Genomic DNA, 138,564 nt, shown 5'->3' with positions numbered 1-138,564 from the left:
AATTTGAAACAATATGAAACAATTTTTGTGAAACAATTTGAGGAAAAAGTATTTTTGTGAAACAATTTAGAATGCTTTTTTGGCTTATGAAAATTCTCAAATTGTTTCATAAGCCAAAAAAGTATTCTCAAATTGTTTCACAAAAAATGTTTCATATTGTTTCAAATTGTTTCATAAGCCAAAAAAGTATTCTAAAATTGTTTCACAAAAAAATTTAAATTATTCTCCTCGTTATTTTAACATCTATAAAAATAAAAAACTAAATTTGGATAGATAAATTTAAACCCTATCTATATTCACCAGGAGCTATCAAATACAATTGTAAAAATGTGGTTTTCAAAAAATTATGAAAATTTATATGTGGCTTGTTAATATTGCTAGTAATTTATGCAAAAAATTTCAACACAAACTAGATTCATTTGATAGCTAGAATAAATAGAAAATAACAACTAAAACCAAAAACAGAAAAAAAAGGCCGCATGCCCCTAGTCGGCCCACCGCAGGCCGATTGGCCTCCAGTCGGCCCGCAGCAAGCCGAGTGAGACTAATTGGTTCGCAGCAAGCCAATTAGTCCCAGTCGGCTTGCTGCGGGCCGACTGGAAGCCAATCGACCTGCGGTGAGCCGACTAGGCTCAATCAGCCTGCAGCGGGCCGATGGTGTATTATTTTTAAAAATAAAAATATCAGCATAATATTTATTTAAATTAATTTAAAAATGTATTATTTAAAAAAAAATTAGCCTCATGAAACATCTACACAATTTTCTTAATGGCCACAATTTAACATGGGTGCAGCTTATATGGAATACCTATTACTCCCTTGGCCCTTCTACTGTTAGACATGTTGGGTCTTTTTGGTGGAAAGCCATTCTAAAGCTTTTGCCTAAATTCAAGGAAATTGCTACTTGTACTATGGCTCAAGGCACTTCTGCCATGTTTTGGCATGACAATTGGGACAACGGTGTAACATCCCAAAATTCTAAATTTTGGAATGTTATATTAATAGATAGTTTGATTGATTGTGTGAAGTTGAGTGAAATTTGAAACTTTTGAAAGTTAAATGAGAGGGAATAAAATGACTTTCCTAAGCTTTCATCTTTGCGTTGTGATCTCCGTGAATTCAGATTCTTTTCAAATACAAAACCCTAGAGAGAAGATGACATGACTTCTTCCATTTTAATAAATCAAAAGGGTTTTTGAAAATATTTGAATTTCACTTGGACATATTTTTTAATTTCAAAAACTTCAATGATTTTCATGAGAGAAGATAAAATGACTTCTTCAAAACGTATGAAATATGAGTTGAAAGTTTAAAGGGATCAAATTCAAAGTCCCTTTGAAATTATTTTCAAATTTGGAGTTATTTGGGTTTTATTCAAATTATTTTTCTCCAAAAATAAAATATATGGAAATTAGGGTAAAATGATTCCCTACAGTAGAAAAATGGAGAGAAATAAATTTGAATTTATTTTGGTATTTTTTTAAAATGATTTTTATGAGGTTTTATTGGACATGTAGCACTCTTTGATTTATCTAAATTTTTGTAGATTTTATTTGGTGCTAGAAAAAAGTTCATGTTGTAGAAAATCTTTTTTAGAAAATTTTGATATATTATATGCCTATATAAGTTTATTATTTATTTTACTTTTATTATTTTCGTTGTCTGGAAAAATGTTTATTTAAAAAAAGAACTCTTCGAACAGTGCCAGACCGAAGCCCAGCACTGCTCTCTCTCTCTCTCTCTCTCTCTCTCTCTCTCTCTCTCTCCGCGCCAGGCCAGCCGGCCTAGCCCAGCCCCGCGCGCCATCTCTCCCGTAGGAGTCCGCCGCCGCCTCGACATCCGTGCCGCCACCGGACTCTCCCCGCCGCCTAGCCCCTTCCCCACGTGTGACGCCCGGATACTTGAGCTACAGTGAACCTCTGATAATGATGCCATGTCACCTCGCTTACTGTTGTTAACCTCACGTTAGTTCAAAAACGGTTCGGAATTAAACTTCAAAATAAAGTCGATCGATGAAAGCGTTGAAACATTAACACTAAAATGTTAGGTTTGTGTCAATTAATCCGTAGTGAAGAAACCACACTTTTATAAAATTTTGAAATACTCTAAAATGATTAAAACAGTAGCAACAACAATTATTTAAACACCTTTTATAATGAATACAATGTCAAACTAAGTTATTTGGGGACTAGACTTTTTGTGACTGTGGACTAGGTTGAAATACTAATTTAGATGCTAAGTTTATATTTTACTAGAACTAAAATAAATGGCAACTAAAAAAAACAAGAACAAAAGTTAAGACAGAAAAACAAAAAGACCTTCTCCTCCCCTGGGCCTTGGCCCACTAGGCCACCAGGCCAGCCCACCTCGCCCCTGCTTCCCCGCTCCCCTGTTCACGGGAGGGAGTGGCCGCGCCGATGCCTGCCACGGCACCGGCCATCGCCGTGGCGGCCATCCGGCGGCCCTCCCCGGTGAACACCTCGCCTATAAGACCGGCGCCCTCTTCCGACGGTGCCTGAAACCCTAATCCCCACTTGCCCCTCTCCCTTTCGCACGAACCGCCGCCCGTGCGTTGCCGTCGTCGCGTCTTCGTCGTCACCGCGGTCTCCGACTGCCCCGCGCTGCACGACCACCTCCAGGAGCTCCGTCATGTTCGTCTACGTCATCTACGGCCATCCGTTCAAGCTGGGCGCCTCTACATCACCGGGATCGACTGCTTCGTCCCCTCGGCCGTCGGCGCCTCTCCGGCGAATTTCGGCGCTCTCTGCTGCTCCCGGCAACCAACGAGCCTCCGTGAGCTCCCTTGGCGAGCTTCCCCTCTGTTCCCGCCTTGCATCGACCTCAAACCGCGGCGAATACTACTGCCCCACCGCCATGTCCGCGGTCGTGCACCTCCGCTCCTCACAGCACGCCGTGGCCGCCGCGCCCGCGTGCTGCACAGCCCGCGCGCTGCTGGCGTCTGCTGCCGCAAGGCCGCGAGCGCCGCATCGCAGACGCCCGTCGTCGCGCTTGCCCGTCGCTCCCTGGCCTCGCCAAGGCGCGGCCTTAACTGCTGCTCTTGCTGCACTGTCTTCTGCTACTACTTGCCGCTGCTGCTGCTCCTCTTAGCCGCTGCTTTGCTCTGCTGCTGGCAGCCGCACTACTCTGCGTACTGCTGCTGCTCAAGCCGCTGCCTGCTACTGTCGCTACTTACTACAGCTGCTGTTTACGGCTTGCTGCGTAGCCGGCCGCCGCTGCTCTAGCTCCTCCTGGATGCTAGTTTTGCTACTCCTAGATGATGTGCTAATGGCCATGGCCGAGCATGAGTGATGTGCGTGTACGTGTACAGCCAAGCCACCAGTGGCCGGCCCGTCCAAATTAGCTAGGGGATAAGTTCCAGTTAGTTTAATTGCTAGCCAATGACAGGTAGACCCCACCTCTAATTATCTCTTTAAAAGGAAATACTAAATCTGTGAGAATGACATTGGGCCCCACTACCCAGGTTTGACCAGTCAACAGTTGACTAGTCAACTACGGACTGGACTAATTAACTGGGTCAACCCAGCCCCCTGGCCCCACATGTCATTGACTGTGGCTAGCCCCTGTTGAGTATAAAATGTATATTCTGATCTAATTTGATTTTAAGAATAAATCTAGGAATTTTTAGAAAAAACTTTAAAAAATTAATATAAAATAAACCGTAACTCGGATGGAAAAACTTTGGACATGAAAGTTGCTCAGAACGACGAGAAAAATCCGAATACGCAGCTCGTTCGTCCGCCATACATTCCTAGCATAGCGAACATGCAACTTTCCCCCTCCGGTTCACCTGTCCGAAAACGCGAAACACCGGGGATACTTTCCCGGATGTTTCCCCCCTTCGCCGGTATCACCTACTACCGCGTTGGGGCACACCTAGCACCGCGTATTGCCATGTTACGCTTTGTATTGCTTTGTTTGCTCTATTATTTATTTGTGTTCTCCCTCCGTTACTTCTTTTCGGTAGACTACGAGACCGTCGTCGGCACCCCCGAGATCGACTACATCAACGACGACCCCTCCTTCTTGCCAGAGCAACCAGGCAAGCCCCCCCTTGATCATCAGATATCGCCTATTCTACCATTTACTGCTTGCATTAGAGTAGTGTAGCATGTTACTGTTTCGATTAATCCTATTCTGTTGCATAGCGTGTCATTGTTGCTACAGTTGTTGATACCTTACCCGCAATCCTAAATGCTTAGTATAGGATGCTAGTTTATCATCATTGGCCCTACATTCTTGTCAGTCTGCCTTGCTATACTATCGGACCGTGATCACTCGGGAGGTGATCATGGGTATATGCTATACATATATACATACTATACAGATGGTGACTAAAGTCGGGTTGGGTTGTTGAGTACCCTCAAGTGATTCGGATATGGAGGCTGGAAGGACAGGTGGCTCCATCCCGATAGAGGTGGGCCTGGGTTCCCGACGGTCCCCGACTGTTACTTTGTGGCAGAGCAACAGGGCAGGTTGAGACCACCTAGGCGAGAGGTGGGTCTGGCCCTGGTCGGTGTTCGCGGTTACTTCATAATAACACGTTTAACGAGATCTTAGTATTAGATCTGAGTCTGGCCACTGGCCTATACTTACTAACCAACTATGCGGGAACAGTTATGGGCACTCGACGTTGTGGTATCAGCCGAAGCCTTCTTGACGTCAGCGACTGAGCGGCGCGCGCCGGGTTGGACCGCGTAACGCAACTTCCTTTGTAATGGAGGTTGCTAGGTCTGCTCACCGGCCGCGTACGCAACATGCAGGTGTGCAATGGGCGATGGGCCCAGACCCCTGCGCGCATAGGATTTAGACCGGCGTGCTGACCTCTCTGTTGTGCCTAGGTGGGGCTGCGACGTGTTGATCTTCCGAGGCCGTGCATGACCCAGGAAAGTGTGTCCAGCCAAATGGGATCGAGCATGTTGGGTTATGTGGCGCATCCCTGCAGGGAAGTTTATCTATTCGAATAGCCGTGTCCCTCGGTAAAAGGACGACCCGGAGTTGTACCTTGACCTTATGACAACTAGAACCGGATACTTAATAAAACACACCCAGACAAGTTCCAGAGACAACCCGGTGATCGCTTTTTCACAGGGCGACGAGGGGAGGATCGCCGGGTAGGATTATGCTATGCGATGCTACTTGGAGGACTTCAATCTACTCTCTTCTACATGCTGCAAGACGGAGGATGCCAGAAGCGTAGTCTTTGATAGGACTAGCTATCCCCCTCTTATTCTGGTATTCTGCAGTTCAGTCCATCGATATTGCCTCTTTACACATATACCCATGCATATGTAGTGTAGATCCTTGCTTGCGAGTACTTGTATGAGTACTCACGGTTGCTTTGCTCCATCTTTTCTCCCTTTTTCCTCTTCTTCCCGGATGTCGCAACCAGACGTTGGAGCCCAGGAGCCAGACGCCACCGTCGACGATGACTCCTACTACACTGGAGGTGCCTACTACTACGTGTAGGCCGCTGACGACGACCAGGAGTAGTTTAGGAGGATCCCAGGCAAGAGGCCTGCGCCTCCTTCGATTTGTATCCCAGTTTGTGCTAGCCATCTTATGGCAATTTGTTTAACTTATGTCTGTACTCAGATATTGTTGCTTCCGCTGACTCATTTATGTTCGAGCAATTGTATTCGAGCCCTCGAGGCCCCTGGCTTGTAATATGATGCTTGTATGACTTATTTTACTTTTAGAGTTGTGTTGTGATATCTTCCCGTGAGTTCCTGATCTTGATCGTACATGTTTGCGTGCATGATTAGTGTACGATTGAATCGGGGGCGTCACACCACGTCACCCCTCGCCCCCTGCTTTAAAACCCGAGGCCCCGGGCCCCGTTCCTCTCCTCCCCGAGCCATCGCCGCCGCCCTCGCCGAAGCTCCCGCCCCGACGAGATCTGTCGCCGTCACCCCGTTCCACCCTGTCACTCCTGACCGACACCGTCCACTCCATCCTCACCGCCGCGCCGAGCGCCCCGACGCCCTCGCCGCCGCCGGAGAGCCATCGGAGCCGCCGCCCCGTCGACGTCCGAGCTGCCGCCGCCGCCTCCCTCGCCGCCGGCAGCCACCGTCGCCGCGGTACGCCTCGCCTCTCACCTCGCCCGTCCGATCTGTCATCTACGACTAGGATTAGATCTAAGTTATTTATTTATTTATTTATTTATTCGAAGCGGTTTCTGTTAGTATGTGTATGTTCGTTCGTTTAGCGGTAGCAGCGAACGTTTTCGTTAATTAGGCCTCAGTAGTGAACGTTTCTATATTAGATCAGTTTTTTTTCGTCCAGGGACCTCATTGTAGCTGTTTTTATTTTCAGTTTAGTCCCTGATTTTAGAACGGTCACAACTTTCTACTCGTTTGTCCAAATTAGACGAAACCAACGCCTATTTCTTCATTATGATCTCCTTTGTCCAGATAAACACTTAAACATATTTTTGAAAGTTTTAAAATTTGAATTCAAATAGTTTAGTAATTAAACTTCGCTTGATCGTAACTCGAGTTTTATAACTCCGTTTTAGTTGATTCTTTTTGCAAACCGAAGCTCTTGACCTAAACTTTCTGATAAGGCCAAATTCACTCAATTTGGTATTGTTAGAAATTGTTTTCTGTTGCAAGAGTTAATTGCTTGTTTTCGAAGTTTTCCGAGATCTTTCCATCGATTCTTTTGCGTGATTGCTTATGTGTGGTTACTATTGCTTGCTTACGATAGATTGAATGGATTGTGATGAATAGAACTATCAGGAGTTGAGTGTGAATCATCTTCATCAATAGTACAGGCAAGTTCACACTTTGATCATATCCCTTTCATACCCAGTTTTTTTATGCATTAGTTTCACCCTCAAACATTGCATGAGTAGGATTGATAACATGTGGGTATTGGGAAGTAGTTGATGAGGTAGAACCTATTGCCTTGTTTATTATCAAACCTTTGGGAATTACTTCTATGTTTGCTTATATTGCTATGCTATGCTAGTAGACGTGGATTGGGTGAGTGTATCCATGATAGATGTGAGATTGTTAAATTAATGATTTACTTAAGGTGGCAACTTTAATTCACATCTGGGTGGATTGAGGCACTTGGGGAACCCAGTGTTGTCTGTATTTTTGGAAATCCCGGGGTACCGTGTGATTCTCCTATGGACCGCCACCCAGGCTCAAAGAGATCATAAGATTATTCATGCTAGAAACTTCCGTGTGCAGCCACAAGCTATTATGGGCTTTAGCATAGTTGATTAAGTCGTGTGAACTCTTACAGTGGTAGACTAGCAGATGTAGGGGAAAGTAGGTGTAACTGTCTACCCATCGTATGGTGCTAACGCTTCTGAAAGACTGTGTCTCGGTCATCCGTTTCTCAAACACCATGTAGTGCGAGAAATCTAACGGAGGAGATCGAGTCTTGTGGGGAAAAGTGCGCAAACCTCTGCAGAGTGTACAAAGTAATCATGGTTAGCCGTGTCCCCGGTTATGGACAATCTTGAGTATTTGGTTCTTGAATTATCATGTTAATCTCATCACGTTACTTAATTAATTCTGTTGGGTTGTTAACTTTTAATTGGGATTGAGTTGGGGTTTACCTTCTCAATATTTTTCAACAAACTTTGTAGTTAAATAAAATATATTTCTTTGTTGTAGGGAAAAACTGGCTTTATGCAAAAATAAACTTAGAGCTTTCCACCAGCCAAATATGCATGTAGACATAGCTTTTATTCATCATTTATCCTATGGTGTGAATTTGCCAGTACATTCAATGTACTGACCCTTTGTGGCTACAACGTCTCATGTTGCAGGAATCTTACGACGAGTAAGTGATAAGGGTTATGATTTCTACACTCAACTTTGTCGTTGGTGTTGATGGGAATCCACAACCTTGTTGTTCTTCCGCTATATGGATTGAGGTAATAGTATTTACGTTACTTTATGCATGTGATTTACCTCTGTTATAAATCCTCGAGTACTGTGTGTGTCAGCATACCGATCTAGGGATGACACTTAAGCATAGAGACTTGACCGTCTGAGGTCGGGTCGCTACAAATGGTCCTCTTAAAATCCAATTCCCAGAGTTGTTCTCTTTTGCTGTTAATTGCTTGGTCTCTATGGAATAGGTTTTTGACTCTAAAAGCTTTGAGGATCTCTTACACAGCCCCTTTCAATCCAAGCTTTGGCTCAGTTTTAACAAAATCAGATGATCTTGACTCAAACTCAGCTCACCACATACAATGACAAATTGAACTATTGTTGGAATTCTGCTTTTCCTTCTCTTCTGCCAAACTCTACAAGGTTTTGATACAAGGGGAGGTTGTTCATCCTATCAGTATGAAGATTTGGAAATCAGCAGTACTCCTGAGATATAAGATTTCTGTTGGTTGCTCCTCCATGATATACTGAACACCAAAGATCTTCTGCATAGAAAATCTTTTCACTTGCCACCATTGTGTTCTTTGCAAGGAATAAAAGGAAGAATCTACCTTGCATCTTTTCTGGGATTGCACCTTTGCTATGCAATCCTATGATAAGATTACCCCCAACAAGATGAGAGATACTTTCGTGCTTCAAGAGATTAATTAATTTGTTCCTAGCTGAGTTGGGTAATAGTATTGCTATGAACATCATAATCATGGGCTGCTGGAACATCTGGATGCAAAGAAAAACATTTTTTTTAAATGGCAATCCTAGCATTCTGTCGTGGAAGATGTTACTCAAGAAAGGCTTGATCTTGGTGAGGCACAAAATCAGCCACAAGTTTCTTCAAGTTCATGACGATTGGATAGAATCACACTTACATTTACTACATTTTTTTCTAGTCCTTTGTAATTAATCCCTCATGTTTCCTAGAGCAGGCATTGGTTAGATGGGTTTTAGACCCTTCTTTTTGTTTTTGATGTAAATATACTTTTAACAAAAAATTAGTGTAGAATGATTGTTCTGCAGTCTCGGGCTAAAAGAAGAACAAGGTCATGTTGCTTTTTCGATGTGGAGGGGTTGCTGTCCAAAAACTATGCAACGAGCATCCACTCTCAATGTCAACACGTTGCACTATGTTAGATGCTGCATTATTTTCACCACATATGCCTTCATAATTTTTTTGCGAAAAAGATCATATCTATTATAAAAGCTCACCGAAAATACAAAGCATCTCAAACATAATAAAAATTACATCAATATTCCGAGACCATCGAACGACCACTACTGCCGCCAAAACGAGTCTCCGACGCGCCACTGTCGCCGCTTCCCTATGGGAGCCAATTTGACCTTGTCGATGTCAGTCGGCAAGTCTTCGTTCACGTGCCCGTAAGGACCCGCACCCTGCAGTCACAGTTGTCGCTGTTGAACCCTTGCATAGATTTGAAGCACCTAACACCAAATCTTAACACATGACGAGAAACCCTAACCTCACAAATGGGTACGTCTCCGCACACTGAACAAATATCGTCAGAAATCTGACATAAATCCAAGAAAATGTGAGCATCAGTGTCAAGTATAGACTTGAACCCTGATGGGCTAGTTCGATCGCAAGTAACCTAATTTCCATTTATTTATTCATCCGCCACTATATCCCCTCACAAATTGACGGCTTCACATAACAATCAATTAAAAGCTTCATGTTGTATGCTACGTATGTTTACATGGGAGCTCCTAGTCAGTGCTTCAAGCGCCGGGTTGCTGTACCGGCACTCACGCACACTGTCTCTTGGGCCGGCTCATTCGCATGAGAACTCGATTCGCTCGATCGCTCTATAGTAGATCGCTCACTTGATTGGTACAGCTAAATTTTTTGCTAGAACAGCCGTTCCATTGACCGTTTAGCCTTGTTGAATACTAAATCTTTTGTAAAAGAGTTAACGAATAAACAAAAGTTCACATATTCTAAAAAAGAGCATGAATTTGAAAAGTTCAGAAATATGTAAAAAAAAGTTTGCAAAATTTGGAAAAATTATCAAATGTGCAAAAGGTTCATCGAATTTGAAAAAAGTTCATTGATTTTGAAAAAATTTCAGTGATTTTGAAAAAAATTGCAAAAATTTTAAAAAGTTCATCAAAATTGCAAAAAGTTCGTCTAATTTGAAAAAAAAAATCTTTGATCTTTTTTAAAAAAGACCGAATTTGAAAAAATCTCATCAAAACTGAAAAAAATCATCGATTTTGAAAAAGGTTCGTCCGAATTAGAAAAAGTTCATGAATTATAAAAATAAAAAATATAGAAATAAGAAAAAGTTCACAAATTTGAAGAAAGTTCATGAGATTCAAAAGAAGTGCATGAATTTGAAAAGTGCACGAATTTAAGGAAAGTTCACGATTTTTTTTAAAAGGAAAGAGAAAGAGACTAGACACAAACAGGTCGTGGTTTTTTAGCGTTAAAGATATATAAAAACAAACTAGGCATAATAGGTTGCTAGTTTAGTTGGTTACTGCCTTTCGTACTGAAATTGGAAGTTTATGGTTTGAATCCTTATCACTCACAATTTTGTTTTTGTGATCTAAAAGTCAGAAAAAATATATGTGGGCCGGCCCACCTCGTGGGAGGGGGTGTGCGCTTCAGGCGCCCGGTAGCAAAATGGGCTATAACGGACGCTTGAAGCGTCAAATAGGGTTTGCATGTTTACATAAACCAAGAGCATTTTCAACGGGAGGTTTTCTCTATATGTAGCATACGGAATACCCTCTCGTTTAGGGTTTCGTTACCTCCGCTCAGGCGATCTCACTGACGGCGGGAGGTTTTGTCATCGTACACCAGGTTTTCGTCTACGCCGTCGCCCTCGAGGGGTGGCTGGGAGGCTAGGCGGTCCACTACTCAAGATCTGATGGCGGTGTCTTCGTCGCGGTCGGGGCAAGGAGAGGAAGCGAATCTTGAGGAGATGCTCAAGAACATGGATCTGCTAGATGAGGAACTTGACGACGTGGTCATCGGTAAGGATCAAGCGAAGCGATTCAAGGAAGATGCTAGGTGGATGGCGATTGCAAGGGTCAATACTGATAGACCTTTTAGTTCATCTTCCCTATTTGATACGATGAAGTTCGTCTGGGGCCTGGCGCGAACGACGAAATTCAGGGAGGCAGGAGCAAACCGGTTTATTTTCCAAATGTTCTGCCTCGGCGACTGGAAGAAAGTAGTCCATGGGGGCCCCTAGCTCTTTTGGAACTATGCAGTTGTCATTGAGGATTATGATGGTGAAAGTGGTCCAGAAGAATATGCCCTGGATGGTGTGTTTCTATGGGCGCAGATCCACAAGGTTCCAGACATGTACCGCCATCCAGAGGTGGTGGATGAGTTAGCGCGTAGGATCGGGAAAGTGAGGGAGGTCCAGCTTAGGCCAACCTTGTACTATGAAGGAGACTATGTAAGAGCTAGGGTTCGAGTTCTGGCAGCCAAACCTTTGACAAGATTTACATCCCTTAATGTGGAGGGAGAAGGGAGGAAGATTCTAGTAGTGAAGTATGAAAAAGTTCCATTTTTCTGCAAAATCTGTGGAATCATGAGCCATGGCTTTGAGGAGTGTGGTAATGGGATATGGAGCGACTCTGACAAGAAGTGGGGCAGCTGGATGCTTGCAAAATGCAGGACTGTATCTTACACCCAGCCTTCCGAGGGGAGATCCTTCTTCCGTGGAGGCCGGGGGAGAGGAGGTGCACGAGGAAGAGGTCGGGAGACAAATCAAGGCAGGGGAGGAGCGGCAAACAACACTGTTCCCGAGCATGGAGAAGAGCCCCCAGATGAAGATGACCAGGGAGATGCTTTAGAGAAATCCAAGGATGAGTTAGCTTCGGAGAACAGGGCCAACAATAAGAGAAATTCAGTGGAGAATACACAAGGGGGAGCAAATAAAGCCATTGAACTCATGGAGAAGCGATCAGATGTGGGATCGTTGGTCCCATTTGAAAAGCCACAGCTGGGGATTCCTCCACTCCCCCCAGTGTATGTATCTCCGAGGAAAACAAACAAGGGGTCAAAGAAGGGTGAAGAACAGGATGCTTGTGGAGAAGAAGAAGAAAGGAACAAGACAACTAATGTTGGATCGGTGGGCTCTTCCGAGGAGCGCCGCCGGGAACAATGAGTATCATAAGTTGGAATTGTCGAGGTGCGGGCAAAGCCTCGACAATTCGTGAGCTTCGTGAAATCACGAAGAAATTTGTCCCCTCTTTACTTTGCATAGTTGAAACTCAAGTAGACAGAGCAAGGGTGGAAAGTTTAGCTAGTTCTATATGTTTTGATAATTGTTATGCTGTTAGCAGTGTAGGAAGGGCTGGAGTCATTGGTTTGTTCTGGAATAATGAGATAGATATTGAAATTTTCGGTTATTCAGACTATCATTTGGACTATGGATTTAGGGAGGGAGATTTTGATCCCTGGAGATTGACAGTTGTGTATGGTGAGGCTCAAACTCACCTCAGGTACCGGACGTGGGATACATTGAAAAATATAGTAGCGGCAAATCCTCTCCCATGGCCGTGTATTGGAGATTTTAATTTGTCTTACGTCCAGAAGAACATGAAGGGATTGGACAGCGTAGCAACGTGCAAATACAAGGTTTTCGAGACACAATTGACACCTGCATGTTGCTGGATATTGGGTTCAGGGGACGTTTTTGGACTTTCGAGAAGAAAGTTGCAGGCGACACATATACGCGAGTCAGACTGGACAGAGCCATGGGGTCTACGGACTGGTGCACCATGTTCCCGTTAGCGAGTCTTGCCCATGTCACTTCAGCCCTATTCACCTTACACTGAACCGGGGCAGTGAGGCAAGCCAAGTCAAGAGCAGAATATTTTGATACGAAGTGGCTTGGGAAACACATGAGGGCTTGAAGGATACTATTTTATCTTCATGGAATGCATCGGAGGCGGGAGATAGGGTAACTGATTTGAAAGAGAAGCTTCGAAATCTATCTAAGAGTCTTGGGGGCTGGGATAGAAGGACTTTCGATTCGGTGCGGAGGGAGATGAAATTGCTGAAAGAAGAGCTTGAGAAATTCAGAAAAGATCCTGCAGGTACGGGTCCTAGTCAGGCCGAGAGAAAACTTAATGAAAGACTTGTTGAACTCTATCACATGGAGGAGTATGGCGACAAAGGTCAAGAATAGAGTGGCTAACATCGGGTGACAGAAATACAATGTTTTTTCATATGAGGGCAAGCATGAGGCGCAAGAAAAATATGATAAAGGCTCTGATGAATTCGTTGGGTATCCAGGTGGATGATCCGAATGAGCTGAAGAAGATGGTAACGGAGTTCTATCAGAATCTATATACTTCAGAGGGGGTTACTAATATGCATTCCATCTTGGATCATGTGCCTCAAAAGGTCACCCCTGAAATGAATGCCATGCTTGTTGCGGAGTATACGGAGGATGAGGTAAAGACGACGCTTTTTCAGATGTTTCCCACCAAGTCGCCAGGGCCCGACGGCTTTCCAGCTCATTTCTATCAAAGACACTGGGATGTCTGTGGTGAGGAGGTGACTAGGGCTGTTCTTCGAATCATGAGAGGAGAAGAGAGTCCGGAGTGCATTAATGACACGTTTTTTGTTCTGATCCCAAAGGTAATGAGTCCGTCTCTATTATCTCAGTTCAGACCTATAAGTTTGTGCAATGTCTTGTACAAAATTGCTTTGAAGGTGATTGCAAACAGGTTGAAGCAAATATTGCCAGAGATCATTTCAGAAGAACAGTCTGCTTTTGTCCCAGGTAGACTTATAACTGATAATATAATCACCGCTTATGAGTGTCTGCATTTTATGAAAAGGAGCAAGGCAAAGGGCAACAGTAGCTGTGTTTTAAAACTTGATATGATGAAGGCATATGACAGGCTAGAGTGGGAATATCTCAAAGCAATAATGGTGAAACTGGGTTTTGCTCCTGTTTAGGTAAGTACGGCAATGAAGATGATCACCTCAGTTTCATTTTTAGTCCTTTTTAATGGAGAAAAACTACAAAAATTCAAACCTTCGAGATGTATTCGGCAGGGAGATCCGATCTCCCCTTATCTTTTCTTGATAGCAGCGGAGGGCCTTTCGTGCCTACTAAAATCTATTCCTCAATCGTCAGCTTTTGTGGGAGTCCAGGTGGCATCGACAGCACCAGTTGTCAACCATTTGCTCTTTGCTGATGACAACCTGCTGCTTTTCAAGGCGAGTAATGAGGGGGCAGGAGTGGTGTCAAACCTGTTGGATGCTTATTGTAGTGCTTCGGGACAAAGAGTAAACACTGATAAATCCTCAATATTTTTCAGTAAGGGTTGCCCTCAAGTGGTTCGGGATGGAATTAAAAATACTCTCAATGTCTTTGATGAGCAACTAACTGACAAATATTTGGGCATGCCTACGGACGTGGGACACTCAAAGAATGGAACTTTCAAATTCTTGAGGGATAGAGTATGGGAGAAGATCAAGGGGTGGATGGAGAAGCTATTATCGTATGCAGGAAAGGAGGTGCTAATCAAGGCAGTAGCCCAAGCCATACCGGTTTACTCCATGTCTTGCTTCAGATTACCTAGAGGCATTTGTGAGAGTATCACATCAATGATTCGGCAATTTTGATGGGGAAGTAAGAGGGGGAAGAGAAAGCCCTGCTGGGTTTCATTGGACGTTTGTACAAGCCGAAGCACTTGGGAGGGCTAGGGTTCCGAGATATAGAAATTTTCAACCTAGCAGTTCTGACAAGGCAAGCATGGAGGATTATCCAGGAACCGCTATCTTTAAGTGCCAGAGTTCTGAAAGCAAAATATTTCCCAACAACATCGTTTATGGAAGCTGAGTTGGGTAGCAGTCCTTCACATATATGGAGGGCAATTCTTGATGGGAAAGAAACTCTTGCACAAGGGGTGATTAGAAGAAATCGGAACCGGAGAAACAACAAGAGTATGGGAAGACAACTGGCTGTCTAGATCGGGAATGATGAAGCCGATGCTTTCTTTAGTGATTGATAAACCTATTTTGGTCTCGGAATTGATAGATAGCACTTCTGCGTCTTGGAAAGAAGACATGGTGCGATCGGTGTTTCTCCCAGTCAATGCAGAAATTATTATGAAGATACCACTTTGTACTAGGAGAGTGGATGATTTTTGGGCCCCGGGAGAAGATGACAGAGGTATTTTTACAGTACGATCGGCCTACATTTTCCTTGCAGGAATGAAAAGGGTTAATGAAGAACTGTTGCAGTCTGTTGGTGGCCGATCAGATTTTAGGGAGGACGAAAGGGCTTGGACCTCGCTGTGGAATATGAAGATACCATCAAAAATCAAGGTGTTTCTTTGGAGATTGGGCCATGAGACCATACCCACGGGCGATCTGTTGCAACATCGAAAAATGTCAACTACAAAGATATGCCCTTTTTGCACTGCCGAGGATAATTGGAAGCACGCATTGGTTGACTGTGTAATGGCGAGGAGCATATGGTCATTATGTTCTGAAGAAGCAGTGGATGTCTTGGTAGAAAATCTGTCTATGAACGCAAAAAACTGGTTGTTTACGATCCATGAAGCTTTGTCGCATGAGGATTTCACCAGGGTGGTGGTTACCTTGTGGGCAGTTTGGCGAGCCCGAAGAAGAGCAGTTCATGAAGACATTTTCGAGAGCCTGTTTATGACCAACTCTTTTGTCAATAATTTTCTCAGAGATATTCAGATTCTGCAGAAAGAAAAACCAAGCCGAGCAAGGAGTTATAGGAGCAAGGTAGCTGAGTGGATTACACCACCAGAGAGCTATGTAAAAGTTAACACAGATGCGGCAGTAGCGACAGAAGGCTCGTTTGGGGCAGCAGCGGCTGTATGTCGTGATCGGGAAGGCAAGTTCATGGGAGCATCTGTCATCACGGTAAAATTCTTATCAGACGCCACAACATTGGAGGCATTGGCGATCCGAGAAGGCCAAGCTTTGGCAGAGGATTTATATGTCAATCGCATTCACATTGCTTCAGATTGCAAGACGGCGGTGGATGATCTTGGGAGGAACTCGAAGGCAGTGTATGGTGCTATTTTACGTGAAGTTATAGGTCGCTCTAGCTTTTTCAATTCTTGTAAAATAGTTCATGAGTTCAGGAGCTCGAATTTCGGGGCTCACAATCTCGTGAAGTTTGCTTTAAATCTTGGGTTTGGATGCCATGTTTGGTTGGGCCAACCTAGGGATCTAGATTTCATACCTGTAAACATCTTTGATTTTAAATAAAGTTTGGCGAGATTGTCTAAAAAAACATAGACCAAGAGTATCTAAAAATCGCAAACCAACCTGTGGTTGGATGGTTAAAGGGACAGTGGTATTCCCAGCCTGCGAGGGTTCAAGTCCTGGTGCTCGCGACGATGGCTCAATCTCTCGGGGGTGCTCATACGGATAGGGTATGCGCGTGTGCATTCATAGGGATGAGTGCATACACGTATGTATGAGCGCTTGCATTTGTGTTAAAAGAATATCTAAAAATCAGCCACGTCTCTTGATTAGTTCTTGGGGAAGAAGCTCGATAGGACAACTATAGTCACTTACTCCCTCTGTAAACTAATATAAGAGTGTTTAGATCATTATTTTAGTATTCTAAACGCTCTTATATTAATTTACAGGGGCGCTCAAGACAAGGGGCGCCCAGCTGGCTCGTGTTGCCCAGGGTCAAGCGCGCCGCCGCCAGGACTCCTCCCCTGTGCTCCTCCCCTGCGCTCCTGTGCTCCGCGCCGGCCGTCACTCCGGCGCCGGCGGCCACCACAAGCATCGCGCTCCACCCCGGAGGCGGCGCCCACCCTCCCGCAGCGCCATGGCCTCTAAGGTCTCTCTCTTGGGGTCGTTCTCGTCCGGGTCGGCGGCTTCCCCCTCTCCGCCCCGGGCTCCTATGCCCTCCCCACCCCGCGTGCCTTCCGCGCGGATCTCCCCTCCTCCGGCGCAGCTGCGGCCGCGGCTCAGGTCCATGGTCGTCGTCTCGGAGATCTTGGGCACTCCCTTCGGCCCGGTGGTCCAGGGCGGGGCTGGCTCCTCGCGCGCTCCGGCTCCTCTGTCCGGGGTTGGGGCCTGGCAGACCAAGGTGGGCCGCCGCCCGCGTGCCCCGCCTGTCCGCGTCTCGCGTCCGAGGCGTCACCGTCCGGCTGGTGAGCCGCACGTGCTCACTGCTGCCCGCCCGCCGCCTACCTCCAAGCTGCCGGCGGAGCTGTATGGCTGCTGCTATAACTGTGGCAGCGAGGGCCATATCTCCAGGGAGTGCACCAACCCCACGTTCTGCGTCCGTTGCCGCGGTGCCGGCCATACCTCGCGCGGGTGCACTCGGCCGCGCAGTCCGTCTCCGGCGGAGCAGCAGCCACGCCTGCCTCCGGCGCTCCGTCTTCGGGCTGCTGTGGATGCGCCCTCGCCGCCGGCCTCGCCGCATCGCTCGCCCTCGGTCTTACCTCCTCCGCCGCCGGGGCCACCTCCGCCGGGCGCGGTGCGCTTGTGGAGCCATGTGGTGCAAGGGCCTCCTGCGGCATCGTCGGCGAGACGGGCTTCGCCGGAATTCACGGCACCTTTCGGCTCCCTGGAGGCCACGCCGCCTCGTCCGGAGCCGGAGCAGATGGAGGTCTGCTTCTTGGAGGCGGCGGAAGACACGCGGCGGCTGGAGGCGGAGCTGGCGCGAGCTGTGCTTGTCACTGTGACCGGCACCAGGCCTTCGGTGGACGTGGACTCGGCGGCGCGTGCTCTGCATGCGGCATTCGGCGTCGGCCCGGCGGAAATGTCCATTCGACGTTACTATCCGGAGGATTTCTTGGTGCTCTGCCAGGACGGTGATCTCCGGGATCGGATGGTGCGTGAAGGCCGGGCGAGTTCCTCATGGTTCGAGCTCTCCTTGCGGCCCTGGATTCGCCAGTCGCAGGCCACGGCGGCATCCCTGCCCTTCCTCGTCCCGATCTCTCTGCGAGGGGTGCCGGCACACGCCTGGAGCCAGAGGACGGCGAGCGTGGTCTTGCGTGGCTTAGGCTACGTTGTGGGGGTGGACGAAGACACCGCCAGTCGTGCGGACATGGCGGACTTCCGGGTCTGGCTGCGCACAGACCGTCCGCAGCGGATTCCGAGGCGGCGTTTGCTCTTCATCGACGAACCCCGGCGAACACTTTGGGCCATGGAGGAAGGACGGCGACTGACTGTGGGACGGTGCACTACGGCACTCTCGTATCCTATCGACATCGAGGTATTGGCGGACCCGTTGGTGGACGACGAGGCTATGGAGGGGCGGCCGGCGCCGCCTCCGCCTCCATCGCCACCCACTGGGAATGACGATCCAGCGCCTGGTGACCATGGTGGTCAAGGTGGACAGGGTGGTCGCGCTCGGCGTACGGGCGGCCATGGTGGTGATTCGGCGAGCACGGCCGGATCGTCTACGGCGGCGGCGGCGTTGCCGACGAGGGGTGCGCGCAACCGCGGTCAAACGATGCGGTTGGATGATGGGTTGGTCAGCAACAGCCGCGTGGGGGCCCGGCGGGTGGCTGACGCCATGCGTATCCCCACGGGCCCGGTCGTTCAGCCAATCTTGGGGCCCGGCGCGTTGGGGGCCAGCTGTTCCCTGTCACGCGAGGCGTCCTGCCCGGCCCCGACAGCGATGGGGTCCACGAAGACTGCGTGCTCACCACCATCGGTGCAGCTAATCAGGTGGCGACAGAAGGAGGTGGACGAAGCTGCTGGGACGCAGGGGAGTGGGGCCGCCGCCTCGGTCCGGGTGCCCATTGGAGGCCGGAATGTGCATGGATCTGTGCAGATCGGATTGGTTCAAATCCCCTTCCTCCTACAGGATATGACGGACGAAGATTTGGCAAGCTTCGGGACTGGGGAAAATCAGGAACTCCTGTCGTTGCAACAGGATGTGGAGGATTGCGCCATGCAGGTGGAGCCCTGGGACACTTTCCAGGTCAGCCTCTCCTCGGGGGATACAAGCCCGCTGCAGGACCCGAGGCCGGGTATGGTTGGGCAGGCGCCTGACGCGGGCCAGCCAGAGGACGAGGTGGGCCATATGGCCAACCAACTGGCATGCAGGCCACACTGTCCGGCCAATGGGGTGGATAAGGACCCACCTGAGGAGGAGCTTGGCCATGCGTTGGATTCGAGGCCATGCAGCGCCGCTCCCATGCAGGCAGGGGTGGGGGACGAGTTTCACGTAGACGTGGGGGCATTTTGTGCTGGTGTTCGCCAACCCTTGTCTCGATCTTGCCCAGGCCGAATAGAAGGAATGTTGCCCACACCTGCCGTCAGGCAAGGAAGAAGCAGAGGATCGAAGTCACGCCCAGGAGGAGTGCCAGGATTGCCAAACATGCGGCATCTAAGCCGCAACAAGTGCTCATCAGGAAGTTGTGCTTGGCACATGAGGGAGAGGCTATTTCGGAGGATGCCCTTCGGATGTACGTTGACCTTTTCTCACGCCCGCTCTCGGACGCGCACATTGCGGCTGTGCTGGCCTTGTTTGGATGGGAATCACCCCAGGAACCGTGGATCGACGGGCCGGCTGTGGCCTAGTGACCCGTTCTGCTACGCGGGGTCGTTGTGGGCATCGCAAATGAATGCACAACCCCTTAAGATGTTGGTGTGGAATGTCCGTGGGCTTAATGCTCCGGCGAGGAGGAACGCTCTATTTCAGGTGGTGACATCCGCCAATCCGGCCATTGTATGTCTACAAGAGACGAAATTGCATGATGTATCTGCAAGCATTGTGCGCCAATGCCTTGGTAATAAATATGAGAAGTTCTTCTACTTACCGGCGTTGGGAACACGTGGTGGGATCTTGGTGGCGTGGGATGAATCTATTACTCACTTGTCCAACCCACACTACACAAATCATACGTTGACGGCACTGGTCAAGTGTCCGGAGGATGAACAAGCCTGGTGGTTGACATGTGTCTACGGCCCCCAGGAGGAGGCCGACAAACTTGAGTTCCTACAAGACCTGGTGGATATACGGGACCTGCACGCGGGGCCTTGGCTAGTTGCTGGAGACTTTAATCTCATAGCTGGGCAGGAGGACAAGAACAATGATTTGATTAATCGGAGGATGTTAAGGCGGTTCAGATCTAAGCTGAACATGCTAGAACTGAAGGAGTTATACCTGAATGGGCGACGATACACTTGGTCCAACGAGAGGCAGAACGCAACACTAGAGAAAATCGATCATGTCTTTGTCTCCAATGAATGGGATGAAGCATTCCCATCATGTTTCCTTTCTGCGCTGGGTACGGCAGTATCGGATCACTGCCCACTGCTTCTCGATATGAACTTGGAGATTATGACGAGGAAAAGGTTCAAGTTTGAGGCGTTCTGGGTCAAGGCGGAGGGATTCATGGAAACAGTACAGGCGGCTTGGGACTCCACCCCTGTGGCCTCGAACGACTATCTTACGCTCCAGAACAAGCTGAGGGCCACGGCGGTTAGTCTTCAGAAGTGGAGCAACCGTTGGATTGGTAATGTAAAGTTACAGATATCCATTGCATTGGAGGTGATAAAGCAGCTAGACGTTGCCATGGAATCAAGACAGCTAGCAGACGCAGAGAGGGATTTGAGGCGACGCTTAAAGAGGAAGCTGTTAGGGCTATGCTCACTGGAGAGAACTATCGCAAGACAACGCTCCAGGCTACTGCAGCTCCGAGAAGGGGATGGGAGCACGAGGCTTTTCCATCAACAAGCTAGTCACAGGCAGCGGAAGAATGTACTCAAATCGGTGAAATACAATGGGGCTATTCACTCAGGGCAGGAAGAGGTGGCGTCCGCGGTGGATGCGTACTACGGCAGGGCTTTCGGCACCGTGGAGCCGCGGAGTTACACACTAAACCTACAGGGGCTAGACCTGCCGCATCTGGACCTATCACAGTTGGAGGTGGCTTTCACTATGGAGGAAGTGGAAAACGTGATTAAGGATATGCCCCCGGATAGGGCGCCAGGGCCGGATGGGTTCACGGGCCGGTTCTATGCAAAGTGTTGGAACATTATTAAGGTAGATTTCATGAAGGCCATGGATTGCTTCTACAATGGAGACATGAGGGGATTGGCGGCTATCAACAAATCTTTGGTGACATTATTGCCTAAGATGGATGGTGCTTTGGACGTGGGTGACTTCAGGCCGATCAACCTCGTGCATGGGGCTATCAAAATTTTTGAGAAGGTGCTTGCTTGTCGCTTGGTGGTGCACCTTCCGCAGTTGGTTGGAAACCACCAGAGCGCTTTTGTGAAAGGTCGATCGCTGCATGACAACTTCATGTTGGTTCAAAGTATGGCCCGAAGGCTGAATGCCCTGAGGATGCCCTCGGTGCTTCTAAAGTTAGATATTTCGAAGGCCTTCGATTCGGTGCGGTGGCCGTTCTTGCTTGAGGTGATGCAACAAATGGGGTTTGGCCCTCGGTGGAGATCCTGTATCTGTGGAATCCTTTCAACATCCACCACCAAAGTCATGGTAAATGGAGACCCCGGCGACACCATCTATAACTGCAAGGAGCTGCGACAAGGGGATCCGATATCGCCGATGCTATTCATTCTTACTATGGAACCGTTGCAGAGGTTGTTTCAGAGGGCCACGACTAGTGGTGTGTTGGAGCCCTTGGCACATACAGGTATGAGGCAGCGCTTGTCTATATTTGCTGATGATGTGGTGGTGTTCATCAAGCCCAAGTCCACGGAGCTAAACATATGCAAGAACATTCTGGAAATGTTTGGAGAGGCTTCGGGCTTGAGGATAAACATGGGCAAATCGGTGGCCCTACCGATAAGATGCAATGATCAGGAGGCAGGTACGGTGTGTCATCGGCTGGGATGCCCGAGAGGGGCTTTTCCAATTAAGTACCTTGGGCTGCCGCTGACCTTGAGGAAGCAGTCCGCGGCACAAATGCAGTTTCTAGTTGATCAGATGGCAAATTGTCTGCCTAAGTGGAAAGCGGCTCTAATGCCGAAGAGTGGGCGGCTTACATTGGTGAAGTCTGTGCTCTGTGCCATGCCCATCCACGCCATGATGGCGCTCGACTTACCAAAGAAGACGATTGCGGCAATGAACAAAGTGTGTAGAGGCTTCCTATGGTGCAGAAGAGCGGAAGCTAACGGAGGGAACTGTGCGGTTGCTTGGGATTCGGTGTGTGCGCCGAAGTGGGCTGGTGGCTTAGGGATACCTAACCTTAGATGGCTGAATGTGGCCATGCAAGCCAGGTGGGCATGGCTCACAAGAGTGGACACGAGTAGACCTTGGAGCGAGTTCAAGATCAAGATCCCCAAAGAAGCTAAGTTACTTGTCCAGGCGGCTATGAGGAGTGAAGCAAACTGTGGTCTCCATACACTTTTTTGGGAGGATCGTTGGCTAGATGGTATGCGGATACAAGAGATTGCTCCAACAATATATGGTATGATCCCAAGGCGGACCAGATTGACGAGATCAGTCGCCCAGGCTGTGCAAAATGGGTCTTGGGCATCGGATGTTGGCCCGAATATTGGTGAGGGAGCATTGCAGGAGTACTTACAGCTTTGGATCAAAGTAAGCACGTGGGAGCAGCAGGCGGATGGGCCGGACTTGGTCGGTTGGTCATGGGAGACCAACGGCCGTTTCTCGGTGCGCTCGGCTTACGCGGCAAAATTTTGGGGACGGACGGTTGAGCCTATGGCAGAGCTGACCTGGAAGTCTCACGCCCCAGCTACCTGCAAGTTTTTTGCTTGGCTTGCCTTAAGAAACAGGTGTTGGACCTCTGACAGACTGGCGAGGAGAGGCCTCCCACACCAGGATGCATGCCCCTTATGCGACCAGGAGGACGAAACGATTGATCATGTGCTACTGACGTGCGTCTTTGCCAGGTCAGCGTGGGCTGCAGTATGTGAGGCGCTGGGCATGCTGGACTGGACTCCGACTGCACACGATTCCTTAGCCATCTGGCTTGCGGAGAAGCATGGGACTAACGGCTGGCACAAGAAGGATCTTCATACGGTTTTCTTGCTGACTTTGTGGGAGTTGTGGAAGCATCGCAATGCTATTATGTTTGATGGGGCATCACCTTCGTTAGGTGTTTTACTAGGTAGAGTAAGGTCGGAAGGAAGAATGTGGTCTATTGCCGGCAAGTTTAAGAGAGACATGGACCCCTTCTTCCTTCGGCTTGAACGGTGGGCTAGTAGTGAGGATTAGGAGTGTTGTAATATGAACCTTGGAACTATGATGGAGGCACTCTTTGCCTTTCTTCTATAATATATAATATGCACACTCGTGCATATTTGAGAAAAAAAATTAATTTACAGAGGGAGTACCTTTTTTCTTTTGGGGGAATCGTCACTTACCTTGAACTGTATCTATCGCCGTAGTCGTCGACGATTTTTTTCTCTTTAAGTTTTTTCAGCAGTCAAAATGAAAAGATTAAATAAGCATAGATAAAGAAATACCTAGACCAGATTTTGCATGTTCACGGTGGGAAGGGTAGGAATCCACGAGAAAAGGTCGAAGCGAGAGAAAGACGCGTCCATCCACCAGTCCCTTTCAGCCAGCAACATATTCCCAATACTAAAACCATTATTCACATTTCAGAAAATCGCTGCCCCGTGCTACCCAGAGAGAGAAGTTTAGAGAGAGAAAGAGAAATCAAGACAGCGATCGAGTTGATGTGAAGGCACCTCCATCTCGTGTCATCTCGCCATGAGCTGCGAAATCATGGATTCCGCGTGCTTATATCGTGATAAATCGTAACGGGAAAGATGAGTTTGTTGGAAGAAACTCGGACCCAACGTGCCTTGTTTCTTTATGCTCTGATTGCGACGTCGATTACCAGTAATCGTTCGTTGTTTAATGAAGCCGTCCTGGGAAAGGGATAGATAACCTAGGGCTAGAAAAGAGCAGATGACCGGCGATTCAGGCAGAGCCATCGACGTGGACATCCTCCCACCCGACATCACCCCCACCCGACTCTTTCTCTCAGCGCAACTCTCAAAACGGATGTCTGTTCTATTTGGATTTTGTCAAGTTTGTCCGTTTGATGCAGAAAAATGTACTCCCTCCATTTCTAAATGTAAGTCTTTATAAAGATTTCACTGTTGGACTACATACAGAGCAAAATGAATGAATCCACACTTAAAATGCATCTATATACATCCGTATATAGTTTATAGTGGAATCTCTAGAAAGATTTATATTTAGGAACGCAACGAGTATAATCTTGTCCGGTTTTAGACGTCCGCCGCTCTGCGCACCCAACCGGCCGCTCCATTCCAACTTTTCTGCCGACGCCTGTGCCATCACCGCTAACGCCCCGGGTGCCCTCGCGCAACCCGTGCAGCGGCACCAGCTACATCTCGCAGCGGTAGCGTGTGCTGGCCTGCCGCGCTTGCGCTCCGCCTCGCCTGCTCGCGCCCGCCCGCCTGCGCCCTCCCCGCCTCGTCGCGAGCTCGTGCCGCCGGCGCGTGCCTCGCTCATGTCCTTCCTGCGCCTTCTCCGCAGCGGCCTGCCGCGCGGGCCCACGTCTGCCCGCGCCGCGCCCGCCTGCCCACGCTCGTCGTAGCCAGCTCGTCTGCTCGTCCGCCGCTGCGCTCGCCAGGACTGCCGGGGACGAGCGCCAGCGGGGACTGCAACTGCTGCTGCTCCTGCGAGGTGTGCGAGCAGGGAGAGGCCGGCATCGCCAACGACTACAGCACCGTGGGTGGGTTGGTGAGAGAGAGAGAGAGAGAGAGTGGGAGGTGGGTGATATGTGGGTCAGCCCCGGACCAGCGTGGACGCACGGGCGCAGAAAACGTCCGCTTGTGTTAGTTTCAGACGCAAAGCCAAACCGACTTTGCGCCAAGATGGGGCGAGCCGGACCATAAACGGACGGATTTTACGGATAGGGGCGCGTGTTGGGCCGTCTTGTATGTCCGCTTACCCCCAAATGGACAGACCCAAACGATTTGGGGTCCTGCACTAGAGTAGCCCTCACCACGCGCATCATTCAAACAACCAGAGTCCTCAAATTACATCTGGAAACATCCAGCACAGCTGCCCCCAACATTTGCACAAACCACAGCGTAAGACATAAAATTACATTGAAGCCCTTCTAGGTCCTTGTGTCAATGGGCTATCGTCTTCAACGCCGGCCGCTCCTCCGTCATGCACTCTTTCTTCTTCTGTACTGTTGTCCCTAAAGGAAGATTGCGTGCATACGCCACCACCATTGTAGGTGAGTATCACATGTGTGCCACCCAACGGACGCGATCTAGGAACCGGTTCCAACACATCGGCCAGGAAACGCAAGCCAAAATCTTAACCGCCGCAAGGAACGGAGGAAGGAGAACACCATGTACAGAGTCGGTGACGAGGAAGAAGAAGCTGCCCATCAGGTCAAGGCTTCCCTCGCCCGCCATCGCGGCTAATGGCAACTAAGTTTTTGAATGAATATTTACTAAATTATGTTACCTTGGGCCATCTGGTTATCCTTATCCCTTGAGGGATAGCCAGAAAACGAGATGCCCCATAAGAACAAGAGAGTAGTGGATATGATGGGAACTAAAGCAGGGCTAAAGCATTTTCAAAGGGTCCAGATTCACCAATGGCATTTCTGATACTTAATAGTCCCTCCGTCCCAAAATTCTTGTCTTAGATTCGTTTAGATACAGATGTATCTAATACTAAAACGTGACTTGATACATCTGTATTTAAACAAATCTAAGACAAGAGTTTTGGGACGGAGGGAGTAGTATAGAAACACAAACTTTGCTTCAGATATGAAATCCTTGTTATATGTGTACTATGTGGGCCGAGCCAAAATAAGATACATGCATAATACCCCCGACTGTTCCTTCGACCCTAGGATGGTAAAACCATGCACCCTTTAGCCACCTATATAAGGAGAGGCCAGGGGTGCTCCCTAGAAACACATGATTGCGCAAGGTTTGCCCCCTCTCTCTTCCTCGTTCTCTTCTTGGAAATTTTTCCTCTGTCGAAAGGCTGCTCGACCTCCACCCTAGTTCTCCAGCATAGCTACCTGCTGGTCTGGTGCTCTCTATAGAGGCATTATACATTCGGTGCTTGACCTACAGATCAATTTGAGGGACTAATTCTCACTGATGTGAGGTATAACCTAGTTGTGGGAATATGTATCAAGATGCCTCACAAAGTCACCTCTCTAACACATTTACATTGGTAAGCAATCTAGTGTAGATCCAATCGTAATTGCATCTTCATAGTGACGATGGGATGATTAGTAGGCGCATTTTGTTTTCTACTATGTTTCCAAACACAAAGAATGTGCCCCTTGCCCCAGCTGTTGAGAAGGCAAGTTCTTCATCCGCGAAGCTTTCCACTCCGCCTCCTCTGAAGAAGTCAACACTTCCCTCTGCCTCCTTATCGAAGAAAAGTAAGGCTCCAGAGAGTGAAGCTAAAAAGAGAAGGCTTCAGAACCCGTTGAGAAGCCAACAAAAAAGAAGCAAAGTGACAGTGTCACTATAAATGAGCCAATTTTTTTCCGCCATTGGCCTCAATGCCACCTCTTGTGTCGATCGTTTGGCACAAAACATGAAGAAAACCCGAAGATTCCGCCTATTAAAAGATGGATGAAGAAATTGTCGCCTTTGATGACACTACTCTTATGGTATCATTGCCTCACCCTACAGAAACTGAAGAAGTTGCAGGTAAAGAAAGCGAGCATGTGGATATTAGAGATGCCCCAAAATCAAGAATTCATGGTGACTATTAGGCTCAAGAACATTCAAATTCTCCTCTCCACACCACCCCTCATGTGGAATCTTCTGAATTGCCCTTTGACATTGTGCCTATTCAACTTGAATTAGATAAGCATCAATCTCCATTGCAAAGGATTTGCATGTCCCAGTTCTCCCCCCGTATCTCCGTCGGCCAGTGTTCTTCAAGAAGCTGACCCCGCCACTACAGAAGAATAAGAAAGAGTAACTACATCAATTGTTGAAGAAAATGTTGATGATGTAGATGAAGAAAAATATTGTAGTTCCATAGCACATTTGTTGCTTAGGTGGCAGTGCATGATACTCTTATGACACTCCCGCTACGGGAGGTCCAATACTGGGTGGTAGATCAGGTGGTGACTCGATTTTTTGGATAAGCTCAGTGTGAAGGCTCGGTCCATCCGAAAGTGCATGTCCAGACCGTAGCTCATATGCATATGAGGTGAGAGGTGAAATCCCCAAAAAAGTGAAACAAAATGAATTTTTTGAATCTTTTTATACCAAAGATGGTCGTGTGCTCTATCCACATGCACATTTCTGAGAAGAAATGACATATGTGGTGATCTGGACAAAACAACCAGTCCCCCAAAATGATTTTGAAATGACATGTTCAAAACATCTTTCTTTCCGGAGCATCGCAAATGAACTTCTTCACGAAAATTTGCATGTACATAGAACACTTGATCGAATTTATTACTCCATCCTATCCATACTAATACTATAAAGTTGTATTAAGTGTGCGTCTATTAATATGAATCGGAGGGAGTACCATTTTTCTTAGCTCGGGAGCCAAAATCCATGTCCTGGTCCATCAACAATTTTCCAATAAAAGATCTCCCTGCAGTGATTTTAACTAAAAAGTTAAAAGCACGAGGGGTCCTAGAACTTGTCCGAGATGTGATGATTTGGTCCTACAACTTGCAAAATGACCCTACCCGGTCCCAGAACTTGCACCCAATGTGCAACTTTGGTCCTGGACCAATCACAGAGCGACAACTAGACTCGTCGGGCCCGAGCCGGTCAGCGCACACGTTTTTGCAAATACCCCCTGCCTTCTCCTTCCCCGTGCCGCGCGTCTCTGCTGAAACTGAATCGGGTTGGTTACGGGAGAGTGGGACGGACGGGTTGGTTACGTACCTTGGCGTAGCCATTCTGCATGTCCTCGACGATGCAGCCGAAAGGGAGGAGGTAGCAAGCCATGTATCCTGCCGGGCCGGCGCCGGTGCTGGAGTCGGGGCGGAGGATGCCGTCCACCGACACGTCAACGATGGCCCACATCCCGTCGGCGTGCTGCTTGCAGAAGTGCAGGGACGTCACCTGCCTGATCGGCACCAGTGACGACAGCACCTGCAGCTCCGCGCGCATCTGCACACAACGTAATGTCAGTACGTCGCGCGAGTGAGCTTATGCTAGGCACGAGCAAGGACGGTCGTGGTCACCAGTTGGATTGAGTCGTTGTAGGTGCCGCCCATGTCGCTCGAGATGATCGCCAATGTGCTCGCCCTTGCCACCACGCACGGGAACATCTCAGACCACGGGGCCTACAACATTGCACTGATTAGCTCTTGTGTTTCTGCATGAAGCGCTGCTAGTATCCATGTTGATGGAAATGCGCATCTTGTTCATGAGGCTGTTGACGAGATCGACGTTGTTGATGATGGCGATGCCGACCTCGCGGGTGGCCTCTGAAGGAAATATGCTCTAGAGGCAATAATAAAGTTATTATTTATTTCCTTATTTCATGATAAATGTTTATTATTCATGCTAAAATTATATTAACCAGAAACTTAGTATATGTGTGAATACATAGACAAAACATAGTGTCCCTAGTATGCCTCTACTTGACTAGCTCGTTAATCAAAGATGGTTATGTTTCCTAACCATAGACGTGTGCTGTCATTTGATGAACGAGATCACATCATTAGTAGAATGATGTGATGGACATGACCCATACGTTAGCTTAGCATTATGATCGTTACAGTTTCATTGCTACTGCTCTCTTCATGACTTATACATGTTCCTCAGACTATGAGATTATGCAACTCTCGAATATCGGAGGAACACTTTGTGTGCTACCAAACGTCACAACATAAATGGGTGATTATAAAGGTGCTCTACAGGTGTTTTCGAAGGTGTTTGTTGGGTTGGCATAGATTGAGATTAGAATTTGTCACTCCTTGTTTCAGAGAGGTATCTCTGGGCCCTCTCGTTAATACTCATCACTATAAGCCTTGAAAGCATTGTGACTAATGAGTAGTTGCGGGATGAAGTATTACGGAACTACTAAAGAGACTTGCCGGTAACGAGATTGAACTAGGTATGATGATACCGACAATCGAATCTCGGGCAAGTAACATACCGATGACAAAGGGAACAACGTATGTTGTTATGTGGTTTGACCGATAAAGATCTTCGTAGAATATGTAGGAGCCAATATCAGCATCCAGGTTCCGCTATTGGCTATTGATCGGAGATGTGTCTCGATCATGTCTATATAGTTCTCGAACCCGTAGGGTCCGCACGCTTAACGTTCGATGACGATTTGTATTATGAGTTATGTGTTTTGATGACCGAAGTTTGTTTGGAGTCCTGGATGAGATCACGGACGTGGCGAGGAGTCTTGAAATGGTTTAGACGTAAATATTGATATATTGGAAGGCTAATTCGGACATCGAAAAGGTTCCGAGTGAGTCAGGTATTTTTCGGAGTACCGGGGAGTTACGGGAATTCACCGGGAGAAATAATGGGCCTTATTGGGCCATACGGGAAATAGAGGAGGCAGGCCAAGGGGAGGTGGCGTGCGCCCCCCTATGGGTCCGAATTGGACTAGGGGAAGGGCGCGGCGCCCCCCTTGCCCTTTCCTACTCCCTCTCTCCTTCCTTCTCTCCTACTCCTAAAAGGGAAAGGATTCCTACTAGGACTTGGAAGTCCTAGCAGGACTCCATACACTTGACGCGCTCCTAGGGGGCCGGCCTCTCTCCCTCCCTCCTTTGTATACGGGGGCAGGGGGCACCCCAAGGACACACAAGTTTATCTTTTAGCCGTGTGCGGTGCCCCCCTCCATAGTTACACACCTCGGTCATATCGTTGTAGTGCTTAGGCGAAGCCCTGCGCCGGTAACTTCATCATCACCGTCACCACACCGTCATGCTGACGAAGCTCTCCCTCGGCCTCAACTGGATCAAGAATACGAGGGACGTCATCGATCTGAACGTGTGCTGAACACGGAGGTACCATATGTTCGGTGATTGGATCGGTTGGATCTCGAAGACGTTCAACTACATCAACAACATTAACTAAACGCTTTCGCTTTCGGTCTATGAGGGTACGTGGACACACTCTCCCCTCTCGTTGCTATGCATCACCTAGATAGATCTTGCGTGATCATAGGAATGTTTTTAAAATTACCGCGTTCCCCAACAGTGGCATCAGAGCCGGGCCTATGCGTAGATGTATTATGCACGAGTAGAACACAAAGAGTTGTGGGCGATAATAGTCATACTGCTTACCAACATGTCGTACTTTGATTCAGCGGTATTGTTGGATGAAGCGGCCCAGATCGACATTACATGACCGCTTTCATGAGACTGGTTCTACCGACGTGCTTCGCACACAGGTGGCTAGTGGGTGTTTGTTTCTCCAACTTTAGTTGAATTGAGTTTGACTACGCCCGGTCCTTGTTGAAGGTTAAAACATCACACTTGATGAAAAATCATTGTGGTTTTGATGCGTAGGTAAGAACGGTTCTTGCTAGAAGCCCGTAGCAGCCACGTAAAACTTGCAACAACAAAATAGAGGACGTCTAACTTGTTTTTGCAGGGCTTGCTGTGATGTGATATGGTCAAGACATGATGATATATAAATTGTTGTATGAGATGATCATGTTTTCTAAAAGTTATCGACAACTGGCAGGAGCCATATGGTTGTCGCTTTACTGTATGAAATGCAATCTCCATGTAATTGCTTTACTTTATCACTAAGCGGCAGCAATAGTCATAGAAGCAATAGTTGGCGAGATGACAATGATGCTGCGATGGAGATCAAGGTGTCAAGCTGGTGACGATGGTGATCATGACGTTGCTTTGGAGATGGAGATCAAAGGCACAATATGATGATGGCCATATCATATCACTTATATTGATTGCATGTGATGTTTATCTTTTATACATCTTATTTTGCTTAGTACGGCGGTAGCGTTATAAGACGACCCCTTACTAAATTTCAAGGTATAAGTGTTCTCCCTGAATATGCACCATTGCTACAGTTCATCGTGCCAACACACCACATGATGATCGGGTGTGATAAGCTCTACGTTCACATACAACGGGTGCAAGCCAGTTTTGCACACGCAGAATACTCAGGTGAAACTTGACGAGCCTAGCATATGTAGATATGGCCTCAGAACACTTGAGACCGAAAGGTCGAGCGTGAATCATATAGTAGATATGATCAACATAGAGATGTTCACCATTGAAAACTACTCCATCTCACGTGATGATTGGACATGGTATAGTTGATATGGATCACATGATCATTTAGATGACTAGAAGGGATGTCTATCTAAGTGGGAGTTCTTAAGTAATTTGATTAATTGAACTTTAATTTATCATGAACTTAGTCCTGATAGTATTTTGCAAATTATGTTGTAGACCAATAGCTCACGTTGTAGCTTCCCTATGTTTTTATATGTTCCTAGAGAAAACTAAGTTGAAAGATGATAGTAGTAATGATGCGGACTGGGTCCGTAATCTGAGGTTTATCCTCATTGATGCGTAGAAGAATTATGTCCTTGATGCACCGCTAGGTGACAGACCTATTGCAGGAGCAAATGCAGACGTTATGAACATTTGGCTAGCTCAATATGATGACTACTTGATAGTTTAGTGCACCATACTTTACTACTTAGTACCAGAACTTCAAAAATATTTTTAACGCTACAGATCATATGAGATGTACCAAGAGCTGAAATTGGTATTTCAGACCGATGCCTCGTGCCAAGAGGTATGAGACCTCGGGAAAATACCTCACCTATAATATGGAGGAGAATTGCTCAGCTAGTGAGCCTGTACTCAGAATGTCTGGGTACTACAATCACTTGAATCAAGTGGGAGTTAATCTTCCAGATAAGATAGTGATTGACAAAGTTCTCTAGTCACCATCACCAAGTTACTAGAACTTCTCGATGAACTATGGTATGCAAGGGATGACGAAAACGATTCTCGAGCTCTTCATGATGCTGAAATTGATGAAGGTAGAAATCAAGAAAAAGTATCAAGTGTTGATTGACAAGACCACTAGTTTCAAGAAAAGGGCAAAGGAAAGAAAGGGAACTTCAAATAGAATGGCAAGCAAGTTGTCACTCCCGTGAAGAAGCCCAAAGCTAGACCTAAGCTTGGAACTGAGTGCTTCTACTGCAAAGGAAATGGTCACTAGAAGCGGAACTACCCCAAATATTTGGTGGAAAAGAGGGATGGCAAAGTGAACAAAGGTATATTTGATATATAGGTTATTGATGTGTACCTTGCTAGTGTTCATAGTAGCCCCTGGGTATTCGATACTTGTTCGGTTGCAAAGATTAGTAACTCGAAGCAGGAGTTACAGAAATAGAGACTAGTTAAGAATGAAGTGACGATGTATGTTGGAAGTGGTTCCAAGATTGTATGATCATCATCGCACACTCCCTATACTTTCGAGATTAGTGTTGAACCTAAATAAAATTTATTTGGTGTTTACGTTAAGCATGAATATGATTAGATCATGTATATTGCAATACGATTATTCATTTAAGACAAAGAATAATTGTGATTCTAATTACATGAATAAAACCTTCTATGGTCATACACCCAATGTTGATGGTTTATTAAATCTCGATCGTGGTAATACACATATTCATAATATTAATGCCAAAAGATGCAAAGTTGATAATGATAGTGCAACTTATTTGTGGCACTGCCGTTTAGGTCATATTGGTGTAAAGCGCATGAAGAAACTCCATGCTGATGGACTTTTGGAATCACTTGATTATGAATCACTTGATGCTTGCGAACCATGCCTCATGGGCAAGATGACTAAGACTCTGTTATCTGGAACAATGGAGCGAGCAACTGACTTATTGGAAATAATACATACTGATGTCTGTGGTCCGATGAGTGTTGAGGCTCGCGGCGGGTATCGTTATTTTCTGACCTTCACAAATCATTTGAGAAGATATGGGTATATCTACTTGATGAAACATAAGTCTGAAACATTTGAAAAATTCAAAGAATTTCAGAGTGAAGTGGAAAATCATCGTAACAAGAAAATAAAGTTTCTATGATCTGATCGTGAAGGCAAATATTTGAGTTACGAGTTTGGTCTTCATTTGAAACAATGCAGAATAGTTTCACAACTCACGCCACCCGGAACACCAAAGCGTAATGGTGTGTCCGAACGTCGTAACCACACTTTATTTGATATGGTGCGATCTATGATGTCTCTTACCGATTTACCACTATCGTTTTGGGGTTATGCATTAGAGACAGCTGCATTCACGTGAAATAGGGCAACATCGAAATTTGTTGAGAAGATGCCTTATGAACTGTGGTTTGGCATGAAACCAAAGTTGTCATTTCCTAAAGTTTGGGGCTGCGATGCTTATGCGAAAAAGCTTCAACCTGATAAGCTCGAAGCCAAATCGGAGAAATGCGTCTTCATAGGATACCCAGAGGAAACTGTTGGGTACACCTTCTATCACATATCTGAAGGCAATATATTCGTTGCTAGGAATGGATCCTTTCTAGAGAAGGAGTTTCTCTCGAAAGAAGTGAGTGGGAGAAAAGTAGAGCTTGATGAGGTAATTTTACCTTCTCCCGAATTGGAAAGTAGTTCATCACAGAAATCAGTTCCAGTGATTCCTACACCAATTAGTGAGGAAGCTAATGATGATGATCATGAAACTTCAGATCAAGTTACTACAAAACCTCGTAGGTCTTCCATAGTACGGTCCGCACCAGAGTGGTACGGCAATCCTATTCTAGAAGTCATGTTACTAGACCATGATGAACCTACGAACTATGAGGAAGCGATGATGAGCCCAGATTCCATGAAATGGCTTGTGGCCATGAAATCTGAGATGGGATCCATGTATGAGAACAAAGTGTGGACTTTGGTGGACTTGCCCGATGATCGGCAAGCCATAGAAAATAAATGGATCTTCAAGAGGAAGATGGACGCTGATAGCAGTGTTACTATCTACAAAGCTCGACTTGTCGCAATAGGTTTTTGACAAATTTAAGGTGTTGACTACAATGAGATTTTCTCAACCGTAGCGATGCTTAAAGTCCGTCCGAATCATGTTAGCAATTGTCATATTTTATGAAATATGGCAAATGGATATCAAAACCGCATTCCTTAAGTGGACATTTCTTAAAGAAGAGTTGTATATGATGCAACCATAAGGTTTTGTCGATCCAAAGGGTGCTAACAAAGTGTGCAAGCTCCAGCGATCCATTTATGAACTGGTGCAAACCTCTCAGAGTTGGAATAAACTCTTTGATAGTGTGATCAAAGCATATGGTTTTATACATGTAACGCCCCTATGTAATGATGCTACAGTAACCCTTGGGGTTAAGTTAATCTTTTTGCTAAACAAGTGTTTGATCATCATCGTCTAATACCTCTTTCAAATTCCAGTTGAATTCAATTGCAAATTGTGATGAAATTCAACTTTGCTCAAACATGAAAACTAAAATGTTCATCATTTAGCATAAATTCCAAAATAAATGGATGTTAAGGAAAACAACATCACCCTTATGTAAAGATGAACTGTATCAATTAAATCAGTACCAATTCAGCCTTTTTAAATGCTATCCCATTTATGAAAAATCCATCTGATTTCACTTTGCCATTGTGGCAGTGTCAAATATTGCTAGATAGTTTTGTGGCTTAGTTCCACATTTTTCTAAAATGTCTGGTGGCCCACAAAAATCCTTTTCTATCTCTGTTAATAAATAAAAGAAACAGAAAAACTTAACAAGAGAAAAGGCCAGAGGCCACTTACCTGTTGGAGGCCCAAGCCGGTCCAGGCAGCCCAGCAGGCCTCCTCCACCTAATTTTCCCTCCAAGTCATCGTCCCCGTGGACGACCGCGCCTCCACCGGTCACAGCGCGACACCGCGACACTACAGCCACCGCCGAGAGGATAAGAGTGCCCCTCTGGCTCCTCGAGTTCTTCCCCACCTACCTCCACCCACTTTCCCTCCCCTTTCCTCCCTCGCTCGCCTCTCTCTCATTTTGGATCAGAGCTGAGCGTCACGATCGCCGTGGCTCTGGAATCGCCATGGCCACCCTCCTCCCCGAGCTGTGCCAAGGCGTCCAGGAGGACCGGCGCCCTTGTCCTCGTCCTTCCCGAGTACTAGGACGAGCCGGACCGCTCCACAGCTCGCCGACATCGCCGTCCTTCCACGCACGCGCTCCTCACCTCCCTGAGTCGCCCCGAGCCCCTTGTGAGCTCACCGGCCCCTGCTTTCCCCCTTCTTTCCATACCGTAGTAGCCACCACCGTCGTGCCCGCCCGCGCTTGTCCGCGGTCGTCTCCGACCACGACCGTGGTGCTCCCTATCGTCGCTAATTACCGCACCCCGTCCGCAACCCGAACACACCCGCACGCGCCTTGATCTCCTCAACCGCGCCCCTGCCCACTGGTGCCTCCGCCCCATGCCCGCGTGCTGCTAGCGCCGCCTGCGCGTCGCTCTGGCCACCCGGTGCCTCCTGCTGCTTCTACCGCTGCTCCTACCGGCGGCTCGCACGCGCCCACCGCTGCAGGCCGCGACCAGCGCGCCAGCCGCCCTCACGCACGGACTTGCCTGGCCCGTCCTCCGTCGTCGCCACTTTCGCTTCCACTGCTCGATGCCGGCGCCGCCCTAGCTGCTGCCGCGGCCACCCCAAGGCGCGGCTCGTCGCCCCCAGTTGAACGCGCCCTCCCGCGCGTCATATGGACGCCAGGGGGCGAATCCCACCTGACTCCGGCGTAGATCCACCGCGGGGGAGGCTCGCCGGACCTCTCTCCGGCGCCACATCGACGTGGCCAGCCTGGCCCCCCATGGGTCGCTGACGGGTGGCCCCCGACTACCCTTTGACCAGTTCACCGAGGTTAACTCTAACTGGGTAGTCCCTAGTCACCGACTAGTGGGCCCCGCCTCTAATTCTAATAAATTAGTTAATGCAACTAATTTAATCTAACTAATCACTAACAGGTGGGACCTACTAGCTAATTAACTTAGTTTAGTTAAATTAACCTCTCCTAACTAGTCTAATCACTGACCAGTGGGACCCACTGGACAACTTTGACTAATCAGCATGTCTGTTGACTTGTTGATGTCATGCTTACATCAAGGTGACGTCACAATTCCTTTTTTGTTAATTTAAATAATTTAAGATATTGCTATAATCTTTGAAAATTCTTAGAATTTAAACCGTAGCTCGGATCGAAAAACTTTATACATGAAAGTTGCTCAGAAGAACCCAATGAATCCGAATACGTTGTCCGTTCACCTGTCACGTGCCCCTAGCATGCTGAACATGGAATCGTCCCCTCTCTTTCACTTGTCCGGAATCTGCCTAATGCCAGGAATTCATCCTCAGATGTTTTTCCCCTCCGTCTGCAACGTGTAGTACTATGTTAGGTCGACTCCAGTTCTACATATCGTCATGTCATGCTTAGTGATAAATCTGTTTGCTCTGTTATTTATTATGTTCCCCTTCTGTACTTCTTTCCGGTAGACCCCGAGACCGATGATGCCCCTGTGATCGACTACGTCCCTGACGACCAGACCCTTTCCGCAGAGCTTCCATGCAAGCACCTCCCCTTTGAACATTCTGATATCGCCTATTCTCTTCTCTCTAATGCTTGCATTAGAAATTGCTGCTGCTACTGCTTTACCTATTCTGATGCATAGCCTGATCTTGTAACCTGCTATTGTTACCTACCTGTTGATCCTAAACTGCTTAGTATAGGCTGTGTAGAGACCCATCAGAGACCCCACTTTATCCCGACTGCCCCGCTAGATTATCAGAAGACCCGATCAACGAGATCGAAGACCAGCCCCCGGCACCGCACATCACTTTCCCCTTAGTTGCTCGACACTACTGGGTTACTACCGAGTGCCGAGGGTGATACCTCATCAGCACTTCTGATGTTAACCTTGTAGGTTAGTTCATCGGTTATGGTTATCGAGGGTGATTCCTCCTTCTCCACTCCTGATAACGACACTGTCGTGCAACTCCACAAGAGTGGACCTCGAGGGTGATTCCTCCTTCGTTCACCTTGACAATAACATTAGGTGGATTTCCATCGGGCGTGATCCCCCAGGGTTCCCCTTGGTGTTAGACGCACGGTTACTATGGTTACTATGATTTTACACCGAACCATGATACTAAAGACGGGTTGGCCCCGAGGGCTACCCGCGTGAGCTTAATTGCGAGTGATGTGGAGTCGGGTTGACCTGGAAGGTGCCCGCAAGATAACTACATGGCATGGCCGGGCATTCTTAGCCCTTGCCGCAAATCCTCGAGACGGGGCGACGGGGTCACATCAATTGTGAGTCTCTGCTCATTACCGCGCGCTCCTAATCCACTACGATTTGGATATTTGATCCGAGGGGCCTCTGGCCTGATAGCACTAACCATCATGTGGGCATAGTATGGGCATTCTGCATCGTATGCATGAGCCGAAGCTTAATAGATGTCAGCGTCTTAGTGGCGCGCGCCAGGTTGGACTGGAACGCCTCACCTTGTATAAGGGGGCTAGGTCTGCTCACCGGCCGCCCACGCAACATGCAGGAGTTCCTAGGGCGATGGCCCAAGACCCCTGGGGGCATAGGTTTAGTCCGGTGTGCTAACCTCTCCATTAGGCCTATGTCGGGTTGTGGCGTATCATTTGGCCGAGGCCGGGCGTGAGCTAGAAAAGTGTGTCCAGCCGGAGTTAATCGATCGTGGTGGGTAAGTTGGTGCACCCCTGCAGGGAAGAAAACATCTATCGACAGCCTGTCCTACGGTAACGGATACTTGGAGTTGTATGCCGATCGATACAACTAGAACTGGATACTTGAGATGAGCAATGGATAGTATGGCTCTGGGATTGCTTTCTCGCAGGGAGTCGGGGAAGGATCTCTGGGAAAGTTGATGACACTACTACTACTTTACTTTATGCTATGAACTCTTCTAATGTTGCAAGACCACTGAAGATGCTAGTCTTTCATAGGACTAGGCTCTCCCCTCTATTCTGGCATTTCTGCAGCCGAGTCCACATATACAGCCTTCCTTTTATAATGTTGCATATGTAGTGTAGATACTTGCTTGCCGAGTACTTCAGATGAGTACTCACCTTTGCTTTGCTTTCTTTTCCCCCCATATCCGTTTGATGCAACCAGATGACAGAGCCCCTGAGACAGCTGCCACCGCCGACGACTATTACTACCCCGAGGGTGCCTGATACGTCTCCAAGTATCTATAATTTTTGATTGTTCCATGCTATTATATTACCCCTTTTGGATGTTTATGGGCTTTATTTTACACATTTATATCATTTTTGGGACTAACCTACTAATCGGAGGCCCAACCCGTATTGCTGTTTTTTTGCCTATTTCAGTATTTCGAAGAAAAGGAATATCAAATGGAGTCCAAACAGAATGAAACCTTCGGGAGCATGATTTTTGGAACGAACGTGATCCAGAGGACTTGGAGTGCAAGTCAAGAAGCAGCCGAGGCTCCCACGAGATAGGAGGGCGCCCCCTGTCTCGTGGGCCCCTCGGGCGTCCACCGACGTACTTCTTCCTCCTATATAAGCCTACGTACCCCAAAAACATCCAGGGAGCAGACAAAACACAATTTCCACCACCATAACCTTCTATATCCGCGAGATCCCATCTTTGAGCCTTCGCCGGCGTTCTGCCGGAGGGGGAATCGACCATGGAGGGCTTCTACATCAACATCCTTGCCCCTCTAATGAGTTGTGAGTAGTTTACCACAGAGCTATGGGTCCATAGTTATTAGCTAGATGGTTTCTTCTCTCTTTTTGGATCTCAATACAATGTTCTCCCCCTCTCTTGTGGAGATCTATTCGATCTAAACTCTTTTTGCGGTGTATTTGTCGAGTTCCGATGAATTGTGGGTTTATGATCAAGTTTATCTACGAATAATATTTGAATCTTCTCTGAATTCTTTTATGTATGATTGAGTTATCTTTGCGAGTCTCTTCGAATTATCAGTTTGGTTTGGCCTACTAGATTGATCTTTCTTGCCATGGGAGAAGTGCTTAGCTTTGGGTTCAATCTTGCGGTGTCCTTACCCAGTGATAGAAAGGGTTGCAAGGCACGCATTGTATTGTTGCCATCGAGGATAACAAGATGGGGTTTATATCATATTGCTTGAGTTTATCCCTCTACATCATGTCATCTTGCTTAATGCGTTACTCTGTTCTTATGAACTTAATACTCTAGATGCAGGTAGGAGTCGGTCGATGTGTGGAGTAATAGTAGTAGATGCAGGCAGGAGTCGGTCTACTTGTTGCGGACGTGATGCCTATACACATGATCATGCCTAGATAATCTCATAATTATTCGCTTTTCTATCAATTGCTCGACAGTAATTTGTTCACCCACCGTAATACTTATGCTATCTTGAGAGAAGCCACAAGTAAAACCTATGGCCCCCAGGTCTATCTCTTATCATATTTGCTTCCAATCTACTTTTATTTGCATCTTTACTTTTTGCCTTTATATTATAAAAATACCAAAAATATTTATCTTATCATACTATCTTTATTAGATCTCACTTTCGCAAGTGGCCATGAAGGGATTGACAACCCCTTTATTGCGTTGGTTGCGAGTTCTTTGTTTGTTTGTGTAGGTGAGTGGGACTTTTGAGGAGCCTCCTACTGGATTGACACCTTGGTTCTCAAAAACTGAGGGAAATACTTATGCTACTATTGCTGCATCACCCTCTCCTGTTCGAGGAAAACCAACGCAAGCTCAAGACGTAGCAAGAAGGATTTCTGGCGCCATTGCCGGGGAGGTCTTCGCTCAAGTCAAGACATACCAAGTACCCATCACAAACCCATCTCCCTCGCATTTACATTATTTGCCATTTGCCTCTCGTTTTCCTCTCCCCCACTTCACCCTTGCCGTTTTATTCGCCCTCTCTTTCCCAATCTCCTCCTCTCTTTTCGCTTGCCTTTTCTTGTTTGCTTCTGTGTTGGATTACTTGTTGCCATGGCACAAGATAATACGAAATTGTGTGATTTCTCGAATACCAATAATAATGATTTCCTTAGTACTCCGATTGCTCCTCTTAATGATGTTGAGTCTTGTGAAATCAATACTGCTTTGCTGAATCTTGTTATGAAAGATCAATTCGCCGGCCTTCCTAGCGAAGATGCCGCTACTCATCTAAAAAACTTTGTTGATTTGTGTGATATGCAAAAGAAGAAAGACACGGATAACGATATTGTCAAATTGAAGTTATTTCTGTTTTCACTTAGAGATCGTGCTAAAGTTTGGTTTTCGTCTTTGCCTAAAAATAGTATTGATTCTTGGAACAAGTGCAAAGATGCTTTTATCTCTAAGTATTTTCCTCCCGCTAAGATTATCACTCTTAGGAACGATATTATGAATTATAAACAACTTGATCATGAGCATGTTGCCCAATCTTGGGAAAGAATGAAATTGATGATTTGCAATTGCCCTACTCATGGTTTGAATTTGTGGATGATCATACAATTTTTTTATGCCGGTTTGAACTTTGCTTCTAGAAATCTCTTAGATTCGGCCGCGGGAGGCACATTTATGGAAATCACGTTAGGAGATGCTACAAAACTTCTTGATAATATTATGGCTAATTATTCTCAATGGCACACCAAAAGATCTTCTAGTAAAAAAGTGCATGCTATAGAAGAAATCAATGTTTTGAGTGGAAAAATGGATGAACTTATGAAATTGTTTGCTACTAAAAATACTCCTCTTGATCCCAATGATATGCCTTTATCTTCCTTGATTGAGAATAATAATGAATCTATGGATGTGAATTTTGTTGGTAGGAATAGTTTTGGAAACAATGCTTATAGAGGAAACTTCAATGCTAGACCGTTCCCTAGTAATTCCTCTAATAATTATGGAAATTCCTACAATAATTCTTATGGTAATTTTAATAAGATGCCCTCTGATTTTGAGAATAGTGTGAAAGAATTTATGATTTCTCAAAAGAATTTTAATGCTTTGCTTGAAGAAAAATTGCGCAAAGTTGATGATTTGGCTAGGAACGTTGATAGACTTACGCTTGATGTTGATTCTCTTAAACTTAGATATTCTCCTCCTAAGCATGATATCAATGAGTCTCTCAAAGTATTGACGAGTGCAAGGAAAGAACCACTAGATTGCGTGCTAAAAAAGATAGCTTTATAAAGGCGTGTTCTTCTAGTTTCCATGAAAATAATGATGAGGATCTTAAAGTTATTGATGCGTCTCCTATTAGATCTATGTTTTGAAATATGAATTTTGATGATTATGGGACTGATGATGACTCAACTTTGCCTAGAAGGCGTCCCAAGAATTCGGAGTTTTTAGCTCTAAATGCTAAATATGGTAAAAGTGGGATTGGAGAGGTCACAACTTTAAATAGCGTTGAACCCACTATCTCGGATTTCAAGGAATTTGATTATGATAATTGTTATTTAGAAGGTTGTATTTCCTAGTTGCAATCCGTTGTTAATTCTCCTCATGCTTATAGTCAAAATAAAGCTTTTACCAAACATATTGTTGATGCCTTGATGCAATCTTATGATGAAAAACTTAATTTGGAAGTTTCTATACCTAGAAAACTTAATGATGAGTGGGAACCTACTATAAAGATAAGAATTAAAGATTATGAGTGTTTTGCTTTGTGTGATTTGGGTGCTAGTGTTTCCATGATTCCGAAAACTTTATGTGATATTCTAGGTTTCCATAATCTTGATGATTTCTCTTTAAATTTGCACCTTGCGGATTCCACCATTAAAAAGCCTATGGGAAGGATCAATGATGTTCTTATTGTTGCAAACAGAAATTTGGTGCCCGTAGATTTTATCGTTCTTGATATAGATTGCAATCTTTCTTGCCCTATTATTCTTGGTAGTTCGCCGAGGCCCCGAGCGGCGTGCTCGGTGGGTGATTTTGTCGCCCGTGCGAAGGAGCTTGGGGGCTCCTTCGTGGTTGGTCGCCGGCGCGCCTTTGCTCCGGTGGGCATGGCGGGCGCCGCCTGGCGCCGCGGATCTGGCGACCGCCGAAGGGTGTGCATGCGGGCCCTGAGGGCCGCTCACGTGTCCTGCCGGAGGTGGGATGCCGGGATTTGGTGCTGGCTGGGCCACCTTCGGTCCCGGCGTGCTCGCCGGTGTCGACAGGGGTCGGCGGCGGCGGCGGGGCTGCCCATGCCAGGGAGCCGCGGGTCCAGGCTAGGGTTTCGGGGGAGACGACGACCGGGCCTGATCCTTTGCTGGGCCTGGCGGACTAGCCCAACTTACCAGGGCGTGGGCCGGGGGGCCCATTGGCCGACCCACCTGTCTCTTTGCCTGTGGGGGTGCAGGGGCGCTCCCCAGTGCTTGGGCCAGGCCAGCCTGGCCCAGTGGCCTCGTGCCCGCCTGTGTTTAGGCCCGGGCCCAACGCGGAGGACGACGAGCGGCCGCCCACCCCTATTTATAGGTGGTTGTGGCTGCCAAAGGGTGCCCTAGATCTTTCGCTAGGGTCTCCCGCATCCCACTCTCAAGTGCGGCGTTACGGGTATCTCGCTCGTCGCCTTCTCCGCTCCGCCCCTCCCCCCTCTCTCTCTTGCTCATTCGCCACCGCGGTGCGGATTGGATCCCGTCACGTGGAGAAGCCGCCCATGTCACCTCCGATCCCGGCAACGGAGCGCCAGCGCGAGCAAGATCTGCGGGCGAAGGCGCTTTCCAAGGTGCCGGCGCCCCCCGCGGAGGAAGGGGGCTGGGGGCCGCCGCCTCCTTGGTGGCTCGCGGAGCAAGAAAGGAAGAAGCAGGAGGAGCGCGAGCGCAAAAAGTAGAAGAAGGAGGAGTATCGGTGCCGGGGTCTGGAGCAGAAGAAGGAGCTCAAGAGGAAGGAGTCCCAGCTTCCTCCGAGCGGCGAACGGATTGGGGATCCTTTAGCCAAGAAGCAGAAGCAAAAGGGGGTCGGCTCGGCGCTGCTGCAGCTGGCAGCCGGGCCGTCGGCTTCGAAGGGTTCGGCCGATGCCCCGATTCCAGTGGAGGAGTCCGACGGGCCGGAGTGCTTCAAGTGTGGCCGGGTGGGCCACTACCAAAACATGTGCCACTTCAAGCCCCTATGCATTGTCTGCCACGAGGAGGGGCACGCGTCGGCGCATTGCCCCACGCGGGGGCGGCCTCTGTTGCTCCAGATCATGGGCAATGCCATCCCCGGCGAGGGATTCTTCTGCTTGCCGTATGTGGAGACGGAGGGCGAGGAGGTGTGCGCCCCGCTGGTGGCTGACGCTGCGATCATCTCGGCGGCGCCCGACATGCTGTCGATCCCAATCTTGGAGGCGGAGCTCCCCCACCTCTTCGAGGGGGAGTGAGACTGGCAGGTGATGGCCATCAGCGACGATTTGTTCTCGATCGTCTTTCCCAACAAGGCCATGCTGCGGATGGCAAGCCGCAGCGGAAAGCTGTACCTCTCCCTCAACGACATCATGGCGGAAATCAAGGAATCGCGTCCGGAGGAGCCCAAGGCCGAGATCATGCCAGACGTGTGGGTCAAGCTGTGGGGTGTGCCGCCCAAGCACCGCCACGTGGATCGCCTCATGGCCGTCATTGTGATGATCGGGCGCCCAATGGAGGTGGACAAGGCGTCGTTGGTGGGTCTCGGACCTGTGCGGATGCGCTTCATGTGTCGCTCCCCGGCCAAGCTCAGGGAGTATGTCCAAGTGTGGTTCAACAGTGAGGGCTTCACCATTCGGCTGGAGGCCGAGGAGGGTGGCCTGCAGGGTGCTGCTCCCCCTCCTCCTCCCCCAGCTAGCTTGTACAAGGGGCCGGATGGCAAGGACAAGGACAAGGACCGTGACACGAGCATGGGTGATGAATCCATAGATACCGCGACTTGGGACAAGCTCGGTTTCAAGGACAAGGATGCTCAGGCCGCGGCTCCTGCTGCGGGTGCTGCGAAGGACCAGGAGGAGCGTCAAGTGGTAGTGGGCAGCAACGAGACGGGCTTCAACCAATACGGCTCCAACATGTCGCTCGGCCTCGACATTGACAAGGGCGTCTCGGCTTCCTGCGACTCGGAGGGGCGCTCGATGCTTGTCTCTCCGGTGGCTGCGGAGGTGGGTGGGATGCGCACTTTCACGACGCGCTCGCCCAAGTCTGCGACCGGCCTCGGTGGCGGCGGACGCGGCTCCACAAGAAGCTGGCGAGCCGCAAGACTCCCCCAGTGGCGCCGGCGAGCCCCTCCTCGGTTCGTGCGGGCACGCCTGCTTCGTACCGACCGGTGGTGATGGCGCTGGCCTCTCCTGGGGGTCCGGCTGGCGGTCCCTCGACGGCCATCCCCCCTCCTCCCTCTGATGCGCTTCGGGCGGAGGTGTCCAAGGTGGCGCCCATATCCACGGCCAAGCACTCCAAGGCAGTGGTGGCGGCTCCAGCGACGCAGGAGAGGGCAAGCTCGCGCTCAAAGGGCGCCAAGGGCAACCTTCTAGCTCTGCAACGCGCCCAACTCTTGCTGGCTTAGAAGAACATGGAAACCGAAGGTAATCCCCTGCCCCGTTTTACGATTTTTGACGACTATTCTGACTAGTGTTTAGGGGGTATCTTAGAGGATAGTGGCGTTGTTATGTCCGACGTGGGTGAAGCTCGCGAACTTCTTTCTCTCATCCGCTCTAAGGAAATCGCGCAGGCCGCGCTCGCCCAGGCAGCGGCGGCCCGCGTTACGCCAGCAGCAGAAGAAGCAGGGGCTTCTCTGGTGTCTGTTGCGCGGCCCGATCAGGAGGACACAGCAGCAGGGGCTGTGCCGTCCCCCTCAGCCCGTTGTCCTGTCAAGACACGGCGAGTGGCCAAAGCGGTTACCGCTCGCGGTATCCGCCTCCGCAACCGCATAATTTAATGCGTTTCATCTTCTGGAACATCCGAGGCTTCGGCCACGCTGGGACGCGGACCCAGCTAAAAGAGTTCATACGTGAAGAGGGGATTGACGTAGTTGGCTTGCAGGAAACCATCAAGGCTGATTTTCACCATCGGGACCTCCTAGCTGTCGACCTGCTCGAGCGTTTTGCGTGGCATTGGGTGTCGGTGGTGGGCCACTCGGGGGGCTTGCTGCTTGGCATCAACTAAGTTTGCTGCGAGGTGGTGGCGTGGGATGCCGGTAGATTCTTCTTGTTGGCACACGTGCGCCACCGCGCAACCCTCCGCGAGTGGGAGGTTATTGTGGTTTACGGCCCGGCCGACCACTCGCACTCGCATGAGTTCTTGGGAGAACTTCACGAGACGGTTGCGTCCTTGGGTCCGCGTAACTTGCCACTGCTTGTGGGTGGCGATTTCAACTTAATCCGTTCGGGCGCGGATAAGAACAAAGGGATCATTAACTGGACAAGGGTGTCCCTTTTTAATAATGCGATAGCATCTATGGCCCTTAGGGAAGTGGCTCGCGTGGGCGCACGCTACACTTCGACCAACAAGCAGCTAACGCTGGTGCGGTCGGTTCTAGACCGGGTTTTTATGTCGCGGAGTGGGAGATGCGATTTCCCATGTGCTCTTTGCACGCCGAAATGAGGATCGGGTCGGACCACGTCCCCCTAATCCTCTCCTCAGGGGAGGAAAGGTTAAAACGTAGCCCTCGTTTTTTCTTCGAAACCGCGTGGTTAGAGTCTCCGGACTTTGAGCAAATCTTTCTCACCAAATGGGAGACCTGTGTCGCCCGGGTCGGGCACACGCGCGGGCCTATGGAGTTCTGGATTGCCACAGGGGCGGGATTGCGTGCGGCCCTCAAAGGTTGGGGGGCCAACCAGGGCCGCGAGGATAAGCTGCTCCGATCGCGTTTGATCGCGGACCTCACCCATATGGATGCGGCTGCGGATGTGAGGTCTTCTCGGAGCAAGACTGGGCTCAGTGCTACGCGTTAGAAGCCCAAGTTGAGTCCCTCCTTAGAGCAGAGGAGGAATACTGGCGTAGACGCGGTGGTATCAAGTGGACGCTCAAGGGTGACGCGAACACTAAATATTTTCATGCCTACGCTAACGGCCGGCGCCGCAAGTGCGCCATCCTGAGATTGCAATCTGAGCAGGGGCTCCTTTTGCGTCAACAGGATATAGTCCACCACATCTACGACTTCTACATCCAACTAATGGGCTCCAGGGAGGAGTCCCGTGCTCGGCTGCGGTCGGATGTTTGGGATCCTGCGTTGCGGGTCACGGACGAGGAAAATGAGGGCCTGGGGCTGGCCTTCCTCCCCCAAGAGATTGACAAGGCGGCCCTTGGGATGAAATCGGACACCGCCCCCGGTCCGGATGGGTGGCCAGTGGCGATGTTTAAACGGTTTTGGCAAGTGCTCAAAGGGACAATATTTGACGTATGTAATGGGTTCATGCGTGGTACGGTAGATATCTCTCGTCTGAACTTTGGGGTTCTCTCTCTTATCCCCAAAGTTCCGGGTGCAGACCATATTAGGCTTTTTCATCCCATTGTGCTGATTAACGTCCCGTTTAAAATCTGTGCTAAGGCTTGTACTACGCGCTTGTCTCTGATAGCTCATGCATCATTAGTAGGAACCAGTCGGCTTTTATTCGTGGTCGCAACATCTTAGAGGGGCCGTTGGCCCTCCAAGAGATTGTTAACTCGCTCAAACGCTCTCGTCAGCCTGCGATTCTTTTGAAATTAGATTTTGAGAAGGCGTACGATCGAGTGAACTGGGAGTTTCTCCGACAAGTCCTCCTGGACCGAGGATTCTCGTCGGTTTTGGTTCATTGCATGATGCAATTGGTCTCGAGGGGCCAAACAGCGATTGCGGTGAATGGAGAAGTAGGGAACTTCTTCCGCAACAAGCGTGGGCTATGTCAAGGGGACCCAGCCTCGCCGTTGCTTTTTAACTTTGTGGCGGACGCTTTGGGCGCAATGCTAGACAAAGCTCGTTTGGCTGGCCACATCAGGGGAGTGGTTGGCAACCTGATTCCTGGGGGTGTGTCACACCTGCAGTATGCGGATAACACACTCCTTCTTTTCGAGCCGGACGTACACAGTATCGCAACGGTCAAGGCCATTCTCCTATGCTTTGAACTCATGTCTGGGCTAAAAATCAACTTTCACAAATGTGAAGTGGTGTCCATAGGGATGGACGCGGCCGAAAGTCTGCGGGTAGCCAACTTGCTTAATTGCAAACTTGGTAAGTTTCCGTTCACTTACCTCGGCCTCCCGATCGCAGCAAAGAAATGCTCAATTGCCGATTGGGAACCTCTCAACACTAAGGTGGCAGATTGGGTTTGTCCGTGGAGGGGTAGATTTATGTCTTCAGGGGCTAGACTAATCTTAACTAACTCCAGCCTCTCGTCCCTACCTATGTGCGCCATGGGTTTGTTCTTGCTGGCAGATGGGGTCCACACTAAAATGGACACCCCACGGGCCCGTTTCTTTTGGGAAGTAGCGGGACCTAAACGGAAGTACCATATGGTAGAATGGCAGGCCGTTTGTAGACCTAAAGCCCAGGGGGGCCTCGAGATCATCAACTCTAAGTTGATGAACATTGCGCTCATGTGCAAGTAGATCTGGAAGCTGTCTTAGGGAGAGACTGGCCTCTGGGTTGACCTCCTCCATGCCAAATACTTTCTGAACGGGAACTTCTTTGAGGCTGTATCCCATGGGTCTCCTTTCTGGAACTCAATCCAAGCCCTCAAACCGTTCTTTGCCAGGGGCTCGAGGTTCGCGGTTAACAATGGGCGCTCCACACGCTTTTGGCACGACCTTTAGATAGGCCAACAACCCCTTTGGTCGGAGTTTCGCCAACTTTACTCCATCGCTGTCGAGCCCAACCAACTGGTGGCTTCGGCTCTAAGCTCCTCCCCGCCCCCTATCTACTTCAGGAGGGAGCTCTCGGGGCCGGAGCTGGAGGATTGGGATCGCCTACGGGCAATGATAGCGGCTGTGTGCCTGTCGAACACCGCAGACTCGGTCTCTTGGAGACTTATGGGCTCTGGCAAATTCACTGTTAATTCCGTTTATAGAGAGCTATCCCGCGGCCATGTCCCTATGGCCGCCACGGGGCTTTGGAAGGCTAAAATTCCGCTCAAGATCAAGGTTTTCCTCTGGCAACTTTGCCAAGATCGCCTACCTACCTCTATCAATATAGCTAAGCGCAATGGCCCTGCCTTCGGTCCTTGTGCTTTGTGTGGTAACCCGAAAGATGCTGACCATGCTTTCTTCCGGTGCTCTTTGGCGCGCTTTGCCTGGAGCGCGGTCCGTGAGGCCGCGGGTGTGGATTGGGATCCACGTTCTTGCTTCGATCTCGTGTCATACCTTTCCTTGGTCCAAGGCCCTTCTCGCAGGGTCATGTGGACATGTGCGGTGGCCATGTTATGGGCCTTATGGCATATTTGTAACAAGTTTACTATTGAGGGAGTGTTTCCCTCACACCCCGCTGACATAATCTTCAAATGCATCATGTTCTTGTAGCAATGGGCCCCGCTGAGAAGACAACAGGACTCTGGTCTCCACCGCGAAGCTCTTGTACACCTTCGCTCCGTCTACTCGGCGTCTCGAGCCCCGCCGCCCTCGTCTGCTGCCGCATAGGGATGGGCAACCCCTTTTGGTCGAGTTACCTCCGAGCCTGCGTGCTCGTTTGTTAGGCCGGTTGCGCCTTGTACTGCACTTTATTTCTCCGTTGGTTACTTTCGTGGTGTGTTCTAAGACCCTGCCAGACTAGTTGGTGGTTTCGTGTGTTGGTTGTTTGGTTGTGCACGCTGCCTATGTTGAGGGCTTTATTAATTTAAAGCCGGACGTCCCTGACGTCTATGTTCTAAAAAATATATATTCTTGGTAGACCTTTCCTTAGAACGATTGGCGCGATTATTGATATGAAGAAAGGGAATATTAGATTCCAATTTCCATTAAAGAAAGGCATGGAGCACTTTCCAAGAAAGAAAGTCAAATTACCTTATGAATCTATCATGCGGGCTACTTATGAATGTAGTGCCAAAGATGGCACTCGTTAGATCTATCTTCGCTTTTATGCCTAGATAGGGGCGTTAAACGATAGCGCTAGTTGGGAGGCAGCCTAATTTTCTTTATGTTTTTTGTTTTTGCTCCTGTTGAGTAATAAATCTTGCATCTACCTTCTGTTTAGATGTGTTTTTATCTTTTAATTAGTGTTTGTGCCAAGTAGAACCTATAGGATAACCTATGATGATGGTTGATTTGATTCTGCTGAAAAACAGAAACTTTGCACACATGAATATAATTTTGTTAAATCACAAGAACGTGATTTTGCGTTGATTCTTTCTGCTGATGATCAATAAACAAATTATCCAGGACTTCCTATTTTGTTAGGATTTTTAGAGTTCCAGAAGTTTGCGTTAGTTACAGATTGCTATAGACTGTTCTGTTTTTGACAGATTCTGTTTTTCGTGTGTTGTTTGCTTATTTTGATGCATCTATGGCTAGTAAATTAGTTTATAAACCATAGAAAAGTTGGAATACAGTAGGTTTAACACCAAAATAAATAAAGAATGAGTTCAGTATAGTACCTTATGTGGTGGTTTTGTTTTCTTTCACTAACGGAGCTTATAAAATTTCCTGTTGAGTTTTGTGTTGTGAAGTTTTCAAGTTTTGGGTAAAGCTTTTATGGACAATGGAATAAGGAGTGGCAGGAGCCTAATCTTGGGGATGCCCAAGGCACCCCAAGATATTCAAGGATAGCCAAAATCCTAAGCTTGGAGATGCCCCGGGAAGGCATCTCCTCTTTCGTCTTCGTTCATTGGTAACTTTACTTGGAGCTATATTTTTATTCACCACATGATATGTGTTTTGCTTGGAGCGTCGTGTATTATATTAGTCTTTGATTTTTAGTTTACCACAATCATCCTTGCTGTACACACCTTTTGGGAGAAGCCTATTTGATTAGAATTTGCTAGAATACTCTATGTGCTTCACTTATATCTTTTGAGCTTGATAGTTTTTGCTCTAGTGCTTCACTTATATCTTTTAGAGCACGGTGGTGGCTTATTTTTGAAGAAATTGCTAGTCTCTCATGCTTCACTTATATCTTTTGAGAGTCTTTTATAACAGCATGGTATTTTCTATGGTTTTAAAGTTGGTCCTAGAATGATGAGCATCCAAGTTGGGTATAATAAAAACTATCATAGGAAGAGAATTGGATGCTATGATCAATTTGATGCTTGATAATTGTGTTGAGATATAAAGGTAGTAATGTTAGGGCCATGCTAGTGGATAATTATGAAATTGAGAAATACTTTTGTTGAAGTTGGCAAGTCCCGTAGCATGCACGTATGGTAAAAGTTGTGTGACAAATTTGTTGCATGAGGTGCTCTTTTGATTGTCTTCCTTATGAGTGGCAGTCAGGGACGAGCGATGGTCTTTTCCTACCAATCTATCCCTCTTGGGGCATGCGTAGTAGTACTTTGCTTCGAGGGCTAAGTAGACTTTTGCAATAAGTACATGAGTTCTTTTTTTTGACTAATGTGAGTCCATGGATATATGCACACTCATCCTTCCACTTTGCTAGCCTTTATTATTACCGCGCAACTTTCACCGGTATCATGAACCCTTTATTTACCTTCCTCAAAATAGCCACCATACCTACCTATTATGGCATTTCCATGGCCGTTTCGAGATATATTGCCATGCAACTTTCCACCGTTCTGTTTATTATGACACGTTCCATCATTGTCATATTGCTCTTTGCATAATCATGTAGTTGACATCGTACTTGTGGCAAGGCCACCTTCATAATTTTCATACATGTCGCTCTTGATTCATTGCATATCCCGGTACACCGCCGGAGGCATTCATATAGAGTCATATCTTGTTCTAGCTTTGAGTTGTAAATCAATAGAAGTGTGATGATCTTCATTATTAGAGCATTGTCTCAGTGAGGAAAGGATGATGAAGACTATGATTCCCCCACAAGTCGGGATGAGACTTTGGACTTTACAGAGAAAAAAAAAGAAAAAAAGAGAAAGGCCAAAAAAAGAAAGGCCAAAGAAAAAAAAGAGAAAAGAAAGAAGAAAAAAAGCAAAAAAAAAGAGAGAGAAAAAGAGAGAAGGGACAATGCTACGATCTCTTTTTCCACACTTGTGCTTCAAAGTAGCACCATGATCTTCATGATAGAGAGTCTCCTATGTTGTCACTTTCATATACTAAGTGGGAATTTTTCATTATAGAACTTGGCTTGTATATTCCAATGACTTCCTCAAAATGCCCTAGGTCTTCGTGAGCAAGCGAGTTGGATGCACACCCACTTAGTTTCTTTTTTGAGCTTTCATATATTTATAACTCTAGTGCATCCGTTGCATGGCAATCCCTACTCACTCACATTGATATCTATTAATGGACATCTCCATAGCCCGTTAATATGCCTAGTTGATGTGAGACTATCTTCTCCCTTTTGTCCTCACAACCACCACCATATACCACCATAGTGCTATGTCCATGGCTTGCGCTCATGTATTGCGTAAGAGTTGAAAAAGCTGAAGCGCGTTAAAAAGTATGAAACAATTGCTCGGCTCGTCATCGGGGTTGTGCATGATGGGAGTATTTTGTGTAATGAAAATGAAGCATGGCCTAACTATATGATTTTGCAGGGATAAGCTTTCTTTGGCTATGCTATTTTGATAGGACATGATTATTTGTTAGTATGCTTTGAAGCATTATTATTTTTATGTTTTATAAGCTCTTATTTTGAATCATTTGGATCTGAACATTCATGCCACAATAAAGAAAATTACATTGAGAATTATGCTAGGTAGCATTCCACATCAAAAAATTCCTTTTTATCGTTTACCTACTCGAGGACGAGCAGGAATTAAGCTTGGGGATGCTTGATATGTCTCCAACGTATCTATAATTTTTGATTGTTCCATGCTATTATATTACCCCTTTTGGATGTTTATGGGCTTTATTTTACACATTTATATCATTTTTGGGACTAACCTACTAACCGGAGGCCCAGCCCGTATTGCTGTTTTTTTGCCTATTTCAGTATTTCGAGAAAAAGGAATATCAAACGGAGTCCAAACGGAATGAAACCTTCGGGAGCGTGATTTTTGGAATGAACGTGATCCAGAGGACTTGGAGTGCAAGTCAAGAAGCAGCCGAGGCTCCCACGAGATAGGAGGGCGCGCCCCCCCTTATAGGGCGCGCCCCCTGTCTCGTGGGCCCCTCAGGCATCCACCAACGTACTTCTTCCTCCTATATAAGCCTACGTACCCCGAAAACATCTAGGGAGCAGATGAAACACAATTTCCACCACCGTAACCTTCTGTATCCACGAGATCCCATCTTGGAGCCTTCGCCGACGTTCTACCGGAGGGGGAATCGACCACAGAGGGCTTCTACATCAACATCCTTGCCCCTCCGATGAGTTGTGAGTAGTTTACCACAGACCTACGGGTCCATAGTTATTAGCTAGATGGCTTCTTCTCTCTTTTTGGATCTCAATACAATGTTCTCCCCCTCTCTTGTGGAGATCTATTCGATGTAAACTCTTTTTGCAGTGTGTTTGTCGAGATTCGATGAATTGTGGGTTTATGATCAAGTTTATCTATGAATAATATTTGAATCTTCTCTGAATTCTTTTATGTATGATTGAGTTATCTTTGCAAGTCTATTCGAATTATCAGTTTGGTTTGGCCTACTAGATTGATCTTTCTTGCCATGGGAGAAGTGCTTAGCTTTGGGTTCAATCTTGTGGTGTCCTTACCCAGTGACAGAAAGGGTTGCAAGGCACGTATTGTATTGTTGCCATCAAGGATAACAAGATGGGGTTTATATCATATTGCTTGAGTTTATCCCTCTACATCATGTCATCTTGCTTAATGTGTTACTCTATTTTTATGAACTTAATACTCTAGATGCAGGCAGGAGTCAGTCGATGTGTGGAGTAATAGTAGTAGATGTAGGCAGGAGTCGGTCTACTTGTTGCGGACGTGATGCCTATACACATGATCATGCCTAGATAATCTCATAATTATTCGCTTTACTATCAATTGCTCGACAGTAATTTGTTCACCCACCGTAATACTTATGCTATCTTGAGAGAAGCCACTAGTGAAACCTATGCCCCCCGGGTCTATCTTTTATCATATTTGCTTCCAATCTACTTTTATTTGCATCTTTACTTTTTGCATCTATATTATAAAAATACCAAAAATATTTATCTTATCATACTATCTTTATTAGATCTCACTTTCGCAAGTGGCCGTGAAGGGATTGACAACCCCTTTATTGTGTTGGTTGCGAGTTCTTTGTTTGTTTGTGTAGGTGCGTGGGACTTTTGAGGAGCCTCCTACTGGATTGATACCTTGGTTCTCAAAAACTGAGGGAAATACTTACGCTACTATTGCTGCATCACCCTCTCCTCTTCGAGGAAAACCAATGCAAGCTCAAGACGTAGCAGTGCCTACTACCACGTGACAGACGCCAACGACCAGGAGTAGTTAGGAGGCTCCCAGGTAGGAGGACTTGCCTTTTCGATCGTTGTTACTTTTTTGCTAGCCTTCTTAAGGCAAACCTGTTTAACTTATGTTTGTACTCAGATATTGTTGCTTCCGCTGACTCATGTGTATTCGAGCTTTTGTATTCGAGCCCTTGAGGCCCCTGGCTTGTAATATAAAGCTTGTATTATTTTAATTTGTGTCTAGAGTTGTGTTGTGATATCTTCCCATGAGTCCCTGATCTTGATCGTACACATTTACGTGTATGCTTAGTGTATGATTGAATTGGGGTGTCACAAGTTGGTATCAGAGCCGACTGCCTGTAGGTAGCCCCCTTTCCAACTCCTTGGCCGAAGTTGAGTCTAGTCACTGAAAAACTTTTACTAACATTGGTTGTGTGTCTTATGGGCCCACGTCCCCATTGGGTGGTATTAGGATCTTTTACTCCTCAACTATACTCTGGGACTCTGAACTCTCTTCTACTCGGGTTAAACGAATTTACTAACTCTAACATTAGGATCCTATGACCACATTCACCCCAAAGTTGGATAAGCCATAGTTATTCCTTAGAATAGCATCCTGAATAGTACACACACTGTCGTGTTGACCGCCATGTGGTATCCATTGTACCTCTTTCATTATGCATGTTTCTTCATGAGTGATCCTTTATCCTTACAAATGCTCGGTGCGGAACTCCCCCTGTTACATGTTAGCAGGATGGTTAGACCCACTGGTCGTGGCCGTGGTGCCAACGATCCACCACCGCTCGAATTCTTGGCCAGAATGATACAACAGTTTGAGCTGAATCACCAGTTCATGGAAGGAATGATGGCTCTGTTCCCTCGTCCGAATATGAATCAGCAGCCAGCCCCAGTAACTCTGTAGGATTTCATGCACCTCAACCCGACCATCTACCGCAACTCAACTCAGGACCTTGATGTTTATGATTGGCTCCACGACATCACATAAGAAATGGAGTCTGCTAGTGTTGCCCCTGCCAGCTATGTCACGTTCGCATCCTTCTTCCTCAAGGGCCTCGCTGCTCAATGGTGGGACAGCCACAGGCATACCGTACCTACTGGAACAGTCATCACTTGGCCGGATTTCCAAGCTGCCTTTCGTGCCCGCTTCATTCCTTGGGGAATCATGGACAGGAAGAAGCGCGAGTTCCGTAACCTCACCCAAGGCAACAAGACAGTGGATGCTTATCAGCGGGAATTTTTGGACTTGTCACATTATGCTGAAGGAGACATTTCAACTGATGCTCGCAGACAGGAAAAGTTTCGAGATGGACTTCACCCTGATATCAAGCTAGCACTCCTCGTTCATGACTTTGCCGACTTCGCCACCTTGGTGAACAAGGCTATTTAGGTTGAGACTGGTCTTCAGAAACACCAAGGATCCCTCAGGTGCAGCTGTGACGCTGGCTCATCTTCGGGACCGTCAGCTCAGAAGTGTCGGATGGATTCCCCACAACATGTATCTTCCAACTGCACCTGCACCAAGACAGTCCTATATTGCACCTCGTCTGCCTCCTCCACCGGAAAGGCAGCCTCTTCGAGCTGCACCACCCCGAGATCCTGCTCTCAATCCCAATGATGGTCTGTGCTTCAAGTGTGGCCTTCTAGGTCACTGTTCCAGGAACTTCCCTCAGAATCAGAATCAGCCGGCTTTGCCTTCTAATGCCCGTGGAAACAATCAGCCCCATAACAACAATGCAAGGCCTTATGGTTGTGGTCAGGCTAACAACATGATCTGAAAGAAGCTCAAGACCAACCTGCTACTGTGATGGGTACTCTTCTCGTTAATTCAGTACCGGCTTCTGTTTTATTCGATTCAGGAGCATCGCATTCATTTATGTCAGAAAATTTTGCATACGCACACGACATTCGATGCGAGCCCATGAACACTCCAATAGTGGTACGCACCCCTGCGGGCCAGTGTCGGACCACCATGATTGGTTGCGACGTCCCCGTTGAAATTGAAGGGCTATAATTCCATGTGTCGGTGTCAAAACCGGCAGATCTCAGGTAGGGGGTCCCGAACTGTGCGTCTAGGCAGATGGTAACAAGAGACAAGGGACACGATGTTTTTACCCAGGTTCGGGCCCTCTCGATGGAGGTAAAACCCTACTCCTGCTTGATTGATAGTGATGATATGGGTAGTACAAGAGTAGATCTACCATGAGATCAGAGAGGCTAAACCCTAGAAGCTAGCCTATGGTATGATTATTGTTCGTCCTACGGACTAAAACCCTCCGGTTTATATAGGCACCGAAAAGGGTTAGGGTTACACAGAGTCGGTTACAATGGTAGGAGATCTACATATCGGTATTGCCAAGCTTGCCTTCCACGCCAAGGAAAGTCCCATCCGGACACGGGACGGAGTCTTCAATCTTGTATCTTCATAGTCCAGGAGTTCGGCCGAAGATGATAGTTTGGCTATCCGGACACCCCCTAGTCCGGGACTCCCTCAGTAGCCCCTGAACCAGGCTTCAATGACGACGAGTCCGGCGCGCATATTGTCTTCGGTATTGCAAGGCGGGTTCCTCCTCTGAATACTTCATAGAAGATTTTGAACACAAGGATAGTGTCCGGCTCTGTAAAATAAGTTCCACATACCACCATAGAGAGAATAATATTTACACAAATTCAATCTGCTGACATATTCCGTGGAGTGACATCACACCGCGGCCAAGACTTTATTCGAATCGTTTTTACTGTTCCACCTTAGTGCATTTATTGAGGCGGTTTCCTTGGCATGTCTTGTCAAAGTAGAGATCGTGTCCGCTTATTCCGGGATTCTCGTCAATACGGGCGTGGGTAACCCAACCGTACCCGTTGGCACGTCTCCTCTATCGAAGGCGAGTCCCGAACGGCCAGGGGGGAGGCTCTTGGTATTCAACCTCTTTATAAAGAGACCAAGGCTCCACTCCCTTCTTGCAATCTCAATCGAATCCGCCCCTCGCCTTGAGTTCCAACACCCAAAACTCCAGATTCAGGCCCTTCGGACCTTCGATGATGTCCGGCTCCGACCTGCAAGGCCGGTGGATGCCTTCCTCCGTTACGAAGGAAGATGTGTTAAAGCTAAGAGAGGCCAGGTATCTAACCGGCGAAATTTTGCATAGGCTGCCTGCCCAAGGGCAGGTTATTCCCACTCCCAAGCCTGGTGAAAGCGTGGTGTTCGCGTCTCACTTCCTTCGGGGGCTAAGCTTCCCGACGGACCCCTTCGTGAGGGGGATCATGTTTTACTATGGGTTGGAATTTCACGACTTGGATCCGGAGTCCATCCTCCACATCTCATCGTTCATCGTCGTGTGCGAAGCCTTCCTCCGCATTACCTCTCACTTCGAATTGTGGCTCAAGACCTTCAAAGTGGAGCCGAAGATGATCAATGGGCAACATGCAGAGTGCGGAGGGGCTGTTATAAGCAAGAATGCTGATGCTCCGTGGCCCGAGGGCTCTTTTCAGGAGGAGCTCAGTTTATGGCAACAAGAGTGGTTTTATATCACAGCTCCAAGGGGCACCAAATGGGTGGCGCCACCTGCCTTTCGCTCTGGTCCTCCACTGCGGCTGGTGTTGCGGGTCAATAAAGGGCTAGACTGGGGGCCGTCCAAGGACGTGCCCTTGCTGCAGGGCCGCATTCGAGACCTCCTAGAGAGAGAGATCACTTTGGTCGTAGTAGTGCAGGTCATGCTGATTCGTCGCATTCTGCCCTGCAGACGTCGCCCCCTCCGCCTGTGGGAATTTAAACCGGAGGGACCACAAGCTCTCCAACATTTTATGGGCGCGACGCCCGTGGAGATGTACAAGCTTTTCTTCGGATCACAGGAGATGTGTCCGGACTTGACCGAGGACGTAGGCCTGAGCTGCAATCGCCCGGATACTCAAGTAAGTAGCCCTGTACCCGAACACGCTATCCTATATTTATCACAAACTTGCCCTTTAAAAGAGTTGTCCCTTGAACAGGAGTGGATAGCGAAAGCAAAGTTAATCAGGTGTCTGGCCCCCCTCCCTGAGACCACGCCGGATCCCGTGTTAACCAGGATGCTGGAGGTTGCGCCTTTGGAGGAAGGTGAAGGGGGGAACAAGGAAGCTACCGCCTCCACGAAGGAGGCTGCTAGGAAAGGAGGGATCGAGAATCCCTCCATCCAAGGGAAGAAGAGGACCGCCTCTGAAGACCCGGAGACCATGGTCTCAAAGCGGGGGAAGAAATCTTCGTCAGAGGGTCCGGCACCGAGAGATGCCTCGGCCGCATTATGCCCCAAGGGGATCAGCCCTCCACCGAGCCGTAAGTAAAAAGGGGAGTTTTTATTAAAATAAAGGATGTCCCTACCCTATTTCTAATAACCGAAATTTTACCTTGTAGTTCGGATCTCAGCCCTTCTCAGCAGAGCTCATCTTCGGGGGATCTTCGTCCGGAGATGATAGAGAGTGAAACACCTCCCCCAGCCATACCGTCTTACGAGGCGGGCAACCCTGAGGTGTCGTCACGGAGGGTTTCTCCGAGTCTGGCGGGGCCGGAAGGTAGTCATATGTCCCCTCAAAGCCCTCTGTGTCCGGCCGTCGAAAAGGGCCATCAGACGAGTCCGGCACCATATGGTGTACGGTCGGAGGAGCTGAAGGATCTGCTCGGGTGAGCATCCATCTCAGAAGATCACCGTGCGTTAATGGGTACGGTGATTGAAAGGATTTCGTCTGCTGAGAGCGGATTGCACGAAGCTGTCGGAAGTTTACTGACAGGTTTTGAGGTACGCCAAATGATGTACCTTTTGATAGTTCTGCATATAGAATGCGCCCTGTGTAGATAGTAGCCCTTGAGGCTTGGTATGTTGTCAAAAATGACAGCGCGCCGAGCATCATAATCCCAGGTATAATGTGTCGCCCTTCCTATGCAGGTGGCGAAGGGTCCGGTGGCTAGCCGGACTGATGAATTTGCCAAACTAAAGCGGCAACTGGACGTGGCGGATGTCGACATCGCGCTTGTCAATAGGCGACTTGATGAGTCACAAGGTATGCAATTTCCCCGTGGACACCTGGTAAGGGAGCTTGATGCCCGTGCCTTACAACAAGTATGCTTGACGCAGATGGTGCCGCTACCATGGAGAACCTGCGGGTGGAGCTCGCCCAAGCCAAGAAGCAGGCCAGAAAGAGTGACGCGGCTGCCTTAAAGGCGGCCAAAGAGCTAAAAGCCGAACAGGCTGCTCACTGCCGAAGCAAGAAGGAGATGGCCGAGATGGCCGTGGAGTTGAAAAATGCTGCCGACCGCTGCAAGCTTCTCAAAAAAGAAGATCGGGCGGTACGAGATGACCTGAAGAAGGCCACTGCCGAGGCCAAGGATGCTCGCTCTGCGATGAGAGCTATGAAGGAGGAGCTGCGTCAGGCCGGAGATATCGCGGCTGGAAAGCCCTTTCTACTGCGGAGGAAATTCTTGGACCATAATTATGCTCAGTTGGACCGACTGTGGAGTGCGGAAGATGCTTATCTGGACTTGGCGGCAAGTGCGGTGGACGCGGCCGAACACTTCTGAGATCGAGAGGATCACGAAACGGGAAAGGGTTTTTGGTCGCAGTTCCATAATCCAGAGCACCCACTTCCATTGACCGATTGCTTGGCCGAATGGGCGGAGCTAAATAGGTTATCCGGACTTGCCATGAAGGATGTTGTGAGTCTTTTATGGCCGAAGAGGCCCGAGCCGAAGAGTTATTTTGGCTTGGTGCAGCAGTTCCTTGGTGCGGTGCCGCATATCAATGCAATGAGGAGGTCGGCATGCATAGAGGGTGCGCGGATGGCTCTTGCCCGTGTCAAGACATACTGGGCGGAGATGAAGGCCATCGATGTTGCAACCCAAGATTCTGACGGAAGCCGAGTACCTGTCGAGCACTATTTTCAGGAAGTTCTGCAGGGCGCTCGTTTAATAGAGACGCAGTGCTCGAAGGATATTATGTTTGAATAACTTGTATTATTGTGAAACAATGTTTCGATGAAATATAAAAGCTTTTTATGTTAGGGAACGTAGCAGAAATTCAAAAATTTCCTACGTGTCACCAAGATCTATCTATGGAGAAACCAGCAACGAGGGGAAGGAGAGTGCATCTACATACCCTTGTAGATTGCTAGGCGGAAGCATTCAAGAGAACGGGGTTGAAGGAGTCGTACTCGTCATGATCCAAATCACCGGAGATCCTAGTGCCGAACGGACGACACCTCCGCGTTCAACACACATACAGCCCGGTGACGTCTCCCATGCCTTGATCCAGCAAGGAGAGAGGGAGAGGTTGAGGAAGACTCCATCCATCAGCAGCACAACGGCGTGGTGGTGGTGGAGGAGCGTGGCATCCTGCAGGGCTTCGCCAAGCACCTGCGGGAGAGGAGGAGGTGTCACGGGAGGGAGGGAGGCGCCAGGGACTCAGGTGCAGCTGCCCTCCCTCCCCTCCACTATATATAGGGGCAAGGGAGAGGGGGGGGGCGCAGCCTTGGCCCTTCCTCCAAGGAAGGGTGCGGCCAGGGAGGAATCCATCCTCCCTAAGGCACCTAGGAGGTGCCTTCCCCCTTTAGGACTCTCCCTTTCCCTTATCTCTTGGCGCATGGGCCTCTTGGTCCCCTCCCCCACTTGGCCCATCCAGCCCTCCGAGGATGGTGGCCCCACTTGGTGGACCCCCGGGACTCTCCCGGTGGTCCCCGTACATTACCGATAAAACCCGAAACTTTTCCGGCGACCAAAACAGGACTTCCCATATATGATTCTTTACCTCCGGACCATTCCGAAACTCCTCGTGATGTCCGGGATCTCATTCGGGACTCCGAACAACATTCGGTAACCACATACAAACTTCCTTTATAACCCTAGCATCATCGAACCTTAAGTGTGTAGACCCTACAGGTTCGGGAATCATGCAGACATGACCGAGACGTTCTCCAATCAATAACCAACAGCGGGATCTGGATACCCATGTTGGCTCCCACATGTTCCACAATGATCTCATCGGATGAACCATGATGTCAAGGATTCAATCAATCCCGTATACAATTCCCTTTGTCTAGCGGTATTGTACTTGCCCGAGATTCGATCGTCGGTATCCCGATACCTTGTTCAATCTCGTTACCGGCAAGTCTCTTTACTCGTTCCATAACACATCATCCCGTGATCAACCCCTTGGTCACATTGTGCACATTATGATGATGTACTACCGAGTGGGCCCATAGATACCTCTCCGTTAACCGGAGTGACAAATCCCAATCTTGATTCGTGCCAACCCAACAGACACTTTCAGAGATACCTGTAGTGCACCTTTATAGCCACCCAGTTACGTTGTGACGTTTGGTACACCCAAAGCATTCCTACGGTATCCGGGAGTTGCACAATCTCATGGTCTAAGGAAAAGATACTTGACATTAGAAAAGCTTTAGCATATGAACTACAATCTTTGTGCTAGGCTTAGGATTGGGTCTTGTCCATCACATCATTCTTCTAATGATGTGATCCCGTTATTAACGACATCCAATGTCCATGGTCAGGAAACCGTAACCATCTGTTGACCAACGAGCTAGTCAACTAGAGGCTTACTAGGGACATGGTGTTTGTCTATGTACCCACACATGTATCCGAGTTTCCTATGAATACAATTATAGCATGGATAATAAACGATTATCATGAACAAGGAAATATAATAATAATAACTAATTTATTATTGCCTCTAGGGCATATTTCTAACAGTCTCCCACTTGCACTAGAGTCAATAATCTAGTTCACATCGCCATGTGATTAACACTGATAGGTCACATCGCCATGTGACCAACATCCAAAGAGTTTACTAGTGTCTTAAACTAGTTCACATCACCATGTGATTAAGTCTCAATGAGTTCTGGGGTTTGATCATGTTTTGCTTGTGAGAGAGGTTTTTAGTCAACGGGTCTGTAACATTCAGATCCGTATGTACTTCGCAATTATCTATGTCATATTGTAAATGCTGCTTCCACGCTCCACTTGGAGCTATTCCAAATGGTTGCTCCACTATACGTATCCGGTTTGCTACTCAGAGTCATTCGGATAGGTGTTAAAGCTTGCATCGACGTAACCCTTTACGCCGAACTCTTTATCACCTCCATAATCGAGAAACATGTCCTTATTTACTCCAAGGACAATTTTGACCGCTGTCCAATGATCTATTCCTGGATCATTCTTGTACCCCTTGACTGACTCATGGCAAGGCACACTTCCGGTGCGGTACACAGCATAGCATACTATAGAGCCTATGTCTGAAGCATAGGGGACGACCTTCGTCCTTTCTCTCTCTTCTTCCGTGGTCGAGCTTTAACTCTTAACTTCATACCTTACAACTCAGGCAAGAACTCCTTCTTTGACTGATCCATCTTGAACACCTTCAAGATCATGTCAAGGTATGTGCTCATTTGAAAGTATTATGAAGCATTTTGATCTATCCTCATAGATCTTGATGCTCAATGTTCAAGTAGCTTAATCCAGGTCTTCCATTGAAAAACACTTTTCAAATAACCCTATATGCTTTCCAGAAATTCTACATCATTTCCGATCAACAATATGTCAACAACATATACTCATCAGAAATGCTATAGTGCTCCCACTCACTTCTTTGGAAATACAAGTTTCTCATAAACTTTGTATAAACCCAAAATTCTTTGATCATCTCATCAAAGCATACATTCCAACTCCGAGATGCTTACTCCAGTCCTTAGAAGGATTGCTGGAGCTTTGCATATTTGATAGCGTCTTTCAGGATTGTCAAAAACCTTCTGGTTGTATCACATACAACCTTTCCTCAAGTATAACATCGAGGAAACAATGTTTTGACATCCTATCTGCAAGATTTCATAAATCATGCAGTAATTGCTAATATAATCCCAACAGATTCTTAGCATCGCTACGAGTGAGAAAGTCTCATCGTAGTCAACTCCTTGAACTTGTCGGGAAATATCTTAACGACAAGTCGAGCTTTCTTAATGGTGACACTTACCATCATTGTCCGTCTTCTTCTAAAATCCATCTGTACCCAACGGTCTTACGACCATCAAGTATTTCTTCCAAAGTCATGGATTCTTTCTCGGATTTTTATGGCCTCGAGCCATTTGTCAGAATCCGGGCCCACCATCGCTTCTCCATAGCTCGTAGGTTCATTGTTGTCTAGCAACATGACCTCTAAGACAGTATTGCGTACCACTCTGAAGTAGTACGCATCCTTGTCACCCTATGAGGTATGGTAGTGACTTGATCCTAAACTTCATGATCACTATCATAAGCTTCCACTTCATATGGTGTAGGCGCCACAGGAACAACTTCCTGTGCCCTGCTACACACTATTTGAAGTGACGGTTCAATAACCTCATCAAGTCTCCACCATCCTTCCACTCAATTCTTTCGAGAGAAACTTTTCCTCGAGAAAGGACCCATTTCTAGAAACAATCCCTATTGCTTTCAGATCTGAATTAGGAGGTTTACCCAACTGTTGTTGGGTGTCCTATGAAGATGTATTTATCCGCTTTGGGTTCGAGCTTATCATGATGAATCTTTTCACATAAGCGTCGCAGCCCCAAACTTTCAAGAAACGACAGCTTAGGTTTCTCTAAACCATAGTTCACACGGTGTCATCTCAACAGAATTACGTGGTGCCCTATTAAAGTGAGTGTGGTTGTCTCTAATGCCTAACCCTATGAACGATAGTGGTAATTCGATAAGAGACATCATGGTACACACCATATCCAATAGGGTGCAACTATGATGTTCGGACACACCATCACACTATGGTGTTCCAGGCGGTATTGGTTGTGAAACAATTTCCACAATGTCTTAATTGCGTGCCAAAGCTTGTAACTGAGATACTCATCTCTATGATCATATCATAGACATTTTATCCTCTTGTCACAATGATCTTCAACTTCACTCTGAAATTACTTGAACCATTCAATAATTCAGACTTGTGTTTCATCAAGTAAATATACTCAACATCTACTCGAATCATCTGTGAAGTAAGGACATAACGATATTCACTGCATGCCTCAGCACTCATTGGACTGCTCACATCAAAATGTGTTACTTCCAACAAGTTGCTATCTTGTTCCATCTTACTGAAAACGAGGCTTTTCAGTCATCTTGCCCATGTGGTAAGATTTGCATATCTCAAGTGATTCAAAATCAAGTGAGTCCAAACGATCCATCTGCATGGAGTTTCTTCATGCGTATACACCAATAGACATGGTTCGCATGTCTCAAACTTTTCAAAAACGAGTGAGTCCAAAGATCCATCAACATGGAGCTTCTTCATGCGTTTTATACCAATATGACTTACATGGCAGTGCCACAAGTAGGTGGTACTATCATTACTATCTTATATCTTTTGGCATGAAAATGTGTATCACTATGATCAAGATTCAATAAACTATTCCTTTTAGGTGCAATACCATTGAAGGTATTATTCAAATAAACAGAGTAACCATTATTCTCCTTAAATGAATAACCGTATTGTGATAGACATAATCCAATCATGTCTATGCTCAACGCAAACACCAAATAATTATTATTTTAACACCAATCTCGATGGTAGAGGGAGCGTGCGATGCTTGATCACATCAACCTTGGAAACACTTCCAGCACATATCGTCAGCTCACCTTTAGCTAGTCTCCGTTTGTTCCGTAGCTTTTATTTTGAGTTACTAACACTTAGCAACCGAACCGGTATCTAATACCCTGGTGCTACTAGGAGTACTAGTAAAGTACACATTAACATAATTTATATCCAATATACTTCTATTGACCTTGCCTGCCTTCTTATCTACCAAGTATCTAGGGTAATTCTGCTCTAGTGGCTGTTCCCCTTATTACAGAAGCACTTAGTCTCGGGTTTGGGTTCAACCTTGGGTTTCTTCACTGGAGCAGCAACTGATTTGCCGTTTCATGAAGTGTCCCTTCTTGCGCTTGCCCTTCTTGAAACTAGTGGTTTCACCAACCATCAACAATTGATGCTCCTTCTTGATTTCTACTTTCCCAGTGTCAAACATCGCGAATACCTCAAGGATCATCATATCTATCCCTGATATGTTATAGTTCATCACGAAGCTCTAGCAGCTTGGTGGCAATGACTTTGGAGAAACATCACTATCTCATCTGGAAGATCAACTCCCACTCGATTCAAGTGATTTTTGCACTCAGACAATCTGAGCACAAGCTCAACGATTGAGCTTTTCTCCCTTAGTTTGCAGGCTAAGAAAATCGTTGGAGGTCTTATACCTCTTGACGTGGGCACGAGCCTGAAATCCCAATTTCAGCCCTCAAAACATCTCATATGTTCCGCGACATTTTGAAAAACGTCTTTGGTGCCTCAATTCTAAACCGTTTAGCTGAACTATCACGTAGTTATCAAAACGTGTATGTCCGATGTTCGCAACATCCACAAACGACGTTTGGGGTTCAGCACACTGAGCGGTGCATTAAGGACATAAGCTTTCTACTGTCCGCATAATCGCTACTATCATCTTTCAACTATATTTTCTCTAGGAACATATCTAAACAGTGGAACTAAAGCGGGAGCTTACGACATAATTTGCAAAGATATTTTGACTATGTTCAGGATAATTAAGTTCATCTCATGAACTCCCACTCAGATAGACATCCCTCTAGTCATCTAAGTGATTACATGATCCGAGTCAACTAGGCCGTGTCCGATCATCACGTGAGACGGACTAGTCATCATCGGTGAACATCTTCATGTTGATCGTATCTACTATATGACTCATGCTCGACCTTTCGGTCTCTTGTGTTCCGAGGCCATGTCTGTACATGCTAGGCTCGTCAAGTCAACCTAAGTGTTTCGCGTGTGTAAATCTGGCTTACACCCGTTGTATGTGAACGTAAGAATCTATCACACCCGATCATCACGTGGTGCTTCGAAACGACAAACTTTCGCAACGGTGCACAGTTAGGGGGAACACTTTCTTGAAATTTTAATGAGGGATCATCTTATTTACTACTGTTGTTCTAAGCAAATAAGATGCATAAACATGATAAACATCACATGCAATCAAATAGTGACATGATATGACCAATATCATTTTGCTCCTTTTGATCTCCATCTTCGGGGCTCCATGATCATCATCGTCACCGGCATGACACCATGATCTCCATCATCATGATCTCCATCATCGTGTCTTCATGAAGTTGTCTTGCCAACTATTACTTCTACTACTATGGCTACTGGTTAGCAATAAAGTAAAGTAATTACATGGCGTTGTTTAATGACACGCAGGTCATACAATAAATTAAGACAACTCCTATGGCTCCTGCCGGTTGTCATACTCATCGACATGCAAGTCGTGATTCCTATTACAAGAACATGATCAATCTCATACATCACATATCATTCATCACATTCTTCTTGGCCATATCACATCACATAGCATACCCTGCAAAACCAAGTTAGACGTCCTCTAATTGTTGTTTGCATGTTTTACGTGGCTGCTATGGGTTTCTAGCAAGAACGTTTCTTACCTATGCAAAACCACAACGTGATATGCCAATTGCTATTTACCCTTCATAAGGACCCTTTTCATCCAATCCGTTCCGAGTAAAGTGGGAGAGACTGGCACCCGCTAGCCACCTTATGCACCAAGTGCATGTCAGTCGGTGGAACCTGTCTCACGTAAGAGTACGTGTAAGGTCGGTCCGGACCGCTTCATCCCACAATACCGTCGAAACAAGATTGGACTAGTAACGGTAAGCATATTGAACAAAATCAACGCCCACAACTACTTTGTGTTCTACTCGTGCAAAGAATCTACGCAATAGACCTAGCTCATGATGCCACTGTTGGGGAACGTAGCAGAAATTCAAAATTTTCCTACGTGTCACCAAGATCTATCTATGGAGAAACCAGCAACAAGGGGAAGGAGAGTGCATATACATACCCTTGTAGACCTCTAGCGGAAGCGTTCAAGAGAACGGGGCTGAAGGAGTCGTACTCATCATGATCCAAATCACCGGAGATCCTAGTGCCGAACAGACGGCACCTCCGCGTTCAACACACGTACAGCCCGGTGACGTCTCCCATGCCTTGATCCAGCAAGGAGAGAGGGAGAGGTTGAGGAAGACTCCATCCATCAGCAGCACAACGGCGTGGTGGTGGTGGAGGAGCGTGGCAATCCTGCAGGGCTTCGCCAAGCACTTGCGGGAGAGGAGGGGGTGTCACAGGAGGGAGGGAGGCGCCAGGGACTCAGGTGCGGCTGCCCTCCCTCCCCTCCACTATATATAGGGGCAAGGGAGAGGGGGGGGGGCGCAGCCTTGGCCCTTCCTCCAAGGAAGGGTGCGGCCAGGGAGGAATCCATCCTTCCTAAGGCACCTAGGAGGTGCCTTCCCCCTTTAGGACTCTCCCTTTCCCTTATCTCTTGGCGCATGGGCCTCTTGGGGGGGCGCACCAGCCCACCTGGGGCTGGTCCCCTCCCACACTTGGCCCATGCAGCCCTCCGAGGATGGTGGCCCCACCTGGTGGACCCCCGGGACTCTCCCGGTGGTCCCGGTACATTACCGATATAACACAAAACTTTTCCGGTGACCAAAACAGGACTTCCCATATATAATTCTTTACCTCCGGACCATTCCGGAACTCCTCGTGATGTCCGGGATCTCATCCGGGACTCCGAACAACATTCGGTAACCACATACAAACTTCCTTTATAACCCTAGCGTCATCGAACCTTAAGTGTGTAGACCCTACGGGTTTGGGAATCATGCAGACATGACCGAGACATTCTCCGGTCAATAACCAACAGCGGGATCTGGATACTCGTGTTGGCTCCCACATGTTCCACGATGATCTCATCGGATGAACCACGATGTCAAGGATTCAATCAATCCCGTATACAATTCCCTTTGTCTAGCGGTATTGTACTTGCCCGAGATTCGATCGTCGGTATCCCGATACCTTGTTCAATCTCGTTACCAGCACGTCTCTTTACTCGTTCCATAACACATCATCCCGTGATCAACCCCTTGGTCACATTGTGCACATTATGATGATGTACTACCGAGTGGGCCCAGAGATACCTCTCCGTTAACCGGAGTGACAAATCCCAGTCTCGATTCGTGCCAACCCAACAGACACTTTCGGAGATACCTGTAGTGCACCTTTATAGCCACCCAGTTACGTTGTGACGTTTGGTACACCCAAAGAATTCCTACGGTATCCGGGAGTTGCACAATCTCATGGTCTAAGGAAAAGATACTTGACATTAGAAAAGCTTTAGCATACGAACTATGATCTTTGTGCTAGGCTTAGGATTGGGTCTTGTCCATCACATCATTCTTCTAATGATGTGATCCCGTTATTAACGACATCCAATGTCCATGGTCAGGAAACAGTAACCATCTGTTGATCAACGACCTAGTCAACTAGAGGCTTACTAGGGACATGGTGTTTGTCTATGTACCAACACATGTATCTGAGTTTCCTATCAATACAATTATAGCATGGATAATAAACGATTATCATGAACAAGGAAATATAGTAATAATAACTAATTTATTATTGCCTCTAGGGCATATTTCTAACAGTTTATACTTGTGCCTTCAAGAATTAAAATACCTCTTGTGCGGCCGTTAATGTATATGTGTATATAACCTGAAAGATGGCAGTCTTCGGCTTCAGCCCCCACGCATATAATGCGGGGGTGTTTGCAAAAGGCGCATTTTCACACTTGATCCAACGTCTTGGTCCTATAAAGGAGGTGGTAGCGTAGCAAACTAGGCAACCGGACTATAATGCTTTATCACTTTCACTTAGCCATAGGAGTTTGACAGTGGGGCTACTATATAGCCCCTAGGGGCACCGCGCTCACCCGAATTCGGGGCGCGTATGTGCCTCACCGAGAAACGACCCTTCGTCAATGCGGAGGAATCCTATAGATTCTGGCGGGTCATCGAGTGGTTGACCAGTCCCACGCTATATCATGACAGTCAGTTTTTGGCTTTCTCCACTGAGGTGCTCGCCTGGACGAACCGGGGCACAATCGCAGTAGTTCTCCTGGTGCCGCGTTAGCCGATAGAGCGGAACATAAGGCAGCAAAACACAGGAGCCGGGCAAACCCAACATTTTACCAAAGACATGATTCGGAGCTGATGCATATAAGGCCTAACTCGAGACGCCGAACACTCCCTAAGGTATTCGGTCTTTATGAAAACGGGCCGAACAACGCCCTTGGTAATAAGCCCCTGGTGTCCAGGTACGTGCAAAATTCTGATGTGGCCTATGCCAAAACGCCAGCCTCCTCCTCGGTTATAGTAAGAAACTAGGGGATGTGAATCAACAAGAGACAATAAAAAAGGTTTACGCAGGGTCTTAATCTGAAAAGAATCCTTGCAACAAGTCCCTGCTGCATGTCTGCGCCTGTGTCTCCGTTGTGCCGTATCCTGGACGGGTGTCGCACGGTGTTCATCTATAAAAGAGAGGAACTTAGTTGAAAAAGATCATGCGAAAATGTACGTTATATTAAATAAACAAAGTACATTTCAAAAAATGAATAAAATTGAGCTTTATTGTCTCTTGTTGTATATGCGCGGAGCCCCTTGTGCGGGGGTGTGCGACTGGTGAGCCCCTGTATGTTTACGCCGGACTCGTCTAACCGTGTCCGGGGTCTGAACGACCTGTTTAGGTGCTTGGATTTAGTGAAGCCGGTTTAGTGTGTGGCTGTTGAGGCAGTCACACAATCTTCCGCACTCGAGGAACACTCGATATTTCCCTTTAAGGAGATGATGCCTCGCGGACCGGGCATTTTAAGTGTGAGGGGTGCATAATGCGATATTGCGTTAAAGCGGGCGAAAGCTTCGCGCCCTAGTAGTGCTTGATAGCTACTTGTAAATGGGGCGAGGTGGAAGGTTAACTTTTCGCGGCGGAAGTTGTCGGGTGAGCCGAACACAACTTCTAGCAATAGAGAGCCCGTACAATGGGCATATCGGCCTGGCATTACCCTTGAAAGGAAGTGTTGCTATGGCGAATTTTGGTTGGGTCTATCCCCATTTTGCGGATTGTGTCCTGATATAGAAGGTTTAGATCACTGCCGCCGTCCATTAGGACTTGTGAAAATTGGAGTCCGTCGATTATCGGATCTAATATCAAGGTAGTCCATCCTGCATTCCGGATACTTCTAGAGTAATCCTGATGGTCGAAGGAGATTGGTTTTGACAACCAGTGGCGGGACTCCTCTGGGATAGGCCGTATGGCGCGTATCTCTATGGGCGCCGTCCTGTTTTTCCCTTTTGTCACGTAAAGTGAGTTTACTGTTTTGACTTCTTGTGGGAAATTCTTTTGTTTTCCGGTGCTCTGCTTGTGGGGTACGTCATCGTCTTCGCTTTGTGTGTCGAGCCCCTTGTGTTCGGCATTGAGTTTGCCGGACTGCTTGAAGACCCAACAATCACTGTAGGTATGATTTGCAGGCTTCCCGGGGGTACTGTGGATTTGGCATACCTTGTCCAAGATTTTTTTTAAGTTAGATAGCTCATCCCTGTTATCCTTAGGGGGCAGTTTTTTATGATTCTGCTGTGAGCTTTTGAATCCGGCATTGACTGCCGTGCTCTTCGGGATGTTGCCCTTGGTCCGGCGCTGTTCTTTGCTGCGTCGCGGTTTCCCGTTTCCATCCCTGACTTCGGATGTACTTGGGTCGCTGGTACTGCATCTTGCCAGCCAGCTGTCCTCTCCTGTGCAAAAGCGGGTCATGAGGCTTGTTAATGCGGCCATTGTCCTTAGCTTTTCTTGGCCGCAGTGTCTGGCGAGCCATTTGTCTCGGACGTTGTGTTTGAAAGCTGCTAAGGCTTCGGTGTCCGGACAGTCGACTATTTGGTTCTTTTTAGTGAGGAATCTATTCCAAAATTTTCGGGCTGACTCTCCGGGTTGTTGAGTTATGTGACTTAAATCGTCTGCATCCGGAGGTCGGACATAGGTCCCTTGAAAATTTGCCCGAAAGGCATCCTCAAGCTCTTCCCAACTTCCAATGGTGTTTTCGGGGAGGCTTTTGAGCCAATGCCGGGCTGGCCCTTTGAGCTTGAGGGGTAAGTATTTTATGGCGTGGAGGTCATCTCCTCTAGCCATGTGTATGTGGAGGATGTAATCCTCAATCCAGACTCCAGGGTCTGTTGTTCCGTCGTATGCCTCTATGTTTACGGGCTTGAATCCCGCTGGAAATTCATAATCTAGAACCTCATCGGTGAAACATAGGGGATGTGCGGCACCCCTATATTTAGGTGTACCATAATATTCAGATACTTGACGTGTTGCATTGCTTACTAGAGCTTGCTTTCTTGGCCCGTAGATAGATCTAATTGGGCCATCTTTTTGATGTGAATCTGTGTGCGGATCGTGTGCCGGCTTATGTGCGGCGCCGTTTGCCGCTCTATGTTTGCCATGGGGTCGTCTATCCGACCGGGTGATCTCCTTGTTCTTTGATTGCGGTGGCTCTACGGCCTCCTCATCAAATTCTGGCAGTAGTTTTCGCTTTGGGTAGCTCTTTGTTCGGCGACTGTCGCTGTATTTGTCTGCGGTGTTGAGTACTTTGCTCCATCTGATTCTGAGCGCATCTTCCACTATTCTGAGCTTCCGCTTCTGCTTTTTCAGGCTATGTGCAGTGGCGACGAGCCTTTTGTGGAGGTTCTTCTGCTCCGGCAACTTGTCCGGCATTAGATCGCCTGGACTGTTATCTTCACCAGGGACAGATTGTTTATCCATATTGTCCTGTTCGGACAGTTGCTCGATAGCATGTTCATCGTCCACCGGTTCGCCCTGCTCTATGGCTGGGTCTGTATGGCTGTTGTCTTTGTCGAGGCGGGACTTTGAGCGGCGCTTACGTCGCTGTTTTGACTGCCTTTCGAGGGAATGATCCCTCGTGACGTCCCATTGTTCCTTGTCGTCGCTTCCTTTAGGTGTGTCCATCATGTATACATCGTGAGATGAGGTGGCTGTCCAGTGCCTTATAGGTGATGGTTCATGTTTGTCTTCTACATCATCGTCCATACCGTCGATGTCTTTGGAATCGAAGTCGAGCACGTCGTTTAAACTTTCGACAGTGGCTACGAAGTGGGTGGTGGGTGGGCGTCGAATTTCTTCGTCGTCCGCATCCCAACCTTCCCGACCATAGTCCGGCCAGGACTCTCCTGATAGAGAGAGAGACTTTAGTGAATTTAGGATGAAGCCAAAGGGCGAGTGCTGAAAGATGTCCGCAGCAGTGAACTCCATGATCGGCGCCCAATCGGATTTGATTGGCGGGGGCGCGGCAGGTTCGGACTCCGGAGAGGAGTCCAGCACCTTAGAGTCACAGGCTTTGCAAAGGACAGGGTTAGTGTTCAGCTCAATCGCCGCAGAGATTGCAGCCCCCGAGGTGGTGTCCAGCCACCCGTCCTCGGTCGGCGCAGTCAGCTCCCAGCTAAAGGTCGGAGCGGACTCTGGTGCGGCCTCCAGGGCACTGTTCGGTGGCAGATCTAGATCATGCCCATCGTGACAGTGCGGCGCGCTTGGCTGTGGCTCGAACCCGTTGAAGATCAAATCTCCGCGGGCGTTAGCCGTGTAGTTTAAACTTCCAAATCTGACCTGATGGCCAGGGGCGCAGCTTTCAATCTGCTCCAGATGGTCAAGCGAATTGGCCCGCAGTGCAAAGCCGCCGAATACGAAGATCTGTCCGGGGAGAAAGGTCTCACCCTGGACCGCATCGTTGTTGATGATCGGGGGAGCCATCGGGCCTAAAGATGACGACACAGAGGAACTCTCAATGAAAGCACCAATGTCGGTGTCAAAACCGGTGGATCTCGGGTAGGGGGTACCGAGCTGTGCGTATAGGCGGATGGTAACAAGAGACAAGGGACACGATGTTTTTACCCAGGTTCGGGCCCTCTCGATGGAGGTAAAACCCTACTCCTGCTTGATTGATATTGATGATATGGGTAGTACAAGAGTAGATCTACCACGAGATCAGAGAGGCTAAACCCTAGAAGCTAGCCTATAGCATGATTGTTGTTCGTCCTACGGACTAAAACCCTCCGGTTTATATAGGCACCAAAGAGGGTTAGGGTTACACAGAGTCGGTTACAATGGTAGGAGATCTACATATCCGTATCGCCAAGCTTGCCTTCCACGCCAAGGAAAGTCCCATCCGGACACGGGACGGAGTCTTCAATCTTGTATCTTCATAGTCTAGGAGTCCGGCCGAAGATGATAGTTCGGCTATCCGGACACCCCCTAGTCCGGGACTTCCTCACCATGTTTCTCCCATTATTCTAGAGTCTTCCAATATTGACCTCATTCTGGGAATGGAATGGTTGAAAGCACATACTACCTCTATTGTTTGCGCCACCAAAGTCGTTCATCTCCTACATCCTTCCAATGAGATAGTAAGCTACCATGCTCAGATTGTTCAAAATGCTGAAGCAGGACTTTATGCCTTGAATGCGTTGAACGCAGCACCTCTTGAGGGAATTGAAAAGATTCCAGTCATTCGTGACTTCCAAGACATTTTTCCAGAAGAACTTCCAGGAATACCCCCTGCTCGGGCTGTCGAGTTTGTCATCGATTTGAAACCAGGCATTGTTCCTATCACCAAATGACCCTTCAAGATGCCACCTCATGAACTCCTTGACCTTAAGGAGGAAATCGACAAATCTCTTCGCAGTGGTTTCATTCGTCCAAGTTCCTCTGCTTGGGGAGCACCTTCTCTCTTTGTGAAGAAGAAGGACGGAACAAACCGTTTGGTCCAAGACTATCGTCCTATCAACCAAGCAACTATTCAGAACAAGTATCCCCTCCCTCGGATCAATGATCTGTATGATCAACTGGCTGGTTCCTTGGTATTCTCTAAACTCGACTTGAGGTTGGGTTACCACCAGATCCGTGTTCGTGAAGAGGATATTCCCAAGACCGCATTCGTCACTCGATATAGTTCTTACGAGTACACCGTTATGTCTTTCGGCTTGACCAATGCTCCAGCTACATTCTCTCGTCTGGTGAACTATATATTCATGGAATACCTTGACAAGTTCATCGTGGTTTATCCGGATGATATCCTTGTTTATTGCAAGAACAAAGAAGAACATGTTGAACATCTTCGTCTTGTTCTAGACAAGCTTCGAGAGCATCAGCTTTATGCCAAGTATTCCAAGTGTGAATTCTGGCTACCCGAAGTCACCTACCTTGGACATGTAATCTCCAAGGATGGTATTGCCGTCAACCCAGAGCGAGTTCAGGCTATTCTTGACTGGACCCCTCCGAAGACTATCAAGCAAGTCAGAAGCTTTCTTGGACTTGCCAGCTATTGCGGCCATTTCGTCGAGAACTTCTCCAAGATCGCCAAGCCTCTGACTAATCTGCTTCACAAGGGCGTTAAGTTCGATTGGACAGACAAATGTCAGGAAAGTTTCCAGGCACTCAAGGACAAGCTGACTTTTGCCTCAGTGCTTGCTCCCCCTGATTCTCGCAAGGACTTTGTCATCTATTGCGATGCTTCACGACAAGGATTAGGCTGTGTCCTAATGCAAGAGCATAGAGTGATTGCTTATGCCTCCCATCAAGTGCGTCCTCATGAAGAGAACTACCAAGTTCATGACCTTGAGCTTGTTGCGGTTATCTATGCATTGAAGTTATGGAGACAGTACCTTCTCGATAATCCTTGCAAGATCTTCACAGATCATCAAAGTCTGAAGTATTTGTTTACTCAGCCAAATCTGAACCTCCGTCAATAGCGATGGATGGAAGCTATTGCTGACTACAACTATGGTATATCTTATACACCTGGCAAGGCTAATGTAATGGCCGATGCCTTGAGCCGCAAGTCTTATTACAATAATCACATGGTTCATAGAGCTCAACCCCGCCTTTATGAAGAACTTTGCAAGCTAAACCTTCAACTAGTTCCACAAGGTTCTCTGAATAACCTTGTCTTGGAACCAACTCTTCTGAAAGCAATAAGTCGGCTCAAGCCAAAGATGCTCATTTTGATCTGATGAAAAAGAATCTTGACTTAGAGGAATCCAGAGATTTCTCGCTTGCTGAAGATGGGACCTTATGCTTCAGAGATCATATTGTAGTCCCCGGTTCGATCTTATGACAGAGAAGGTGATGAAAGAAGCGCATGACACCCCTCTGTCTATTCATCCGGAAGTACCAAGATGTATCTAGACATCCGTCAGAAGTACTGGTGGTCTAAAATGAAGCAAGACATTGCTCGATATATCAAAGAATGTGACATTTGTCGTCGCATCAAAGCAGAACATCAGAAACCGGATGGACTTCTACAACCGCTTCCGATTCCTGAATGGAAGTGGGATAAGATTCAAATGGACTTCGTCACTGGCCTTCCCAAGTCTGAGAAAGGTAATGATGCTATCTTTGTCGTCATACCAATTCTTGAAAGTTTCCCACTTTCTGCCAGTCAAGGAGACAATCACTGCTAGTCAATTAGCACACTTGTATATCTAATTGTGTCACTCCATGGCATTTCGAAGGAGATCAGTTCAGACCGTGGCAGTATATTCACTTCAAAGTTCTGGGATAGTTTCCAAGAGGCAATGGGAAGTCATATTACCTGGAGCACTGCTTATCATCCCCAATCCCAAGGCCAAGTCGAGCGAGTCAATCAAATTCTTGAAGACATGCTTCGGGCTTGTGTTATTTCTTTTGGCAATAAGTGGGAAGAATCTCTCCCTTATGCGGAGTTCTCTTATAACAATAACTATCAAGCCAGCTTGAAAATGGCACCCTTCGAAGTGCTTTATGGACATAAGTGACTAACCCCTCTGAATTGGTCATAAACTGGGGAACGGACACTCATTGGTCCGGACATTATTCAACAAGATGAAGAGCAGGTTCGCATTGTCCGGGATAATCTCAAGGCGGCCCAGTCCCGCCAGAAGAGCAACTATGACCGGAAACACTGGGGTTCAACTTATCAACCTGGTGATCAAGCTTATCTGCGTGTCACTCCTTTGAGAGGTACTCATCGGTTCGGAGTCAAGGGCAAGCTAGCTCCATGCTACATTGGTCCCTTCCACATTCTCGCCCATCGTGGACTGGTGGCTTATCAACTGGAGTTGCCACCTCAGTTCTCTCACGTCCATGACGTCTTCCACGTGTCACAACTTTGTCGATGCTTCAAGGATTCGGAACGTGAAGTGGATCCAGAATTTATTGAAGTGCAAGATGATCTCACTTACAAAGAGCATCCGATCCGCATTCTTGAAGAAGCTGAACACCGAACCCGCCAGAAGGTTACCAAATTCCTCAAAGTGCAATGGTAGAATCATACTAAAGATGAACCCACTTGGGAACGTGAGCATAACCTCCGTGCTGAATACCCCGATCTTTTCCCTTCTACCTCTTAATTCTCGGGACGATAATTTCTTTAAGAGGAGGAGAGTTGTAACACCCCTGAATAATGATGCTACAGTAACCCTTGGGGTTAAGTTAATCTTTTTGCTAAACAAGTGTTTGATCATCATCGTCTAATACCTCTTTCAAATTCCAGTTGAATTCAATTTCAAATTGTGATGAAATTCAACTTTTCTCAAACATGAGAACTAAAATGTTCACCATTTAGAATAAATTCCAAAATAAATGGATGTTAAGGAAAACAACATCACCCTTATGTAAAGATGATCTGTATCAATTAAATGAGTACCAATTCAGCCTTTTTAAATGCTATCCCATTTATGAAAAATCCATCTGATTTCACTTTGCCTACAAATTAATTGTGGCAGTGCCAAATATTGCTAGAGACTTTTGTGGCTTAGTTCCATATTTTTCTAAAATGTCTGGTGGCCCACAAAAATCCTTTTCTATCTCTGTTTATAAATAAAAGAAACAGAAAAACTTAATAAGGGAAAAGGCCAGAGGCCACTTACCTGTTGCAGGCCCAAGCCGGCCCAGGTAGCCCAGTAGGCCTTCTCCACCTACTTTTCCCTCCGTGTCATCGTCCCTGTTGACGACCGCGCCTCCGCTGGTCACAGCGCGACACCGCGATGCTACAGCCACCGCCGAGAGAATAAGAGCGGCCCTCCGGCTCCTCGAATTCTTCCCCACCTACCTCCACCAACTTTCCCTCCCCTTTTCTCCCTCGCTCGCCTCTCTCTCGTTTTGGATCGGAGCCGAGCACCGCGATCGCCATGGCTCTGGAATCGCCATGGCCACCCTCCTCCCCGAGCTGTGCCAAGGCGTCCAGGAGGACCGGCGCCCTCGTCCTCATCCTTCTCGAGTACCAGGATGAGTCAGACCGCTCCGCAGCTCGTCGGCATCGTTGTCCTTCCACGCCCGCGCTCCTCTACTTTGCGGCCTCCTCGAGTCGCTCCCGAGCCCCCTTTTTTCCATCCCATAGCAGCCACCACCATCGCACCCGCCCGCGCTTGTCCGCGGTCGTCTCCGACCGTGACCGCGGTGCTCCCTGTCGTCCTAATTATCGCGCCCTGTCCGCGACCCGAACACACCCGCACGTGCTTTGCTCTCCTCAACCGCGCCCCCGCTCACTGGTGCCTCCGCCCCGTGCCCGCGCGCCGGCCGTACTGGTGCAGCGCGCCGCCCGCGCGTCGCTCTGGCCGCCCGGTGCCTCCCGCTGCTTCTGCCGCTGCTCCTGTCGGCGGCTCGCACGCGCCCACCGCTCCAGGCCGCGGCCAGTGCACCAGCCTCCCTCATGCACGTACTCGCCTGCCCTGTGCTCCCTCACCACATCCGCCGCTTCCTCTGCTCGACGCCAGCGCCGCCTCAGCTGCTGCCGCGGCCACCCCTAGGTGCGGCTCGTCGCCCCCAGTTGAACGCGCCCTCCCGCGCGTCAGATGGACGCCGGGGGGCGAATCCCGCTAGCGTAGATCCGCTGTGGGGGAGGCTCGCCGGACCTCTCTCCAGTGCCACATCAACATGGCCAGCCTGGCCCCCCATGGGTCGCATACGGGTGGCCCCCGGTTGCCCTTTGACCAGTTGACCAAGGTCAACTCTGACTGGGTAGCCCCTAGTCACCAACTTGTGGGCCTCGCCTCTAATTCTAATAAATTAGTTAATACAATTAATTTAATCTAACTAATCGGTGACATGTGGGGCCTACTAGCTAATTAACTTAGTTTAGTTCAATTAACCACTGCTAACTAGTCCAGTCACTGACCAATGGGACCCACTAGACCCACTGGTCGACATTGACTAATCAGCGTGTCTGTTGACTTGCTGACGTCATGCTTACATCAAGCTGACGTCACAATTCCTTTTTTGTTAATTTAAATAATTTCAGAATATTGCTATAATCTTTGAAAATTCATAGAATTTAAATCGTAGCTCGGATTGAAAAACTTTGTACATGAAAGTTGCTCAGACGAATCCAATGAATCCGAAAACGCCATCCGTTTACCTGTCACATGCCCCTAGCATGCTGAACATGGAACCGTCCCCTCTCTTTCACCTGTACGGAATCCACCTAACGCCAGGAATTCATCCTCAGATGTTTTTTCCCCTCCATCTGCAACGTGTAGTACTACGTTAGGTCGACCCCGGTTCTACATATCGTCATGTCATGCTTAGTGATACATCTATTTGCTCTGTTATTTATTATGTTCCCCTTCGTTACTTCTTTCTGGTAGACCCCGAGACCGATGATGCCCCTGTGATCGACTACGTCCCTGACGACCAGACCCTTGCCGCAGAGCTTCCAGGCAAGCACCCCCTTTGAACATTCCGATATTGCCTATTCTCTTCTCTCTTATGGTTGCATTAGAAATTGCTGCTGCTACTGCTTTACCTATTCTGATGCATAGCCTGATCTTGTAATCTGCTATTGTTACCTACCTGTTTATCCTAAACTGCTTAGTATAGGCTGGGTAGAGACCCATCAGAGACCCCACTTTATCCCGACTGCCCCGCTGGATTATCAGAAGACACGATCAACGGGATTGAAGACCAGGCCCCCACACCGCACATCACTTTCCCCTTAGTTACTCGACACTACTGGGTTACTATCGAGTGCCGAGGGTGATACCTCATCAGCACTTCTGATGTTAACCTTGTAGGTTAGTTCATCGGTTATGGTCATCGAGGGTGATTCCTCCTTCTTCACTCCCGATAACGACACTGTCGTGCAACTCCACAACAGTGGACCTCGAGGGTGATTCCTCCTTCGTTAACCTTGATGATAACATCAGGTGGATTTCCATCGGGGGTGATTCGTCAGGGTTCCCCTTGGTGTTAGACACACGGTTACTATGTTTACTATGATTTTACATTGAACCATGATACTAAAGATGGGTCGGCCCTAAGGGCTACCCGCGCGAGCTTAATTGCGAGTGATGTGGAGTCGGGTTGACCTGGAAGGTGCCCGCATGATAACTACGTGGCGTGGCCGGGCATTCTTAGCCCTTGCCGCAAGTTCTCGAGATGGAGCGATGGGGTCACATCGATCGTGAGTCTCTGCTCGTTATCGCGCGCTCCTAATCCACTATGATCTGGATATTTGATCCAAGGGGCCTCTGGCCTGATAGCACTAACCATCACGTGGGCATAGTATTGGCATTCTGCGTCGTATGCACCAGCCGAAGCTTAATAGACGTCAGCGACTGAGTGGCACACGCCGGGTTGGACTAGAACACCTCGCCTTGTATAAGGGGGGCTAGGTCTGCTCACCGGCCGCCCACACAACGTGCAGGAGTTCCCGGGGCAATGGCCCAAGACCCCTGGGGCATAGGTTTAGTCTGGCGTGCTTTCCTCTTTATTAGTCCTAGGTCGGGTTGCGGCGTATCATTTGGCAGAGGCCAGGCATGACCCAGAAAAGTGTGTACGGCCGGAGTTAATCGAGCATGGTGGGTAAGTTGGTGCACCCCTGCAGGGAATAAAACATCTATCGATAGCCTGTCCTACGATAACGGACACTTGGAGTTGTATCCTGATCGATACAACTAGAACTGGATACCTGAGATGAGAAATGGATAGTATGGCTCTGGGATTGCTTTCTCGTAGGGAGTCAAGGAAGGATCTCTGGGCGAGTTTGATGACACTACTACTACTTTACTTTATGCTATGAACTCTTCTGGTTGCAAGACCACTGAAGATGCTGAAGATGCTAGTCTTTGATGGGACTAGGCTCTCCCCTCTATTCTGGCATTTCTGCAGCCTAGTCCACATATACAGCCTTCCTTTGATAATGTTGCATATGTAGTGTAGATCCTTGCTTGCTGAGTACTTCGGATGAGTACCCACGTTTGCTTTGCTTTCTTTTCCCCCATATCCATTTGATGCAACCAGATGACGGAGCCCCTGAGACCGCTGCCACCGCCGATGACTATTACTACCCCGAGGGTGCCTACTACCACGTCACAGACGCCGATGACCAGGAGTAGTTAGGAGGCTCCCAGGCAGGAGGCCTTGCCTTTTCGATCGTTGTTACTTTTGTGCTAGCCTTCTTAAGGCAAACATATTTAACTTATGTTTGTACTCAGATATTGTTGCTTCCGCTGACTGTTGTGTATTCGAGCCCTCGAGGCCCCTGGCTTTTTAATATAAAGCTTGTATTATTTTAATTTGTGTCTAGAGTTGTGTTGTGATATCTTCTCGTGGGTCCCTGATCTTGATCGTACACATTTACGTGTATGATTAGTGTACGATTGAATAAGGGCGTCACAAATACAGACTTTTGGAGAAGCCTGTATTTACAAGAAAGCGAGTGGGAGCTCTGTAGCATTTCTAATATTATATGTGGATGATATATTATTGATTGGAAATGATATAGAATTTCTGGATAGCATAAAGGGATATTTGAATAAAAGTTTTCCAATGAAAGACCTCGGTGAAGTTGCTTACATATTGGGCATCAAGATCTGTAGAGATAGATTAAGACACTTGATAAGTTTTTTCAATGAGTATATACCTTGACAAGTTTTTGAAAGAGTTCAAAACGGTTCAGTCAAAGAAGGAGTTCTTGCCTGTATTACAAGGTGTAAAGTTGAGTAAGACTCAAAGCCTGACCACGGCAGAAAATAGAAAGAGAATGAAAGTCATTCCCTATGCCTCAGTCATAGGTTCTATAAAGTATGCCATGTTATGTACCAGACCATTTGTGTGCCTTGCTATGAATTTGGCAATGGGGAACGATACTGATCCAGGAGTGGATCACTGTATAGCAGTCAAAGTTATCCTTAGTTGTCTAAGTGGACTAAGGAAATGTTTCTCAGTTATGGGGGTGATAAAGAGTTCGTTGTAAAGAGTTACGTCGATGCAAAGCTTTTACACCGATCCAGATGACTCTAAAGTCTCAGTCTGGATACATATTGAAAGTGGGAGCAATTGGCTAGAGTAGCTCCATGCAGATCATTGTAGACATAGAAAATTTGCAAAATACACACAACTCTGAATTTAGCAGACCCGTTGACTAAACTTCTCTCAGGAGCAAAACATGATCACACCTTAGTACTCATTGGGTGTTAATCACAAAGCGATGTGAACTAGATTATTGATTATAGTAAAACCTTTGGGTGTTGGTCACATGGCGATGTGAACTATGGGTGTTAATCACATACAGATGTGAACTATTGGTGTTAAATCACATGGCGATGTGAACTAGATTATTGACTCTAGTGCAAGTGGGAGACTGAAGGAAATATGCCCTAGAGGCAATAATAAAGTTATTATTTATTTCCTTATTTCATGATAAATGTTTATTATTCATGCTAGAATTGTATTAACGAGAAACTTAGTACATGTGAAAATACATAGACAAAACATAGTGTCCCTAGTATGCCTCTACTTGACTAGCTCGTTAATCAAAGATGATTATGTTTCCTAACCATAGACATGTGTTGTAATTTGATGAATGGGATCACATCATTACGAGAATGATGTGATGGACATGACCCATCCATTAGCTTATCATTATGATCGTTACAGTTTCATTGCTACTGCTCTCTTCATGACTTATACATGTTCCTTAGACTATGAGATTATGCAACTCCCGAATATCGGAGGAACACTTTGTGTGCTACCAGACGCCACAACGTAAATGGGTGATTATAAAGGTGCTCTACAGGTGTCTCCGAAGGTGTTTGTTGGGTTGGCATAGATCGAGATTAGAATTTGTCACTCCGTGTTTCAGAGAGGTATCTCTGGGCCCTCTCGGTAATACACATCACTATAAGCCTTGCAAGCATTGTGACTAATGAGTTAGTTGCAGGATGAAGTATTATGGAATGAGTAAAGAGACTTGCCAGTAATGAGATTGAACTAGGTATGATGATACCGACAAGCGAATCTCGGGCAAGTAACATACCAATGACAGAGGGAACAACGTATGTTGTTTTGCGGTTTGACCGATAAAGATCTTCGTAGAATATGTAGGAGCCAATATGAGCATCTAGGTTCCGTTATTGGTTATTGATCGGAGATATGTCTCGATCATGTCTAGATAGTTCTCGAACCCGTAGGGTCCGCACGCTTAGCGTTCGATGATGATTTGTATTATGAGTTATGTGTTTTGATGACCGAAGTTTGTTCGGAGTCCCAGATGAGATCACGAACGTGGCAACGAGTCTCGAAATGGTCGAGACGTAAAGATTGATATATCGAAAGGCTATATTCGGACATCAGAAAGGTTCGAAGTGATTCGGGTATTTTTTGGAGTACTGGGGAGTTACGGGAATTCACCGGGAGAAGTAATGGGCCTTGTTGGGCCATACGAGAAATAGAGGAGGCATGCCAAAGGGAGGTGGCGCCCCCCCATGGGTCCGAATTGGACTAGGGGAAGGGGGCGACGCCCCCCTTGCCCTTTCCTACTCCCTCTCTACTTCCTTCTCTCCTACTCCTAAAAGGGAAAGGATTCCTACTAGGACTTGCAAGTCCTAGTAGGACTCCATACACATGGCGCTCCCCTAGGGGGCCGGCCTATCTCCCTCCCTCCTTTATATACGGGGGCAGGGGGCACCCCAAAGACACACAAGTTTATCTTTTAGCCCTGTGCGGTGCCCCCCTCCATAGTTACACAGCTCGGTCATATCGTCGTAGTGCTTAGGTGAAGCCCTGCGCCGGTAACTTCATCATCACTGTCGCCACGCCGTCGTGCTGACGAAGATCTCCCTCGGCCTCAACAGGATAAAGAGTACGAGTGTCGTCATTGAGCTGAACATGTGCTGAACGTGGAGGTGCCATACGTTCGGTGCTTGGATTGGTTGGATCGCGAAGATGTTCGACTACATCAACCGCGTTAACTAAACGCTTCCGCTTTCGGTCTATGAGGGTACGTGGACACACTCTCCCCTCTCGTTGCTATGCATCACCTAGATAGATCTTGCGTGATCTTAGGATTTTTTTTGAAATTACGGCGTTCCCCAACAGCCTCGAAGACGTAGCCGGCGGGGCTGGGGCCAAGCACGCGGGCGTACGCGCGCCGGTACCCATCAAAGTTGAGCGTCTCCAGCCCAATATCCTGGCTGGGCTGCCACAACGGGTCGTCCACATGTGTCACCTTCACCAGCTCCTCCATGGCCGCCAGCCCGAGCTCAAGCAGCGCGCCACGGTCGATGGCGACGCCTTCGCCGCCGAGGCCATTGTCGAGGCCGCCGCCCATGATGCCAGCGGGCAGACGCATGGCCGCCGAGCCGCCACCCATCAGGTCAGGGATAGATTGCATCCCATTCCCATGAAGCCGTTGTTGTCGCCGATGGCGAGGTCGAGGCTGGAGCAGAGGGAGGACAGCAGGCTCAGCGGCGAGGAGATGGCGGAGATGGGGAGACCGAGGAACTTGCCAGCGAGCGCGCAAACACGGTCCAGCTCGTCCTTGAGGCGTGAGTTCTCGATGCGCAGGTGCTGCTCCTCCGGTGACACCTCCCCGAGCACGGCTGCGCCGCCGCAATTGCCGCAAGTGGGTCTCCGCATCGCCTCCCGGATCGTCATGTTCTCCATCCGCAGCTTGTCGTTCTCCTGCCGTAGCAGCGCGTTCTCGTGCCGCTTGATCTTCGTCTGCAACCAGCCCACCCAGACATGATTACCAAAAAGAAGGAAATTGATTCTTCTTGGCCTAGCTTGTCACATCAACCGACACGTCGCACCAAAATAGATAGAAGATTGTTTTGGTTGACAGTCCGACCTTCATCTGGGTGCGGCGATTCTGGAACCAGAACTTGACCTGGCGGCTCTCTAGGTTGAGCCGCCGGCTGAGCTCCATGCGCTGTTTCTCGTCGGGGTGAGGGCACTCCTTGAACACGCAGCCAAAAATGAATCAGTCAAGCAAGCTGTAATTTAGGGCTAGATAGAAAGTAGACCAAGAACCTGAGAGAATTGTAACAATTGCTTACGCCCTGAGCTCTTGGATTTGCTGCGGCGTCTAGCGGTGGTAGCGCTTCTTCTTCTTGCGCGGGTTGCTGTTGTCCGGGTCGAGCTCATCGGCGGAGGCGCCGTCCAGGTTGTCGCTGCTGGAGTGGCTGTCGTTCTCGTCCTCCCGCGCGCGGCCCAGCGAGTCGCCGTCGCCGCCGCTCTCCGTGCTCCCCATGAAAGCGCCGCCCAGCTGACCTCCGCCCTCCATGTTCGTCTGCCAATTAAACCGATTAAAATCCAAGGCAATTAAACACGGCAAAGAAGAGAAACTGGCCAATTAATTAAGGCTAGCAAACACGCATGAACGGTCGGGTGGTAGTGTAGAATATAGCATACCAGGCCGAGGGAGAGGCTAGTGGAGGAGGCGAAGCCACCGCCACCGCCGCCGGCGCCGAGCCTGGGGATGGGCGGCAGGGTGAATAGGCGGCCGGTGTTGTGCATGCCGGGGCCGCCCTCGTCGGCGTCGTAGGAGAAGACACCGGAACCGGCGCCGTCGAACCCGATTCAGTTTCAGCCGAGACGTGCAGCACGGGGAAGGAGAAGGCAGGGGGTATTTGCAAAAACGTGTGTGCTGACGAGCTCGGGCCCGACGAGTCCAGTTGTCGCTCTATGATTGGTCCAGGACCAAAGTTGCACATTGGGTGCAAGTTCTGGGACTGGGTAGAGTCATTTTGCAAGTTGTAGGACCAAATCATTACATCTCGGACAAATTCAGGACCCCAATGCTTTTAACTCTGAACTAAAGGAGTAAAATATGGTTAAAGAACAACAAAGCATTGAAGGCAGCTTATTTTGGAAAAGGGAATAAATATACACAAAGCTTTTATACTAGTACTAAAAATGCTTCCGACAAAAGAAAACAAAACTGTATACAACATGATGTGTGGGCTGGGCCGGCCACTCCAACGGCTAGAGAGGGAGAGGTGTCCAGATGATGCCAACGGAGGCCAGAAACTTTCGACACCATGTACCTATACTAGCAGCAATTCTCAAAAAAAAAAACCTATACTAGCAGCTGGATACCATACCATGCTCTCTCAACCACAGCTTCCCTCTCCCTGCAGCGACAGCAAAGAAGCGTACAGCTCTAGGCTTTTAAAAGACCCCTCCTTTCGCAACACCCCACGCAGCAACTCACTCCCCGACATATCGCGCCTCCCTCTCCACGACACGCTTCCCAGTCTCCACGCCCTCTGGCCTTGCCGACACGAAACAGTCCACACGAGATAAATCGCGAGAGACTGCGGCGCTGGGCACGAGACGGGCCGGGCGAGTGGTGGTTGGTCCCCACGCAAAGGACGTCGTCGTCCTCGGCCCCACCCAGGGCGAGCGGACGGTTCTGCCCCTGTGCTCCTTGCAGTTCGTTGGCCCAGGGGCAGTCCCCGCGGGTGCGTAGGTCTGGCCCTGTCACGTCGTGTCTCTCTCCTCATGCTGCCTCTGCTCTGTGCAAGAGAGAGAGAGTGTGACAGCGATCGATGGAAAGAGATGGGTGGGAAGAAAAAGCAGGAGAGAGAAAGGGATGGGGATGGAGCGCAGCGTCACAGGTGATTCGGTTCACTGCTCCCGCAGCAGGTCCGTGCCCCCGTACGCGGCACGCTGCTAACAACATCTCCAACCGCGTCCCCAACAGGCCCTCCAGGCGATTTTTTAGTGTCGGTGACTGTCACGCTCTTAGGACCTCGTTTAGCGGCGGTTTGGGCCAAATTCAGACCCGGCGATCCCGCCCCGAACCCAAACGACGCGGGTGTCGTCTGGTGGCGCCGGCAGAAGCGAAAAGTGACGTGGGGCCGCTCTGTCGGCGAGAGGAGGCCCTTTTCCCGTCGTTTCCTCCCGCTTCCCCCCTCGACTTCCTTCTCATTCTTCATTCCTCCCGCCAAACTCCGCCTCTTCCCTTCCAAGCCACCCGCCATGCCGCCAAAAAAGTACATGATGCCCCGCGTCACGACGGATTCCACAGCCGTCGTCGTCGCCCAGCCGAAGCAAAGGAAGCAGAGGGCGCCGCCGTCCAAGCCTCCGGGCATGACCAACGCCGACTGGAAGGCGGATGTGCAGCGCTGGGAGACCGTCACCGCCGATAGGCGCAATAGGGCCAAGAAGGCCAGGGAGAGAGCGGCGGCTGCGATGGAGCAGGTGGAGCACGCGGCGGCCGAACAAGCCGAGGCGGCTCGCGCGACGATGATGAATCAGTTCGGTGGGCACGGCCTGCATGGGTCCTAGTGCCAACAAAGCGTCGGCTCTCCGTCCGGGCTCTCGTCCTCGCCACACCCATGGAGCACGCCGTCGCCGGGCTATGCCGATGGCGACGTCCACGGTGGTTTCAACCCCAACATCACCTTTCCCCATGGGCGTCCGGTCCAGCGTACGCCCTCGCCCGCGTTCGCTGGTGTGCAGTACCCTCTGTACATGTACTCGCCGCCGGACTACGCAGCTTCACCGACGCCACCTCTCCGCCGCGACCTCTACTCGCAAGCCTCCTCCTCATCGCATCTTGGCGACGCCGATGCGACGTAGCCCGACATGGAAGACATCATCGCAGCCGGCTCGGCTGCCGCCACCGCTACCCTCGGGTTCACTACCCAAGACGACTCGATTGATCTCGGTGACATGGATGTCGAGCTCGACTACGGCGAGGAAGAGCCAGAGGAGGAGGGAGGAGGAGAGGAAGAGGAGGAGCCCGACGCTGACGAGGAAAGGCAAGAAGAAGAAGAAGAAGAAGAAGAAGAAGAAAGTGTCGGCCAAGACTGGCGAGCCGCGCATCAAGTGGGCGACCAAGGAAGATGAGTGCCTCGCCAAAGCGTGGAAGGTCGTCTGCCTCGACCCGACCACCGGCACAAACCAGAGCTTCGACACGTATTGGTACCGCATCAAGGCCGAGTTCGATGAGTGCAAGCTCGTCGACCCCTACTTCAAAGGCGTTCACATGCAGCGGGGGTCGAAGGCGATGGCGAACCATTGGGGGCTCATCCAAACGGCGTGCAACAAATGACATGGGATCGTCGAGGAGGTCGCGGCAGACGGGGATCAGCGTCGAGGATCAGGTACAGCATGCCACCCTCTCCCTGTTCCTCTTACCGTGCGCGCCCATTTGCGCTCCGTGCGGACTGAGGCCTGCTCTTCGGCGCAGCTGCTGCGCATGTTCGCCATGTACCGCGATAACAACACCGACCAGGAGTTCAAGTACCTCCACGTCTTCAAACAGATCCACAAGTGCGAGAAGTGGGCGGATATCCGACGCACCCTCGCTAAGGCCAAGGAGACGTACAAGCCAGACACGCCGACACCGGGAGCGGCAGACGGGCGTACGGACGGCAACAAAGGGGCCGAGAAGGCGAAACACGCCGAGCCGGCTGCCGCACGCATGCAAGAGTCCATCGAGCACTGGCTCGACAACGCCAAGACTAGGGCCGCCCAACGAAAAGAGAAAACTGAGGCGAGGTGGGCTGCTTTGATGACGAACATTGCCGTCAAACTCGACTTGCTCCGGTCCAACGTCACCACGAAGAATAGGAACAACGACCTGGCTTTGTTGATGGGCGGCGCTTACATGCTCCAGAGCGGCGACAAGAAGCTCAAGGCATGGTTCTTGGCGGAGCAAGGCCTCATCCTGAACCAGATACCGGTGACGCCAACGCCGATGCCAACACCGACGCCCAGCCCGACTAATGATGTCTCCGCAACACCCAGCAGCACAGAAGCCGCGCCAACCAGTCCAGAAGCAACGCCGACTCCTCCCAGCCCGCGCACGCCGACGATGACGCTGGAGGTCGAGCTCGACGTTTGATGCATTCCTTTCGCGTCCTTCCTTTTTTTGTGCGTCGAACTACTGCCTATCCTTTCATTTGATCGTCGAACTGTGGCACTGAATCGCCAAACTATTGCGATGATCGCCGGATTGTGGCTTTTTTTGGAGCGGGAATGATCAAGTTTGAACATGGGGCGCGTGTCTGGCACCTTGGGGGCGGCACCTGGGGGCGTGGCTGGGGCGAACCGAACTCCAGGGGCCAATCTAGCGCCGGTTCGCCCCCAGGCCGCTCTTTTTCGACGCCCTGGGGGGCCGAACGGCTAGAGATTCTCTAAGCTATGGGTACACCAGGTAGGTTTGTGCCTAACTCTTTACATCTGCATGGTTGGACCTCCCGCGGTGGAAGTGTCATGCCTATTTCGATGCAATTAGAGAAACTCCAACGGCGCGACCCAAACGGACGCGCGCTTTGTCCGCTTTTCATTTGTTTGAGACGGCCAGACGGACGTGCACGTCCGCATTCTTAAATGGGTCGGCTTGATTGCCCAACGGAAGGCAGACCCAAATGTGCCGGCGTGAAAGAAAAACAGCTCGCAGAAAATAAACATAATTAAACATTAGTGGCCGGTCAACTGCCGGCCAAAGTCCACTTAAACCTAATTAAACATTAATTAAAACATTAAAAAAGTCTACGCCGCCCCACACGCTGCCCTAGACGTTGTCGGCGTTGCCTTGCCCTTGACGTCGATGTCTCCATCGCCATCGCCGCCGGTGAGGTCAATGAAGACGGGAGCAGGTCCAGCCCATCCGAACGCTGCCTGGTATGCTGCCAAGGCAGCCTCCTCGTGCGTCTGCTGGGGCGGCGACATTGTGGCTCGCCGTTCGTGTTCCTCCTCCTCCTTCTCCTCAAGCCGGAGTGCCTCCATGTCGCATTGCATCATTGCCTCGTAGCGCATCTGCCGCTCGCCGTCGGCCTGCTCCTGGTGGAGCCAGTGCGCCTTCCAGCGCTCAAGGTGGGCCGCCTCCTGCACCGGCGTCGCGGCAAAGTGGATAGGACACGCGCTCACCCACTCGCCGTACTGGCCCGTGCACGTGTAGGCCTCCTCCGGCCAATTGGGTGGAGGCGGGGAGCGCTTCCGCGTCGGCTCTGGCTCCGACTTGGGCTCGACGGGCGGTGGCGGAGGCGGGACGAAGAGCGGGGTGTGGACGGAGTCCCCCGCAGCCGACAAGCAAGGGCTTGCTCCAGCCCATCCCAGTGCGCGTCCTCCTTGAGACAGCTAACCTCCAGCGCGTGCTGTAGGGCCTCCTCGAGGGCGGCTTGGTACTCCGCCTCTGCCTCCATCTCCTTTGGCTCTACCCGCGGGGGCGGCGGTGGAAACGGCGGCGGGACGGCGTTGACGCCTACACGCCGTTGCTCCTCGTGTTCGAGGGCAAACCAAGCCTCCCAGTTGGAAGAGTCGGCGGCGTACTCGGGCAACTGCCGCTGCTTCGGCATGAGCTGCGTGGGGCACCTGCGCACCTCCACGTCATGCACCCACTGGGTTCGTGGAACCGCCAACACCGGGATCCGATGCAGATCTAGGTGCGAATGGTGGGGCTGCGTGACATCGGGGTAGGGCAGCGGCTGCATGGACTCCCAATGCCATGCTTGGTGCACCCGGATGTGTAGGTGTTGGCGACATGGGCGGAAACGCGCCAGCGCAGGAGGAGGAGAGGGAGGAGGAGCACAGGAGGACGAGGCGCCGGGGGTGCCCTTGCCCTTGCCGCTGCTGTTGCCGAAGAGGCTCATCGCTTGCTAGGGTTTGCTGTCGCCGACGAGGAAGCAAAGGGAGTGGTGGGGGGCCAGATGTGGACGGAAGTGGATGAGGCCGACCCCTGTCGCACGCTTGGTTAAAAAAAGGATGCTTCCACCGGCTGACTAGTGGGCCCGCTGTTGGTGGTCGTCATAAATAAGACAAGGGGCGGTAGTTGGGTGGCCTATAGGTGGGGACGCCGAGGAGACGCGCGATGCGTCCGCTTCGCGTCCGCGTCGACGCATTTTGGGCGCAATTTTGGGCTGGAAATGGATCAGCGCGGACGCCATTGGACGAGATTTGAATTTAGGTTGGCGCGTCGGGCCTTCACTTTTGTCCGTGCCGACCCAAACGAACGCAGATGGACAAAATTGGTCGCCCTATTGAAGTTGCTCTTATGAAAGGCTTAGCTTCTTAGGAGCAATTATTAATAATATTGTCAGCACCTGGAGCCGGCCGCTGGCTGCATAACACTGACGTGACATCAAGATCTAGCAATATTATTCACTCATATGGCTCTTACGATTAGTGAATATTTTTCCACTTTCTTTCCATTTTGCTTAACTCATCTTACCTAGGAGCATGTATAGAGAGATTGACTATTGCATAAGAGCTCACTTTCTCTTTTGACTGCCTCTCTTTTGTGAATACGCAAAAATGCCATGTAAGCAGGTTTATAACCTGTTGTTGTAGTTGTTGCAATCTTCCTTTGTTTAATTGTTTAGTAGTCAAACTTTTCGTGCATAGTTGTTTTGTCGCATGTTCGACATCATTTTTTTGGGTAATCATTTTTTTTGAGAATAGGGTAGGAAACCTACTCAAAACGTAGCAGTACATTCAGAGAGCATAAGATGTCGAGGGCTGCTCGGCACGTTCGCAATCAAAACTTGCTCTCCCGAGCTCCTGGTCAGCGCAACCGGTCCATGAGCCAAAGTATTCCTGCTCCTCTTCACGCACTGAACACTGCAGGCAGAGAAGGCGGCCATGGAATTCTTGATGTCCATTATTAGGCCGTAGTTAGGGGAACAAGTGGGCCTTGTAGCCAATAGTTCATTTGCGATGAGTTGATTATCCGTCTCAATGGTCACTTGGCCATTAAATATTTTTGCCATGGATTACAATCCTATCAGAATGGCTCGAGCTTCGGCCTCCTCAACGCTTCGGCACAGTGGCAATTTCTTGCAGACTGATTTGAGAACTGAGCCTTGGAAGTCTCGACTAACTGCACCAGCCGCGCTTTCTCCTGACTCTGCTAGATAGGTTGCGTCCGTGTTGATCTTAACTGTACCTCGTACTGGCGGGATCCACTTTTCTTCAGAACATTCAAATGCATGGAGAAGATGTGAGGTATTCGGAGTTCCGTTCTGGCTGAAGTTTTCTGTAGTCTTTCCACTCGTCGACTCACGTGATGCCTCTGCCATTCTTAATTCTTCCTCATAATTTTTCAGAAACTGCACTAAACTACTGATTGTCTCTCTGCCATTATTTCGCACGCAGTCCTCCCTGACATGCCAGCATCGCCAGAGTAACATCAGGATCTTGGCGCGCGTTTCCTCGCTTTCTGTGTCCAGCATTACTTGCAGCCAGTTTTCACCTGTGAACCAGAACTTGTTTTCAGCAGGTAAGCTCCAAACCTCTCTCATAGCAGCTCTTAAAGCTCTGCTCTTGGTACACATAATCACCGCATGATGTTCATTTTCTGTCCCATGTCCGCAAATACTGCAGGTAGCATCCAACTCAAGGGTTCTCTTCCATTTGTTCTCTTCTGTTGCTAGGGTGTTTGTAGCTACCCTCCATCCAAAGATTCATATTTTCCCCAGCACCTTGGATTTCCAGATTAGGTCCCATATGCTCTGATCATTTGGGTCCCTGGTCGAGCTAGAGGGGTTTTGAGCTAGTTGTGGAAGTCCCATCGCCGCAAGTTTGTAGGCGCTTCTGACCAAAAAAACGATGTTTCTCTCATGATGCCATGCTATGCGGTCCTCCACGTCTGAGGATGGGATATGGATTTTGCAAATCTCGTCTGCATCAAAAGGGTGGAAAATTTGCCTTATTAATTCTTCGTTCCACTCCTTTCTATCTGTGTGCATGAGTTGGTTAACCCATCTGATCCGGGATCTCCTTATGAATGTTGCTGTCATGAGTCCCTCTCGTCGTGGGATCCATTGGTCGCGTTTTATTTGGATCTTCTGGCCATCTCCCACTCTCCATATTAGACCCTTTTTCAGAAGCTCGAGGCCAAACTCTATTGCTCTCCAAACTGGGGATGCATCAGTCACAAACACTATGTCCAGAAGGTTACCGTGCGGGTAATATTTGGACTTAAGGACTCTCGCACATAGGCTATTTGGGTTCTGGATCAGCCGCCACTCTTGCTTGGCTAGGAGCGCTTGGTTAAATAAGTGCCTATCTCTGAATCCAATGCCCCCTACCCTTTTTGGTTTTGTCATTCGTTCCCATGACATCCAATGTACCTTCCTGTGGCCTTCTTCATCGCCCCACCAAAAATCCCTAATCATTTTCACGTACTTCTCGCAGAAGCCTTTAGAGAGCATGAAGACGCTCATGTTGAAGGTTGGGAGGGCCTGGACCACAGACTTCACGTGGACCTCCTTAGCAGCATAGGACATAAACTTCTCCGACCAGTCATTACATCTTTTACCAAACCTATCCATGATTGGTTGGAACTATTCCTCCTTCATTCTTCCTTCCGGAGTAGGCAGGCCCAAATACTTGCTCTCAAAAGTTTATGATTGCACACACAAGATGGCCTTTATTTCCTCTCTTGTTTGGTCAGTACACACTTCACTGAAAAGATGAGAGCATTTGCTCACACTTAGTAGCTGTCCAGTACATTTTTGGAAGGATGTTAGGACTCTCTTGATGGCTTCAGCTTGCTCCGGGATAGCCTTGAAGAAAATTATGCTGTCATATGCAAACAAGAGATTAGAAATACCCGGGCTCTTTCTCACAATCTTTATTGGCGTGAGCTTGTTCTCTACATTTCCTTCTTTAACAGATGCACTAGACCATCCGCCACAAAAAGAAATGGGTATGGGCTCAGTGGATTGCCTTGCCTCAAACCCCTAGATGGCCAGAACGGTTCTAGAAGCTCCCCAATACATCTCACTAAGGACCGAACACATTGCATCACCCAATCAGTCCACTTTTTGCAGAATCCCGATTTTCACAAAACTCCTTCCAAGAAGCTCCAGTCCACTCTGTCATAAGCCTTGGCAAGGTCTAGCTTGTATGCGCAGTAGTTGTCTCTCACATTCCGACAGTGTTGGATCTTGTGAAAGCATTCAATGCAATGATGGCCTTATCCATTATCATTCTTCTAGGGATAAACACACTCTGGGTCTCGGAAATGATTTCATCCAAAATGGGACGCAGCCGGTTGACAAGACATTTCGAGATGACCTTATAGATGACATGACATAAGCTTATCAGACGGTAATCCTTTAAAGATTGAGGGTCCTTTCCTTTTGGGATTAGTACGATCACCATGTCGTTAATTCCATCCGAAAGAGCACCCTTTTCGAAAAAGTCCAGAACACCGAGCACAACCTCATCCTTTAACTCCCCCCAATTTCTTTGAAAAAAGCGAGCCGGGAAACCAGGGTCCGGGTTCTTTTAAAGGGCCAATTTGGAATAACGCATCACTGACCTCTGTAGCAGAGAAGCGTTTTATAAGCATCTCGTTCATGTCCTCACTGACCTGCTCGGGCACAAGCTCCAACACTTCTGTAGGATCCACTCCTTCCTCTTTCTCATACATGTTTCTGAAAAAATTATTTGCCATTTCGTGTATACTGCTCATGTTTTCCACCCAGTCACCATTTTCATCTTTCAACTTCAAAATTGAGTTTTCCATTTTCCTCCAAGTTGCCTTCCTCTGGAACCATTTTGTGTTTCTATCGCCTTCTTTCAAATAAGTAGCTCTCGATCTCTATCTCCACATAATTTCCTCTCTCAGGAGCATCTCATCTAGTTCCTCTGTTAATTTTATCTCTTCTCTTTGTCGCCCAGCCGTGTTAGGAGAGTTCCAAAGTCTGCTAAGCTTTTTCCGAATCTTCGCTGTCTTTCTAATGACCGATCCAAAGTCCCGTTCTACCCAGCTCCATAGTTTCTTTTGCATCTGCTGAAGGTTCGCACATATTTTCTGTAGGTCGTCCGCCAGCCCATCCATGTTCCATGTCGTAACTATGATTGGCTGTAGCGACTCGTTCCTCTCCCACATTTGTTCATATCTAAAAAGACTCTTCTTCATCTCATCCACCGGTCTCCATTCGGTTCTACTCCCCACTCGAAGAACGATTGGCAAGTGGTCCGATCTTGACGAACATATCCGCTCTAGTGAGGCGTTTTTGAAGTAGTTAGACCACTCCGGGGAAGCCACATTCCTGTCCAGTCTAGCACGTACATTGTCAGCGCCCTTCTGTTTGTTGTTATACGTCCACCTCGGCCCTTTGAAACCCAGATCGAAAAGGTTGCGATCGGAGAGCACATTGCGAAAATTTTCCATATATCTTTCCGATCTTTTTGATGCTGAATAATGTTCTGACTGCCACATAGTTTTCGCTGAAGTCTCCCATCATCAACCATGGAAGCTTACTAGTGTACTTGATTCTTCTCAACAAAGTCCACATCAGGTGTCACTCATGTGCTTTTGGTTCACCATAGACAAAGGTACCACACCATTGGAGCCCATTCGGATTTAGGCAAATTAAGACATCGATGTATCTCGCCCCTACGACAGTTTTCTTTATTTCGACATTCTCATCATAAAAGAGAGCAATGCGGACACCTTTTCTGATGTTGGATTGCGTGATACAGTGACGGAGGCCTAGCCTCCACTTGAGGTTGCTGACATACTTATTGCTTTGCCGTGTCTCAGTGAGGAAGACGAGCTTGGGCATATATGTATGCACTAGGCACACGAGCTCTTGAACTGTGCGAGGCTGCCCTAGACCCCGATAGTTCCAGCTAAGGATCGTCATGGCTCCTGGCGGGCGCCATCATTAGCACCCACCAGTTTATCGGGAGCCCCTGTTCCGGTTGCTTCCAATCTGCCCGCATCGCCCAGATCCTTCCTATCCTCTTCTTCAGCAGTGCTTTTGATCTTTTTCTTCTGATCCTGGCTATCCTCGTCCTTCTCTGCCTCTGCTGGTTCTTTATTTTCATTCTCTCTATCACCCCTCTTTCCCAGAATAGTCAGCACCTGATCTGCACCTTCTAATGTCATCTTGTTAACTTTCAGACCTCTGTTCCTAGCAGTAGCAGTTTCAGGAATGGCCGGCGCCAGTGTTCGAGTAGGGGCAATGGTCGCTGCAATTGCGTAACGGGCCACTGGCCCGAACCCCAGTGGGAAGAGCAGGTCTTCCTCATCTGCGTTACCAGCGTGCTGCTCCTCTGCAACTTTCTAACATGGTTTGGGCAGGGTGCCATCACCCATATTGTCGGTTTCAGTCTGCACACTTGCTTGGACTTGGGACATCTTGGCCTGTCCCCCAGCTTCTACCTCGTCTCCTGCCTGCATCAGGACAGAGGGCGCCACTTGCAACAGAGAGTTAGAGCCCCCATCTGATACTTTGATTGCGTTGACTGCCGCAATAGCCGCTTGCACCAGTTGGTTCGCAAGGACCTCCTCTTAGATCCTCTCTTTCTCCTGTCCAGTCAGACTAGCTGTGTCCCCTTGGAACACTTCCTTCCCAAAGCTAAGGAGCCGCCTAGCACTACCGCAACCGGAGCGACATATCCTTCCTTACTATTACTCTTTTTGAATGGGGAGGCATGCATTGTTGCCGTGTACCTCATCTCTTGGAGGTCCGTCGGCAACTTACAATCGCGTTGGCCATGCCCAAGAAAACCACCGTACCCACAGAACCTAGGAACTCTTTCACATTTCACCTCTAAAAAGAACAACTCATTCCTAGGTTTGTCATTTGATGTGATTTTGTTCCGGAGAGGCTCGTCCACATCGTGGTTCACTCTAACTCTTATGAAATCACCCCAAATCTTACCACTCCTGTTCGTGTCCACCTCGAGGACCTCACCCAGCATGGCCCCAAGCTTCCATGCCACCCCTTCGTCCAGCATGATTGGGGGGACATTGTCGATGCACTCCCATATGGGAATGTAGGCAACCTGCACATCGCCCGGCGGGGTGCTGCCGTCGTACGCTACTATCAAAAAGGCGTCACCATTATACGTCCATGGGCCTTTGTCGAGGATGAAGCACCAGTCCCCCTCCTGCTCGAACTTGAGGAGGAAGTGGTTGTTCTTGAGAGGCTTTTAGTCGAGGTGACTGTGGAGCCCCCACTTGTTCTTCAGGTTGCCGAAGAGACCCTCATTGCTATAGGACAGAGGCGAGAAGTAGAGCCCTACAACAATCCAATGAGTTTTCATGGCGGGCCTCTCCCTGGTGAGGTCGAGCTTGACCATGCCGTTCCTCCTCTTCCCCAGGTCAACTGGGAACCTCGGAGTGATGGTATCACCGCCGGCACCAAGCCTCCACAAAGATGCCCTCCCCCTGTGAGCGGGAGGAGTCACCCCGGAGAAACACCCGCGCCGTGTTGCTGTCGTCGCCGGCACGTGGCGCCTCTCCCTTGGCCTCCACGATGGACTTATTCTTTTGGTTCTTCTAACCAGCCATTGATGGAAGTTGGGGGCTTGCAGACGGTGGTTTTGTGATCTGCGTGACTTCTCCTTCGCATTCCAATTCTTTTATGCACGCCCCTCCCTGATCAGCTTCCTGTGTCATATCTTCCCTAGAGATTTTTGATTCTTTCCCTTCTTGTTGATCTCCTTCCACTATGGCTGATATTGCAATCCCGCCGCCCTTATCTAGGGGATCTTTCGATGGTGAGCCCCTGTCCCCGGTGATTTATGTACACGCTCAAGGTATCCTAGGCCATGCCTCAGATTTTCTTTCATCACTTGCATCCTTTCTCTGATCCTCCTAATCGCCCCTTCATTCGTATCAGCGATCTGCCGCCCCGGGATCTTCCGCTCTCCTTCATGGGGTTTCCTTTTCTCCATGATCTGTTTGATCGCTTTCCTGGTTCTGTGCCATGCCTCTCGAAAACCCATTGGATCAATATCCTTCCCCGCTTTTGATCCGCCTTATCCCGGTGATTTGCTCTCAATTAGTACCCCGGATCTTGCCGGTGGCAAGATCATCTCTCTCTCTCGCTCAGGAGTCGCCTCCCTGTCGCCCCGACAGGGGATCCGTGATTTCCGCTAGCCATTTTGCGACATCCATGAGGCCTAAGAGTGCCATTTTGCGACAGGGGGTAATCATAGTGCTCTTTGTCTCTCTCTCCTGTTTAAGTTTTGCCATGTCATTTTTAGCCTATATGGTATTTTTACCATATGTACACACTAGAACAACTAGAAAGAGCCTAAGAGTGCCATGCATTGTCATCTAAGTAGAAATGTGACGTAACATTGTAATTAATAATATGAGTGAGTGTTCTAACATATTTTAGGGCAACTCCAATAGTTTGTTGGTTAGCTTGTTGGTAAAATTAGCAATGTTATCCACCACCAACTCATTTTAAGCTACTCCAATATATATATGTAGTGTGGCTAATGGGCGGTGAGAGCATTTATAAGGTTTCTCTCTCATTTTATGTTGGACCTTGTGATGGAGAACGTTGCATGGAGAAAAATTCTACGAAACACCCAAGATTTATTCTATGGAGATGCTAGCAACGAGAGGGAATGTGTCTACATACACTTGTAGACCGAAAATGTTAACGATCTAATAATCATGGTTGGTGTAGTCGTACTCACGTCGTGATCCAATCCTATCCAAGCACCACACGAGCGGCACCTCTTACATGTGCACAAGTACGGCTTGGTGACATCTCCTCCTTCTTGATCAAGCAAGCGAGGGAGAAGAGATAGATGGATTTGAACCAGCATGACAGCGTGGTGGTGGTGGTGGAGCGAAACTCCAGCAGAGCTTCGCCAAGCACAACCGGACGAGGAGATTGGATAGGCGGCGGCTAGCAATGGATTGGCCACCCCTCTTGTAACGCCCCTGATGCAACTTTCCATATTCGTAACTCCGACTCTTGCCATTTCCGGCTATGTGATTTATTATTTCCTCCGTGGTTGGGTTTTTGTCGGTTATTTTGCATTTTGTTCTTGTTATGCATCTTGTCTCATGTCATCGTCTGCATTTCATCTGCATGTTTTTCAAAATTGCATCCGTTCGTGTTCCGCCGGTTCTCTCCGTTGTCTGTTCCGAGTCCAGACCACACTCGCACGCGCCCGTGGCACCTCCGAAATATTATTTTATAAGTGGCATAAATATGTTCTCGGAATGGGTTGCAACTTGTCGTGCGGTCTTATTATGGTGTAGACAGGCCGCCTGCCAAGTTTCGTCGCATTCGGAGTCCATTTGACTGCACAACCGTTATATATATAACCGCGATATAGTCGGTCTAGCGTCAGACGTTTTCGATTCGGAAACTGTTGCCCGGCTGCCTTCTCTTCTCTCTTCTCAGCCCAACCCCCCTCCGCACAGCCCATCTAACCCGGCTCAAACCCCCCTCCGACCAGTGCCGTTGGATCATCATCGGAGGCTCCGAAACCCCTCCTAAACCCTAACCCTAGCCCCTAGCCTATTTAAACACCTCCCCATGCCATTTTTGGCCTTCTCCTCCCTCCTCCTCGTTTTCCGCGCTCCAACCTGCAGCCACCACCTCCCACCTCCATTTCCGCGCCCCCAGCATCCTCCCGCCACTTGGCGCCGCCGCCGCCGTGGCCCGGGCCAACCGGAGCGCGACATGTCGCCTCCCAGCACCCCGCGGCCAATCCCAGCGCGCCATGTGTCCTCCCCTCGCCTCTCCACCGCCGCGGCCCACCAGGAACCCAGATCGGGCCTTGGGAAGCCCATCTGGGCCCGAGGCGCCCCAGCCTTCTGCGCCCGTCCGCTCGCCTGGTGTCACGCCCAATATGCGACCCTATCCAAAAGGAACTCGAAGGTCCCACCAGGGATAGACCCGCATATTGAAACGCTTTTGCAAGGTGGATATCATTATATCAACATTACATAATAGATGGGGATACATTCAAGAGGCATACAATGCCACACGAATACAACATCACAATACATAATATCATCATCCGACTACGGATGAAACACAAACAGAAACTCAAACGACATCCACCCTGCTAGCCCAGGCTGCCAACCTGGAACCTATCCCCTGATCGAAGAAGCAGAAGAAGAACTCAACGCAAGCAAGCATCGCTCTCGCGTCGTGATCATCGCACAACCTGTACCTGCAACTGTTGTTGTAGTAATCTGTGAGCCACGAGGACTCAGCAATCCCATTACCATGGGTATCAAGACTAGCAAAGCTTAATAGGAAAGGAAGGGGTAAAGTGGTGAGGTTGCAGCAGCGACTAAGCATATATGGTGGCTAACATACGCAAATAAGAGCGAGAAGAGAGCAAGCGGAACGGTCGTGAACTAGTAATGATCAAGAAGTGATCCTGAACTCCTACTTACGTCAAACATAACCCAAAGACCGTGTTCACTTCCCGGACTCCGCCGAAAAGAGACCATCACGGCTACACACATGGTTGATGTGTTTTAATTCGGATCTGGTGTCAAGTTATCTACAACCAGACATTAACAAATTCCCATCTGCCTATAACCGCAGGCACAGCTTTCGAAAGATTATACCCTGCAGGGGTGTCCCAACTTAGCCCATGACAAGCTCTCGCAATCAACGAAGGAATAGACCTTCTCCCAGGAAGACCCGATCAGACTCGGAATCCCAGTTTACAAGACATTTCGACAATGGTAAAGCAAGACCAGCAAAGCCTCCCGCTGTGCCGACAAATCCCGATAGGAGCTGCACATATCTCGTTCTCAGGGCACACCGGATTGTCCAAACTTCCGGTAGGCCAGCCCAGAGTTGCCCCTGGTGGCCACCGGCGGCTGACAGGTTGGAACAACACTCACGACGAGCACTGGCCCGGGGGGGGGGGATAATATAAAGATGACCCTCGAGAGCGCGACTCCCAAGGGAAAAAGGGCTAGGTGAGGCAAATGGTAAAACCAAGGTTGGGCCTTGCTTGAGGAGTTTTATTCAAAGCGAACTGTCGAGGGGGTCCCATAAATCACCCGACCGCGTAAGGAACGCAAAATCTGGGAACATAACACCGGTATGACGGAAACTAGGGCGGCAAGAGTGGAACAAAACACCAGGCAAAAGGCCGAGTCTTCCACCCTTTACCAAGTATATAGATGCATTAATAATATAAGAGATATTGTGATATCCCAACCAAAATCCTGTCCACCATGGAGAAATCTTCAACTTCACCTGCAACTAGCAACGCTATAAGAGGGCTGAGCAAAGCAGTAACATAGCCAATCAATGGTTTGCATAGGAAAGGTGTCGAAGGTTAGAGGTTCATGTCAATTTGGGATGGCTTGATGAGTAAAAGATAGGTAACGCAGCATAGCGATAGAATGAAGCAACTAACATAGCAGTGATAGTAGTGAGATCCAGGGTAGCGGTCATCTTGCCTGAAATCCCGCAAGGAAGAAGAACGAGTCCATGAAGAAGATGAACGGATGAAGCCGAACCAACTGTAGACGAACGAATCCTCACGATCGCAACGGAACAGGAACTATCGAGAAGAAGCACACAACATAGTAAACACACCACACATGAACAAGACATGATGCACAACAAGCATGATGCATGACAAGGCTACATGAAGCTACTCATGGCAAGAGATGATGCAAACAAGAGCAACACATCAAAGCAAGTTTAAATGAGACCGGGAACAACATATAACAATTCCGATAAGTCCTCATATGCATATTTCGAAATTGGTCCAGATCTGAATAAACCTTATGTTCAAGTTGTTAAACAGCAAGTTAAGATGCACCAAGATGATCTACACGAGATTCTAGTCAAGTTACATATAAAGTTCATTTAGTTCGGAGCTACGGCCTAGTTATGAGCAAAACAAGTTAAACATGGCATTGATGCAAAATGCACCCAAACATCAAGCAAACACCTCAAAACATGGATGCAACATGATAATATGAAACTACATGCAATTCTAAGGAAGTTTCATATGAAGCACACTGAAAACGGAGCAACGGTTCAACACCCACACATGAAACAAGTTTAAAGGACAAGCTGTCCAAAACAGCAACTAGGCATATTGCAAGCACAAAAACAACATGCTACAGCACCCCAACATAAAAACAAAAGGCATGGGAATGATGTACAGGTAAAGCATTACGAAACATGAACACTGAGCTATCTCCAAAAATCACTAGAACATGCTCAAACACACATGGTAAGATTGCAAGTTATAACAATTTCAGACTTTGCAGAAAATAACATCACGATGCAATGTTTAGAGCTATCAAACAACATGTTATAGGAACTTATCATGGCAAACAAAGGCATGACATGAATATACTAATTGCATCAAAAGTCCCTTACTGACCATAAGCCAAAAAGGATCAGAGAATATGATGGCACCCACGTAAACATGACAAGTTATATTACAGATTCAAACATGGCAGAAACAGAACTATGAAGGCATGTAGATGAGCTTGTGCAACTCACTACAGAGCAATACATGGCATGGCAAGGCACCCAACAGTAAGAAGACATATTTGTGAAGCTAAGCATGGCAATAGCAAGGTCATAGGATGCATGGAACACTAGGAACAATCATGGTAACAACTGAACTTAATGTTAACAGGCTGACAACAACATTATGAAGCAACTTTGGAGCAAGATATGAACAAGCTACAGCAACCTATAATTGCAACCAGGGGCATTAATGGATAGAGCATCACATGTAGTTCAAGACATATTTATAGAACATCTCCAGATTATGCATAGAATGATTAGTAGCAACATGTTTATATAGCATCACGAAATAACAGATTCAGCCTAGCAAAACAACAACATCATGTACCCTACTTAACAAGCTTGAATCACTCACCACAAGTCATTGCATGACAAGATAAGCATAACATCATCAAGAAGACATGTTTATGAAACAACCCAAGGCAAGAACAAGTCCATAGAATGCAAGGATCAACTACAACAACCTTGGCCAAATTGAATAACATGTAAACAATCTGCCAGGAAACATTTTGAAGCAAAAGTAGAGCACGAAAATGGCATGCTAGACTACTCCATAACTTCCAACAAGGCCATGAATGGATAGACAATAACCATATTTTCAAAACATCCTTACTGAAGTATCTCAAAATATGCATGGATCTCTCTGTAGCATCATGTTTACATGGCATCAAAATAACAGCAGAACAGGGACTAAAATCAGCAATATCACGAAGCCTAGTTTGCATGCTTGTGCTAGTCACCACATTGATCACAAAAATACATAGTAAGCACCTCTTTAAAGAATACATGGCATAGTTCAAAACACATGTAGACATCAACCTCATAGGATGCACACATCAATCATGGCAAAAATGACAAAGGAGCTCGTTCTGTTAACAGATAGCAGAAAACATTATGAAGCACTCTTACAACGATGATTCAGGCATCAAGATGACCTCAAATGAATATGATGCAATGTAATGAAATGATGTACTCGTTGAGACGAACCATTTGACATATTACACGCACGAAACGGAGCTACGGATGTAGAGATACGACATGACGAACATGGCATGAAAATGTGCAAAAAGCTTCGGGACTTGGTCGAATTTTGGACCTCGGGGAAAAGTCAACCGACCGCGGATCTGATCTGGAGTTCGCCGCAGAGTCGTCGGACTTGGACGGAGAGGAGGAAGGAGACCGGAGAGGGGCGAGGAAGAACGGAGGAGGCCGGATCCGCGGCGAGGGACGCCGGATCCGGCCGCTAGACGGCGCGCGGGGCCGAGGAGCTCGCGGCCGGAGCTTCTCCGACGGGCGGCGGGGCGCTGACCGGCGGACGACGGCGACCGCAGGCGCGCAGGGACGGAGCTCGGCGAGGGGCGCGGGGAGGCGCTGGAGGTCGGCAGCGGGGCGCGGGACGGCGGCGGGCGGCGCGGGCCGGCTGCGCGCAGAACGCCGGCGAGCGAGGCGGCGGGGCGCAGGGCCTGGCGGCGGCGGCACTCGCGCGGGCCCGCTACGGGCCTGGCGGGCCACGACGGCGCGGAGGAAAGAGAAGGAGGGCGCGGGTGAGGTGGCGGCGCGGGAGTGGCTGGCGGCGGCGGCGGGGTGACGTGGCGCGGTGTGGTTGGCCGGAGCGACGTGGCTGTGGGGATGGACATGTCCGGCGCGACGCGGACGCGTCCGACGGTGCGGGGAGGAGCGGGGCTAGGGTTTGGACTGCGGGAATTTTGGGGGAGGCCATATATTTATAGGTAGAGGGAGCTAGGAGTGTCCAAATGAGGAGCGGTTTTCGGCCACGCGATCGTGATCGAATGACCGAGAGCATGGAGGGGAGTTTGGTGGGTTTTGGGCCACTTTGAAGGGGCGTTGGGCTGCAAGACAAAAGAGGCTTCGGGCTACGCGGTTACCCGGTTAACCGTTGGAGTATCAAACGACCTCCAAATGGCATGAAACTTGACAGGCGGTCTACCGGCGGTATACCAAGGCCGCTTGGCAAGACTAGGGCCATTCCGAAAAAGTTTAATACCCGCACACAACAGGAGACAAAAGGGGAACGCCGGAGAGCATAGGAGTGCCGGATTGCAAAACGGACAACGGGGAAAAGGCTCAGATGCATGAGACGAACACGTATGCAAAATGAAATGCACATGATGACATGATAAAATGCAACACGCAAGCAAAAGACATGGCAACGACGGCGAATAACTGGCAGACACCTGGCGCATCGGATCCGGGGCGTTACAACACTCCTCCACTAACAAGAGATCTCGTCCCGAGATCTTAGGACCGAGACAGAAGAGAAAAGGGAAGAGGTGAAACAAGAACTCAAGAGAAGAAGCAAATAATCGAGAGCATTCGAGAAGAAGAGAGGAACGACGAGAATGACGAGAATCGAAAGCTCACGGAATCCGATAGACTATGAAACAACTGCGGTTAGAATGAGATAAGAAACGAATAAGACTGAAAGAATTTAGGCAGCACTCTCGTTGAACAAGGAAAGAATAGAACACGAACTGGATAGGAAGGAGAGATACTTGATGAAGACATGACACAAAACCTCCGGAAAAGAAAAGATGGGAAAACACTTGGGACTAGAATTTATTCATCAAGAACAAACTCCGAAGGAAGGGATTACTCACTTGGATGAAATAAGAATAAGATTTATTGTATGCTTATCCTTCATCAAATTAAATTGATGACAAGCAATGGATTTTGCATACTACTTATTCTTCTTGAAAAGGATTGAGAAGTGACATATCACAAATTTGAGAAAGTCTTCATGAACCACCGGTAGGATTTGAAAGAACGAATCGATTAATATGATAATCAAAGAAAAAGAATCTTGAACGAACCACCGTAAGAATTCAAAAAAGACTGATAAAAGAGAATGAATCACCGGGAAGAATTAGAAGAACAAATATGATTGAGGGGATTTAGATGCAAAAGAACAAGGGGATCATGAGCTGATTAAAGAACACTTGAACGGAGCACCGGGATAATTAGAGGATGATAGCTAGAATGATGAGGGCGAAGAATTCTTCTGGAACGACGGCCTCCGGTGAAAAGAAACGGAAAGACAACTTCTGACATACTCCGAACGGGTAAGAAAGGAATATCTGAAAAATAGAATAATTTGATAGGATAACAAGAAGCTAGAACCGCGAATCTTCGAGAGAACGGACAAGATTTAGAGGAAAACTCTTCTGCGATCTTCAAATGACGACGAGAAACACCACCAAAATTACTAAGATACTCCGGAAGAATGGAAAGCAAAGGGGTTGAACCAACAATGAAATAATTTGAAATCGATCTTGACAAGGCATGTGACTGATGGAATCCATTCTTACGTCACACTTGAAAAGAATCTGGAATAGCTCCGGGGGAATTAGAAGAGTCAGGTAAGATCCTGGGAAAAGATCTGTGGGTTAGGGCCCACTAGAGAGAAAACACCGTCGGAAAAGGATGACGAACAGATAGATGATGCACCAGAACAATTGAAATATTTGAATGAGGTGACAACCTCGAATTAATTCAAACACAGACGAATCTCCTGAGATGTCTTGAGCACTCCGGAAGGATAAATTGGCGAGAGGCGAACGAGCTGGGAAAACACTTGAGCCGAGGAAAAGAATATAATCACCACCGAAAATTAGAATTGAAACCATCGGAAAAAGAAAGGGATGAAGAATGTCCACCGAGACGAGAATTCACCGATTGAAATAATTGAGGGAATTCTGAAGAGGCTCCGCACGAATGAAATAGATGGTCGAGAGAGTCAGACTCCGGGAATTGAAGGATGGGAGGGCGGGAAAACAAAAGCAACTTGGAAGGGGAAAGGACGAATAATTTGAAGAGAAAACACCGGTTGAAAGAATGCAAAGGCTTCGCACGAGTAGGATGGATACTCGATTATAGACTCCGGTTCTAAGAAGAAGAAGGTGTGGGCGGGTGGGAAAAGACAACAACTGAGGATTGAACTCAAAGATGAAGAGGCTCGAGTCAACTTGACGAGAAATGCACCGGATGAAAAGAGCTGAGGAACAACTACCGGAAAACCAACTGCGTGATCATAAAGAAAAATTTGAAGGGGAAGAGAAGTAATTCAAAACACCTATGTCAAGATTCCTTACCAGAGCGCCGAAGGGGCTGAGGAGTAAAAAGAATTCCTACTCTACGATATAACTAGACTCTGAAAATAGTTTATTCTAGACTCAACATCGGCCAAACTACACGATCAATCAAGGGGGCTCCTAGGGTCGGTCGAGGCTCTGATACCAACTTGTCACGCCCAATATGCGACCCTATCCAAAAGGAACTCGAAGGTCCCACCAAGGATAGACCCGCATATTGAAACGCTTTTGCAAGGTGGATATCATTACATCAACATTACATAATAGATGGGGATACATACAAGAGGCATACAATGCCACACGAATACAACATGACAATACATAATATCATCATCCGACTACGGATGAAACACAAACAAAAACTCAAATGGAATCCACCCTGCTAGCCCAGGCTGCCGACCTGGAACCTATCCCCTGATCGAAGAAGCAGAAGAAGAACTCAACGCAAGCAAGCATCGCTCTCGCGTCGTGATCATCGCACAACCTGTACCTGCAACTGTTGTTGTAGTAATCTGTGAGCCACGAGGACTCAGCAATCCCATTACCATGGGTATCAAGACTAGCAAAGCTTAATAGGAAAGGAAGGGGTAAAGTGGTGAGGTTGCAGCAGCGACTAAGCATATATGGTGGCTAACATACGCAAATAAGAGCGAGAAGAGAGCAAGCGGAACGGTCGTGAACTAGTAATGATCAAGAAGTGATCCTGAACTCCTACTTACGTCAAACATAACCCAAAGACCGTGTTCACTTCCCGGACTCCGTCAAAAAGAGACCATCACGGCTACACACACAGTTGATGCATTTTAATTCAGATCTGGTGTCAAGTTATCTACAATCGGACATTAACAAATTCCCATCTGCCTATAACCGCAGGCACGGCTTTCGAAAGATTATACCCTGCAGGGGTGTCCCAACTTAGCCCATGACAAGCTCTCGCGATCAACGAAGGAATAGACCTTCTCCCAGGAAGACCCGATCAGACTCGGAATCCCGGTTCACAAGACATTTCGATAATGGTAAAACAAGACCAGCAAAGCCTCCCGCTGTGCCGACAAATCCCGATAGGAGCTGCACATATCTCATTCTCAGGGCACACTGGATTGTCCAAACTTCCGGTAGGCCAGTCCAGAGTTGCCCCTGGTGGCCACCGGGGGCTCACAGGTTGGACCAACACTCACGACGAGCACTGGCCCGGGGGGGATAATATAAAGATGACCCTCGAGAGCGCGACTCCCAAGGAAAAAAGGGCTAGGTGAGGCAAATGGTAAAACCAAGGTTGGGCCTTGCTGGAGGAGTTTTATTCAAAGCGAACTGTCGAGGGGGTCCCATAAATCACCCGACCGTGTAAGGAACGCAAAATCCGGGAACATAACACCGGTATGACGGAAACTAGGGCGGCAAGAGTGGAACAAAACACCAGGAAAAAGGCCGAGTCTTCCACCCTTTACCAAGTATATAGATGCATTAATAATATAAGAGATATTGTGATATCCCAACCAAAATCCTGCCCACCATGGAGAAATCTTCAACTTCACCTGCAACTAGCAACGCTATAAGAGGGCTGAGCAAAGCAGTAACATAGCCAATCAATGGTTTGCATAGGAAAGGTGTCAAAGGTTAGAGGTTCATGGCAATTTGGGATGGCTTGATGAGCAAAAGATAGGTAACGCAGCATAGCGATAGAACGAAGCAACTAACATAGCAATGATAGTAGTGAGATCCAGGGTAGCGGTCATCTTGCCTGAAATCCCGCAAGGAAGAAGAACGAGTCCATGAACAAGACAAACGGATGAAGCCGAACCAACCGTAGACGAATGAATCCTCACGATCGCAACGGAACAGGAACTATCGAGAAGAAGCACACAACATAGTAAACACACCACACATGAACAAGACATGATGCACAACAAGCATGATGCATGACAAGGCTACATGAAGCTACTCATGGCAAGAGATGATGCAAACAAGAGCAACACATCAAAGCAAGTTTAAATGAGGCCGGGAACAACATATAACAATTCCGGTAAGTCCTCATATGCATATTTCGAAATTGGTCCAGATCTGAATAAACCTTATGTTCAAGTTGTTAAACAGCAAGTTAAGATGCACCAAGATGATCTACACGAGATTCTAGTCAAGTTACATATAAAGTTCATTTAGTTCGGAGCTACGACCTAGAAGATATGAGCAAAACAAGTTAAACATGGCATTGATGCAAAATGCACCCAAACATCAAGCAAACACCTCAAAACATGGATGCAACATGATAATATGAAACTACATGCAATTCTAAGGAAGTTTCATATGAAGCACACTCAAAACCGAGCAACGGTTCAACACTCACACATGAAACACATGAAACAAATTTAAAGGACAAGCTGTCCAAAACAGCAACTAGGCATATTGCAAGCACCAAAACAACATGCTACAGCACCCCAACATAAAAACAAAAGGCATGGGCATGTTTTACAGGTAAAGCATTACAAAACATGAACATTGAGCTATCTCCAAAAATCACTAGAACATGCTCAAACACACATGGTAAGATTGCAAGTTATAACAATTTCAGACTTTGCAGAAAATAACATCACGATGCAATGTTTAGAGCTATCAAACAACATGTTACAGGAACTTATCATGGCAAACAAAGGCATGACATGAATATATTAATTGCATAGATCAAAAGTCCCTTACTGACCATAAGCCAAAAAGGATCAGAAAATATGATGACACCCACGTAAACATGGCAAGTTATATTACAGATTCAAACATGGCAGAAACAGAACTATGAAGGCATGTAGATGAGCTTGTGCAACTCACTACAGAGAAATACATGGCATGGCAAGGCACCCAACAGTAAGAAGACATATTTGTGAAGCTAAGAATGGAAATATCAAGGTCATAGGATGCATGGAACAATAGGAACAATCATGGTAACAACTGAACTTAATGTTAACAGGCTGACAGCAACATTATGAAGCAACTTTGGAGCAAGATATGAACAAGCTACATCAACCTATAATTGCAACCAGGGGCATTAATGGATAGAGCATGACATGTCGTTCAAGACATATTTATAGAACATCTCCAGATTATGCATAGAATGATTAGTAGCAACATGTTTATATAGCATCACGAAATAACAGATTCAGCCTAGCAAAACAACAACATCATGTACCCTACTTAACAAGCTTGAATCACTCACCACAAGTCATTGCATGACAAGATAAGCATAACATCATCAAGAAGACATGTTTATGAAACAACCCAAGGCAAGAACAAGTCCATAGCATGCAAGGATGAACTACAACAACCTTGGCCAAGTTGAATAACATGTAAACAATCTGCCAGGAAACATTTTGAAGCAAAAGTAGAGCACGAAAATGGCATGCTAGACTACTTCATAATTTCCAACAAGGCCATGAATGGATAGAAAATAACCATATGTTCAAAACATCCTTACTGAAGTATCTCAAAATATGCATGGATCTCTCTGTAGCATCATGTTTACGTGGCATCAAAATAACAGCAGAACAGGGACTAAAATCAGCAATATCACGAAGCCTAGTTTGCATGCTTGTGCTAGTCACCACATTGATCACAAAAATACATGCTAAGCACCACTGTAAAGAATACATGACATAGTTCAAAACACATGTAGACATCAACCTCATAGGATGCACACATCAATCATGGCAAAAATGACAAAAGAGCTTGTTCTGTTAACAGATAGCAGAAAACATTATGAAGCACTCTTACAACGATGATTCGGGCATCAAGATGACCTCAAATGAATATGATGCAATGTAATGAAATGATGTACTCAATGAGGCGAACAACTTGACATATTACACGCACGAAACGGAGCTACAGATGCAGAGATACAACATGACGAACATGGCACGAAAATGTGCAAAAAGCTTCGGGACTTAGTCGAATTTTGGACCTCGGGGAAAAGTCTACCGACCGCGGATCTGATCTGGAGTTCGCCGGAGAGTCGCCGGACTTGGACGGAGAGGAGGAAGGAGACCGGAGAGGGGCGAGGAAGAACGGAGGAGGCCAGATCTGCGGCGAGGGACGCCGGATCCGGCCGCTGGACGGCGCGCGGGGCCGAGGAGCTCGCGGTCGGAGCTTCTCCGGCGGGCGGCGGGGCTCTGACCGGCGGACGGCGGCAACCGGAGGCGCGCAGGGACGGAGCTCGGCGAGGGGCGCGGGGAGGCGTGGCGGGGCGTTGGAGGTCGGCGGCGGGGCGCGGGACGGCGGCGGGCGGCGCGGGCCGGCGGCGCGCGGAATACCGGCGAGCGAGGGGGCGGGGCGCGGGGCCGGGCGGGCCAGGCGGCGGCGGCGCACGCGCGGGCTCGCGTGGGCCCGCGGCGGCGCGCATGAGAGAGAAGGAGGGCGCGTGTGAGGTGGCGGCGTGGGTGTGGTTGGCGGCGGCGGCGGGGTGACGTGGCGCGGTGTGGTTGGCCGGAGCGACGTGGCTGCGGGGATGGACATGTCCGGCGCGAAGCGGACGCGTCCGGCGGCGCGGGGAGGAGCGGGGCTAGGGTTTGGACTGCGGGAATTTCGGGGGAGGGCACATATTTATAGGTAGAGGGAGATAGGAGTGTCCAAATGAGGAGCGGTTTTCGGCCACGCGATCGTGATCGAACGACCGAGAGCATGGAGGGGAGTTTGGTGGGTTTTGGGCCACTTTGAAGGGGCGTTGGGCTGCAAGACAAAAGAGGCTTCGGGCTACGCGGTTACCCGGTTAACCATTGGAGTATCAAACGACCTCCAAATGGCACGAAACTTGACAGACGGCCTACCGGCGGTATACCTAGGCCGCTTGGCAAGACTCGGGCCATTCCGAAAAAGTTTAATACCCGCACACAACAGGAGACAAAAGGGGAACGCCGGAGAGCATAGGAGTGCCGGATTGCAAAACGGACAATAGGGAAAATGAGTTCGGCTTCATCCGTTCGTCTTCTTCATGGACTTGTTCTTCTTCCTTGCGGGATTTCAGGCAAGATGACCGCTACCCTGGATCTCACTACTATCATTGCTATGCTAGTTGCTTCATTCTATCGCTATGCTGCGCTACCTATCACCTGTTTACCAAGCCATCCCAAATTGCCATGAACCTCTAACCTTTGACACCCGTCCTAGCAAACCGTTGCTTGGCTATGTTACCACTTTGCTCAGCCCTCTTATAGCGTTGCTAGTTGCAGGTGAAGTTGAAGATTTCTACATGGTGGACAGGATTATGTTGGGATATCACAATATCTCTTATATTATTAATGCATCTATATACTTGGTAAAGGGTGGAAGACTCAGCCTTTTGCCTGGTGTTTTGTTCCACTCTTGCCGCCCTAGTTTCCGTCATACCGGTGTTATGTTCCCGGATTTTGCGTTCCTTACGCGGTCGGGTGATTTATGGGACCCCCTCGACAGTTCGCTTTGAATAAAACTCCTCCAGCAAGGCCCAACCTTGGTTTTACCATTTGCCTCACCACCACCTATCCCTTTCCCTTGGGTCGGCCAACCCAAGGGTCATCTTTATTTTAGCCCCCCGGACCAGTGTTTGTCTAAGTGTTGGTCCGAACCGAGTAGACTGCGGGGCCACCTCGGGGCAACTCGAGGGCTGGTTTTACTCGTAGGATGTCTCATCCGGTGTTTCCCTGAGAACGAGATATGTGCAGCTCCTATCGGGATTGTCGGCGCATCGGGCGGCTTTGCTGGTTTTGTTTTACCATTGTCGAAATGTCTTGTAAACCGGGATTCCGAGTCTGATCGGGTCTTCCTGGGAGAAGGTCTATTCCTTCGTTGATCGCGAGAGCTTGTCATGGGCTAACTTGGGACACCCCTGCAGGGTATAATCTTTCGAAAGCCGTGCCTGCGGTTATTCGCAAATGGGAATTTGTTAATGTCTGGTTGTAGATAACTTGACACCAGATCCGAATTAAAACGCATCAACCGTGTGTGTAGCCGTGATGGTCTCTTCTCGGCGGAGTCCGGGAAGTGAACACGGTTTCTGGGTTATGTTTGACGTAAGTAGGAGTTGAGGATCACTTCTTGATCATTGCTAGCTTCACGACCGTTCCAGTTGTTCTCTTCTCGCTCTTATTTGCGTATGTTAGCCACCATATATACTTAGTCGCTGCTTCAGCCTCACCACTTTACCCCTTCCGTTCCCTTTAAGCTTTGCTAGTCTTGATACCCATGGTAATGGGATTGCTGAGTCCTCGTGGCTCACAGATTACTAGAACAACAGTTGCAGGTACAGGTTTATGCGATGATCATGACACGAGAGCGATGCTTGCTTGCGTTGAGTTCTTCTTCTGCTTCTTCGATCAGGGGATAGGTTCCAGGTCGGCAGCCTGGGCTAGCAGGGTGGATGTCGTTTGAGCTTCTGTTTGTGTTTCATCCGTAGTCGGATGTTGCTCTTAAGTTATTGTGATGTTGTATTCGTGTGGCATTGTATGCCTCTTGTATGTATCCCCATCTATTATGTAATGTTGATGTGATGATATCCACCTTGCAAAAGCGTTTCAATATGTGGGTCTATCCTTCGTGGGACCTTCGAGTTCCTTTTGGATAGGGTCGCATATTGGGCGTGACAAGTTGGTAATCAGAGCCTCGACCGACCCTAGGAGCCCCCTTGATTGATCATGTAGTTTGGCCGTTGTTGAGTCTAGAAGAAACTGTTTTCGGAGTCTACTTATATCGGAGAGTAGGAATTCTTTTTACTCCTCAGTCCCCTTCGTCGCTCTGGTAAGGAATCTTGACGTAGGTGTTTTGAATTACTTCTCTTCCCATTCAAATTTTTCTTTAGGATCATGCAGTTGGTTTTTTCGATCATTGGTTCTCTCCTCTTTTCATCCGGTGCATTTCTCGTCAAGTTGACTCGAGCCGCTTCATCTTTGAGCTCGATCCTCAGTTGTCTTCTTTTCCCACCCTTTTTCTCCTCAGAGCCGGAGTCTGTAATCGAGTATCCATCCTACTCGTGCGAAGTCTTTGCTTTCTTTCATCAATGATTTCAACCGGTGTTTTCTCTTCAAGATATTCGTCGTTTCCCCTTCCAAGTTGCCTTTGTTTTCCCGCCCTCCCACCCTTTTTCTTCCCGGAGCCTGAGTTTGTTTCGACCATCAATTTCATTCGTGTGGAGCCTCTTCAGTCTTTCGTCAATTGTTTCAACCGGTGAATTCTCGTCTCGTTCGTCATTCTTCATCTCTTTTCCTTTCCGGTGGACTCAATTCAAGTTTTTTCGGGTTGATCACATTCTTTTCCCTTGGATCAAGTGTTCTCCTTGCTCGTTCGCCTCTCGCCAGTTTGTCCTTCCGGAGTGTTCAAGACATCTCAGGAGATTCGTCTGAGTTCGAATTAATTCGAGGTTGTCACCTCATTCAAATATTTCAATTGTTCCGGTGCATCATCTATCTGTCTAATAATCCTTTTCAATGGTGTTTATTTTAGTGGGCCCTAACCCACAGGTCTTTTCCCAGGATCTTACCTGACTCTTCTATTTTCCCGGAGTTATTCTCAAATTCTTTTCAAGTCTGACGTAAGAATGAATTTCATCAGTCAGATGCCTTTCCAAGGTCGATTTCAAATCATTTTCATTGTTGGCTCAACCTCTTCGCTTTTTCATTCTCCCAGAGTATCTCTATAATTTTGGTGGTGTTTCCCGTCGTCATTTGAAGACCGAAGAAGAGTTTTTCCTCTAAGTCTTGTCTGTTCTCTCGAAGATTCGTGGTTCTAGCCTCGTGTTACCCTCTCGAATTATTTCATTTGTCAGATATTTCTTTTCTTACCTATCCGGAGTATGTCAGGAGTTCTTTTCCCGTTTCTTTTCACCGGAGGCCATCATTCCAGTTATCACTATCCAATTATCCCGGCGTATCTGTCAAGTCTTCTTTATCAGCTCGTTGTCTCTTTGTTCTTATGCATATAAATCCCCTCTAGCATATTTGTTCTTCTAATTCTTCCCGGTGATTCATTCTCTTTCATCAGTCATTGTTCTAATTCTTACAGTGGTTCGCTCTAGATTTCTCTTCCTTCATTATCGTATCTATTCATTCGCTCTCTCGTTGTTTTCAATCCTACCGGTGGCTCATTGAAGATCGTCACAAGTTTGCGCCATATCTATCTTGATCCTTTTTTACGAGAATAAGTAGTATGCCAAATCCGTTGTTTGTCATCAATTTAAATTGGTGAAGGATACACATACCGTAATTCTTATTATTGTTTCATCCGAGTGATCTAGTTTCTTCTTTCCAGAGTTGTTCATCATGTCACATTTCTCGGTTCGAGATGCTTCATCTTTTCTTTTCCGGAGTTCCAAGTTTTCCGCATTATCTCATCGCGAAGCTTCATCTAAATCATCACAAGGTTCACCTTGTGTTTTCAACTTCTCCTTCTTTTTATCATCCTTTCATTACCGGAGTTCTTCATGGAGGCTCTACATGATGGTTCGTCAAGGATTCTTTTCATTCTTCAATTGTTCTTAAAGATTTCTCTTGAAGTTATGATCCGCCAAGCTATACTCTAAAGTAAACATGGTGCTCAACACATGTTTTGTTTTGAGGCGTTCAAGTATTCTTCATCTTGCATTCCGAAGTGCAATTCTCTCTATTTTATCTTCTGAGGTGGTGTTATGTCACTCTTGACAATTTCCTTCATGTTTCATGATTCACAAGTTGTCAGGAATGACGTGTTTTAAATCCATCAATCTCTTTTGTGGAGTTATCTTGGTATAGATTTCACCTAAAGCCTTCCCTAAGGAATGTTGCTATGGTGGTGCTTATCAATGATCCAAGTTTTCTCCTATCCTCTCGGCAAAATCAGTTTTCATCTCTTCGTTGATCTCAAGCAAGCAATTGTTTTCGTTAGTGGCCGGTTGTCACCTCATAGTCTTGAGATGTTTTCCATAAGCCCACTACAAGCTTATTCTTTTCGTTGTTGGTTTTCCAACAACTCCGTTATAACCTTCTTAGAAGGGTGCTTTCCGAGTTCATTTGTGGCAGAAATTGTCATTTTCTTCTCCGTCCCTTTTATCCCAACAATCTAGCTTCTACTCTTTCGTTCCGGAGGCATTGTGATGTTGCTCTCTTCACTAATCATCTCGTTTTGTCAAGATCATGTTCTTTTCGTGCTTATCCATTTAACCAGAGTGTTGTGTTCTCATTCAAGCTCTTTCATCTTATCAAGTTTTGCTTCTCTTTTCAACCGGAGTGTTGTCTGAAATCTTTCTTACCCCTTGTGCCATTTTTTTCAATAGTTCCGGAGGCAGTATGTTGTTGATTTCATCAAGTATCCCCTCATCTTGTCAAGTTCATGTTCAATTTCTTCCATTTACAGTCGGAGTGCTGTCAAAATTATATCATTCTTATTCATTCTTATCTCGTTTCAACCAGAGTGGTTTCAATTCCTTCTTGTCCATTAAACTCTTGATTCATGTCTTTGCAACCTTCAAGTTCTCGTAATGTTCCTTGTTCCTCTTTTCTAACAGATTGTTTGCAATCTCGTTCATCTCTATTGTACTCTTTCTTTCAATTTGTTCAACCTCTCAAGGTTCTTTGGTTTCACTCGTTTTTCGTAGAAGCAACTTAGTTTACCTCTTCTCTTCCTCTTCCGTTTCTCTCTGGTGCCATCCTAGATCTCGGGACGAGATCCTCTCATAGTGGTGGAGTGTTGTAACGCCCCGGATGCAACTTTCCATATTCGTAACTCCGACTCTTGCCATTTCCGGCTATGTGATTTATTATTTCCTCTGTGGTTGGGTTTTTGTCTGTTATTTTGCATTTTGTTCTTGTTATGCATCTTGTCTCATGTCATCATCTGCATTTCATCTGCATGTTTTTCAAAACTTGCATCCGTTCGTGTTCCGCCGATTCTCTCCGTTGTCCGTTCCGAGTCCAGACCACACTCGCACGCGCCCGTGGCACCTCCGAAATATTATTTTATAAGTGGCATAAATATGTTCTCGGAATGGGTTGCAACTTGTCACGCGGTCTTATTATAGTGTAGACAGTCCGCCTGCCAAGTTTCGTCGCATTCGGAGTCCATTTGACTGCACAACCGTTATATATATAACCGCGATATAGTCGGTCTAGCGTCAGACATTTTCAATTCGGAAACTGTTGCCGGGCTGCCTTCTCTTCTCTCTTCTCAGCCCAACCCCCCCTCCGCACAGCCCATCTAACCCGGGTTAAACCCCCCTCCGACCGGTGTCGTTGGATCGTCATCGGAGGCTCTGAAACCCCTCCTAAACCCTAACCCTAGCCCCTAGCCTATTTAAACACCTCCCCATGCCATTTTTTGCCTTCTCCTCCCTCCTCCTCGTTTTCCGCGCCCCCAACCTGCAGCCAGCAGCTCCCACCTCCATTTCCGCACCCCCAGCCTCCTCCCGCCACTTGGCGCCGCCGCCCGCGTGCCCCGGGCTAACCGGAGCGCGACACATCGCCTCCCAGCACCCCGCGGCCAACCCCAGCACGCCATGTGTCCTCCCCTCGCCTCTCCACCGCTGCGGCCCGCCAGGAACCCAGATCGGGCCCTGGGAAGCCCATCTGGGCCCGAGGTGCCCCAGCCTCCCGCGCCCGTCCGCTTGCCTGGCTCCTCCCTGAGCATCCGGATTTGTGCCGCCGGAGTTCTCCGTCGCCGGCGAGCCTCGTCGCCGCCGCCAGGTCACCGAGTCCACCAGCAGGCCAGGTGCCGCCGCCCCTGCCCTCCTTCTCTCCTCCTCGCCCCGTTCTTCCCTCTGCTCGGTCCTCTCACCTCTCTCTCTCCCTTCGCATGCCACCATGGACGCTGATCCCGTCGAGCTCTCGTCGCCCCGAGCTCGGCCTCGGGTTAGATCCGGCCGGAAACGGGGCCCAGCCTCCTCCCGTGGCTGGATCCGCCCGTCCCCGTCCTCTCCTCGCGCCGCCGGTGGCCCCCGTCGCTGCCCCGCCGCCGCCTGTGTCCTCTTCTTCCAGGACAAGGCACCCGCTCGTCCGCTCGTCGTGCGTTGACCGGCCCCCAGCCCCCCCTCGTTCGGCCCAGCAAGGCCCAACGGGGACCGGCCCAGCCGTGCCCAACGCAGCTCCGCCTGCCCCAAGCCTCCTCACCGACCGGGCCATGGCCCATGGTGAGCGCCAGATCCAGCGCCCCCTTTTTTTTCCTGTGCCAGGACGATTTTATCTATTTTTCCAGGATTTACAGTTTTGCAGAAAAGTCCCTAGAGTTCATGCATTTAATAACTCACAAACCGTGCACCACATGTAAATAATTTATATATGTAAAATTCTCAAAAAATTGTGTAGATTAATAATATGCCACTTTCATCTATGTTAAAAATGTTTAACTTGCTGTTTGTTTAAATTTGCTTATATTCCATGTTAAAATGCTTTAATTCATAACTAAATAACCGTAGCTCGGTTTCTAATAAACTTTATATGTAAATGGGGTGGGAAAATGCCTAGATTAACATGGTGCACTTTATTTTCCTGTTTAACTACATTAAAATTGTGTTTAGGGCAGAACAGTAGCTAATTCATAATTTGCACATGGGGATTTTCCAGAATTGTTGTTTGTTGTTCCGGCCTCATTTAAACTTGCTTAGATAGGTAGTTTCTTCATGCTTCATCTCTTGCCATGAGTAGCTCCATATAGCTTTGTCATGCATCATGCTTGTTGTGCATCATGCCTTGTTCATGTGTGGTGTGTTTACTATGTTGTGTGCTTCTTCTTGTTAGTTCCTATTTCATTGCGATCGTGAGGATTCGTTCGTCTCCGCTTGGTTCGGCTTCATCCGTTCGTCTTCTTCATGGACTCGTTCTTCTTCCTTGCGGGATTTCAGGCAAGATGACCGCTACCCTGGATCTCACTACTATCATTGCTATGCTAGTTGCTTCATTCTATCTCTATGCTGCGCTACCTATCACCTGTTTACCAAGCCATCCCAAATTGCCATGAACCTCTAACCTTTGACACCCGTCCTAGCAAACCGTTGCTTGGCTATGTTACCGCTTTGCTCAGCCCTCTTATAGCGTTGCTAGTTGCAGGTGAAGTTGAAGATTGCTACATGGTGGACATGATTATGTTGGGATATCACAATATCTCTTATATTATTAATGCATCTATATACTTGGTAAAGGGTGGAAGACTCGGCCTTTTGCCTAGTGTTTTGTTCCACTCTTGCCGCCCTAGTTTCCGTCATACCGGTGTTATGTTCCCGGATTTTGCGTTCCTTACGCGGTCGGGTGATTTATGGGACCCCCTCGTCAGTTTGCTTTGAATAAAACTCCTCCAGCAAGGCCCAACCTTGGTTTTACCATTTGCCTCACCACCACCTATCCCTTTCCCTTGGGTCGGCCAACCCGAGGGTCATCTTTATTTTAGCCCCCCGGGCCAGTGCTTGTCTAAGTGTTGGTCCGAACCGAGTAGACTGCGGGGCCACCTCGGGGCAACTCGAGGGCTGGTTTTACTCGTAGGATGTCTCATCCGGTGTTGCCCTGAGAACGAGATATGTGCAGCTCCTATCGAGATTGTCGGCGCATCGGGCGGCTTTGCTGGTCTTGTTTTACCATTGTCGAAATGTCTTGTAAACCGGGATTCCAAGTCTGATCGGGTCTTCCTGGGAGAAGGTCTATTCCTTCGTTGATCGCGAGAGCTTGTCATGGGCTAAGTTGGGACACCCCTGCAGGGTATAATCTTTCGAAAGCCGTGCCTGCGGTTATTGGCAGATGGGAATTTGTTAATGTCCGGTTGTAGATAACTTGACACCAGATCCGAATTAAAACGCATCAACCGCGTGTGTAGCCGTGATGGTCTCTTCTCGGCGGAGTCCGGGAAGTGAACACGGTTTCTGGGTTATGTTTGACGTAAGTAGGAGTTGAGGATCACTTCTTGATCATTGCTAGCTTCACGACCGTTTCGCTTGTTCTCTTCTCGCTCTTATTTGCGTGTGTTAGCCACCATATATGCTTAGTCGCTGCTGCAGCCTCACCACTTTACCCCTTCCTTTCCCTTTAAGCTTTGCTAGTCTTGATACCCATGGTAATGGGATTGCTGAGTCCTCGTGGCTCACAGATTACTACAACAATAGTTGCAGGTACAGGTTTATGCGATGATCATGACGCGAGAGCGATGCTTGCTTGCGTTGAGTTCTTCTTCTGCTTCTTCTTCGATCAGGGGATAGGTTCCAGGTTGGCAGCCTGGGCTAGCAGGGTGGATGTCGTTTGAGCTTCTGTTTGTGTTTCATCCGTAGTCGGATGTTGCTCTTATGTATTGTGATGTTGTATTCGTGTGGCATTGTATGCCACTTGTATGTATCCCCATCTATTATGTAATGTTGATGTAATGATATCCACCTTGCAAAAGCGTTTCAATATGCGGGTCTATCCTTGGTGGGACCTTCGAGTTCCTTTTGGATAGGGTCGCATATTGGGCGTGACACCTCTCCTGCGCCTCCCTCTCTTTATATAGGTTAGGGGGCAGGGAAGGGTGGCCAAAATCCTCCTAGGGCCGGCCACAAGGGAGAAATCCCTTTAAATTAAGAGATTAGATCTTATCTTTAAATTTAAATGACATGGGCCTTGGGGGTTGGTGCGGCTAGCCCGTGTGGGTTGTTGCCCCACCCTAGGTCGTTGGGCCCCATAGTGGAATCCCCGCAACCTTCTTGAACCTTCCCGGTACTCTACCGACAATTCTCAAACTTTTTCGGAACCATGAAAAACACTTTCCATATATAAATCTTTACCTCCGGACCATTCCGGCGCTCCTCGTGATGTCGCGGATCCCATCTGGCATTCTGAACTACCTTCGGACTTACCACTATGAATATCCCAATACTATCCGAGTGTTACCAAGCGTTAAGTGTGTGACCCTACGAGTTCGAGAACATGCAGTCATGACCGAGACACCTCTCCGATCAATAATTAATAGCAGGACCTGGATACCCATATTGACTCCCACATATTCAACGAAGATCTTTATCGGTTTAAACCAAGATGTGAAGAATTTAGTTAATCCCGTATACAACTCACTTTGTCCAGCGATATGTTACCTGCTCAAGATTCGATTGTCGGTATCGCCATACCTAGTTCAATCTCGTTACCGGCAAGTCTCTTTACTCGTTCCATAATACAAGATTCCCATGACTAAACACATACATGCTTGCAAGCTATTCATGATGTTGTATGACCGAGAGGGCCTAGAGATATCTCTCCGTCATAAGGAGTGATAAATCTTAGTCTTCATCCATGCAACCCAACAAACACTTTCTGAGATACATGTAGATCACCTTTATGATCACCCAGTTATGAAGTGATGTTTGATACCCACAAATTATTCTTCCGGTATTAAGGAGTGGCATGATCTCATGCTCTAAGGAACAGATACTTGACATGAAGAAAGTTGTAGCAATTAAACTAAATAACATGATCAGATGCTAAGTTATGGTTGGGTCTGTCCATAACATCATTCTCCTAATGATGTGATCCCGTTATTAAATGACAACTCATGTCTATGGTTAGGAAACCTTAACCATCTTAATCAACGAGCTAGTCTAGTAGAGGCTTACAAGGGACATGGTGTCTATTTATGTATCCACACATGTAGTTTAGTTTCCGGTCAATACAATTCTAACATGGATAATAAACATTTATCATGAACAAGGAAATATGATAATAAAAAAAATTATTATTGCCTCTAGGGCATATTTCCAACAGTCTCCCACTTGCACTAGAGTCAACAATCTAGTTTACATCATAATGAATCTAACACCCATAGAGTCTTGGTGGTGATCATGTTTTGCCTGTGGAAGAGGTTTAGTGAATGGGGTCTGCAACATTCAGATCCGTATGTACTTTACAAATCTCTATGTCTCCCTCCTTGATGTAATCACTAATAGAGTTGAAGCGGCATTTAATATGCTTAGTTTTCATGTGAAACCTTGGCTCCTTGGCAATGGCAATGGTGCCAGTGTTGTCAAAATATATAGTCATGGGATCCGATGCACTAGGAACCACACCTAGATTGGACAGGAACTCCTTCATCCGGACTCCTTCCTGCGCCGCTTTCGAAGGAGCTATATATTTTGCTTCACATGTAGATTTTGCTGATACGTCTCCAACATATCTATAATTTTTTATTGTTCCATGCTGTTATATTATCATTCTTGGATGTTTTACAATCATTTTATAGTCATTTTATATCATTTTTTGGTACTAAACTTTTGACATAGTGCCCAGTGCCAGTTGCTGTTTTCTGCATGTTTTTTACATCGCAGGAAATCAATACCAAGCGGAGTCCAAATGCAGCGAAACTTTTTGTGGATTTTTTTGGGCCAGAAGACATCCAGTGGGCCAGGAACGCACCTGAGGGGAGCTCCGAGGGGAGCACAACCCACCAGGGCGCGCCTGGGGCCCAGGTGCGCCCCAGTGGGTTGTGCCCTCCTAGTTGGCCTCCCGCACCGCCTCTTTGCTCTATAAATACCCCAATATTCCAAAAACCCTAGGGGAGTCGACGAAAATCAATTCCAGCTGCCGTAGAGTCCAGAAATACCAGATCCAATCTAGACACCATCTTGAAGGGGTGCATCATGTCCGTTGGTGCCTCTCCGATGATGCGTGAGTAGTTCTTTGTAGACCTACGGGTCCGTAGTTAGTAGCTAGAAAGCTTTCTCTCTCTCTCTCGTTCTCTTGATTATCAATACAATGGTCTCATGGAGATCCATATGATGTAAGTGTTTTTGCGGTGTGTTTGTTGGGATCCGATGAACTTTGAGTTTATGATCAGATCTGAGTTTTTTTCCATGAAAGTTATTTGAGTCTTCTTTGATCTATTATATGCATGATTGATTATAGTCTCGTATTTCCTCTCCGACATTTGGGGTTTGTTTGGCCAACTTGATCTATTTATCTTGCAATGGGAAGAGGTGCTTTGTGATGGGTTCGATCTTACGGTGCTTGATGCTAGTGACAGAAAGGGAAATGACACGTATGTATCGTTGCTATTAAGGATAACAAGATGGGGTCTATTTCTACATAAATAGATCTTGTCTACATCATGTCATCGTTCTTATTGAATTACTCCGTTTTTTCATGAACTTAATACACTAGATGCATGCTAGATAGCGGTCGATGTGTGGAGTAGTAGTAGTAGATGCAGGCAGGAGTTGGTCTACTAATCTTGGACGTGATGCCTATATAATGATCATTGCCTGGATATCGTCATGATTATTTGAAGTTCTATCAATTTCCCAATAGTAATTGTTTTCCCATCGTTTGCTATTTTTCTCGAGAGAAGCCACTAGTGAAACCTACGGCCCCCGGGTCTCTTTTCATCATATTTGCCTTTGCGATCTATTTTTCTTTGCTTTTATTTCAGATCTACTAAACCAAAAATACAAAAATACCTTGCTGCAATTTATTTTATCTGTGATCTATTTATCCTATCTACCCCAATTATCTCACGTTATCTTGCCTACTTGAGGCGCCGTACCCGAAAGCGATTGACAACCCCTTTAACACGTCGGGTTGCGAGTATTTGTTATTTGTGTGCAAGTGTTGTTTACATGGTGTTAGGAGATTCTCCTACTGGTTCGAGAACCTTGATCTCATCACTGAGGGAAATACCTACCGTCGCTATACTGCATCATCCCTTCCTCTTTGGGGAAATACCGATGTAGTTCTAGCATACATCAGCTGCTACCACACTCTGCTTGGAGCTGCTCCAACTGGATGCTCTACCATGCAAAACAAATATGTATACGGTTTGAGACTCTAAGTTATCCGGATCAGTGTCAAAGCTAGCATTGACATAACCCTTTACCTCGAGTTCCTTATCACCTCCATAAATGAGAAACATTTCCTTAGTCCTCTTTAGGTACTTAAGGAAAGTTTTGACCGCTGTCCAATGTTCCATTCGTAGATCACTCTGGTACCTACCAGCCATACTTATGGCAAGGCACACATCAGGTCTAGTGCACAACATGGCACATGATAGAGCCTATGCATGAGGCATAGGGGATGAATCTCATCCTTTCTCTATCTTTTGCCATGGCTGGGCATTGAGTCTTACTCAACTTCATACCTTGCAACATGGGCAAGAACCCCTTCTTTGACTGGTCCATTTTGAACTTCTTCAAAACTTTGTCAAGGTATGTACTTTGTGAAAGTCCTATCAGGCGTCTTGATCTATCTATAAAGATCTTGCTGCTTCACTGAGGTCTTTCATTGAAAAGTTCTTGTTCAAATAACCCTTTACGCTTTCCAAAAGTTCTATATCATTTCCAATCAATGATATGTCGTCCACATACAATATTAGAAATGCTATAGATCTCCCACACACTTCCTTTAAATACCAGCTTCTCCATAAACTTGTATAAATCTATAAGCTTTGATCACCCCATCAAACTGAAGATTCCAACTCCAAGATGCTTGCACCAGTCCATAGATGGATTGTTGGAGCTTGACAACTTCAGGTTGCATCATATACAATTCTTCCTTAAGGAAACCATTAAGGAACACAATTTTGATGTCCATCTGCCAGATTTCATAATTAGAAAATGCAACAATTGCTAACATAATCTTAACAGACTTCAGCATCGCTACGGGTGAGAAAGTCCCATCATAATCAACCCCTTGAACATGTCGAAAACCCTTTGCAACAAGTCGAGCTTCGTATATGGTGACATTACCATCAACTTCCCTCTTCTTCTTAAAGATCTATTTATTCTCAATGGCCTTTCAGTCATCAGGTAAGTCCACCAAATTCCACACTTGGTTTTCATACATGGATCCTATCTCAGATTTCATGGCCTCTAGGCATTTGTCAAAATCTGGGCCCATCATCGCTTCCTCATAGTTCATAGGTTCACCCTTATCTAACGACATGACTTCCAAGATAGGACTACCATACCATTCAGGGGCGGTACGTGTCCTGGACGACCTACAAAGTTCAGTATTAGCTTGATTCTAAGTTTCATGATCTTCGTCATTAGCTTCCTATGTAGTTGGTGTAGGCATCACATGAACATCTTTTTGTGCTACTTTACTCTCCAATTCGACAAAAGGTTTAGTAACCTCATCAAGCTCTACCTTCCTCCCAGTCACTTCTTTCGAGAGAAAGTCCTTCTCTAGAAAGGATCCTTTCTTGGAAACAAAGATCTTGCCCTTGGATCTGTGATAGAAGGTATACCCAATTATCTCTTTAGGGCATCCTATGAATGCGCACTTCTCCACTTTGGGTTTGAGCTTATCAGGCTGTAGCCTTTTGGCATAAGCATCACATCCTCAAACTTTAAGAAACAAAAGCTTAGGTTTCTCGCCAAACCATTCATACAATGTCATCTCAACGGATTTAGATGGTGCACTATTTAAAGTGAATGCGACAGTCTCTAATGCATAAACCTAAAACGACAATGGCAAATCGGTAAGATACCTCATAGAACGTAACATATCCAATAAAATACGATTACGACGTTCGGACACACCATTATGTTGTGGTGTTCCAGGTGGAATGAGTTGTGAAACAATTTCACATTATCTTAAATGCATACCAAACAGTAACTCGGATATTCACCTCCACGATGAGATCATAGAAATTTTATCTTCTTGTTACAATGATTCTCTACTTCACTCTGAAACTCCTTGAACATTTCAAACGTTTCAGACTTGTATTTCATTAAGTAAATATACCCATATCTACTCAAATCATCTGTGAAGGTTAGGAAATAATGATATCCACTGCGTGCTTCAACACTCATTGGACCGCATACATCGGTATGTATTATTTCCAACAAGTCACTTGCCTCCTCCATTGTACCAGAAAACAGGGTTTTAGTCATCTTGACCATGATGCATGGTTCACATGTATTAAATGATTCAAAGTCAAGTGATTCCGAAAGTCCATTAGTATGGAATTTCTTCATGTGCTTTACACCAATATGACCTAAGCGGCAGTGCCACAAGTGTGTGGGTACTATCAATATTCACTTTGCATCTTTTGGCATCAATATTATGAACATGTGTATCACTATGATCAAGATTCAACAAGAATAAACCATTCACATTGGACACATGACAATAAAAGATATTATTCATATAAATATAACAATCACTATTCTCACATTTAAATGAATAGCCATCTCGCAATAAACAACATCTAGGTATATGTTCATGCTCAATGCGGGCACCAAATAACAATTATTGAGGTCTAAAACTAATCCCGAAGGTAGACGTAGAGGGAGCATGCTAACGTGATCACATCAATCTTGGAGCCATTTCCAACACACATCGTCACCTCGTCCTTAGCTAGCCTTCTTCGTTTATTCCGTAGCTCCAATTTCGACTTACAAATATTAGAAAGTGAACCACTATCAAAACCTAGGTGCTACTACGTGCACTAGTAAGGTACACAACAATAACATGTATAACAAATATACCTTTGTTGGCGTTGCCGCCTTCTTATGTGCCAAATACTTAGGGTAGTTCCGCTTCCAGTGGCCATTCCCCTTGTAGTAGAAACACTTAGTCTTAGGTTTGGGTCCAGCCTTGGGTTTCTTCACGGGATCGGCAACCATTCTTCTTGAAGTTCCCTTTGTTTCCCTTACCCTTCTTGAAACCGGTGGTCTTTTTAACCATCAACACTTGATGTTCTTTCGTGATTTCTACTTCCGCGGTTTTAAGCATCACAAAAAGCTCAGGGAGTGTCTTATCCATCCCTTCCATATTTTAGTTCATCACAAAGCCCTTGTAGCTTGGTGGCAGTGACTGAAGAACCCTGTCAATTACTACTTCATCAGGAATAGCAATCCCCAACTGATTGAGGCGATTGGCGTACCCAGAGATTTTGAGTGCATGCTTGCTAACTAAGCTGTCCTCCTCCATCTTACAACTAAAGAACCTGTATGAGGCTTCATACCTCTCCACATGAGCGTGAGCCTGAAATATCATTTCCAGCTCTTGCATCATCTCATATGCCCTGTGGTGCTCAAAACACTTTTGGAGCCCTGGTTCTAAGCCATAAAACATGGTGCACTACACTATCGGGTAGTCATTAGACCTCGTTTGCCAGCTGTTCATAGCATCCACAGTCGAGGGAGTGATAACCCACAAGTATAGGGGATCACAACAGTTTTCGAGGGTAGAGTATTCAACCCAAATTTATTGATTTGACACAAGGGGAGCCAAAGAATATTCTCAAGTATTAGCAGCTAAGTTATCAATTCAACCACACCTGAAAGACTTAATATCTGCAGCAAAATATTTAGTAGCAAAGTAGCCTGGAAGTAATGGTAACAGTGGCAAAAGTAACAGTAGCAGTTTTGTAGCAATCATAACAGTGGCAACGGAAAAGTACCAAACTAAAGATCAATATGAAACGAACTCGTAGGCAATGGATCAATGATGGATAATTATGTCGGATGGCATTCATCATGCAACAATTATAACATAGAGTGACACAGAACTAGCTCCAATTCATCAATATAACGTAGGCATGTATTCTGAATATAGTCATATGTGTTTATGGAAAAGAACTTGCATGCCATCTTTTGTCCTACCCTCCTTTGGCAGCGGGGTCCTAATGGAAACTAAGGGATATTAAGGCCTCCTTTTAATAGAGAACCGGACCAAAGCATTAGCACTTAGTGAATACATGAACTCCTCAAACTACGGTCATCACCGGGAAGTGTCCCGACTACTGTCACTCTAGGGTTGCCGGATCATAACACATAGTAGGAGACTATAACTTGCAAGATACGATCAAGAACACAAATATATTCATGAAAACATAATAGGTTCATATCTGAAATCATGGCACTCCGGCCCTAGTGACAAGCATTAAGCATAGCAAAGTCATAGCAACATCAATCTCAGAACATAGTGGATACTAGGGATCAAACCCTAACAAAACTAACTCGATTACATGGTAAATTTCCTCCAACCCATCACCGTCCAGCAAGCCTACGATGGAATTACTCTTGCACGGTGGTGAGCATCATGAAATTGGTGATGGAGGATGGTTGATGATGACGATGGCGACGATTTCCCCTCTCTAGAGCCCAAAACGGACTCCAGATCTGCCCTCCCGAGGAAGAACAGGAGGTGGCGGCGGCTCCGTATCATAAAACGCGATGGTTCCTTCTCTCGAATTTTTTTCTCCCCGAACATGAATATACAGAGCTGGAGTTGAGGTCGGTGGAGGTCCAGGGGACCCACAAGGAAGGGGGCGCGCCCTCCACCCTTGTGGACAGCTGGTGGGTCCCCCTCTGTTGATTCTTTCACAAATATTTTTTATTTATTCCACAAATATTCTCTGTGAAGTTTCAGGTCATTCCGAAAACTTTTATTTCTGCACAAAAATAACACCACGGCAATTCTGTTGAAAACAACGTCAGTCTGGGTCAGTTCCATTCAAATCATGCAAATTAGAGTCTAAAACAAGGGCAAAAGAGTTTGGAAAAGTAGATACGATGGAGACGTATCAACTCCCCCAAGCTTAACCCATTGCTTGTCCTCAAGCAATTTAGTTGACAAACTCAAAGTGATAAAGAAAAACTTTTACAAACTCTGTTTGATCTTGTTGTTGCTAATATGTCAAGCCGGCATTCAAGTTTTCAGCAAAGATTATGAACTAACCATGTTCACAATAACATTTAGGTCTCACATTTACTCATATCAATGGCATAATCAACTAGCGAGTAATAATAATGAATCTCGTATGACAACACTTTCTCAAAACAATCATGAATGATATAACAAAATGGTATCTTCCTAGCCCTTATTGAGACTGCAAAACATAAATGCAGAGCACCCCTGAAGATCAAGGACCGACTAGACATTGTAATTCATGGTAAAAGAGATCCAGTCATACTCAATATCAATTAATAACGGTGCATACAAATGACAATGGTGCTCTCTAACATGTGCTTTTTATAAGATGATGATGACTCATCAATAAAAGTAAATAGATAGGCCCTTCGCAGAGGGAAGCAGGGATTTGCAGAGGTGCAAGATCTCGAGTTTTAAAATAGAGATAAATAATATTTTGAGCGGTATGCTTTCATTGTCAACATAACAACTAAGAGATCTCAGTATCTTCCATACTAGATACATTATAGGCGGTTCCCAAACAGAATGGTAAAGTTTATACTCCCCGACCACCAACAAGCACATTCCACGGCTAGCCCGAAACAACGGGTACCGTCCAACTAACAACAATCCTGGGGGAGTTTTGTTTGCAACTATATTTGATTTGATTTGAGCATGGGACTGAGCATCCCGGTTACCAGCCATTCTCTCGTGAATGATGAGTGGATCCACTCATCGTGAGAATAACCCACCTAGCATGGAAGATACTGACAGCCCCAGTCGCTACATGAGCGTTTCAGGCATACAAAACAGATTATCATTTGAAGGTTTAGAGTTTGGCACATGCAAATTTATTTGGAACGGTAAGTAAATACCGCATATAGGTAGGTATGGTGGACTCATATGGAACAACTTTGGGTTTATGGAAGTGGATGCACAAGCATTATTCCCGCTTAGTACAAGTGAAGGCTAGCAAAAGACTGGGGAGCGACTAACAGAGAGTGACAACAGTCATAAACATGCATTGAGATTAACCAACATTGACTGCAAGCATGAGTAGGATATAAATACCATTAACATAAATATCGTGGAGGCTATGTTGATTTTATTTCAACTACATGTGTGAACATGTGCCAAGTCAAGCCACTCGAATGATTCAAAAGGAGGATACCATCCTATCATACTACATCACAACCATTTTAAAAGCATGTTGGCACGCAAGGTAAACCATGATAAACTCCTAGCTAATTAAGCATGGCATGAGTAACTATAATCTCTAATTGCCATTGCAAACATGTTTCATTCATAATGGGCTAAATCAAGAACGACGAAGTAATCATATTTACAAAAACAAGACAGGTCGAGTTCATACCATCTATTCCTCATCTCAATCTTGTCATCATATAGCATCATTATTGGCTTTCACTTGCATGACCGAACGGTGTGGATAATAATAATAGTGCATGTGCATTGGACTAAGCTGGAATATGCAAACATTTATTCAAAGGACAAGACAAGGTAATATGGGCTCTTTGTTAGATCAAAAATAATGCATATGAGAGCCACTCAACATTTTCATCGTGGTCTTCTCCTCTCGACCCCCAAAGAAAAGAGAAGAATTTCAAAGAAACATACTGAAATGTTTTTGGAGTTTTTGTTTTTCTGAGGAAAGTAAAACAAGAATGAGAAAAAACTATTTACACGAGAAAGCTCCCAACAAGCAAAAGAAGCACGAGAAATCTTTTTGGGTTTTATTTTAATACTACAACTAAATAAACAATTAAAGGAAATAAGTACAACTATTTTTTTGTTTTTTCATAAAGTTTTTCAAACACACAAGAAGAAAACGAGAAAAAGAAAATAAACTAGCATGGATAATACAATGAAAAAGCGTGAACACCGACAACTGGAAATGAGTGTGTGAACATGAATGTAATGTCGGTGAGAAATACGTACTCCCCCAAGCTTAGGCTTTTGGCCTAAGTTGGTCTATGGCCACGACTGGACCGGATTGTATCCGTAATCGTAGTTGGGGTTGTACTGTGTTGCAGCAGCTATCGCTTGGCGAGCTAATTCATGGAGGCGAGCAGCCTCCTCTGCTCTCTCATACTCGTTTGCTTCCTCTCTGGTTATAAAATATCTCCCTTTTACCTGAAAGTTAAAGAAGGCAGGAGCAGGAAGGGTAATATGGACATCACGCCGTCTGTCAAAGATTAGTCGGTACTGGAGGGACTATTCATTCATCTGAAGAAACTAGTAGCGTACCATAGTATTATAACCGAGAAAGCAGGTGGCAACTCAATGTCATTCCCTCTTATGGGTATACCCAGATAATTAGCTAAACAAGTTGCATAAATCCCACCAAATAAATCTCCATCTTTAGCATTAATGTGTAACCTCCTTGCAATAATAGCCCCCAAGTTATATCGCTTATCACCTAACACCGCACACTTGAGGACACTAAGATCTAGAACGAAAAGGTGGCAATGCTCATCCTTACCGTTAATGCATCTACCTATAAATAGAGCAAAATAATCTATGGCAGCAAAGTGAATGCTCCCTATGGAAGCTTGTGTGATATTTCTACTTTCTCCCACGGTGATGCTAGCAAGGAAATCATTGTATTCAGCCTTGCGAGGCTCACTAAGAATACCCCATTGTGGAATTTTGCATGCATCACTAAAATCTTCTAGGTCCATGGTATAAGATTTATCATAAAGATCAAACATGACAGTATGAGTATTGCCCTGGTATGTAAATTCAAACCCCCGCACAAAGGAATCGGTGAGGTGATAGTATTGTCGGCACTTATCTGACACGACGTCCTCAAGGCCGACATTTTGTACATATGCATCGAACTCATCCTTGAAACCTGCATGAACCATGAATTCATCCAACGACCATTCACAAGGCCGCACTTGGGCTTCCCTTGGTGGTTCAAGGTCTGGCTCACGTATCACGAGCCTTTGTGCTTGCTTCCTCGAGGAACCACCTTGGTACATTTTCTTAAACATTTTTCTTCCTCTGGAAAACTTCTGAAATTTTTAGTAACTCAAAAAAAAGTGAACCAAACTCAATAAGATTGATAGCAACTACTCCTAGAAGTGTCTAGAAGCTATATCATTCATCAAAACTACTTTGGACCATATAGATTTGACATGCAAGCTCAAGAACAAGGTCACCATAGCAGCAAAAATTTGTAATAAATAAAGCACTAGAACAAAAACAAATTGGACCAATGGAGGAGTCACATACCAAAGAACAATCCTCCAAAACAGTTTTGCAAATGGAGCTTTGCACAAGGAGATTGAAGTGGCTGCAAGCTGAGCAAGAACATGGGTTTGAGCAATTGGATGATTTTTCCTAGAGGAAGACAAAGTGGATGGGTGCTGGAATAAGTGACGAGGACCCACGTGGGACCCACAAGGCAGAGGTGCACCCAGGGGGGTAGGGCACGCCCTCCACCCTTATGGCCCACTGGTGAAGCCCCCTGGTGTGTTCTTAGTGCTAGAAATTCTCAAATATTCTATAGAAAATCATACTAAATTTTTAGGGCATTTGGAGAACTTTTATTTTTGGGACATTTTTTTATTGCACAGGTAATTCAAAAAATAGACAGAAAATACTATTTTTGCTTTATTTAATAAAAAACAGAAAGTAGAGGGTAGGTACAGAAAGTTGTGCCTTCTAAATTCATCCATCTCATGCTCATCAAAAGGAATCCATTAACAAGGTTGATCAAGTCTTATTAACAAACTTCTTTCGAATAACATGAACCGGACAATATTCGAATAACACTAGGTTACCTCAACAGGGATATGCATGTCCCCAACAATAAGAATACCATATTCCTTTTTGGAAGTAGGAAGAGGGAATTGAAAACCTCCAATAGTAATAGTTGAAAATTTTCCAATAGAATTGATACTATGAACTTGAGGTCGTTTCTTTGGAAAGTGCACCGTATGCTCATTACCATTAACATGCATGAAAAGTGACACTGCCCTTGTTGCAGTCAATAATAGCCCCCGCAGTATTCAAAAAGGGTCTACCAAGGATGATCGACATACTGTCATCCTCGGGAATATCAAGAATAAGTCCATTAAGATAGTAACGTTTGCAACCACGGCACATCCTCACAAATACCGATGGGAATAGAAGTTGTTTTATTTATCAGCCATTTGCAAAGAGATTTTAGTAGGTGTCAACTTATTCAATTCAAGTCTATGGTATAAAGAGAAAGGCATACCACTAACACCGGCTCCAAGATCACATAAAGCAATTTTAACATAGTTTCTTTTAATGGAACATGGTATAGTTGGTACTCCTGGACCTCCAAGTTTCTTTGGTATTCCACCCTTGAAAGTATAATTAGCAAGCATGGTGGAAATTTCAGCTTCCGGTATCTTTATCTTATTAGCAACAATATCTTTCATATACTTAGAATAAGGAGACATTTTAAGCATATCAGTTAAATGCATACGCAAAAAGATAGGTCTAATCATTTTAGCAAAGCGCTCAAAATCCTCATCATCCTTTTTCTTGGATGGTTTAGAAGGAAAGGGCATGGGTTTCTAAACCCGTGGTTCTCTTTCTTTACCATGCTTACTAGCAACAAAGTCTCTCTTATCATAACGTTGATTCTTTGATTGTGGGTTATCAAGATCAACAGCAGGTTCAATCTTTACATCATTATCATTACTGGGTTGATCATCAACATGAACATCATCATTAACATTATCACTAGGTTCATGTTCATCACCAGATTGTGTCTCAGCATCAGAAATAGAAATATCATTTGGATTCTTAGGTGTATCTATAACAGGTTCACTAGAAGCATTCAAAGTCCTATCAGTTTTCTTTTTCTTATTATTTCTAGGACTAGATGCATCAGTATTAATTCTCTGAGAATCTTTCTCAATTCTCTTAGGATGGCCCTCAGGATACAAAGGTTCCTAGGTCATTTTACCACCTCTAGTCATAACCCTAACAATATTATCATTTTTCTTACTATTCAACTCATTAAGCAAATCATCTTGTGCCTTAAGTACTTGTTCTACTTGAGTTTTAACCATGGAAGCATGCTTACTAATAAACTTAAGATCAATAACAGTTCTACTCGTATAATTACTCAAGCAGTCAGGCATGTAAGCATTACGTTTCAATTGTCTACTAACATAAGCATTGAAGTTTTCTTGTTTAACAATAAAATTATCAAACTCATCCAAACATTGACTAGTAGACTTATCATGAGGAATATCACCTTATCCAAATCTATAGAGAGAATTTACCTCCACTACCTATGTCGGTTTACCAAGACCATGTATTTCTTCAATAGGCGGTAAATTCTTAACATCTTCAGCTTTAGTACCTTTTTCTTTCATAGATTTCTTTGCCTCTTACATATCTTCAGGACAGAGAAGTAGAATACCGCTTTTCTTCAGAGTTGGCTTAGGAGTTAGTTCAGGAAGTGCCCAATCATTATCATTACTCAATATATTATTTAATAGCAATTCAGCTTGCTCAACAGTTTGTTCCCTGAAAACACAACTAGCACAACTATCTAGGTGGTCCTTAGAAGCATCGGTTAGTCCATTATAAAAGATATCAAGTATTTCATTTTTCTTGAGAGGATGATCAGTCAAAGCATTAAGTAATTGGAGAAGCCTCCCCCAAGCTTGTGGGAGACTCTCTTCTTCAATTTGCATAAAGTTAAATATTTCCCTTAAGGAAGCTTGTTTCTTATGAGCAGGGAAATATATTTCAGAGAAGTAGTAAATCATATCCTGGGGGCTACACACACAACCAGGAGCAAGAGAATTAAACCATAACTTAGCATCACCCTTTAACAAGAAAGGAAGCAACTTAAGAATATAGTAATAGCGAATTTTTTCCTCATAAGCAAATAGGGTGGCTATATCATTCAATTTAATAAGATGTGCCACACTAGTTTCAGATTCATAACCATAGAAAGGATCAGATTCAACCAAAGTAATTAACTCAGGATTGATAGAGAATTCATAATCCTTATCAGTAACAGAGATAGGTGAAGTAGCAAACTTAGGATCATGTTGCATTCTAGCATTTAGAGACTTTCTTTCAGCTTAGCTAATAGTTTCTAAGATCGTTTTATCATTACAAGAGAAAAAAGTCTCTAGCAGTTTCTTCATCCATAATATAACCCTCAAGTACAATAGGAAATTCATATCAAGGAGAGCTAGTCTTATCAGGTGTTTCAAAGGTTTCAGTTTCAATAATTTCATCAGTTTCAGAAATATCATCATCTTCAGCATAAACAATAGTTCTAACTCTAGCAAGATGTTCATCAAGTAATTCACCCAGTGGCACATTATTATCAAGTAGAGTACTAGCATCATAAGCATCATTCTTAGTAGAAGTTGCATCACTACAAAAAAAAGACACATCCGTGACATTTTGGGCCGAATGAATTTTTTTCCTTTCATGCTTATGACACTTCTATGATGATAATTGTGGTGGGCTCCTACTTCTACGATAAAAAATCATGACAGAAAATGGCTTTTCGTCCTGGGCGGGCCGAAGACACAGCTGCATGACATTCTTTGGGCCGTCCATGATAGGAAAAACCGTGGTAGAAGCGAGGGCGAGGAAAATATCGGGGAGTTCCCGGTTATGGTGGGTGGTCGGGGCCCAAGCAATGCGCGTTTCTCTTGTACACGTACGTGCGTGGGTGCGAGGCGTTGGGCTCTAACTGAACCCGAGCGAGGCGTTCTCCTACTAAAACCGAGCGATTGCACTGCAGGCTACGCGTTACTAAACCTGAGCGATCGATCGATCAGGTTGTTAACTGAACTCGATCAAGCGATTCCTTCGCTACTGTTGCTAACTGAAGCCGATCGAACCTGTTGCCTCTTGATGAACTATGAGCATTGTTGGGGGGTTGGATGAACAGTTCCCAGTGGGGGGTTGGATGAACAGGACCCCGTGGTAGTAGAGGCCGTTGCCGCTGGATGAACAAGACCCCGATCGAGTCGGTTGGGGGTGGATGAACAGGACCCCGTGGAGGGTTGGATGAACAGGACCCCGTGGAGGGCTCGATGAATAGTAGCCCATGGAGGGGTGGTTGAACAGGACCCCGTGGAGAGGGCTGGTTGAACAGTAGCCGGTGGAGGAGCGGTGGAGGATGGATGAACAGGAGTCCGTGGATGAACATTCGTAGGCGGAGCCTGGAGGAGATCGAGGGTGGATGAACAGTAGCCCGTGGAGGCTGGAGGATGTCGACGATGGAGATGAATAGTAGCCCGTGGAGTCCCGTTTTCGGTACGCCATACCCCTCCCGATGAACAGGACCCCCGTTTCGACCGTAGCGCTCCAACACAAGTCCGTTTCCTCTGTTTTGCGGTATGACACACCCCTCCCGATCAACAGGACCTCGTTTTGACGATAGGCACTCGAACACAAGTCCATTTCCTCCGTTTTGCGGTATGCCAGACCCCTCCCAGTGAATAGAGTCCTGTTTCGACCATAGGCGGTCGAACACAAGGCCCTTTCCTCCGTTCTGTGGTACGCCAGGCGTCGTTTCGATCGGCTGTTCCGCCCAAGCCGGTTGCCTCCCGATGAACACGATGACACCATTTCTCCATTCTGACCCAGTCGGTTGGCCACCAATGAACAGGACGCCGTTGCTGCATCTCCATGTACACGAGCCCTAGGCATACGTATGCGCGAGTAGGCGTTTGAGACCCCACCCGTATGTACGTACGTGGCTGTATTTACTTTCTTGCATCCTGGCTGTACGTATGTGTACATCCTACACACGCGCCTATTTTATGACCCGTGCCCTTCCTTACTGGGGCACGGTTCATCGCTGCAGCCTACAAATAGACCGCTCGACCAGTATGTATGTACACGTCCGCGACCAGAATGACAGCGCTACGTACACTTCGACCAGGTGGGGCCCGACTGTCAGGAACTTCCTTGCGTACGAAGATGTAGCTAGTAGGTCCCAGCAGTCAAGGGGGGAACTTTTTTGCACGAAATACAGTTGCCCACCGGCGGGTCCCTGCTGTCAGGTGGAGGAATCATTAGTTTGCGCATAATAAGGTTGCACTTCCTTGCTACGGCCATGGACCCAGCTATCAGCCTCTCCACGTATAATACTCTTCCGGTGGAAGTCGTTCCTTGACCGCATTGACCACACCGCGCCGAGAGCACCAAGGCGGTGGACGACGATGAGGCCTAGGAAGGGGATGACACGGAGCCGGGGAAGACGTGGCAGTGGATGACCACGCTGAGAGGAGCATGAGGGTTCACTGGTTCGACCGTGGTTTGAGGCTGCCGTCACCACAGAATAACAGGGGTTGTGGTGAGTAGAGGGATGGCCTGGCCAGCGGTGGGAGTAGTAGGGGGCGGTGAGGCCTCCGCGGCAGCACAACCGACCACGGGAGGCAGGAGCAGGCGGTACGACCGGCGCTGGTTTGGGCGGCTGGAACAAGAAGACCAGAGGTTGAAGAAGCACTACGGCCGTTGGATGGACATCGTACGATCACTGGAGCTAGAATCATTCATATTGACTAAGTTGACAAATCCCTTCGTCCCCATCAACATAGTAGGCCCACAAGTCAGCCTCCCACTATGGTGGGTCCCAGCTAGCAGGGGAGTACTCATTTTTTGTGCGTAATAAGGAGGCACTTCCTTGCGTGCGAAGATGTAGCTGGTGGGGCCGAGCAGTCAGGGGGGAACATTTTTTGCAAAATACGGTGGCCCGTCCGGTGGGTCCCTGCTGTTAGGTGGAGGAACCATTATTTTGCGCCTAATAAGGTTGCACTTCCTTGCTGCGGCCGTCGACCCAGCTGTCATCATCTCCATGTACAACTCTCTTTCGATGGAAGTCGTTCCTTGACCACATTGACCAAGCCGCACCGAGAGCACCAAGGACGTGGACGACGGTGAGGCTTAGGAAGGGGACGACGCGAAGCCGGGGAAGACGTGACAATGGATGCCCACGCGGAGAGGAGTAGGAGGGTTCACTGGTTCGGCTGCGGTGTGAGGCTACCGTCGCTGCAGAATAACAGGGGGTGTGGTGAGTAGAGGGATGGCCTCCCCGGCGGTGGGAGTACTAGGGGCGGTGAGGCCTCCGCAGTAGCACAACTGTCCACAGGAGGTAGGAGCAGGCAGCACGATCGGCGCTGGTTTGGGCGGCTGGAGCAAGAAGACCAGAGGTTGAAGAAGCACTACGACCGTTGGATGGACATCGTACAGTCACTGGAGCTAAAATCATTCATATTGACTAAGTTGACAAAGCCCTTCGTCCGCGTCAACTTAGTAGGTCCACAAGTCAGCCTCTGAACCGGTGCGCTCCAAATGTCAGTGGGAGGAACCATTTTTTCGCGTAATAAGGAGGCAGTTGATTGCGTGCGGCCTGGCTAGCAGAGGGAGTAGGGTGGGCCGGTGAAGCCTGCGCGGCATCATAGTGGGCCACAACAGGAGGGAGCAGGCAGTCCTGCTGGCGCTAGTTTAGGCGGTTGGAGCACAAAGATCAGAGATTGAAGAAGCACGTCGGTCGTTGGATGGACATCCAATAGTCACTGCTGCTAGAATCGTGTGTTGACTGACAAAGCCTTGCGGAAACAAGTCATCCTTGAAATCTGTGGCGTGTACAACCCATTTGCTATTATTTTTATAATTTTTACTCATTTCCTAATTCATATGGAATTTATTGTAGCCCATTTTCCATTTTTAGAATTGCTCCCCATTTTCTAGTCAGTGCGAGGGTTGAAAAATTGAACTAAAAAATGTGCGAAATTTTAAAACATTGCATATTTTTGCTGGGGAACAAAATATTCTTAATCCAAAAATTAGTAGCCATACTAAAACAAATTTTAAAATAAATTAGTACCATGTCATGTTAAAATCCAATGAAATATAAAATATCAGTGGAGAAGAAAAACAAAAAATGAAACTAATTGCCCATTTGCTTTTTTTGAATTTGCAACCCTTTCGATATTACTTTTAAGATATACTGACCATACTCTTCGGGGCTGGAATGCATCCCTCCTCGTCTTGAAAGATTTGCAGCCCAGTAAGTTAGAGGAAACAAATAGGCCTAGCTTGGGTATTCTTCAAAATGAAATAGTGGGCTACCTATTTTCCCAAAGGAAAAATTGCTGGTCTGGTCATGTTGTTAGGTGGGCCACAGAGACCGCACAACCCAGTTTATAACCTGCTTCTCTGAACAAATCCTCAAAAAAAGTTGTGCAATTCTATCGTTAATTGACTATACGTTGACAATGATGTGGGTCCCATATATCATCAGGGTGGATTAGAGTAAAAATGAGGGGTGCATCTGAGTAGTAAAGAGGCGCTTGCTTGTGTTCGGGAGTGGACCTGGTGGGTCCGTACTATCATACTCACAACTACAATCCTCTCCTGATTCACTATGTTGACAGGGCCGGACGGCGACGCCGCGGCGAGCGCACCAAGGTGGAGGATAAATTGTTGTCGCCAATGTGTTAGGCTGGGTTGGACATTCTTATCGAAAAATAAAAATGGACCGGAACTATTTAAGACGTTGACTATGATTTGCATGGGTCCACTGTTTGCAGGAAGAAAATGGTGGGAGAAAGAAAACTGGTCGCTATCTTTTCCTAAGAATAATATCGACTGAATGTAACAACACTTTCATAGGAAATAATATCCTCCTGTTAAAATTTGACTTTTCAAATCATGAATTTAAAGAACTGGTGCATGAGCATTTAGCTTTATTTATTTGTTTATTTATTTACTTATTTATGTCTAGGGGACCATGATCATGTACCTGGGCTGGATTCATGTGGGAGCCTCCCTTCCAGTTAATCATGGGCTCCTCTATTGGGTCTTCATCAGTGGCCTGCATGTTATTGACAAGTGGAAAATGTGTTCCGAACCAAAAATAGTATGCGCTACGTACGGTACCGGGCACTAAAGGAACGGACCGTGCAACGACTTCCAAAACATTGTGTTTGTCGTTCTAACAACACATTTATTCAACCAACAGACAAAATATACTACTGATTGTACATGAAAACAACAGCAGTAGCAACCAGGGCTGGGGGTGCAACAGAAGCAGTAAGCAGGCCAGAAGAGTAAAGAGCAGCTCTCTTTTCCAAACCAAACATTAGCCATCATTACAAAAGGGCTACCAAAAAATAAAAAGTGTATGCATCAAACTAAATAAAGATCCTAATACACCAAGTGTACGCATCTAACTAACTGGCTCAGTTAACATTAATATTTATTAAGCTGTGGAGATTGGCTGACGGCTTGAACCAGATGGGTGCCTGACGGGGGAAACTCCAGCCAGCAGGTCGAAGTCTAATACTTGTGACCCTCTCTCCTACTTTGGACTGCAAAGCGTGGCGGCACATATCAGGGTATGGTGCATGCAGAGACACATGGTATGTTGTGTACACACAGTTTTGCCTGATGAACGAAACCGCGCTGCCATCATGATCCTTGCCGTCGGTTATCTCCTGGTTAATCGGATAATTCAATCCGAGAAATTGAGAGCGTGTACAAAGGCTACTCACCAGCCTCCAGTCAAAAATTCCTGAAGGACCAGAGAAGCTGGGATCCCGCTCAAAGACCTTGCAATGACTGTGATTGTATTCCGCGAAACAACACGTCCGGTACGTGTGAACGATCATCAATTGTTCGCTGTCGTCTGATCGAGCCAGGAACCACTTGCAACTGCCATGCCACTTTTCTTTGAAAGGTTCTGGGATTAGGAAGGGTAGGGACACTAGGCGGCCTACAACATCATATCAAGTTAGAGTCAAATAAAAAAGGGCTTTTACTGTAGTCAATCTTAAGAACAACATGTTATGAGCATGAATATTTTTTAAGTAAATGTTGACAGTAATATGAGCAATCCGTCATGATATCATAGGAAAGTAACATACTGCTGTAATAGCCGTTTGATGATGACTGGAGTAGGCCAGCAAAACGTCCAGCCATAGAAGGAGTCGACAGCGTAAATGAAGCCCTTATGTTCAATGGCATCAGAGAACCATGCAGGATGAATGATCCTGCGATGGACGTGCAGATTTATCCACTTACCACAGTGACCTGTCAGATAGGCGAGACCATGGTTGAAGAATGTAATTAGCCTGAA

The 138,564-nt window shown here is 47.4% G+C and overlaps 1 pseudogene; it reads right to left on the bottom strand.

The window, feature by feature from the left end:
* Nucleotides 1–26,713: 26,713 nt before the first annotated feature.
* Nucleotides 26,714–84,095, bottom strand: LOC123157949 (homeobox-leucine zipper protein ROC6-like; annotated as a pseudogene).
* Between the last annotated feature and the right edge of the window lie 54,469 nt (nt 84,096–138,564).

This window comes from Triticum aestivum, chromosome 7B, assembly GCF_018294505.1.
Source record: "Triticum aestivum cultivar Chinese Spring chromosome 7B, IWGSC CS RefSeq v2.1, whole genome shotgun sequence".
Taxonomy (NCBI): Eukaryota; Viridiplantae; Streptophyta; class Magnoliopsida; order Poales; family Poaceae; genus Triticum; species Triticum aestivum.
Note: the sequence above shows the minus strand (reverse complement) of the source record. Positions and strands in the feature narration are given on the sequence as shown.